General features: G+C 44.6%; 3 protein-coding genes and 1 long non-coding RNA gene across 6 annotated transcripts in view; 1 reads left to right on the forward strand and 3 right to left on the reverse strand.

The window, feature by feature from the left end:
* LOC134483921 (uncharacterized) overlaps positions 1 to 13357 on the forward strand; it is a 17944-nt gene extending 4587 nt beyond the window's left edge. The window contains exon 2 of the long non-coding RNA XR_010061123.1: positions 13198 to 13357. This is a non-coding gene — a long non-coding RNA (uncharacterized LOC134483921). The remainder of the gene's footprint in view (positions 1 to 13197) is intronic.
* Positions 13358 to 33124: 19767 nt separating this feature from the next.
* On the reverse strand, positions 33125 to 52732 carry Kifbp (kinesin family binding protein). Of its 3 annotated transcripts, NM_001031627.1 has the most exons (7): positions 52246 to 52692; positions 48958 to 49056; positions 43828 to 43907; positions 43085 to 43268; positions 40612 to 40696; positions 38228 to 38343; positions 33125 to 34535 (listed from the first exon to the last, which is right to left on the reverse strand). In NM_001031627.1, the coding sequence occupies exons 1-7, from the start codon at positions 52657 to 52659 to the stop codon at positions 33660 to 33662; spliced, it is 1854 nt and encodes a 617-aa protein (NP_001026797.1). In that variant the 5' UTR covers positions 52660 to 52692; the 3' UTR covers positions 33125 to 33659. The 3 variants fall into 3 exon arrangements, with proteins under 3 accessions (NP_001026797.1, XP_038954977.1, XP_063135558.1); XM_039099049.2 differs by lacking the exon at positions 38228 to 38343 and having other exon boundaries at positions 52246 to 52732; XM_063279488.1 differs by lacking the exons at positions 38228 to 38343; positions 48958 to 49056; positions 52246 to 52692.
* Positions 52733 to 54543: 1811 nt separating this feature from the next.
* Ddx21 (DExD-box helicase 21) lies at positions 54544 to 74738 on the reverse strand. The gene is made up of 15 exons (NM_001037201.1): positions 74608 to 74738; positions 71836 to 72267; positions 69516 to 69591; positions 68327 to 68505; positions 67371 to 67488; positions 66196 to 66381; positions 64974 to 65119; positions 64153 to 64302; positions 63195 to 63356; positions 62222 to 62341; positions 61222 to 61295; positions 59965 to 60124; positions 58983 to 59117; positions 57214 to 57258; positions 54544 to 56810 (listed from the first exon to the last, which is right to left on the reverse strand). The coding sequence occupies exons 1-15, from the start codon at positions 74692 to 74694 to the stop codon at positions 56532 to 56534; spliced, it is 2349 nt and encodes a 782-aa protein (NP_001032278.1). The 5' UTR covers positions 74695 to 74738; the 3' UTR covers positions 54544 to 56531.
* Positions 74739 to 81853: 7115 nt separating this feature from the next.
* Positions 81854 to 111152, reverse strand: Ddx50 (DExD-box helicase 50). Its single transcript, NM_001013198.2, has 15 exons — positions 110962 to 111152; positions 106849 to 107136; positions 103134 to 103209; positions 102615 to 102793; positions 100589 to 100706; positions 100292 to 100477; positions 99698 to 99843; positions 95387 to 95536; positions 89606 to 89767; positions 88260 to 88379; positions 87449 to 87522; positions 87067 to 87226; positions 84702 to 84836; positions 83608 to 83652; positions 81854 to 82344 (listed from the first exon to the last, which is right to left on the reverse strand). Exons 1-15 carry the CDS (start codon positions 111046 to 111048, stop codon positions 82066 to 82068), a joined length of 2205 nt encoding a protein of 734 aa, NP_001013216.2. The 5' UTR covers positions 111049 to 111152; the 3' UTR covers positions 81854 to 82065.
* Between the last annotated feature and the right edge of the window lie 362 nt (positions 111153 to 111514).

Here is a 111514-nt window from a genome sequence, read left to right on the forward strand (position 1 = left end):
GTTTGGTGTTCCCGCCTGCCTAAGGTAGGAGCTTGGTTCGCTCCACAGTACTACAAATAAACACACAGATGCTGTGGTACTGTACGCAAGTAGGATGTCACTTAGTTCTTAATCCCTTTGTGTATCTCATTCTCTCAGTCATTCTGTGGCCTCACTCAACATACGGGGTTTAAGCATGTGGCACTCCGAGGAGCCCAGTCATGATCTTACGACAGGAGTCCTTGTCCCCTCAGTTTGATCTTAACCTCTCCCCTCAGACCTCGCAGAGGCCCCCATAAGACATTAGCGTGTGAAAGTTCAGAGCTGCAGTGTTATCTACCAAGTGCCAGGCTGATTAGCTCTAACGAAAGAAAACACACTCGGAAACCAACCACAACCAGCATTTATAATTTAAAAGCATGACTGAATTTGCACTTTTCTTCCACAGTCTGAGGAATTCCACCTGGAGTCTGTTAATTTTCATGGATGTAGCCTTATCCCAATCTAGGCCTCAGTTTCCCCAACTGTCACAGGAAGTCTCTAGATTTATTTGACTAGCAGTCCTTAAGATGGCATTGCCACCATTCTGCGTGTCCCAGTTCTCAGGAGTCATGTATGGAGTCAGGAGGCCTTGGATGTCCTGATGGGTACAGAGATAGAGAGAAGAATGCTTGTCCCAGCCCGAGATACCGTCAGCCCTCCCAAGATCGACGTTTGACTGGGTCATGGGGAGTACGTCTCATTGTCAGGCTTGGGGCTGTGGCTGATAGACAGAAGGCACACCTTTCTATCAGACAATGGCCAAGGGGATAAAGTCCGACCAGAAAATAAGGATTGAGGCAAACTCTGGGGGTGGGCAAGACTTGGAGGCTGCTGACCTCATAGAGGGCCAGCTGGACCACTCCTGGGGAGGCAGTCGCAGATTAAGAGGACAAAAGCAGGGGTGGGTTACTTACTGCTGCGTCTTGGTGTTTGTTGGGGAGTCACCAAATACTTCTGGAATGAACAGCTCCTGGTAGCATAGCGTCACACAGATGTGATGTGCCAAGGAAGGCCAGGTCTTGGGGCCTATGCCTGAAGTTTCAACATCTTCCAGGTGAAAACAAGAGGGTCAGGAGTTCAAAGTCATCCTGCACATATGAGTTCGAGGTCATCCTGGGCTACCTGAGATCATACCTCAAAAAAGTTAAAAGGAAGCTGGATAAAATAGGGACGCCTTTAAGCCCAACACTCGCTTAGCACATAGAGGCAGGTGGATTGCTGTGAGTTTAAGGCTAGCCTGATCTATACGGCAAGTTCCAGGGTGGGGGTTGGGGAGAAGAGTGGCAGAGGAGACCCGGGCACTAAACCCTGAAGTGTTGGGCTGAACAAGTCTCCAGCCGCAGCTCACTTAACTTTCCCTTTAACCTGTGGGGTCACGAATACTAGATGGATACCAGAGGATAACCGTGTGGGGCTGGTTCTCCCCTCTGTCATGTGGCCCAGGGATCTGTTGCAGGTCTGCACAGGAACTAACTGCCTTTTACCAGAACTGAGACATCTCGCCAGCCTCCGCTCACTATATTTGGGGTTTTCTGTGAGTAGCTTGTGTCAGCCCCTTATTCCTTTTTATGGGGGGATGGGGCATCACAAAACACATGGCTCCATCTACTCATGTGCTGGTGGACATTACCTGCAGGTAACTGTGCTAGAAATTGTCACGCGTGGTTTTATATAGACATATACTACATTTCTCTCTCTCTCTGCAGCATATACCCAAGACTGGAGCTTTCGGGCCATTGAATGTCTCTATGCATTTTTCTTTTCCTTTTTCTTTTCAGGTTTGTTTGGTTTTCTTTTTCTAGACAGGGCTTTTCTGAAGAGCCCTGGCTGTCCTGAAACTCACTCTGTAGACCAGGCTGGCCCCAAACTCAGAGATGCACCTGCCTCTGCCTCCCAAGTTCTGGGACTCAAGGTGAGCGAACACCACCTCCCCAATATCTCTTTCCTGTTTTACACAAACACACACACACACACACACACACACACACACACACACACACACGGGGGGGGGGAGAAAGAGAGAGAGAGAGAGAGAGAGAGAGAGAGAGAGAGAGAGAGAGAGCCACATGTGTGGAGTTAAAGGACAACTTTGGGAGTTGATTCTTTCCTTCTACCGCATGGGTCCCAAGACTCAGACTCATATCATCAGCTGCAAGTAACTTTCCTTGCTGAGCAACCTCACTGGTCCCCGCCTTGCTTTAAACCCTCAGAGAACCCAATTTTCCTGACCTCCCTACAGCTCCGTTTCTAATATGGAAAGTGGACAGAGTACTAAATAATATCAGGGCTAGAGAGATGGCTCAGTGGTTAAGAGCTCTGGCTGTTCCTCCCGAGGGCCCTGGTTCAATTCCCAGCATCCGCGGGGCAGTTCAGAGTAGCCTGTAGCTCCCACTCTTTGGAATTGTCGTGCATCTGTGCACACAGACATTCGAACACAAGCATGTATGCTGGGGGCTGTCCCGATGCCCTTTGAGTTCTGATGTTCATTCTGCTTCCTCAAGGGGGGTTGCCCCCCCCCAAGCAGTCCACCACATACTCAGGTGATCTTATGTGAACCTTCTCCCCATTTTAACAGGTTCTGGTCAATAAAGGCCAGAGCCTGTGATTGGGCAGTGGAAGGGAAAGGTGGGACTGGAGGTTCAAGAGTGGGGTAGAGAGACAGAAGACGACGAGGGAAAGAGAGAGGATGAAAGATGAGGAGGAAGTGCGATGGACCAGAACCACATGGCCAGGAGAAACCGCAAGTTGCAAGGGGTCTTATAGCAGGGGAATAACTTGGTATAGTGTTATAATAACTGGATTGTGTGGGGTTTTTTATACGAGCTTATTGGGGTTGGAAACTCCAGCAACACACATAAATAAACAAACAACAAACAAACAAACACGCTGGATACAATGGCTCACACCTTTATTCCCAGGAAGCAGAGACAGGCAGGTCTCTGTGAGTTCGAGGCCAGCCTGTTCTACAGAGTGAGTTCAAGGACAGACAGGGCTACAGAGCGAGACCTTGTCTCAGTAAACAAACCAATATCTACTGAGTGTAATAGAGTAGATTGACAGCATCAAGCCCTGTGAAATACGTAAACCCAGGCACCAGTAAACACCAAATGATACCAGCAGTTGAAGCTGGTTCTCTGCTGATGTTCAAGGGGATGGGTGCTGGATGGTCCAGCTTCTCGCCAGCACACGACCCTGCACAAAGAGCTCTGACATTAACCAGGGCACTCTGGTTTCAAAGTCTATGCAGTTCCAGGCATCTGGTGGGATGCTCCCTAATGCATAGAGAAGGACATGAACTCTAGAGTTCATCTTTTCTCCTTAACCAGATTGTGAGCCCTTGGAAGCCAAGTCCTTTGGAGGCAGAGAGTGGGTCAGGAGGCGGAAGGTGCTTAGGGTCTGGAGAAGGAGAGACCTGGGGCTACAAATCCCAGTCTGCTTCCAGTGGCTGCCTGACCTGACCCACACATGTTCCAAAGACTGTCCAAGTCCCCTTCATCATGTCCTCAGTGACCTGTACAGAGTGCTGGCACTTGGTGGGCAGTGTGCCCGGAGACAGTGTCCTGTCTAGACCACACCCATCAGGGCTGTGGAAGGAAGGACACAGGGTCAAAAGGAAAAGGTTCTTGGGAGTTGCGGTCCCCTGATTGCTATCACGTAAGTTGTGTTGAATGGAATGGAATTTGCAGTTCCCTCTCCTATTCTCGTGTACACTTCTCTTGCTATTTTTATTAAGTAAGAACAGGAACAGAAAGTTTTTGTTGAACTGTACGGTGATTGATTAATCTGGCCTGGGTACGATCTAAGACCGTAACTCCTGGGCTGCTGTGTCTCATCAACAACCCACTCATCCGAGAGTCTGTCCGAGAGTCTGTCTGAGGCTGTTCTTGGTTCCTGGGGAGTTTTCAGAGTTGACTGCACGGCATCATTTGAGAGCTATGATGGATTTGTGTATGGTAATCCTTGCCATTGCAAGAGCCCTGACGTGTCTGAAGTGAGGATCACGTGCAGTCTCTTCTCTAGTGGGTCAGAAGTGATGCTTGTTTCTTTGGAAGCGTCTCTTCTCGTGAACTTCACTAAGGATGAGTTGCTATCCGTGTTAAAAGGGGATCACGGCTTCTTTTCTACTAAAATAAATAAGAATTTCTGAACCAAAAAGCAGTGCCGGAGAGATGGCCCAGCCGTTTAGAGTTTGCTCTGGCAGAGGACCAGGGTGCAGCTCCTAACATCCACACAGTAGGTAGCTCATGACCATTTGTAACTCTGGTTCCAGTGAGACCTGATGCCCTTTTCTGGTTTCCCCGGGCTCCAGACACACACGTGGTGGCATACATACAAGACATTCAGGAAGAACATCCACGTATAGAAACTAACCTAACCTAACCTAACCTAATTGTTTTCTGAGCAAATTAGAATTTCAAAGATAGCCTCAGCTACGTGATAAGTTCTAGGTTGGGCTACCCTGGGCTACAGGAGACTGTTTCAAATCGGAAAGATTAAGTTAAAAGTCTGATTTGGTGGTATGGGTCTGTGATCCTAGAAATAAAAAGAAAATGGGTAGAGGTTCATGGTCATTGTGAGGAACTGGGAGCTTGATCCTAACAGGATGACAGATGTGGGCAGGGGACACATAGATATAAAGGTAGTGAACTCTGGGTTCTCCTCACCCTCTAACCTGAGACAAAGCTTAGGGAGCTTGTTCTTCCACCAGCAGGCCCATTGCAGCTGACCAGTCTGGGCTGGCTGGACATGAGGAAGGCCAGTTCTAAGCATGCCCACCTGAAGCTGGGAGTCCACCAGCTCCCCTTTCTTAGTCTCAGTGGACCAACCCCAAATTAGGGGACGGGGACCCGTCCCAGGCCACCGAGAACACTTAAGACCCCTGGCTCTTGGGAAGGGGCGTATTTCAGGCTCTCTCTGCTCTGCAAGGAGTCTTTGTGACATTTTGTCCATCTGAGTGTGTGTGTGTGTGTGAATATGTGTCAGTGTATTTGTGTGTGTGTATGTGTGTGAATGTATGAGTGTGCGTTACTGCCTGTAGTATCTGAGAATTTTGTTGCCTTACAATATACATTTTAGTCAGGCGGTAGTGGTGCACACCTCTAATCACCACACTTGGGAGGCAGAGGCAGGAAGATGTGTTGAGTTCAAGGCTAGCCCGGTGTACAGAGTTTCAGGACGGCCAGGGCTACAGAGAGAAACCCTGTCTTGCGGGGGAGGGGAGAAAAATCGGTGCCTAATTCATCTCTGGCTTATATCTTGAAGTCATTGTTAGCCAGGAGAATCTTATAGAAAAAGACCCCCTGAACACAAGTCATCCCCCAACACATTTATGCTAAGGATGGGGTGGGAACAAACGTCTGATTAGAAAACCTCTGAGACAGGGGAATGGATTATACAAAGATCAAGGGAAATTTTCCTAAGAACTTAGGGAAACTTAAGAAAACAAACTCCTTACCAATTGGTCTGTTGCCCTAAACTGGTAAATCATCAAAATAAAACCCAGACAGAGGCTGGGAATATGGGTCGGCGGCCGCTGCCCAGCATAAATCAGCCTCTAGGTTCTACCCCAGCACTGCAGAACAACATAAAAACAAAATCCAAAACAAGAGTGGGTCAGGCAGGAAGGGAGAGTTGGCTTCCTTTTGATGGCGAAATGCAAATAAAATTGAATAATAAAAAGAAAAGGCAGAGGAGCAATACAGAAAACAGATGCGGGACTGAGCAGACAGCGGGAAAACACCGAGGCTCCAGAGAGGCCAGGCCAGGGACAGAACTCCAGGCTACACTCCCAAGCCCCTCCCACAGGACCTGCCCATATTAGGTACCCTAGGCCCCGCCCAGATCTCGACCGTAAAGTTCTGCCTCCCTTTCTGCGAGGTGATAGCTTAGATGAGATGAACATGGAGGCTACCCCGAGCCTCTAGACACAGATCCCTGGAGGTACAGCCCGGAACCTGTGCATCTCTGATCATAACGGAACCTTCCGGGATGTGGGTCAGCCCACCTCTGAGGAGCAACAAGAGTTCCCCATTTGTTTGTAGGTAGAGGCAGTTGGGAGCATGTGAAACATCTTCCCTTATATTTAAGGTTCCTTATGTTCCCAACAGCCCATGCAGGAAGGCCAACAGGAATCCTGGGAGGTGTCTGTCCTGAAGGGACACCACTTCCTGGTGCCAGCCACTATCTATGCAGATTTGCAAAGCTGGATAGTCTGAGGTTACTGTGGTTTGGTTCTAGTTAAAACCCTACAAATGAGCTGCTGAGATGGTACACTGGGAGGTTTTTTGCCAACTTGACACAAACCAGACAACAGAGAGGAAGGAGACTCAGCTGAGAAAAGGCCTCCATTAGATCTGACTATAGGCAAGCCTGCATGGCATTTTTTTTTCTCTTTTTCTTTTCTTTTTTTTCGGAGCTGGGGACCGAACCCAGGGCCTTGCGCTTGCTAGGCAAGCGCTCTACCACTGAGCTAAATCCCCAACCCTGCAGGGCATTTTCTTAATTAGTCATTGATGGGAGAGGGCTCAGCCTATTGTGGGGCTGATGGTTCTAACCAAGCTATGGTACCAATCCAGTAAACAGCACCCCTCCATGGCCTCTGCATCAGCTTCTGCCTCCAGGTTCCTGCCCTGTGTGAGTTCCTGTGCAGACTTCCTTTGGTGATGAACAGCAACGTGGAAATGAATATAAGCTGAATAAACCCTTTCCTCCCCAACTCGCTTCTTGGTCGTGGTGTTTTGTGGCAGCGATAGAAACCCTGACTGAGACAGTGGGTAAAGTCTGGTGACCTGAGTTTAATTCATGTGGTAGAAAGACAGACCAGCTCCTGCAAACCGCCCTCTAACTTCTACGTGCATGCCACGGCACACGTGTGCTACCACAGGAACGCACACATTTGCATAAAGCAAGTACATAAGTGAAATAAAAGTTGGAATCCCAAGTCTGGGTCTCAGGACATAGCTCAAACGATGGAATGTTTGCCTTCTACACACGAAGCCCTGGGTCTGATCCCTTGCTTTAGGGTCTGATCCAGCCTGGGCTCTCCTCTGACTCCCTATGTTCAAAGGACGACCTTGAACTCCTGACCTCTTGCCTCCAGTTCCGTAGTGCTGGGATGTCTGATCTGTACCACAAAGTGTTTATGCAGTGCTGGGGAACGAACTCAGGGCTTTGTGTGTGCCACCACAGCACTCCACCCACAGAACTACGTCCCCAGCCTCCTTGTGTTTGATCTCAAGCAAAACGAAATTCTGAACTTTCCCCTGCAGGAGGAGAAAGCTTAAATACAGGAAAGCCCGGTGGTCTGGCACGGAATCAAAAGGTTGGGGAGGGTCCGGAGGCCTCTGTCATCTTTTGTCTCCTGGTGTCCTGTGTTTATTACTAACAATTAATCTCTCCAGTATGTCATGGAACTGGAAGTGTGTGCCGCCACTACCGCTATCCCATTTCCTCCTTTATGAGGGAGACAGCAGCGGATGAGCCACCGGGCTCCTGAGGTCCTAGCTGTGCCACCAGCCAGTAGGTCCTGGGCCTTCGTTCCACTTCTCCAGCAGTGCCATTTTCCTACTTACACAGGGCTTTACAGGCTTGGTAACAGTGTCTGCACCAGGGTATAGAATTCCAGTGACACCTGAGCTTGCTTCAGGGGCCGAAAGGGACCTTTGGTCCCCAAGAAATGTAAAGCTTTTATCTGGGAGCCTTGTTCTCTGGTGCACCCGCTTCCTGGATCTGACGCTTGACAGAGTTTTATGTAAGCTGTTACCTCAGGCTTGAAGCACAAACGTTTCCTTCGACTCCTATGACCCATGACTATCTTTTTTACAACTTAAAGCCCTGGGCCTGTGAAAGGGCTCAGCAGGTATAGGGACTTGCCGCTAAGCTTGATGACCCGAGTTCAATCCCCAGAACCTACTTGGTAGAAGGAAAGAATCAAGTCCCACGAAAGTTGCTCTCTGATCTGTACATACATTCTGTGGCATGACAGGCTATTCTTCACTTGGGGACACTGGTTTCAAATACATTTATAACAACAACAACAATAATAATAACAATTAGTTTATCACATAATAAATATATCATAATTATATAATTGTTATATTGTAATAAATAATAATAATAATAATTATTATTATTATTATTATTATTATATTTGAGACATGATTTTTCTGTATATCCTTGGCTGTCCTGCAACTCACTCTGTAGGCCAGGCTGGCCTTGAACTCAGATCCATCTGCCTCTGTCTCTTGAGTGCTGAGATTAAAGGTGTGTGCCTCCTAATAAGATAAATAAAACATAATAAAAAATTTAAACACTATATAGAAGTTTCCAGGCTAAGAGGACATGCTGCTGTGCTGATGACCTCTCTTCTCATCGGCTGGTCACTAGTGTGGATTGGTGGGTGCTGGGAAACATGGATTCAATGGACTGGTGTTAGCCTGGTCCCTAAGACCTGGAGTCCTTACTCAGGGTTTTAAACCAAACCGCAGTGACGTGTGTGTGTGTGTCCATCCAGTTTCTCTAGAACTGGAAGGAAAGTGAGTCAGACACCATAGCTCCAGACTGCCTGGAAGTGGTGTCTTCATGGCAGAAGCCAAGTAGTCCTTGACAGACTGCTGACCCCAGGGCTCTCTAGTCTCAGCATCACTGGGACACTCTTAGACTTCTAGGCCCCAGGCCCCCACCCCTCCCAACTCCAACTCTGGTCTCAGCCCAAGCCCCGCCCCAGGCCCCGCCCCCCCAGGTTGTGTGTCTCCACTCTCAACCCTCAGCCGGATTCCCTCAAAGCCCCCCAGGGCACTGTCTCCAGGTGAACATAGGTCTGCCCAGAGCAGAAGGCAGTGAGCAGGCATGGGATGAGCTGACAAAGGGCTTTAAGGGAGCCCCAGAGGGAACCCTGGACCTCCACTTCCTTCCGCTGCCCATGTCCTATTGGTGAGAGACAGCTGGGAGCCAGCCATTGGTCAGCGCATAGCGGAGGCTCAGGGATGGCAGCCGACTTTGTGTTTAAGAGCACTTGTTCTCACAGAGGACCCTGGTTCTGTTCCCAGCACCCACAGAGCAGCTCACGATCACCTAAAACTCCAGTTCCAGGGGATCCATCCACCCATACACATACAATAAAATAAAACCTAGAAAGAGCAATGGAAACGGCCTTATCACCTGCCTTGGGGGTGGAGGGTCCCGCCCAGGGTTAATTTGGCACAAAGGCCAGCTGGGTTCCTCTAGGACCAGCCGAGGGGGTGCTTCTTCCAAGAAATGAAAGGATAAAGAGCACTCCACACCAGGGCAAGACCAAGCCATAACCAAGCCTGAAGTGGCCTTGTCCTGCCGGTCACTTAGGGACAGCAAGGGGCCTCTCTTAAAGGTTCCTTCCTTCCTGAACAACTTGACTTTAGTCAGGGGTCTCTTGGCCGTTCCCTCCTCAGCACATTCTTTCTCAAAAGGAGATGCCACGGTTGAATTTAGATCCAACCACCAGAGTAATTCTTTACCCCAAGACGGTGTTTGACAATGTTTTATGTGAGATTCAAAGGCAGGCAGTGTATGCAACTAGTGTAGCACTTGGGAGGCTGAAGCAGGGGGATAGCTTGAACCAGTGTCTCAGGACCAGCCCGTGACATAGTGCCAGACTCTAGTTGTTTTTTTTTTTTAAGCTGTTTTGTTTTGTTTTTACATTTTATTTTGTTTGTTTTTCTAGATAGGCTTTCTTTGTGTAGCCCTGGCTGCCTTAGAGCTCCCTCTGTAGCCTGGGCTGGCCTCGAACTCACAGAGAGCCGCCTGCCTTTGTCTCTTGTGTGCTGGGACTAAAGCCACCGCACTTGGCTACTTGTTTTTGAGACAGGGTCTTCTGTAGAGTAGCCCGATCTGGCTTCAAACTTGATATGTGTAATGGAGGATGGCCTTGAAGTTCTCCAATCCTCCTGCCTCTACCTCAGGTGTGCTGAGATCACAGGCGTGCGCCGCCTACATTCTTCATTAGATGGAACCTTGGGTTCTGCGTATGCTGGGCAAGCACTCTACAAACTGACATCACACCTTCAGCCCAGACTGTCCCTTTACAGTGTTAGCGCCTGGAAGTCGGAGGCTGGAGAATTGGGAGTTCAAGGCCAGCTGTCCTACCTAGGGCTATTATTGCTGTGATGAGACACCATGACCAAAGCAAGTGGCAGGAAGGGGTTAATTTCGGCTTACACTTCCTGGTAACAGTTTGTCCCAAAGGGAAGTCAGGACAGGAACTCAAAACAGGGCAGGAACCTGGAGGCAGGAGCTGATGCAGAGGCCATGGAGGGATGCTCCTCACTGGTTTGCTCCCCATGGCTTGCTCAGCCTGGTTTCTTATAGAACCCAGGACCACCAGCTCAGGGTTGGCACCACCCACAATGGGCAGGGCCCTCCCCATCGATCACTAAGAAAATGTCTTATGGACTTGCCTAGAACTCAATCTTACGGAGGTATTTTCTTAGCTGGGATTTTCTCCCCTCAGATGTCTGTAGTTTGCATCAAACTGATGCAGAACCAGCCAGCACACCAGCTTCAACTACCTAACACATCCAGGAGCCTCCGTCTCAGAAAAGCAAACAAATAAAACAACAAACCCATAGTATTTCAATTGAACCAATCACATTGAACACTATTAATCTTAATTTTAAAAAAAGGTGGTAGTGTAGGGGGCTGGAGAGGTGGCTCAGCAGTTAAGGGGACTTCGCTGCTCTTGAGTGGACTCAGGTCAGTTCTCAGCATCCACACGGCCACTGAAAATCATCCTGGCCTCTAGTTCCAGGAGATCTGCTCTTTCCCTCTGGCCTCCAGAGGTACCAGACATGCACATGGTGCACAGACGTATGTGCAGACAAAACACCCATACACATACATACAGACAAATCATTTTAAGAATGATACTATACCCAGACACCAGTGATACATGCCTTTAATCCTAGCACTTAGGAGGTAGAGACAGGCAGAGCTCTGTGAGTTCGAGGCCAGCCTGGCCTACAGAGTGAGTTCCAGGACAGCCAGGGCTACAGAAAAAAAAGAAAAGAAAAAAGAAAGAAAAATGCTAGTATAGTAATGTGTCTGTAATTTTTATTAGTGTACTAAATAATGCAATCCTGAGGCAGATAAATCTGGAAATTACCTTAATTTTGTTCTGGGGTTTAAATTTTAAAAAAAATTGTAGTAATGCGAATATTTGTCTTCATTTCTTTCCGTGTTGCTGAGATAAAGGACTTCTGCCAAGATTAAGTTAGGAGAAAATGGGTTTATTTAAGCTCATAGGAACCATGACAGGGCCAGTCTATCAAGGCAGGGATGTCATGGTGGCAAGAGCTTGAAGTCGCTGCATCGTTAATGACTTCCTCATGTTGTCCCACTCCCAACCATAGTATTAGTTTTGTTGCTACTTCATAACTGTAATTTTGCTATTGTTATGAGCCGTTAAGTATTTTTGGAGATCAAGGGTTGCCAAGGGGGTCGCGACCCACAGGTTGAGAACCATTGTTGTAGCTGGTCAAGTTGAGCATTAGCACTAAGCATCAAAGGTTGAGCTCAGGACCTTGTGTATGCTAAGTACAGGCTACCTAGAACTAGTTCTCTCTCTCTATCTCTTTCTCTCTCTCTCTCTCTCTCTCTCTCTCTCTCCACATAGCATTACATGTAGAATTATGGGCCTCCAATACCACCAAACCCACCTACCTTATTTTTGAAGTACAGTACGGATGAACTTGAGTGATACCGTAGAACGCTACAGAACGCCCGTGCTATCTGTGGGGTGATCTCCATGGGTAAGGAAGCCATAGGCCTGGTTGCTACTCTGCATCCACAGAAGGAAGGGCTCCTCTCGGGAGGAGGCTGGTGAGAGGTAAGCTAGGATTTCTTCCCATCAGTTCACAGATTCCTTTGTCACTCTAGCTGTGGTAGAATGCTTGTGAGACTCCAGGTCCAATCCCCAGCACCCACACGCACCACACACACACACACACACACACACACACATTCATACACTCACATATGTACACCCTCAAACCCACACTCACACATTCTCTCATATACACACTCACACATACATATACACCCACACACATTCAACACACATCCACATCACACCCACACTCTAAAACACACAGTTACATACACACACAATTCTCTCCATACACACTCACACACTCAACACATAGCCACACACACATACAGGACTCTCACAGACACACACACACAACTACCACACACTCACAACACGCACTCAAATACACCCACTCACACACTCATACATACCCCCTATATACTCACACACACACACACACACACCCATAAGCACACTCATACATACACACACACTCACACTCTCAGGGCACTCACTCACACACACATACAAACACACACTCACACACACACAGTCTAAAGCTGCAACAAATATGTTAATTACCGTCAAGTACTAGGTCTTTTTTCAAGACAGGGTTTCTCTGTGAAGCCCTGGCCCTTGGGTGGTGGAAGCAGGAGGATCAGGAGTTCAAGGTCATCCTTAACCACATAGCAAGTTCAAGTTTGAGGCCAGCCACGTGAGGCCCTGTCTCAACAAACCAGAACACAGGCTATATAGTGTGTAATGTGGACACAGTAAGGGCACAATGGAGTGCTTGCTTCCTAGACGAATAGGGAAGGGGGCTCATCATTGTGGGATAGGAAGTACTTGAAGGAAACCAGGGAACGAGGCCCATAAAGAATTGTCCTGTCATTGTGGGGCAGGAGCCCTGACACTGCTTGCTACTGGGGAGAATCAAGAAGAAATAGGGAAAAGGTAGTAGCAGAGAACCCCACTTCTGTTCTTACTGTCTAAGGGAGACGAGGACAGTGGTGTAAGACTGGTCCGATGCTGGTCGTGGGCCGCGGATACCCCTGCCCCCACCCCCCAAACACTGAGGGAAGAGGGGCTGGAGGAAGTGAAGGACATTTCAACCACTTTCAGAAGCTTGGAAGCCGATCCTTCACCACCATACCCATCGGAGCCCAGCAACACTGGCTATGGAGCCGGCTGGATGCCCAGCTCCCGGCCTGGGTCTCTCCCTCCTCCTGCCTACCTCTGTCCCATTGATGGAAAGGTGTCTTATGGAATGGGTGTTTTATAAGCTCTTCAAACATTCCTGCCTTGGGGACATTTTACTTTCTCTCATTTCTGTCCAGGAAACCAACGCCCTGATGTCCCCTGGAATCTCCTCGGCAGCCAGAGATGCAAAACTCCATCCGCTGGCTGTCCATTCCTCAGGATGTCCTACTCTTGGGGAACTTGCAGGACAGCCTGCGGCCAACATGTGACCTACAGCAGGTCCTTGCAATGACTTAATTTGATTATGTCTGATTATTTATTTGTGTGTGTGTGTGTGTGTGTGTGTGTGTGTGTGTGTGTGTTTAACTCAGACGAGTAGTTTAGAAGTGGGTCTCTCCATCTTCCATATAGGCTCAGGTTGTCAGAATTGACAGCAATGTCTTTGCCTATTGAGCCATCTTGCATACACCTCTGACTTGGATCTCTACCCTCAGATACTTACCCCGGGTACTGCCCCTCTTGTACCTCTGCTCTCAAGAGTCCCACCCCCCACCCTCCCACTTCCTATCAGAGCAGCCGCAGCCCACCAACCCATCCTATCAGAGCAGCCCACCATCCCACCAGCCCCTCCTGTCCTATCAGAGCAGCCCACCAGCCCACCAGCCCCTCCTGTCCTATCAGAGCAGCCCACCAGCCCACCCACCAGCCCCTCCTGTCCTATCAGAGCACCTGATTCCTAAGGCCTAGCATGTCAGCTACCAGTGTATGTAGACATTATCAGTGGTCTGCCTCTGTCACCAGAATGTGGGCTCCAGGGAGGCAGAGACTACAGAGACTATCATGTACGTCCCCGGTGTCACGTATGTTTGCGTGCCTAGTTTCTAGAGAAGCTCCCAGCATCCACCAGGCACGCCGTACTCCCTTTCTTTAGGTTAGAGGCTACTGGGAAATTACCCAAGCATGCACCAGATTGCTCTTCACAAAAATACTCATTAACTGTACCAAAGCGGGGTGGCATGCTTCCCAAAGACATGGCTAGTGGGACACCAAAATGGAACCTTATTTGGAAGTTTTACATGACGTAGTCAAGGTAAGATGAAGTGGTACTGGACCACGGTGGCCCTAATGCGTTGACTGCTCGCTGTAAGAAATTTGTACAGAGGAAGGGGATTTGAGATAAACAAAGAACGTCAGGGCCGTGGCTACAAAGTCTGAGGGGTTCCTTAAGCCCCTGGAGCACAGGCACACAGCACGGCTGTCACCTTGATTTTGGACCTCTGGCCTCCGTCATGAGGAGAGAATAACTTCCCGCAGTGGTGAACTGTCCAGAGAGTGGTACCTTGCCTGAGCAACACTGGGAAACTAAAGTCCCCATGTTCTCTGGGGTAGGACCCCCCTCGGCAGCCAGAGATGCATCATTCCATCCCCTGACTGGTGATCTGAGGAACTTTGCAGCCTGCTGCAAACACGTGACTAGCGGGTTCTTGCACTGATCTCCCTGCCCTCTCTCACAACCTCATACTCCAGAAAGAGGAAGTGAGGGCTCACAAAGGACACACAAGGAGCCTCCGAGGGCTGCAAGGCTCTGCTGGCCGGGAGCCATGGCTGACCAATGACCACAGAACGCCAGTCACAGCTTGCCACTGTGCTGACGGGCAAGACATGTTTTAGATGTTTTTAAATTGTTTTTGCCATATTCGTTTTATTTCACATACATGAACATTTTGCCTGTATGTATGCCTGTGTGCTATGCGTCTACCTGGTGCCTGAGGAGGTCAGATGAGGTTGTTGGATCCCCTGCAATGGGAGTTACACACAGTTATAAGCCTTTGTGTGGGTGCTGTGAATCAAACCCCAGATCTCCACAAGAGCAGTGTGTTTTCTGAACTCCTGAGTCATCTCTCCAGGACCTAAGACACGTTTTAAAAACTGAAGGGGCCAGGCATAATGGCACAAACTTTTAATTTCTGGGTTTGAAGGCAGAAGCAGGCAGATCTTTGTGAGCTCCAGGATAGTCCGGGCCACATAGTGAAACCCTGTCTCAAAAAAAAAACAAAAGAACAAAAACAAAACAAACAAACAAACAAAAAACCAAACCCAAACAAAAACAAAAAGAAATAGATGACTCTGTGTGTGTTTGAGTGTGTGTCTGTGTGTGTGTATATGTATGTGTGTGTCTGTGTGTGTGTGTATGTGTGTCTGTGTGTGTGTCTGTGTCTGTGTGTGTGTCTGTGTGTGTATGTCTGTGTGTGTATGTCTCTCTGTGTGTGTCTGTGTGTGTCTGTGTGTGTGTGTGTGTGTGTGTGTGTGTGTGTGTGTGTGTATTGATCCCAGGGCCTCCTGCATATAAGCAACCACTCTACCATTGAGCTGTACCTCAGACATATTAATTTTTTTCAGTTCTTTAATTTGTCTTTGAGGGCCTCTTTATGTAGCTCTGGCTGTCCTGGAACTTACTATGTAGACTAGGCTGGCCTTGACCTCATAGAGATCAACTGATTCTGCCCCTGGAGTGCTGGGATTAAAGACATGTATCAACACAACTTGAACATTTCTTTAAAAATTTATTTATTATATATAAGTACACTGTAGCTGTCCTCAGACACACCAGAAGAGGGCATCAGATCTCATTACAGATGGTTGTGAGCCACCATGTGGTTGCTTGGATTTGAACTCAGGACCTCTGGAAGAGCAGTCAGTGCTGTTAACCACTGAGCCATCTCTCTAGCCCCACCCTGAACATTTTAATAATAAATTTCAACTCCAAGTCAACTTATAGTTTAGTGCATCAATAAAAATCATTAAGCATTCTCTATTTAAAAAAAAGTCTCGGGGCTGGAGAGATGGCTCAGCGGTTAAGACCACCCGACTACTCTTCCAGAGGTCCTGAGTTCAATTCCCAGCAACCACATGGTGGCTCACAACCATCTGTAAAGGGATCTGATGCCCTCTTCTGGTGTATCTGAAGACAGCTACAGTGTACTTATATATAATAAATGAATAAATCTTAAAAAAAAAAAAGTCTCATGTAGCCCAGGCTAGCCTTGAGCTTGCTTATAGTGAAGGATGACCTTGAACAAGAATTGCTCTTACCTCTACCTATGAAGCTTCAGAATTATATGCACCATCCTATAACCATTTTTTTAAATGGCTCTATTTAGTTTTCTTTGAGATAGGATCTTGCTGTGCAGCCCAGGCTGGCCCCAAACTTGTAGTAGTCCTCTGACATCAGTCTCTTAGCAGCAGTGTACCAGGCTTGGTTTTTCCTGTTTTTGGCACCAGGGGTTAAACCCAGGGCCGTGCACCAAGTTCCTTCCCCAGCTACATTCCTCCTTGACCTTAAACCTTCGAAGCTACTTTGCACTCACAGCGCTTCTCAGTGCTTGGTTTCAAGTGCTCAAGGGCTTCTCGTACAGCTCTCACACCCAGTGATTCAGAAACAGGGGCTTCCAGGAGGGTTAGCGGGGATTTACCAAAATTCCAGGGGCTTTTGGGGCTTCCTGACAAAGCCAGGGAAAAATCCCGTGAATCTTTCCAAAATCGCTCACCGGGACTAGAGGACACTTGCTTTTAACTCAGACATGGGTGAACGGTTTTATAAAATTCTCGAAGGTGTCTGAACCTTTGATAAAGCCAGATAACTTGCACACTGGCTTCATGTTGACAGACGGAAGAGAGACTTCCTTGTGTAAGACAGGCCTTTGGGGCCAGCGAATGAGGCACTGTGCTGGATAGATTTATGTCAACTTGACACAGTCATCTGAGAGGGAAAAACCCAACTGAGAAAATGCCTCTGTAGGACTAGTCTCTAGGCAAGCCCGGAAGGCATTGATTGATAGAGGAGGACCTCTTTGTGGGATCTGGGCTGCTGATCCTGGGTTCCCTGAGAAAACAGCTGAGCAGCCAGTAAGCAGCGCCCTCCATAGCCTCTGCATAGGCTCCTGCCACCAGGTTCCTGCCCAGTTTGGGTTCTTGCCTTGACTTCCCTCAGTGATAATGAACGCGCCAAACAGACTGTTTCCTCCCCAGCTTGCTTTGGTCATGGCGTTTCAATCGCAACAGTAGAGACCCTAAGTAGGACAGGCACCTAGCTCGGGTTGAACCACAGCCCTTTCGTGACAATGCACGGGAAGTCATGCTGTGCCAGGGAAATGTTAGTGATCCCCAAAAACACACACAGGGGCCCAACCCCATGCAACTCACAGCAGGGTCTTTATATTCTATTCGAGCTAGCGCGGGACCCAGTGCATGCGGGATGGTCTTAGTGGTGGCGGAGCCCTGAATGTCTATCAGGGCAAGGCTTTAAGGCTTTATAGTAAGCAGCAAGCATCTAATTGGACAGTTATTATGACCTTTAACATAATTGGCTGGTGCTGGGAGTCATATCATAAACTTAAGCTCTTCTCTACATTGTTGGTCATTAGGCAGGGGGTGGGCTTGTAACCTGGGGGGGGGTACAGGTTTGCTGGGGGAATAACCTGGAGACACTGGTCTTGTGGAGGGTGTAACCTGGAGATGCTGGTTTTGTTGGGGATTAACCTAGAGACTGGAGCTAGGCTTGGGTTTTTTGGGGGATCAACTTGGAAACTGCTAGGTACCAGCCTGTTAGTTTACCTGAGTTCAAACTTAGGTCCGGTCCTCTAAAATGGAGTGTGATTTTAAACGATTTGGCATCTGAATATTCCAGAACCACTGTGGCCTGCTTGTTATGGCCCCTCAGATCCCAGGACCAAGAAGACAGAGGTTCTCTGTGTGACATCAGCCACTGGAGGGGCTGAGGAGTCACTGAAGCCATCGTGGTTGTCGCAATCTCCTGCACCGACCAATGACACATCCTGTACCCAACAGTTCTCAGAGAAGTTTCCACTGAAAGGCAGCGGCTTCCTCTTTTCTTCTCTCCGCGGTTACTCACGAAGACCTCCCCCCTCCACTCATGAGCTTGCACCTAGCGCTCAGAGGGAGACAGGCTCGCAGTAGAAACCACCCATCTCCCCCAAGGAAGGGCCTTTGAGGAAGGTTCTTTCCCCACACCTGACTGATCATGGGATCAGCTCTCTCCGTGCTTCTGCTGTGCAGTCTTTGGTTCGAGGGGTCCAAGGGGAGGTGGAAGAGAGCCTGACTTTGGGCATCCCTTCAGAGGAGCTATCAGATAACAGCCACTTTCTAGCACAGTGACCTTGTGACCTTGGAGGGGTTTCCTTTACTCTTTCCTCCCTTCCTCCCTTTCTCTCTCTCTCTCTTTCTTTCTTTCTTTCCTTCTTTATTTATTTTTCTTTCTTCTTTCCTCTTTCCTCCCCTCTTTTCTTTCTTTCTTTCTTTCTTTCTTTCTTTCTTTCTTTCTTTCTTTCTTTCTTTCTTCTTTCCTCCCTTTCTCTTTCTTTCTTTCTTTTTTCTTTCTTCTTTCCTCCCCTCTTTTCTTTCTTTCTTTCTTTCTTTCTTCTTTCCTCCCTTCCTCCCTTCCTCTCTCTTTCCTTTCTTTTTTCTTTCTTCTTTCCTCCCCTTTCTTTCTTTCTTTCTCTTTCTTTCTTTCTTCTTTCCTCCCTTTCTCTCTCTCTTTCTCTCTTTCTTTCTTTCTTTCTTTCTTTCTTTCTTTCTTTCTTTCTTTCTTTCTTTCTTTCTTTCTTTCTTTCTTTCTGACAGGGTTTCTCTGTGTAGCCCTGTTTTCCTGGAACTAGCTCTGTAGCTCATGCTGGCCTCAGACCTGAGATCTGCCTGCCCCGTTCCCCTCCCGAGTGCCAGTTTTAAGTGCATGCGCCACCTCAGCCTGGCTCCTTTACCCTTTCCAATCTATTTCCTTCCACAACAATTGGAGAGGGTGATGCACAGTTGTAAGAGGAGCTGGGTGTGGTTTTCAGAGATCCCAGCCCCCAGGACCTCCTTCCTCCCCTTCACCCCTCTGCCTCAGTCTCTCTCCCACGTGACAGGGGGTGTGCTCTGGCGGTTTGAAGAGAAACCAGATGTGTCAGACACCAGCACCTTTTGCTGGGACAAAATATCCATTCTGTATTTTTAGAATCTGTAAGACGGAAAGTGTTTTGATCGACAGTTTCAGGCTCTAGACTTGAGTTGCTTGGCCAAGTTGCTTTGGGACAGCACGTCCTGGTGGAAGTGTGGGGCGCTGGAAACTGCTTACCTGCTAGAACAATGGTTCTCAACCTGTGGGTCTCACCTCCCTCCCCCCGACTGTTGGAAAACATAGGTATTTACATAATAGTCCGTAACGGTAGCAAAATTACAGTTATGAAATAGCAACAAAAATAACTTTATGGTTGGGGTCACCACAACATGAGGGACTGTTTTACAAGGTCGCTGCGTTAGGAAGACTGAGAAGCACTGATGTAGAAGCTTGGCAGTGGGGGAGTGTCCCCTAGGTCCATTACGGTATAACCCCATAAATGGATGCATTTACTTAAGAAGTTGGAGTCCTCAGGATTCTGTCAGCTTCCAAAGGCCCACTTTAAATAGTTCCATTGGGTACCAAGCCTTCAACACATAAGCTTTGGGGAATATTTGAAAGCTAAACCATAGCCCATCTCCAAGATGACAAGGTACAGAAAACCCCAGCTCAAATGTGGGAGCCTTGCTATGAAGCCTAGCAAAGCTTCCTGGTGCAGTCCCAGCTACCGCAGCAACACTGAGTGCTGGCCCTGCAGGCCTCCCACAGTGTCAGTGGCTCAGCTTCTGCGATATCCCCTGCCCGGGAATAGGCACATTGACTCTCTGCCACCATCCTTAAGAGAAGAACCTTTCTATGGCTGGTGAGATACAGTCTATGTAGCCCAGGCTAACCTTGACTTGTAAACATCCTGCCTCGGCCTCCTGAGTGCTGGGAACATGAGTGTATCCCACCATACCCTGAGATACGGCTTTAGAGTTTTTGTTGTTGTTTGGTTGGTTGGTTGGTTTTTCTTTTCATTTCTCTTTTCTTTCTTTCTTTTTTTGAGTCACGTATCCTAGGCCGGCCTCACATTTACCATCTAGTCAAACATGACTCTAGACACCTAATCCTCCTGCCTCCACCTCCCCAGTGCTGAGATGACTGGCATATTACACAGCTTCAGGATTTTGCCACGATGCCGCTCAAATCTAGGGCTTCAGAGAACGTTAGGCAAGGACTGCCCCAGCAGAGCCAGCTCAGTGACACATTTTTAAAAGGACATAAATTCCCAGGACAAGTGTGAGACGTGGAGGGAAATGCTGTAATAGTACCCATTTTTTTTTTTTTTTAAATTTTATTAATTATTTATATAAGTACACTGTAGCTGTCAGACACACCAGAAGAGGGCATCAGATCTCATTACAGACGGTTGTGAACCACCATGTGGTTGCTGGGAATTGAACTCAGGACCTCTGGAAGAGCAGTCAGTGCTCTTAACCACTGAGCCATCTCTCCAGCCCAGGGCTCCCCATTGTTTATATTGACTAGTAAGACATATTTTTTTAAGATTGATTTTATGTAGGTGAGTACACTGTTGCTCTCTTCAGGCACACCAGAAGAGGGCATCGGATCCCATTACAGATGGCCCCATAAGAAATATTTTTAGGTACATAAATTCAGCACAGCAGGGTGGCCCATGCCTTTCATCCTAGCACTAGGGAGGGAGAGGAATGTGGATCTCTGTGTGTTTGAGGCTAGCCTGGGCTACATAGTGAGTTCTAGGCCAACTAGAGCTACAGAGTGAGACCCTCCCTGCACCCCCACCACCAAAAAAGGTCCATAAATTCTCAAGTGATGAACTGCTTCAGAAAGTCCCAGATTGGCAGCTCTTAGAGGGTCCCTGAATTCTAGTTGTAAGGACAGTGCCAGTACATCCATCCTCCCCGAGAGTGGAGAAGTCTCCCTGGGTGCCTATGCTTCAAGCAGGGCGAGCACCCCCTGATGTCTGGCCCCAAAGAAATTTCATCAAACACAGCTCCCCTGCTCCTGGTCCCCTGGTCCCTTCTTATCCAGAAAGTCCCACTTGTCCCCTAAAGTTTCCATGCTGCTCCAGCTCCTGAGTTAGCAGACTTCCTCCGAATTCCCGGATGCTGGGGGTGCAAGTTCCCAAACAGGGAAACCTCGTGTGAAAGGAATTCTCAGAAAAACTTTGCTGAGTGCTGAGTTGATAAAGTGCATGGAGGAGGCCTGAGGGGGAGTTGTCTCTGACTGGAGGCCCAGACATAAAGGGGATAGCCTGAGCTCGGGGTCAAGGTTCCTCAGAATGTTGGCTCGAGATGGAGAGGTGTGGCTACCAGAGGTCTAACTGCAGTGGGCCATGCATGTATTGTTTGTTCTCTGCCCCACGAGACTTTTAGTTTCAGAGACTAAAGGTTTTAGTCCTATTTTGAGATTAGGTCTCTGGTTAGAGGCCTTCTCTGTTGGCTCAGCTGGAGACGGGCAGGAGGTGCTCTCTGAGGAGGACTGGTGCTCCCTCAGGCTCAGAAACACGTTCATTTCATGGCAATCACAAGGTAGATAAGGAAGCAGAGAGGGAAGGAGGTCCTGCCCTGCTGGGTTTCTCCCCACAACCAACCGTTAGCTGTCTTTACCTCACAGACAACAGCACCACCAAATTGTGTAACCATGCAGTTTCCCCTTTCTCAGCAGTTACAGGAAGCTGGAAGCTAGCCCTTTCCCTAAGAGTTTCCGTTTCTGTATCCCTCTTGCTCATCCCATCCCAGCGCTTTCCTTGTTCACTCGTGGGAATTCGCCTTAATCTCTGTTTAAAATGAGGAGGGTGCAGTTGCTCTGGGCGGGAAAATCCCAGCAGCTGAACGGGAGTTGAGACCAGCATCGCATCAGGTAGACGAGACCCTTCTTTTCAAAACACCAAAACAAATAAAGCAAGACTGAAATGGTTCCTGCTCCCAGTGCTCAGTGCCAGGTAAACAAACAGGAGACAACCCCGCAGAGTGACATCTTCATAGCCCTTCTGCAAGGTCCCTATGTAAGTCTACTCACCAACCCCTCAATTGTTCCAGCAGCTCAGAACTATTATTTTCTGCAGATTGTGTTACAGAAAAGGAAAGGGTGGTATCTCCCTCTGGGTTACTATTGTTCCAGTGAAACACCATGACCAAAACAAGTTGGTGTGTGTGTGTGTGTGTGTGTGTGTGTGTGTGTGTGTGTGTGGTGGTGGGGGGGCTGTTAATCTGGCTTATGCTTTCATCACCAAAGGAAGTCAGGACAGGAACTCAAACAGGGCAGGATCCTGGAGACAGGAGCTGATACAGAGGCCATGGAAGGGTGCTGTACTGGCTTGCTTCCCCTGGCTTGCTCAGCCTAGACTGTAGGACTACCAGCCCAGGGACGGCACCAGCCACAATGTCCTGGGCCCTCCTGCAACAATAATTAAGAAAATGCCCTATGGGGCCTGGAGAGATGGCTCCGTGGTTAAGAGCACTGACTGCTCTTCCAGAGGTCCTGAGTTCAATTCCCAGCAACCACATGGTGGGTCACAACCATCTGTAATGGGATCCGATGCCCTGTTCTGGTGTGTCTGAAGACAGCGACAGTGCACTCACATGCATAAAATAAATAAATAAATTTTTTTAAGAAAGAAAGAGAGAGAGAGAGAGAGAAAGGAAGAAAGAAAGAAAGGCAACGTCCTACAACTGGATCTTGTAGAGGTATTTTTAACTGAGGTCCCATCCCCTTAGATGACTTTAGCTTGTGTCAGGTTGACATAAAACTATTAACATAGGAGGCCGAGTGAGTAAAAGGCCTGAGGCCAAGGTTACAGCTGATGCCTGGCATGGCTGAGACACACGCAGAGGTGTTGGGGATAAACTCTGGCTTCTGGGGTCAGGGATTTAGCTCAGTGGTAAAGCGCTTGCCTAGGAAGCGCAAGGCCCTGGGTTCGGTCCCCAGCTCCGAAAAAAAGAACCAAAAAAAAAAAAAAAAACAAAAAAAAAAAAAAACAAAACAAAAAAAAACAAACAAAAAAAAACCCTCTGGCTTCTATGAGGCCATAAGGCCATGCATGAGAACAGAAAGGACAAATGTCAATGGGTGAATTCCCAGGGCAGAGGGTGGGGCTTCCTTTCTGAGTGCTTGCTCTAAAAGAATACTGATGGTTCTTTCGCTCCTGACATGGATCTCCCGGGGTAGCCCAGGCTGACCTCTCACCATCCTCCTGCCTCAGCCACCCTAGGTGTGAGACGACAAGTGTGCACCACACCACACCCTAGTTTACACTAACGTTTTAACACAGATGGAAACGACTGCCTGGTTTGTGGCGCCTCAGTTATAAAGCGTCAAGACAGTAATGAGCCCCACTCCCTGGTGATGTACTTCTCTTGAGCTTCCGATCCTCCTGCCTCCAACTCCCCGAAGGGCTAGGATTCCAAGTGTGTGCCTCGATGCCTGGCTCTGCGTTCCTCTCTTTAATGACACCCAGCTTAATCGTTTGAGGGAAATGGGCCTGGCTGTGCTGCCTCTCCACGACACGATGTTTGGGTTTTGTTTTATTTTGTTTTGAGATATCAGGGGATTCCTCAGCATCTTGGACATTCCAGTCAAGTTACCGCTAAGTTACAGCCTCAGCCTCAGAATAACGTTGCTCCAACAGCTGGCACCAGAGCCTAGGCAGAACACTGCACGAGGTTCACCATCTTAGACATCAATTTTGGCTTTGGCCTTGGTTACAGCTTGTGCTTCATAATGGTTTGGAGGGCTCACCACATCCTAGGTGCTCAGGAGTACTTGACACAGTCTGTCCTGGGCGAGCTTTATCACTGTTGGGCAGCAGAATCTAATGGTGATTCTTTCTCTACAGCGTGGCAACTGTGTTAGTAGCAGCCACTGGTGGCTCCGTTCCTCCAGGCTGGACATGAGCCTGGTGCCCCTTGTTCACCGCGGCTCTCCATTCGCTCAGAAGACACGGCCGCCCTTGAGCTCCACCTTGAGGACACTGTCGGTACTGCACTTGCGAAAGGGCGCTGGAAAGACCAACTCCATCCTACTCTATGGGGAGTTGCTCCGGGTCAGAACTCACTAGAGTGTAGAGGATCTGCTCCACTTCAAGCACGTCGAGTTCTTTGTTTTGTTTTGTTTTGTTTTGTTTTGTTTTGTTTTGTTTTTCGGAGCTGGGGACCGAACCCAGGGCCTTGCCTAGCACTCTACCACTGGGCTAAATCCCCAACCCCACGTCGAGTTCTTAACAGACAGTCCGGTTTTACCTGCCGTCAATAGTTCGTGCCACCGCTAGGGCGACCATTAGCATTTTCCACTGGGGTCCTCAAGGCATGCTGCTTGTGTGCTGTGTTTCTAAATAACCCGTTTTTCCGTTTTCCCTTTCCTTGCCTCCCTTGGGGCAGTCTAGAATATTCTTCAGGACTCTTTAGGGAGTGTCTACTTGTCACCTGGGAAACCTTCCCTTCCCAGACCCAGGGCTGTGGTGGAGTCAGCAGAATCCCCTTAGGACAGCTGTAGCTGCTAGGTGACAGAAGGCTGCTGGGGATATTTGGTCTGTCCCTCTGTCCCCAGGGTAGGGTCCCTTTGGGAACCAAAAGTGCAGGAGTTTCTGGTTCCAGGTCCCTGTCTATGAATGTGCTAGCTTCCTTCTCGGCCCTTTACCCGCTCTCCCACTCTCCCTTTTTTATTATTTTTTTATGTTATAAGTACACTGTTGCTGACTTCAGACACACCAGAAGAGGGCATCGTATCTCATTACAGATGGTTGTGAGCCACCATGTGGTTGCTGGGAATTGAACTCAGGACTCTGGAAGAGCAGCCAGCTCTTAACCGCAGATCCATCTCTCCAGCTCTATAGCACCATATTCTATTTCTCCTTCCTTGGAAGGTCCCTTCTTCCCTCTGGTCCCTTACCAGGTACCTAACCCCTGTGGTTATTAAGTATGTGTAGCAGAGACTTAAAAGCTAGCATACACATATAAAATATGCCACGTCTGTCTTCTGGGTCCAGGTTATCTCGCCCAGGACGATCGTTTCTAGCTCCACTCATTGACCTGCAAATTTCATTTTCTTGTTTTTTTGTTTTTGTTTTTGTTTTTGTTTTTTTTTTCCGGAGCTGAGGACCAAACCCAGGGCTTTGCGCTTGCTAGGCAAGCGCTCTACCACTGAGCTAAAGCCCCAACCCCAAATTTCATTTTTCTTAGCCACTGACTAATATCCCATTGTATAAGGAACTGCATTTTCACCGTCCATAATCAGCTGACAGACAGTTAGGCTGACCCAATCTCTGGCTATTGTGAATAAAGCACCAGTGAATCTGTATGAACAAGTGTCTCTGTAGCAGGGTGCAGAGCTCTTTGGGTGGATGCCCAGGAGTGGTCCAGCTGGATCTTAGAGTAGATCAGTTCCCAGCTTCCCCAGGAACTGCCACAGTGATTTTCACGAGTTTGCACTCCCACAGCAATGGATGAATGTTCCTTACTTCACATCCTCATCAGCGAGATCTGTCCTTGGTTTCACTGATCCTGCCATTGCAACGGGTGTAAGATAAAAATCTTGTTTTAACCTGCATTTCTCTGATGGCTACGGATGCAGGACAGTTTCAAGTGTTTTCTCCTTTGCTTTGGGAATCCTTTGCTTACTTCTGTACCGCAGTTCTGAATTGGGTTCTTTTCTTGATGTTCAGGCTTTTAGTTCTGTATGTGTTTTAGATCCTAACCCTCTCTCGCATGTATAAAGCTCTCTCTACTCTGTAGCTTGCTGCTTTGCCTGACGAGGTCCCATTTGTTAACTGTTGTGCTATCGGTGTTCTGTTCAGAAAGTCTTTTCTATGCCCATGAGCTCAAGGCTAGTCCTCACCATCTCTCACATCAGGTTCAGGGAATCTGGTCTTATGTTGAGGTCCTAGATCCATTCGGAGAGGAGTGTTGTCCAGGTGATACACATGGATTTACATTCTCCTACGTGTAGCCTTCCAGTTAGACCAGTACAATCTGTTGAAGATGCTGGTTCCCACCCCCCATCTCCCAGTATATATGTGTCTATAGGTGTGTAGAGATGTCTGGGTCTTCGGCTCAATCCCATTGATCAACGTGTCTTTCTGCCAATACCTTGGTGTTCTTATTACTCTGGCTCTGAGGTACAACTTGAAATCTGGAGTTGTGATACTGCTAGCAGTCCTTTTAATTATTTGGGAATGTTTTAACTATCCTTATCTTTGTGTGTTTCCATACGAAACTGGAGATTTTATTTTTAAATTTCTATAAAGAATTGTGCTGGAATTTTGATGGGGATTGCATGGAATCAGTAGACTGCTTTTGGTAAGACAGCCATTCTCACACTATTCTCCATTTTCTGGTTTCATATTCAATTTCTTCATTCAGTGTCTTAAAGTTTTTATTAGAGAAGTCTTAGCTGGATGTGATGGTGCACACCTTTAATCCCAGCTCTCGGGAGGCAGAAGCAGGTGGATCTCTATTAGTTTAAGGCCAGAAAAGGTCTACAAAGTGAGTTCCAGGACAGCTAGACCATGCAGACAAGGTGCTGGCTGTCAACTTAGGACAAGCTGGAGTCACTGGAGAGGGGGAACCTCAATTGAGAAAATGCTCAATAAAATTGGGCTACTGACCAGCCCGTAGGTCATTTTCTTAATTAGTGATTGGAGGGGCAGCAGCTGTAGGTGGTCCCATCCCCGAGCGAGTCCTGTGTTCTATAAAGAAAGCAGGCTGAACAAGCCAGCGTGAGCAAGGTGGTAAGCAGCATTAATGGTTTTGCTGGGTGTAGTAGTGTGGGCTGGCCTCTGTGGTCTCTGAACTTGTATGGCCTTCCTGGTTTTTACAGTCTCCCCTGCAGAGCTGGCCTACCTTTATTATGTGACTTGGTCTCTTCCTTTGCAGCTATTAATAACTCCCTTTGTTCTGTGGGGCTACCACTTTTAAAATTTATTTATTTTAATGTACATTTGGTGCTTGTGTATGTCTGTGTGAGGGTGTTGGATATGGAACTGCAGTTATAGACAGTTGTGAGCCACCTTGTGGGTGCTGGGATTTGAACTCAGGACCTTTGGAAGAGCAGCTAGTGCTCTTAACCACTGAGCCATCTCTCCAGCCCCATGACCAGTGTTTTAATCATGTCTATCCCATGTTCTATGTTTCTTATGAGCACTTTTTATGTTGGGGAAATTTTCTTTCTTTTCTTTTTTTCCTGGCACTTGCTCCATAGACTAAGCCATCAAACTCATAGAGATCCGCCTGCCTCTGCCTCCCCAGTGGTAGAATTAAAGGCTCATACCCCCACTGCCTGGTGGATATTTTCTTCTAATACTTTGTTAAAAATATTTTCTGCAGCCAGGCAGGATGGTGCCACGCCTTTAATCCAAGCACTTGGGAGGTAGAGACAGGTGGCTCTCTTGAGTTCCAGGCTAGCATGGTGTGGGCTTGTTGAAGTAGGTGTGGCTTTGTTGGGGAAGTGTGTCACTGGGGGTGAGAGGCAGAGGCAGAGACAGATCTCAGAGATCAGCTGGCCTCTGCCTCCCAAGTGCTGGAATCAAAGGTGTACACCACCACTGCCCCAGCCCGTCTCGGGTCTCACATAGCCCAGGCTGGCCCTGACTTCTCTATGAAGCTGTGGCTGACCCTGAGCTTCTGAATTTCCTGCCTTTCCTTCCTAAGTGCTGGCATTGCAGGTGTAAGCCATCGCAGCCTGGCATGGTGGTGTACCCTGCAGCTGAGCTATGGTCTCAGTTTCAAATGCCTTTCACACCTTATCAGAGGGTGCTCTGGAGGTGCCTGCCTGTTTCTGGAAGCACCCGAGGAATTAAGAATGACACTCCTTTAAAACAAGTAAGCAAATTTCAAGTCAGAACATTCAAGCATAGCCTTTAGATTTGTTGGGCATGTCTTGCTGAATTTACATGCCAAAAATCTATTATTTTTATACATGATTGATTGTATGTGTATGGGGAGAGGTGTGTGTGGAGGTCAGACTGCAACTTGCAGGAGTCGGTCCCAGGACTGGACTCAAATCCACACGTTTTACCCACTGAGCCATCTAGACAGTCTAAGACCTTGGTTTTTCTTAACTAAGAAGAGTGGGGCTTTGGAATTATCCTTTTCTTTTTTTAAGATTTACTTAGTTTTATTTTATGTCCATTAGTGTTTTGGCCTTAATGCACATCTATGCGAGAGTCAGATCCCCTGGAACTGGAACTAGACACAATTCTGAGCTGCCATGCGGTTGCTAGGAATTGAACGCAGGACCTTTGGAAGAGCAGCCAGTGCTCTTAACTGTTGAGCCACCCCTCCAGCCCCTGGAATTATCTACGTTTTACTATTTGGGACTCTGAGATCTCTTCAATGAGCACAATTCAGGCTACTTTCTGACAAGTCACTTCCATTTATGTGTAAGTGGGAAGAAATTAGATTTTATTTTTAAAGTTTTTTTTAACTTATTTTACTTATGTGACTACATTGTAGCTGTCTTCAGACACACCAGAAGAGGGCATTGGATTCCATTACAGATGGTTGTGAGCCACCATGTGGTTGCTGGGATTTGAACTCAGGACCTCTGGAAGAGCAGACAGTGCTCTTAACTGCTGAGCCATCTCTCTAGCCCAGAAGTTAGATTTTTATGCACACCATATTAAGAAGGAAATGAGTGACTGCTGGAGCGGTGTCTGCACCTCTTGAGTTACCGTAGAGAAGTATGGCAGGCCCTTAACATAGCCCCCTCCCCCAGCTCCGTGCACATGGAGGTGGAGGGCATTACTTGGGCTTTCACTGCTAAGACTGCCCACTGTTGGGTCACCTTCTGAGCCTCTGCAGAACAGCTGTTGGGTGACCAAATCAGCTCACTGATCATGGCAAGTCTGCCGATACCAGCAAAGATGAAGACACTCAGGGACCCCAAGTGACGTTGGCATCCAGAAGGAAGCCAGTCAGAGCTCTGCCCTGATACAGCTGGTGAGGCCAGCTGCAGCTCACAGCCCCCCAGCAGCTCACCACACCCAGCGGGCACCTCAGGTTTTCTTAACCGTATTTTCGAGCCCCATTTTTACATAGAACATCATTATACAACCATCATTTCCTGCAGATAAACATTTAATGTTGGGCTTTGACCTTTCTGAGAAGGGAAGACCAGACGGAAGAGCCTGGCTGGATTAAAAGTTAAGAGCAAGCTGTCTGTGCAGCCGAAGGTGACCTTGAGCTCCGGTTCCCCTTTCTCAACCTCTCAAGTGCTGGGATATAGGCATGTGCCCCAACACTAGGTCTGTGTAGTGCTGGGAATTGAACCTGGGACCTTGTGCACAGTAGGACCTCCACCCCCAGCCCAGTTTTGGGTTACTTTTTTGAAACTGTCTTCCCATCCTAGCTTTTTTTCCCCCCAAAATCTACTAATAGGGTCTGGAGGATCAGTACAATAGACATTGGGCTTAAGGCACGGCAGGTCCTAGCATGTCAAAATGATGATGAAAAATTATTTTAGCTGTGTGTGGGCACACACCTTTAATCCCAGCAGAGGCAGAGAGGCAGAGGGGCAGAGGGGCAGAGGGGCAGAGGGGCAGAGGGGCAGAGGGGCAGAGAGGGGCAGAGAGGGGCAGAGAGGCAGAGGCAGAGGCAGAGGCAGAAGCAGAAGCAGGCACATCTCTGTGAGTTCGAGGCCAGCCAGAGCTATAGAGAACCTGTCAAACAATCAAATCCAACCAAACAACAAAACACAGGGCTGGAGAGACGACTCAGCCATTAAGGGCTAAAAACAAACAAAAAGAGAAAAACAAACGTGCCCCCATATGTACTGGGCGATCTAAAAATACTATTGTTGCTGCCTGTGCCCTGGGCAGCTCTCAGTCCAACCCTACCTGCCCTTGAGGGTTGGGAAGGAGTTGGCGCAGAGCCAAGGACACAGCCTCCTTCAATACCCTCCATCCGTATCCCATCAGTCCCAGGAAAGCATCTCTTCCTAACAGCAGTTCCCGATTGGCTCGCATTGCTGGCACCAGAAATCCTTGGTCTCTCGGGCAGTCCTCAATCAGGTCCTCCTGCAGGAGATGCTTTTGCAGCTGCACGGCCCCCAGTGACTATTTAGAGGCAGCCCTGCTGTTCCTGCTCCAGACTGTTACCCAAAGACTTGAGGGTTCCCTTTTCTCAACTCATGGTTAGAAACTGTTCCCAAGAAATGAAAAAAGGACACTCTCTCAAAATGGCTATGGAAAGACTGCAACATGTAACGTCTACTTAGAAACGAAATGGTAACCAAAATATCCTCTTCATGTGGTTATAATTGATTATGGTTTGGATAATGTGGAATTTTAGGTCAATTTCCCCCTCCTCCTCATGTCAACCTGACTTAGTGGCTTGCGAAGAATTTTTCTCAAGGTCCGTCCTCACGGAATTGGTAGGACCAAAAGCTTAGTTTTGTAAAAGACCCGTGGCTCAAACAGGCCTGCCACTCACTGACTGCTCCATTTCCATAGCACCTGTTTCAAACCTCATGAACACAAGCTCTCTGCTGTCCTCTGTAACACCGTGTGTGTCAAGGGGCTTTGAGGGCAGACCATGGGAAAAGGGCTCTCCAGGGAAGCAACCAGCCTTCAGGAGGCATGTGTCAGGAGAATACAGGATGAGATCTCTACTGCCAACCAGAGCCAAAGTGTCCCAGTGTGAAAAGTCACAGGGATGAAGGATGCAGACCAGTTTTCAGGTCACTGCCTCAACTACTTGGCCTTTTACCCTTTGAAATCAAGGTAACACTGCTCCGAAAGAAGAGAGCAAAGACAAAAGACACCGAGTCCCCCAAATGACCACATCAAGGAAGGCTTGGGGTGTGTGTGTGTGTGTGTGTGTGTGTGTGTGTGTGTGTACACTCGAGTGCTGGGTGGAGAGAGTGGCTCAGCAGTTAATAGCATTGGCTGCTCTTGCAAAGGACCCTTTGTTTCCTAGAACCCGAGAGGTGGCTCACAACCATTTCTAATTCCAGTTCCAGGGAGTCTGACACTCTCCTCTGAAATCCAAGGACACTGTACGCACACGGTGCATCTACACACATGAAAATCACCTGTACACCTCAACATCGGTAAAAGCGAGGCTTAGGACAGGGAGGTTCATTTAATTCTGTTCTCTTAGGAGTGGATTCCCTGTCACATTCTCTGTCCTCAAGGAGCTGCTGGGCCCTCTTCAGCTCCTTTGAGCTTTCTCCACTCCCTTTTAAGGAAGGTCTCATGTTATTTACGGGCTGGAGAGATGGCTGGGTGGTTAAGAAAATTAACTGCTCTTCCAGAGGTCCTGAGTTCAATTCCCAGCAACCACATGGTGACTTACAACCATCTGTAATGAGATCTGATGCCTTCTTCTGGTGTGTCTGTGGATGGTCACAGTGTACTCACATACATTAAATAAATAAATCTAAAAAAAAAAAAAGGAAAATAAAAGCTATTTATTAATCAGTGGTTATTTCATCTCAGGCTTAAAATCCTCAACTCAACATGTCCTAAGCAGAACTCTTGCTTCTAACCCACAGGCCCCCTTAAAACACACTCCACCCATGCACTTCCTCCCTCCACTTACTGTGGTTCTTGATTCTTCCCCTTCAACACCTTTAGCATGGCCCGTGGCTTCTGCTTCAAAACCAGAAGCTGACCTTCCCTACCCCATCACCCTAGTCCAAGCTGCCTTGACTCTGACTTGAATCGACTGTTATCAAGTCATTCCCCCTGCAGCAGCTACTGTCACTGCTCCTGAGTCTTCCAGACAGGGCCTCATATGGTCCAGGCAGGCCTCACATTCAGTTCAGTGGGTAGCTAAAATAGACCTCACATGTCAGTTCCCCCTGCTTCCTTAGTAGCAAGAGCACAGGGAAGGAGCGCCGAGCCTAGTTTATGTGGTGCTAGGATTGAAGTCAGGCCTCTGGGCATGCTGGGCAAGCACCTATCAACTGGGCTATGTTCCCAGTCCACCGGAGCTGGTTTCCTTATTTATGTGTGTGCATGTATTTGTATGTGTATGAACATTTATGTATATATGTGCCCATGGAGGCCAGACAATGATATCAGATCCCTTGGAGCTGGGATTTCAGGCATTTGTGAATCTCCAATTCTGAGTACTGGGATCCCAGCTCCATTCCTCATGACTCAGCGACAAATGCTCTCTCTCTCTTTTTTTTTTTCCTTTTCTTTTTTTCGGAGCTGGGGACCGAACCCAGGGCCTTGTGCTTGATAGGCAAGCGCTCTAACACTGAGCTAAATCCCCAGCCCCCAGGAGCTGGTTTCCTAAAAACTCTAATCAGAGCCACCAGGTGGTGGCGTGTGCCTTCAATCCCAGCACTTGGGAGGGAGAAGCAGGCAGATCTCTGTGAGTTCAACACCAGCCTGGTCGATAGTTGTAAGACAGACAGGGCTCCACAGAGAAACACTTCTCAAAAAACAAATAAACAAATCTAAACAGATTGGCCAGTCATCTTGCTAAAATTCTAGGAACCATTGAGCCTAGAATAAACTGTAAACTGCCCCTAACCTGCAAAGCTTCCTCCACCTGAGGTCTGGTGTAGAGCAGGCTGGCCTTGAACTCAGATTCAATTCACCTGCCTCTGCCTCCCAAATACTGCAATTAAAGGACCTGCCTCTGCTTCCCAAATACTGCAATTAAAGGGCTGTGCCACCGCTCCCAGCAAGGTTTGCTTTTCGCTATTTCCTCACTGTGCAGCCTTATTAGAGAAATATTCTTCTCTGAGGACGGGGACTGAGAAACGGGAGTACAGGAGAGGGTCACAGGATCAGTGCGATTCAAATGCTAAAGTGAAATCAACGATGACTACTTAACATATACTAATAAAAACATTAAAATATTGTTCTCTAGCTCAGAATAAGGCAATACCTTTAAAGTGTCAAAAATAAGACCAATTTTTTACAAGAAAACAGGTTGGAGAGATGGCTCAATGGCTAAGAACCAGCTCCTCTTCCAGAGGACCAGGGCTTGGTCCCCAGTGCCCACATGGCAGTCACAGCTGCCTGTACTTCCAGTGCCAGGGACTCTGATGCCCTCTTCTGGCCCCATAGTCACTGGAGGCACATGATCCACAGGCTAGCACTTGGTGAACACAAACACACACACACACACACACACACACACACACACACACATCCTGTTTTAAAAGAAAAAGGGGGGTAAAGCACTTGCTAGTTGAAACAAGTGAATTTATTATGTGCAAGCTCTTCAGTCCTGTAATCAAGATACGCCATTTTGCGACATTATTAACTTAAATTTTTAGTATTTTCAAAAGGGAAAGATTTATTTTGGAGTTTAAGGAAGTAAGTACTTACAAAGAATGACAATAGGAGTGACTTTCTCAAGTTCACCACAGTGACAGGTTCTTCTACCAGGTACACTACGCAGCGTCGTTCCTCGTAGGGAACCTAACAAGGACTTAACATGTAGAAATCAAGGCAGGAGATGTTTGTACTTAAACAGGAAAACAAGCGATTGAAAATGCAAAACACCTGTCACGTTAGCAAGGCGACTTACATAATTAGGTATAAATTATTAACTTATGGTGGTTAAGGTCCTAGCACAGACTCGGGTACCTGACTGCTTCTGGAGCTCAGAGTGCCTCCCTCTGGCCCTGGCACGAAGGTGACTGTGGGGCTGGCCTTGTTCGCTATGGGGGGACAGGAGTGGCTTCAGGCTGCATGTTTCCTTTCCTCTGGACCAAGGCTTAAGTCAGGGCCATCTTGGCTCTGAACCTTTCCATTTTTGTTGGGAGAAGACTGACCATCTCTTTACTAAGTTCTAGCTCAACTTCTATTTCCTGGGCAGCCTCGGGGTGAGTTTCACAGTAATCAACAATAAATTTGTAATGTTCCAAAGATGTTGCCAGATTCTCTAGCTCTTTCTTGGGATCTGCAGTGATGATTTTGCCATACAGACGAGCTACCCGGAATTTAGCTAGCATGGCAGGGCGGAGAACGTCCTCCCCGATGTGCTCAGGAAAGACTTTGTTTGGGTCTCTCAGGGAGTCTAGGAAGAGCTGGTAGTACTTGAGCGCGGACTGATTCAAGCTATTTATCTTTTTCACAGTGTGTGAGTCGGGCTCCCTGAGCTTGTCAGCAATAGCAACTTTCAAATCCATCATGTCATAGTAAGCGTGAGCAATTTCAAACTGAATCTGCCTGTTGACCAACAGGTAGTACTGTGGATTCAAGTCCACAATCAGGGGCTCTAGCATGGCTATTCTGCGCTTGTGCATCTTGCATCGCCTCTCCATGTCAGCCTCAAAGAACGCGAGCACCTTGAACAGAGCGCTGTGGTCTTGGACAACTTCAATATGGTCAGTAACATACCCATCAATCTGGAAGAACTCTTTTGCCTCATACACATAGTGTTGACCCAGCAGGAAAAGTTCCCTGGCTTCTTCAAAATCTAAGGGTCTCAAGTATCTCACTTTCTCCTCCACCGCAGAGATGGCATCGCGCAGCTCACCAGTTCCAAACTGTACAGCCCTTTTCCTGACACTCTCCTCTTCATCCAGCTCCTTCCTCCGTAAAGCCCTGAGCTCCGACTGCTTGTCAAGATCCAGCTCCCCTATGTTGTCCTAATGAAAAGGAGACACCACAGTGAAGCAGGACACTCACCTCAGGGGCACACCTGTAATCCCCGCATGCAGGAGGCAGAGGCAGGAGGACTGCAGAATGGAGACCAGCCTGGGTTAACCATAAACAGCATGTTTCAAAGCGGGCAGCAGACACACAGCAAGGCCCAGTCTCAAAGAACAAAGAGTTGGGGGCTGAAGAGATAGACGGCTCTTTTGCAGAAGACCCAGGTTCAGTTCATAGAACTTAGGCTCACAACCATCTCTAAATCCCAGAGGATCCGATGCCCTCTTTTTAACTTGCTTGGGCACCAGGCACACAGATAATATATAGATATGAAAGGCTCCTCCAATACATAAAATAAAGTAAATCTTAAAATACAACAACAAAAACTCAGGAGGCAGAGGCAGGCAGATGTCAGTGAGTTCACAGTCAGCCTGGTCTACACTGGTGGTTCCAGATTGTCAACCTAAGGATAAAATCTCAGCAGGTGGCCGGCTCACATCTGTAATTCCAGTTCTCACAGCTAAGCCATCACAGGAGGGCTGCAAGGCTGAGGCGAGTGGGACACAGTGAGTTCCAGGCCAGCATATACTATATGGTGGTACCTGCTACCAATCCTGACGACCTGAGATGGTTCCCCAGGACCCACATGTTAGAAGAAATGAACAGTGTCCTTCACGTTGTATACACTTACACACTAAAGAAATAAATCAACTAAACTAAATATATATAAAAGTTAAAAAGTAATGAGAGTGCATCATGGCTGAAGAAGGTTATGACCTCTGCACATCCTAGGTGAGTGTTCGCTAAGGAGCCACACCACAGGCCACTGAGATCTGAAACCTCCCCCAAAGATTTATTTATTTTTATGTGTGTGTGTGTGTGTGTGTGTGTGTATGGGGCAATATGAACACCATGTGTCCAGTGCCCAGGGAGCCCCAGGTTGGCTTTAACTCACAGCCTGAGTGCCAGGATTCTACCCACGTGCCACTCAGCTGGCACCAGACATCTTCAGTCCTTTTCCCTCTTCTCCTCTCCTTACTGCACCCACACTCTCTTAAGTCTCTCGGGGCAAGGGCTCCTGTAGGCTAAGCTGGCCTTAAACTGGATGGAAAGCCAAGGCAGGCCCTGAATTCCTGGTGCGTCTGCCTTTGAGAGCTGGGTTCACAGGCCTGCACCACCACACCTTATTTATGCAGTACTGGGGATTGAACCCACGGCTCTGTCATGCTACGTAGGTACACAACCATCTGAGCCACTTCTCCAGCCCACAGAATGTCCTATCTTTATGTTCCTTTTCCAAAATGATCTTTTCTCAAATTTAGGCTTCTGGGTTTATTATTTTTACAGCTTTATAAGTTCTATATTATTTATAATTATAAGTATTATAGTTTCATGTACATGGAGAAAAAAGAAAAGCGCAAAAATAGAAAACTTTATTTTCTATTTTTAAATAGGTAATTTTTTTAATATTCCTTCTTGGTGGCTAGAAATTAGGGTCCCATGTAGATTAGTAAGAATGATGAAGCTATAGTTAACATTTAATAAGGACTCAGTATATTTCAGATATTCTATTTTAAAAATGAGATTTACTTATGTATGTGTATGTACATGCCTGGCACATGTGAGGACAACTTGTAGGAGCTGGCACTCTCCTTTTACTGTAATGCAGGTTGAGGATCAAACTCCGGTCCTCATGACTTGGTGGCGTGCTCCTCACCTGCTGAGCCAGCTCCCTAGTCCTGCTTAGACACCCAGGAGCTTCCTGAGGCCTCTATATAGGTCAGCTTCCTAACAACAGGACTAGGCAGGCACTATCATCTGTGTTGCTTGTGAGAAAACTTTGGCAAAGAGATTTTTAAGAAAAGGACCAAAAACACAGAGCTACAAAGTTACAGAACACCTACTGCTGCACTGGCCGTGTCTGCACCTCACTGCTGCACTGGCCGTGTCTGCACCTCACTGCTGCACTGGCCATGTCTGCACCTCACTGCTGCACTGCCGTGTCTGCACCTCACTGCTGCACTGCCCTGTCTGCACCTCACTGCTGCACTGCCCTGTCTGCACCTCACTGCTGCACTGCCCTGTCTGCACCTCACTGCTGCACTGGCTGTCTTGAACCTTTAAGATTTTGTCAGTCCAAAGGCAATACTGCACACAAAGATATAAAAATGAGTGAGAACTCCTTCCTGCCTCAAGGACCTGATGTTGAACACTAATTAGGGCCGTGTGTGGTGGTCCGTTCTGTGATCCTAGCACTAGGAGGACTGGGGTTGGAGGTGTGCTACAGATCTGAGCCAGGATGGACCACCATGGTAGCAGGGCTAGAGAGAGAGCCGGTCTCCAGGCAGGAGCACATCACAAGCTCGGGAATGACTAAAAGATGAGAGTGCTAAGAAGAGGGGCTCATGTGCTCTCTTAGTTACTGAGGTCATTTTAAAGGGGTGTGCCAGCACACCAAATCCCATCTTTCTTTTCTTCCTTTCTTTTTAAAATTATTTTATGTACATAGATATCTGTGTACCAGGTTGGTATCTGGTATCTGCAAAGGCCAGAAGACCATGTGGGATCCCATGGAACTGAGATCCATTTGGTTGTAAGCCACTGTGTGAATGCTGGGAACTGAACCCCAGTCCTCTGGAAGAGTAGCCAATGCTTGTAACCACTAGCAATCTCTTAAGCTGGTGAGTTTTCTTTGTTTGTTTGGTTTCTGTTTTGCTTTGTCTTTTAGAGACAGGGTTTCTCTGTGTAGCCCTGGCCATTCTGGAACTTGCTCTGTAGATCAGGCTGGCCTCGAACTCACAGAGATCTTCTTGCTCTGCCCTCTGAGTATTGGCATGTGCTACCATGCCCAGCTTACAAAACATAATTTAAATGACTTAAGAGCATGAAGTTCAAGGAACAAGATAGTATCTGTGAAGGATTAAAAAACTGTTCATTTGGGGTTGGGGATTTAGCTCAGCGGTAGAGCACTTGCCTAGCAAGCGCAAGGCCCTGGGTTCAGTCCCCAGCTCCGAAAAAAAGAAAAAAGAAAACAAAAACAAAAACAAAAACAAAAAAACCCCTGTTCATTCACCAATTGGTTTTAAAAATAACCACTATTTCCTAGGACAATTATGTAACAATCAGGATATGATGCTGACCCCCTGCCCCACAGTCCTCACAGCCTAGCTGAAGAAGGTGTTCCAGAACGAGGTGGTATTTTGTATGGCCCTTACCAGGTGTAGTGCACACTCATTATCCCAGCATCCTGGAGACTGAGGGAGGAGGATGGACTGGCTTAGACTACAGATAGACGGTTACAATGAAAAAATACCAGTAGGAGAGAGAGAGTTCCATCAGGAGAGTCCCAGCCACAAGCATGAGGACCCCACGGATGCCAGGACCTATAAAAAGTGCTGAGCACGGCACTAAAACCCAAGTGCTGGTGAGGCAGACACAAGTACATCCTGTGCGCTTGCTAGGCTTGCCTGCCCAACCTAATCACCTAGCGCCAGGTCCAATGAGAGAGACTGTCCTGTGTTTCACAGGCAGACATACACACGCACCCAGACACACTCAGACACACAAACACACACACACACACACACACATGCATGCACGCACACACATGTAAAACTCAAAAACAAGACACACAGTGGGCCCGGTGAGCCAGCCCCACTGAAGCTGCAGGCCATTTCCACGTGCATACCTGCATGGAGAGCTGCGCGTTCTGCATCAGAGTCAAGCAGTACTTGATCCAGCATCTTGCTATCTCCCCTTTCCTTTGATGGTAAAGCTCCGGCATGTCTCCTTCAACTTCAGGAGCTAAAACCACACAGGGACTGTAGGTCACGGTCAAGTCTGCACTGTGCACTCTCCCCTGCTCTCAGCTTTTCCTGTCTACACAGCAGCGGAACCTTGCTAAGCACTGACCTATCCAGGCCCCGGCCATGAGGCACTTGGTGCCGGGCGGCTGCAGATGCTCCCTGGTTTTCTTATATTTCATCTGCAGGTAAAAACTGTCACAATGTATAGTTCATTTTCAGAAGCTTTTCTTTATATATTATGAAGAAAATAAGATTCATATATATTCTTCATCAATGTCTAAGCTTTACTTTTAATACACTATTACACACAATCACATAGCTACTTCCTGTTTTAGTCATTCTTCCAGCAGAGGGGAGATGCTATTTCTAATTCTTCCTATAATGAACAATGTCTAGGCTACAGACCTCTGCATATACATCTGTTTAGAATCTGGACTGATCTCTAGAAATGGAACTCACTAGGTCAAACAGTTTATACAATTTAAACTAATTTAAATAAAAGCTGCCAGATTATTCTGACAGATACCTTATCCACAGTGCTCTGCGGAGAGCCATGGCCACTGTCATTTCTCCCTGTCTCCCACAGCTCCCGTCTCTGTGCACACACAAGGCCTCACTTCAATCCTTAGCATCTCATGCACGCCAAGAAGCAACTAAATCATCTAAGAAAGACGGTGTGAGAAGACAGCCTTATGTAAACCCCAAGGGATAGGAAGCGTGTGCAATAACCAGCCCCTGTTCTTCAAAGCATTATGGGATGAAAGAGAGGAAGGCGGAGGAAGTGCCTCCGATGACAGAAGACTAAAGAGCGAGCTGAAGGCAGCACACAGCCTTAAGCTGTGTAAGCTAGCACTAGAGAAACATCGCAACAAAGGACGCTTTTTTAGAGGACAACTGATGAGACCAAAACATGCAGGATGGCTTGCTGTTACACGTCCTGAACCTGCTAACTATCGTGTGTGTGTGTGTGTGTGTGTGTGTGTGTGTGTGTGTGTGTGTGAGAGAGAGAGAGAGAGAGAGAGAGAGAGAGAGAGAGAGAGAGAGAGAGAGACTGACTTAGTATATTGTTTAGGTTGACCTGAAACTTGAAACATAGTCCAGGCTACCCTAAAATTGTGGCATTCCTCCTGCCTCAGCCTCTGGGGTGCTGAAATTCCAGACACGAACCATTATGCCTAGCTGAAGATATTCTCATTCTCAGGAAAACATGCATTGAAGTATTACAGTTGTAAAAAGGCCTAATGTATAAAACCTCCTCTCAACTAGGTCAAAAAGAAAAATGAGTACAAATTCACAAACAGTGGAGCCAGGCAGTAGTGGCGCTAGCCTTTACTTCAGCACTCGGGAGGCAGAAGCAGGAGAGTTCAGGCTAGCCTGGTCTACAGAGTGAGTTCCAGGACAGCCAGGGCTACACAGAGAGACCCTGTCTTTTTTCTTTTTTTTTTGGTTCTTTTTTTTTTTCGGAGCTGGGGACCGAACCCAGGGCCTTGCGCTTCCTAGGCAAGCGCTCTACCACTGAGCTAAATCCCCAACCCCCTCCCTGTCTTTTTTCAAGATTTATCTATCTACTGTCTTCAGACACACCAGAAGAGGGCATCGGACCCCATTACAGATGGTTGTGAGCCACCATGTGGTTGCTGGGATTTGAACTCGGAACCTCTGGAAGAGCAGTCAGTGCTCTTAACCACTGAGCCATCTCTCCAGCCCAAGAGAAACTATCTTTAAAAATCCAAACCAAACCAAGACAAAACAACAAAAATCCCAAACAAACAAATGAAAAACAGCAGTGGATTTTGGGGAAGGTGTGTGGTAATTGCATTCTTACAGCTTTTCCAAAGCTTAAATCAGTTTAAGATTTGAGGGCTGGAGAGACAGCTTTGTGGTTAAGAGCTTTTGCTGCTTTTTCAGAGGTCCCTGCTTCTGTTCGCAGCATTCACACTGTAGCTCACAGCCATCTTTAACTTCAGTACCATGGAATGAGTACCCTCATCTGACCTTTGTAGGCACCACGCACATGTGTGGCACACATACATACAAGCAGACAGAACACTCACACACATAAAATAAAATAAACCAATGTAAAAAAAGTTAACAATTCTGTCTCAGAATTCCAGACAGGCTTTTAACTACATAGTACTCTGCGTACGGTGCATACCTGTAACTGCAGTCGTTAAGAAGCTAAGACAGGAGGATCGTGAGTTCAAGGCCAACATAGGCAAATCATCTTAGTGAGAAACTCTCTAATGAAACATACATGCAAACTTACTGTCTTCTGTGGCTGTGATTTTTCCAGTTTGACCAAAAATAACATTAGCAGCTGACAGACAATGTCTGGCTTCCATAAAACAGAGCTGTTGGGAAAATAAGCAAGACCAAATGTAACTATAACAAAGCCTTATTTACAACTAGCAGTATCTGTCTATTAACATGGAGAAAGCTATGCTCTCAGAAAAGTTCCCCACTAAAGGGGGCCTGCCAAGTTGCGATGGAAAACAGACTCAGGGCCTCCTGCACTGCATCCTCGCACACCCCAGGCTCCCCCTAAATAGCACAGTCCATTCAAGGCCATTTACATGTCAGAGAACTGTGGACTCAGTTGAGGATTAGAAATTTTTCTATTTCTACCACTCAGAGACAAAAACCAGGAAGAGAAACCTATCTTACTCACTAGACTGTCTTCTAAAACCTTTGGAGGAGACAAGAGAATGAGGCTTCCCATCTTGTTTTTAAGTCAACAGATTTCTACAGATAAACTTTCTAGAACTACTTTGCCAATACTTGTGAAGAACTTATGATTCAAATCTGAGCCTTAAACACTTCAAGCACATCTTTGTCAACCCCAAACACTTGTCATCTGTCATGATTATCAGGCTCTCCCCACAGATGGACGCTGCTCTCGTTAGAATGTCTGCTTTGTATTAGTGAGTTGAAAGACTAATATGTCTCCTCTACACTGAACTCAGAGTTATCACTGAGAACCATGGGTACCATGGGCATCAACAGGCCAGCAGCAGCCACACCTCCAAATGTTGGCATGAAATCCACCTGAAGTAACATTATTTGGCTCTACACAGGGTCTTAGCCATCATTACCACTTTGACTCTGTCCAGATTGTCTCTCTATGATCAGCCACTGCTAAAGACAGAGTGTCTTGTGCCCTCGGGGAAGCTGGTTACTTGGCATTTGCCAAGCAGCCAAATGGAAACAGATGGCAATTCGATAGTAACAATACGAACATCACTTTGGAACATGGCTCCAAGCTCTCCTTTTGTAACAAAACCTAGCTGATTATTATGTGGAAAAACCCAAAGGGTATGGGGGGTTCATGAAAATGACCATACGCTCCACAAAAGTAATGCTTAGCAACTTCAAAGTCACATGTTCAGAATACAGACATTTCCATACTATGACTATCCATGGAGTTTTAGGCGTTAATTAAAATTGTACTGAACAAGGACATTTACAGTTGCTAAATAAAACAAACAAGGAGGCACCGACAGGTGGAGGGAGGGGCAGCCAAGGGGCCTCTTGATGACGACCATGATAAAGTGAAGGTATAGGAGCTTGGCGTGACTCAATGCAAAAAACCAAACTCCTAGGAGCAATGCCTCAGCCAGTGCTGCCCTCCCTCTAATAGTTTTTGTGAGTGATACTCTGTGGGACAACACTTTAAACACAGGGCACATTTACAACACAGGGCACATTTACAGAACCAACTAACAGAGGCTTAGTGCAGACAAGGGGAAGGCGCAGGTTACCAAGGGGTGAGAGAGAAATGCTCTGCTGAAGGGATGAGAATTACCAAATGTCAAAGCTTTAGGAATTAGAGTTGCACTGCTGGGCATGGTGGCACATGCCCTCTTTAGTCACAGTACTTGGGAGGCAGAGGCAGACAGACCTCTTGGAGTTCAAGGCCACTCTGGTCTACAGATAACCAGTTTGGCTAGCCAGGGGTACACAGTGACGCCCTGCCCCCTCCACCACACACACACACACACACACGCACACACACACAGAAAAAACACAAAGGATTTTAGTATTAGAGATTAAAGTTCTGGAAAAGAAATGGATGTACTCAAACTACAACACAATGCTAAGTGATTTGGATAAGCAGCTATAATGCCCTCTTTGTCCCTGTGGGACGGTTCAGAAGTCTGTCACAGAACCTGAACTCTACAACTCAGCACACATTGTAACATGAAAACTGATTATTAGAGAGCAAATTCTGTAAAGTAACCGAAACACATCACATGCTTTTATCAAAGCCCACATTTAACTGTCAGCTTCCTCAGACAAACTCTCATAGTTGTAAGATTAGCATTACAGGAAGATAAAATTTTATCTACAGCAAGATAAAAATCTGCAATTGAAGGCCAGACATCCCAGAAGTGAAGTGGCTGTGTGCTGACACTTAGGGAACCTGTCCTCTGAGGGGCTAGCAATGTACAGGGCCACGACAGAAATCAGCACTTAAAAGATTCTAGTGGAGGGGGAGAGGAACGGTTATAACCAAAATACTGCGTCACAGTATTTTATCATTCTCGAATGATAAACAAAGCCATTATGTCTTTTAAGGACTCCAAGCACTCTTGCATCAAGGCACTGTGTTCCTGAAGCAGCTGACTGCATTCTCCACTCAGCTTTAAGCAACGAAACACCAGCCACCTGTCCTGACAGCAGTGCTGGCCACAGCTTCATGCACCATCAAGGCTGCAGGAGAACTGCTGTGCAGAACTGACCTTATTGATGTAGAACTGTGACAGGGTAGCGGCGTTGATGGCCCACTCCATGGGATGGTAGGCATTGTGTTCAAGCTGGCGTTTTAGCGTGCTGTGGCAATAATGAGCGGCCTTCTCGAACATTTCCATGTGCTGATAGACTTGAGCCAGGTAGTACAGGTTATGAGTATAAACCTTCTCAAATCTGTGAAGGGAAAGCACTGACATCTGCATGACGACTTACAACTTATAAGAACATTTCATATATATTTGAGTTGCACATGGCCCTTAGACCTGACAAACAAGGAAACTGAGGCTCAGAGTTGAACAAAGTCATGTAACTTGAAAGCGAAAAGTGGAGGTTTTATGCACATAAGAGTCCACATGTATCCTGGAGGAGCACTGGGAAGCAGCAGGCGCCATTTGTACATTCTTTTTTATTTACTTATTTTATTTTAATTTTTTGAATTTGCATCAAACCTGTTTATCTTTAAAGTTTTAAATAATTATTTAATGTATTGTGTGCTTATATGTGTGAATGCCACGTGTATATAGATGCCAGCAGAAGCCAGTGACAGCATGATCCCCTGGAGTCAGAGCTACAGACAGTTGTGAGCCACCATGTGGGTGCTGGGATTGAACCTGGGTCCTCTGCAAGAGCAGCTGGTGCTCTTAACCTCTGAGCCATCTCCTCAGCCCCAAGTGTGTTTTCTTGAGCAAGCACTAGTGAGACTGAGGTGCTCCTGTGCTCTCTGAAGACTGACCTTTTCGATCTCTCTTGTTCAGTAAGTTTCTCTTCTTCAGGAAGAAAGTGCTCAGTCGGGTCAAGAGGCGGGCTCCCGATCTGTGGTTAAAGAACATAGACAGCTCTTTATAACTTTAACGCAGACATCGAGCGCTCTCTTCTGGAGGGACTGGAGAAGTGTCCTTTGTCTTTGTCAGAGTCACTGTAGGACTCTGCAACTCAGGCTGGCCTCAAATTCATGGTCCTCTTTCCTGGAACTACAGGCAGGCAGTTGCTTGCTTGCTTCCTTCTCTCTCTCTCTCTCTCTCTCTCTCTCTCTCTCTCTCTCTCTCTCTCTCAAGAAAGGGGTCTCAGGGCTGGAGAGATGACTACTTGGGTTCAGAGCACTGGCTGCCTTTCCAAAGAACCCAGGTCAATTCCCAGCACCCACAGGGTAGCTCCTCACAATTGTTCCTAACTCCAATTCCAGGGGACCTAGCATCCTTGCACAAATGCAGGCAAAACATCAATGCACATAAAAATAAATGAATAAACAAGTAAATAAATCAACATTTAAAAAGATAGGCTCTTGGGGTTGGGGATTTAGCTCAGTGGTAGAGCGCTTGCCTACCAATCACAAGGCCCTGGGTTCGGTCCCCAGCTCCGAAAAAAAGAAAAAAAAGAAAAAAAAAAAAAGATAGGCTCTCACTCTACAGCTCAAGCTAGCCTAGAACTCCTCACTATGTAGTCTAGGGGAGCCTCAACTTCCCGTCAATACTACTGTCTCAGTATGAGACATCAGACCTGACTTTGGTTGAATAATTAAGTATTTTTGTATACTGCTTTGTCTACTGCAAAGGCTCTATTAAAAACCTACATAAACCCGGCATGGGTGGTGCATGCTTTTAATTCCAGCACTTGGGAGGCAGATCTCTGTGAGTTCAAGACTAGCCTGGTCTACAGCTAAGATACACAAAAAAGCCCTATCTCAAAAAAACAACAAAACAAACAAAACAAAACAAAACAAAACCTACATAATTTTGGAGGAAGAAATGATGTAATTCGAATCTCAAAACGAAACAAAAAACCATCTAATAGACTCACAAACAACACCTTATTGGTAAGCCTGACCACCTGAGTTTGATCCTTAGAGCCCACGTAGTAGAAAAAGAACCAGGCTGGAGAGATGGCTCAGTGGTTAAGAGCGCTGACAACTCTTCCAGAGGTCATGAGTTCAATTCCCAGCCACATGGTGGCTCACAACCATCTGTAATGAGATCTGATGCCCTCTTCTGGTGTGTCTAAAGGCAGCTACAGTGTACTCATATATAATAAATGAATAAATCTTAAAAAAAAAAAAAGACCCAACCACACATGTTCAATGTAGTGCACACACAAGTAAATGAAATAAAACAGAAAATTTACAAAAGCATAAAATAGTGATTCGTATTTTCTTGGTAACACCAATGAAAGTCAATTCAGGGAAATAAGGAAAGTGTTTTGTTTTCGAAATAGAGTTTCTCCGTGTAGCCTGTCTGTCCTGGAACTCACTCTTGTAGACCAGGCTGGCCTCAAACTCAGAGAGCCTAGTCTATTTCTTGAGATTCACCTCAGGCGCCCATCCTTGCATTAATTGAATTCATCAAGTTCCCAAGAACAGTAACTTTCTACACAGAATGTGACCCTACACTCACTCTGACCTATCAGAATGTCAGGTGTTGTTTGGGTTCTATTATGGTTTGTTTTGTTGTTTGTTTGAGATTATAACTGCATCATTTCTCCCTTCTCTTTCTTCTCTCCAAAATTATGTAGGTTTGTTGTTTGTTTGTTTTGAGACAGGATTTTAAACATAAGATTTGAGCTTCGGCTGCCAACCTGACACAGCAGTCATCTGAGAGGCTGGATCAGCTCGGTCTGTGGGTGATTACTGATTACTAAGAGATAATAGATCCCTTGGCCATGGTCCTAAACTACGTAAGAAGCTGACTGAACAAGCAGGCAAAGGGCGTTTTTCTATGGCAGCCTTTTGCCTGCTTGCGACTGCCTTGGTGATGGACTAAAAGACCTTTGCAGCCCTCAGTCTCTCTTGGTCAGAGAGTTTCATTGCAGCGACTTGACACAACACAACTGCAACTTGAGAGTAAAAACTCAAGTTGGGAAGCAGAGCCAAGGCTAACAGCACCCAGGTAGGTGCCCTTGACTCTGCCGCTATCCAGAAGGTGACTCAGTGGAAGGTGACTCAGTGGCCCTTCCAGCTAACAGGGATTAAGCAACGTACCGTTTCATATGTCAGTTATTCTGCTTTTATTTTTAAAAAGTCATTTCATGTGCATTGATGTCTGTGCCCCACCTTTGTGGATGGTGCCTGAGGAGACCAGAAGAGGGCATCAGACTCCATAGAATTTAAGAGCAGTTGAGAGCCACCAAGTACATGCAGGGAATTGAACTCGGGTCCTCTGAAGAGTTGATCGTACTCTTCACCGCTGAGCCACCTCTGCAGCTCCCTGTTTTGTTTTGTTTTTGAGATAGGAACAGGTTTTCATGTGACCCAGGTAGGTCTAAACCCGTCTACATGGCTGAGAATGAGGATGACCTGATCTGCTGCCTCACAGGTGTACACTACTGTGCACACTTCACTGCTAAGAGATGCCACACCCACATCGTCCTGCCTGAATGGGAGACATAACTAACCATAAGTTAGAGCTGTGTGTAATGCTGCCACAGACACAACAGTTCTGAGAAAGGAAGGCAGACAGGGACAGAGGCAGGATCTCTCCAAACTCAAGGCCAGCCTGGTCTACACCACATGGTTCCAGGCTAGCAAGAGCTACACAGCCAGTCTCTGACTCAGTAAATAAAGTCTCTAACTTGGAGATACTTCCAAGAAAAGAGATTCTTAGGGGTGTAGGTGTGGTAAAGGCCTAGAAAACGTCCCACTCAGGGGTTCTGAAGTCTAGGCTGATGTGATTCTGTCTGTTCCAATCTTTATCCTCCAGGGAAGGAGCCTAGTGATTGTATTTTCAGCACACTCTACATGCTGCACAGGGCCTGGTGCGCAGTGTGAACCACATCCACGAATGGCGCTGGCCAAGCAGACAGCAGTGTACAGGACATGTGTCCCACTGACAACACATCACTGTTTCTTCAATTTGGATACACCTCTACAGGAACGCAGTCTAAGCAGGCCTACTAACGAAGCAGTAGAGTACGTCTCTTAAAATGTGGGTCTAGTAGGGGAAGGTGGCCGGGCTTACAAACAGCACTTGCAGCAGAGGCAGGAAGCTCAGAAGTTTGAGGTCATTCTCCTTCTCAGTTACAGTGAGTTCAAGACCAGCCTGGGTCAACATCAGAACCTGTCTCAAATCCACAACTACAATAACAGGGTATGGCATAGGCTGAGTCCCATATTCTACTCTTTACTCTGGGTAAGTCAATTAATTTCTGGTTCTCTATAAACTAGTTTACTACTTTATCAAGCTGTGGTTAAATGAGTTGTTACTGCTAAACCACTGATCTAGTGTCTGTAGGTGCCCTACATACTGTCTGTGAGATAATGCACTGCCGACGTCTAAGACTTTCTCTCTCAGGCAGGAGAGGTGCCTCACTCACCATTCCCAAGGTGGAGACAGGAGGATCATGAGTTTGAGGCCAATTCTGGCTACACAGTGAGACCTGTCTCAAACAAAAACAGTTAGCATGTTACACTGGGTTTTAAGGCTGGTAACTGCAGCAGTGATAGTCCACAGAGAAATACTGCGCATGACTAGTTCCTTCCTGGAGAAGAAGGGGGACAGGTGGTAGCTGGGTGGTCTGTTATCCTGACGACTGTGACCCCTGAAGTGAGAATTACCATCTAAGTTCAGTAGAGCCTCTGAACTGGCCAGCCCTTCCTGAGCAGCACCTCATGGGGAGATCAGAAGCCACGGTGGGTTGTATGCTTATGCTCAACTGCATAAGCTGCACTTCAGACATGGCTGAAGACCAACAGGAAAAACATGCCCTGAAGTGGGGCTCTCAGAACACAGTAACCACAACAGCAGCATAAATGTTACCTTGCAAAAAGCAAACTCTCAGGCCCAACCCAGAACTACTGCAGAAAAGCCAGAAGCAGGTCTGCTGCAGCCTTGGGCTCGGTTTAAGGCAGTCTGGCTGTGTCAGGCAGTGTTGTGAGCTCAAGCTCCTCCTCCCTCAAGTCTCCAAGTTGCTGGGATTACAGGAGCCGACAGCCTACTGAGGCTTAACAAATCCTTTGGGTGATTCTGATATCCCAGTGCAGCCACAAAGATCTCAGGTGAGTTGCCCAGGTAGCTGCTTTCCCTCAAAGCACTGCTGTCGTTAGTGAAAACAAAATAAAATCCATAAATGTAAAATAAAATCTACAGCCACAATATGAAAAATAAAATCTGTAGCCAACATACCAAAGATGGCTGAGACAGCTCTGTGCTTAGCAGCACTGGACACTTCTGCAGAGGATCTGGCTGGGTTTGGATCCCAGCACCCAAAGAGTGGCTTGAAAACTGTCTGCAACCAGTTGCAAGGAATCTGATGCCCTCTTCTGCCCTCCAAGGGCACCAGGCAAGCACACAGTACACAGATATACAGGCAGCAAACACTCATACACACAAAAGGAATAACTGTAAAATAAATTCATACAAAAGTATCCAAAGGATATACTTGGATAACATTAGAATATTTCCTTTATGATTTTTATGATTATATTAAGACTATCTTTGCCATTATATTGTACAGGAGGATTAGTTTTAAGGAGCTGTCCTCAATATGCAGTAATTTCATACAGCTCTAAAGAGAAATTCCTGGGTATATTGAAAAGTCTGATCAATATTATGAATAGGACCCTGTGTGTGCAGGCATGTGTGCATGTGTGTGTGTTCCTCAGAAGCAACACCTCCTTTTGTTTGGTGCCAGGGTCTCTCATTGCCTTGGGACTTGCTGAGTTGACTAGGCTGGCCAGCTCCGGAGCTCCACTGTCCCAGCACCGGCATTTCAAGTATGCACCACATCACCCAGCTCCTTGAAATGGCTCCTGGGGGTCAAATTCAGGTCTTCATGCTCGCACGGCAAGCATGCTATAAAGGAGTCCACCTCCACAGCCCATCAATTCTTGACTAGTTTCAATCCAAATTTACGTTTTTATCTGCACATAACATACCTCTTTCATGTACTGATTGTACAGTGCTTCTGATGACTCCAGGTAGGTCCGGGCAGTTTCGATCTCTTCCCTTTCAGACCATAAGATGCCCAGGTTATTCTGGAAATCAAAGAAAGGAAAAATGATAACTGGATGCATCCAATGAGAACAAGTCATAGCGTTAAAGTCAGGGTTTCCTGATGAAATGGCAGTGGGCTTTTGTTAACTCGGCCCTCTGTTTTCTCCACATTGCTTCCTGCCTGGGGGCTGTCGGCTCTGTCATGTTACTATAGACACAGTCCACGCGGCCAGGCCAATCTGGCTGCACTAAACCTGACACAGACCATCCTCCCTTCAGTGCTTATGTATGTCAGGAACTTTGGTCCCAGCTACACACACTGCCAGAGATGGACCTAGAAATGAACGCCAGGATGATGGCCTCCCCATAGCTCATCAGACTCAGGAGACTCTTTAAAATTCTATCATTCTTGATGTTGTTGGTATTAATGTTAAATTTCTAAAACTATTATAACTATCTATGACTTATGTATAGAAATAACTTTATGAAGTGTGTGTGTGTGTGTGTGTGTGTGTGTGTGTGTGTATGCATCTTTTAGGTTTGTTTTGAAGCAAGGCTTCACTACATAGCCCTGCCTGTTCTTGACTCTTGCTGTATAGACCAGGCTGGCCTGGAATTCACAGAGATCTGCCTCAGTTTCCTCGGTGCTGTGATTAAAGGAGTGTGCCTTAAGTATAACATTGATCTTATATTTACTTTTCTTGTTTGTTGAACTGACCTCTAAGGTATACAATTACTACATATGTAAATAATGTTATGTAATTATTTTTAAGTTTTAGTTATTATTTTATGTGCATGGGTATTTTGCCTACATGTGTGTCTGCACAACACATGTGTGCAGTACCTGTGGAGGCCAAAGACAGTGTGGGACCTGCTGGAGTTACAGATGGCTGTGAGCCTTCATATGGGTGCTGGGAATCCAACCCTTAACCTCTGGAAAAGCAGCCAGTGCTCTTAACCACTGAGTCATCTCTCCAGTCCCACCATGAGATACTCTTATTTTAGGTAAGATGTCAAACATGTATCTTTTTTTTTTTTCTTTTCTTCTTTTTTTTAGGAGCTGGGGACCGAACCCAAGGCCTTGGGCTTGCTAGGCAAGCGCTCTAACACTGAGCTAAATCCCCAGCCCCCTCAAACATGTATCTTAAAATGCAGATACCCTTTCAAAAATACATATCCATTTACCTTGTATGTACATATGTGTGTCTATACTGAGATGTGCATATGGAAGATTATACATGGGAGTCCATTCTCTCGACACGTCGGTCCTGGAAGTGAAACTCAAGTTGTCCGGGCTAGTAAAAAGTGCCTTTACCCCAAGCCACTTCTCCAAGACCTCAAAAGGTCAAACAAACAAACAAACAAACAAAAAAAACAACCCTGATTTTTCTGTTGCTGTGCCAAAATACCCTGGCAAAAACAACTTTTAAAATAAGGATTTATTTGAGTTCACAGTTTGGAGAGATAGTTTATCATGTTGTGGAAGGCACGGAACCAGGAGCATAATGTGGCTTGTGTCATTGAACCCACAGTCAGTAGAGGGACATGCCGGCACTTGCTGGCATTATCCAAGGGATTCGTCCACCGGCATTCAGAGTTAATCTCTTCAGAAACACCCCCCCCGCCCCATACATGGCAAAAGGGGCATCTCTTAGTTGATTCCAAATCCAGACAACACGGGCTTAAAGCTTATTTAGGAATCGATGAAGTGGGTCACGTTGATTTTTTTTTTCCATTTTGGTTTTGGAAACAAAGTTTTTCCCTGTGTAACCCTGGCTGTCTTGAAACTCATTTATAGATCAGACTGGCCTCAGACCCAGAGAGATCCTCCTGCCTCTGCATCCCAAGTTCTGGGATTAAAGGTGTGTGCCCCCATCAGGCTGAAGTGTTGCTTCAACTGCACCTCTTACTCACTTCTTTAGCTCACAAACAAACATAAAATATCACTGTCTGGGCCACGCACTGGAGCTGTAAGCAGTGAGCAAAATGGATAGGCGGTGCTTGTTAGTATTTGGCTTTTAATTTTTTTGAGCCATAATAAAAGAATATGGCATACAGTTTTCTTCTAAGTTTTGAGACTTTCATGAAAGGCCTACCGATCCAACAATCAATCTTAGTAAATATTCCCTGGTTCAAATATATAGACTACAGGATGAGACCCTCTATAGGCCTAAGAGAGTAACCCGGCACAAAGGAGTCAGACATTACTTGTATTTTTTTTTTCCCATAGGGTGTAGATGAAATCCGGAGTGCCAGGTCAATGCTGTACCTCTGAACTACACAGAAGGGCCTGGAAAAACTCTACCGTTTGAATTTTGAAATGTTATGTTCTCTAAAGCAGAAAGTCACACTTGCTTCTTATAAAAATGTGAAGGTCGGAAGGAGAGATCAGTTTGGACCAATGAGAGTCCCAGTGACCTATTCCTATAATCTCAGCAGGTAGGCTGAGATAGGAGGATCATGGGTTGAAGCCAGCCTGAGCTATAAGACTGTCTGAAAAGAAAAGGGGAAGGGGGTCCTAGCACTCAGGAAGTGAAGACAAGAAGAAGTTAAGCATTAGAGACACGAAACCTTGTCTAAAACAAACAACAAAAAATAATAACGTTATTACAAGGTCTTAAGACACACTCTGAGGAAAAGGTAGGAATCCCTTGCTGAGCAAACCAGAGTGTGGTAAAGAATAAAGTTTTAAGAGTTTGGACATTTGGGGTTGGGGATTTAGCTCAGTGGTAGAGCACTTGCCTAGCAAGCAAGCGCAAGGCCCTGGGTTCGGTCCCCAGCTCCGGAAAAAAGAAAAAAAAAAAAGTTTGGACATTTAAAAAGAAAACTTAAGATCGGATTATTCTTGCGATCCCTTGTCGTGTTCATTCCATTTGAATCACGTTGGATTATTTCTTCACAGAATGAAACTAAGCTGGTCATGGCATTGGGAAGCGCAGATTCGGACGCTTACGTTCTGCCCAGGACTACGGAAAGTAGCAAGTAGGCGGCGAGAATTCAGAGGGAGTTGGCAGGCAGATGGTGGGTAGGCGTTATGATAAATTAAAAGGGACTAAGCTTCACTTAGAAGCCCAGGCTAGCCAAGAACTCAAAGCAATCCTCCTGCTGCAGCCTCCCGGGTGCTGGTATTACAGGTCGGGTGTCGTGCGATGCTGGGGACTGAACCAACTGAGACACATGCGCAGCCAGGAGGAGTTTTTGGGCGCAGAGCTCCCGCCTCAGCATCTCACCTGCGCCTGGATGAAGAGAGACACACAGCCGAGCGACAGGCGGTAGGGGCGCAGCAGCGACAGGCACCTGACCAGATGCTCCTCGCCGGCAGACAGTTCCTCAGTGTCGATGTGGTTCACGCCAAGGTGGAACTCCACCACCGCGAGGCGCAGGGCTCGCTGCGCTCCCGGGCCCTCGGCGTCCCGTGGCTCGCCCGCGCCCAAGGCCTGGTCCACCGGCCCATCGTCCGCAGCCCGCTCGTCGTCGTCCTCCGGCGCCGGGCCCAGCAGCGCGCGCACCTCCTCCAACAGCGCGCGCGCACCGTACTTGGACTTGTACGGCTCCTTCTCCGGGTTCTTGTGCAGCTCCACCCGCGACAGAGCCAGCGCAGCCTGGAACTTCTCGCGGATCTCTGGCCCCGGAGCGCCCGCCATCGCGGCCTGAGCTGACGGCCGCCTCCTAGCCTGTGGACCGTGGGCTACTGGAGGCCTCCGCGTTGCGACACTTCACTTACGACACGTCGTGACTGTGGAGCACGGACCAATGAAGCCAGTAGAGAGGCGCACGAGGCGCTCTGTAGCAGCCAATGGGAGGGCGTGCTGGTCGCCACAACAGCCGTCGTCGGGGAAACGAAGCTGTCAGGGAGTACAGAGCCTTCCGCTGCTACCCGGGTGCAGTATGGCTTCTCCCGCTCCATCCCAAAATGTAGTTTATATAAAATGTTCAGAATCAGAAAGATTCGTAGCGGCAAGGTACTTACCCATCGTAGACTCAGTCCCTACTTAAATGAAATCCAGGATATTGTTAATACTAACATCTCTCGTTAATTCCTCAGTTGAGATAGGCAGGAATCTTTCACCATTAACGTATTAGGCTATGAGAGTTAAAACTTCTATTTGTAGGAAACGTGTACCACGCAGTGCATGTACAAGTCAGAGGATAGGGTCTCAGGGATCAAACTCGGGGCCTCAGGAGGACAGAGGGTAGTCTCAGCGATCGAATTCTGGTCCTCAGACTCAGCCTCCCAACTTTTTACCCGCTTGAGCCATTTCACACCACCATCCCCCACCACCAAACCCCTGAAAATTTTACAAAGGCTCTGAGATACACATGGTACCAATTATCTGTAGGCTCACTCCGGGCCCAGTGTTGATATGTATTGTAATGCTAAATTCTGTAGCCCGTGAGTGACTTCTCATGTTTATCAGCTTTTGTTGTGCAAACCTTTTTCCTTAATTTAAAACTATCGGCTAAATAAAAATGGCTACAGACAATTCTGGAGGGATTAGATGTAGGTAGGTTTCCAGTTACTTGGTTGAGCATTGGAGAGGGGTAGAACAAGGAGAGAAAGAGCCATGAGAGGTGTACCATGAGCACAAGGCCAGGAGAAACAGCAATTACTTGGGGGAACACTGCTAAGGAGGTAGCCCCAGAGGTTATCCCCCCAGTAATTGTCAAAAGCCAAGTAAAATAATGATAGCCTGAATTTCATTTGTTTGTAAGCTATTTAGGGATGTTTTAAATTAGTTGTACCACAAGACTACATAGTTCCAAGACAGCCAGAGCTACATAGAAAAACCCATCTTGAAAACAAGCTTATTAAGTGTAAAATTATTATTTTTTTTTTGGTTCTTTTTTTCGGAGCTGAGGACCGAACCCAGGGCCTTGCGTTTGCTAGGCAAGCGCTCTACCACTGAGCTAAATCCCCAACCCCTATTTTAAGTTTTAAAATGTATTTATGTACATGTAGAAAGGTAAACAGGGTGTTAGAGAGCAATTCACAAAAATGAATGGATAACTCAAGAAATGAACTTGTGGGGGCTGTAGAGATGGCTCAGAGGATAAGAGCACTGACTGCTCTTCCAGAGGTCCTGAGTTCAATTCCCAGCAACCACGTGGTGGCTCACAACCATCTGTAATGAGATCTGATGGCCTCTTCTGGTGTGTCTGAAGACAACTACAGTGCACTCATATGTAATAAATAAATCTTAAAAAAAAAAAAGAACTTGTAAATGGGATCTGATGCCCTCTTCTCGAGTCTGAAGACAGTAAGAGTATATTCACATAAAATAAAAAATTGCCTACTGAAATGTTAACGTAGGATTGCTTTTATTTTCATAAGGATTTAGCCAAGGCTATCCTCCCTTCTAACCTGATCCTCCTGCTTCTACCCCGTACCCAGTGCAATATACACAGGAGGCAGCCACACCAAGCTACAACCCAAGCCCCAATTTTTACTAGATTTGTATACTTACCAGTCAGTTATAAACAAGTAAAGCCTTTTTTTTCATAAAGTAAAAGCCACCAAAAACTAAATATAAAGCATTAGTATCTTTATTATGGCATAATGCAGTACTTTATACAGTAATTCATTTTAATGTAAAAACATTTTATGTACAATTTCAGAGAAACAACTATATAGACAGCTGGAACATAAAAACAGGTAATTCCAAAGTCCAGAGTTACTTGATAAACTGGAAAATATTTTCTCTGTAGAAAATAGTAAAAATGATAACATTTCCCACTAAGCCCATTTAAGCCAAATAAGAGCTGAATTATACATAAATATTGTTTAGATTGTGTGACCCAAAAGAAACTTCTCTTCCTTTATTTGAAAAGCCATATTTTATTTAAATTGTGTCAATTGAAATTCTTTCCTTCTTTCCCTTCACTGTTTGGTTTTCCGCAGATCATTTTTTCTATAGGGTAACCCATTAATTCAAAATTCAAAAGGTTTTAGTTTTAGGCTGTCCTCTTGGAAGTAGAGCCAGCATGTCCTTCTACCATCTTGAAATGGCGAATTCTTACCCAATAGTGAAATGTTTCATTAAATCATGCCCATATTTATTACAAGCCAGAGAGTCGTCAACAAAGAAAAAAACCCCAAAGAATCCCTGGCAGAGAGGATGAGCCATCTGGTCAGAGTTCAAGGGGGAAACTGAACTTAAATAGAAAAAAGGGCACTGCTTCAGTGACAGCAGCTGATTGGGTATCAGAGCCCTTTGATGCTGTTCTGGTAAGGCTGGGAGGTAAGGACTGTACTAACTAAAATGAAGGTCTTAGCTGACCCAAACAACTGAGTTTATAAAACAAAAACCAGAGCATGTGGTTCTGACTTTCCTTCCAGGTCTATTCTAGGACTCCTGTACAGACTCTAGTAGGGCTAGAGGACCCCACCACTCCAGCTTCTGTGCTAGGTGGGAGTTTCCCAGATGAAGAACACTGAGCAGTAGGCAGGGGCCACGCTTCCGTTCCCTCAAAGCAACAACTTAAAATGACATAGCTTGTCACAGCCGGATTCTCTGAGCCAGAGAAGCAGCTCGTCAGGAACAGATCTTACAATAGATCAAACTAGTCTCACTGTGCCCTTTAAAAGATCTCACACTAGTAGGTGCTGTCCCTTCGGGAGCCCCACCTCAGGAAGTGCTCGCCACTCAAAGCATGCTTTTCCACCTCTTTACTTGTCAAGATGAAAGACATCTTTGTGGCTTTTTTGAAGCCTTCCTCAGCAACACCAACTGAGCCCCACCCTCCCTGTATGACTCCTTGGTAAATCAATCTTCCAAACGTGGGGTAGAAGCAATTACACGCCATTTATCCAGTCTCATTAACTAAGAAAAAGTCTACACACTGGGCCTGAACTTTAGACATGGCTCCTATGAAAATGTACTCCAATATACACTGTCTGGAGAACTCACGGGAACACAAGTCACCCAGTAAGAAACAGTAGTGAGGACACCACAGAGTGAACCCATGCTGCCTGCGCTCTAGAGCGGCTACAAACTGTTCTATCAGCTAAGTCTGAGATGGCTTCTGCGAAGCACTGCTCAGGTCAAACCTTGCCAGACATAAACACAGCAACTGTTTGTGAGGGGAACAAGAGGCCAAGGAATGCAAAAATTATCCACCCTGGCTCGCACGGTCCCCCAGAGACTGAGGCACCCCTGGGAAACTTTGTTTGTAGGATGAGTAGGAAACATGTACAGGGGACCAGAGAAACAGTTGTAGGGAGGGCATGTGCGAGGGTCTGAGCTTAGGCCCCAGTGCGCACACACAGAACACAGAGATAGGCAGATCGGAGGCTGGTTTTACTTTGTAAATCTAGGAAGTATGTTGAAAAATGAAGCAATGCATTCCCATCCCTTCCCCAAATGCAGAGTTTAGGATGGGTAGTTGGACAGCTCAGAAGCCTGTCTCTGCAAGAAATGGGCTGAGAATTGATCAAAAAGGAAGCACTGGGGGCTTTGACAGCAGGACGGGCTCTGAGGTCCACAGTGGGGTGGGAACAAGTTCCTCTGGCCTCTACTCACTGACCAAATGCTTTACTAAAACTCCGCTTCTGGCCTTTGTTTGGGGACCTGTTACTTTTGTTGCCACCTCCTGGTCGCTGTCCTCTGAAGTTTCTACTTCCTCCTCGCTGTCCCTGTCCCCGGAAGTTCCTGCTTCCACCCCGCTGTCCTCTGAAAGAGCCACGGCTGCCATCCCGCTGGCCCCTGCCGCCTCGGTATCCTTCTGGGGGTCCTTCCAGCTCCGGCTGCTCGGTGGCCACAGTGAGCTGCCAGCGTCTCGAATCGTGCCACTTCTCCTGTGGGTGGAAGGTTTGTTCCATGATTTTTTGTAAATGGAAATTTGGTAAAGCTATAAGAAAAACTAATTGTCATGTTGTTAACCAAGTGTTTAAAAAGCTGCTAGTCCCAAAGCCATGTGGCTAGTGTGGGGACAAGTCTCATGGAGGTCAGTCCTCACTCTATATTCTGAGTTTGCTGCAGCTGTCTGAGGCACACACTCAGGCCAGCCCCAGAAATCACAGGGGAGGGCCCTGCAAAGAGCAGCAGGGCAGATGCTGGGCCCAGCTCCTGGAAGGAGCAAGGCGGGCTGGGCAGCAGGGCCACAACAGCACAGGAGACTTCTCTGCAGCCCACACTGTCACTCTGCTTTCAGAATGAATACTGTATGGTCTACAATCAGTAAAACCAAAAAGAAAATACCTTTATTTCTGTGACTGCTTCAGTGCGGACATCAAAACAAACTCCCTAAAAACCAAAGGAGGAAGAGTTAATCCAACTGATACCTCAAAATACAAAGACAGTAGCCACCCGAGGAGCTCCTGACAGCAGCAGCAGCAGGAGGGGAGGATCTGCAGCTGCCTGAGCAGGTGTTCTTGGCTCGCGCACCGTGCTACCCCAGAGTCAAGATGACACAACGAAAAAGCAGATTAAATATCTTCCCCTGCGGATTCATAATTTTCATAATTATGAGTTTTTCATAAGTCAGCTTTCTGTGAGAACACTAGGAAAGGGATATGGTTTACACTGTCAGATCTTTGATGATAAGAACTTTCCATATCAATTGGAGAAGGCACCAACAGTACGGAATTACTCCTGTACCGGCAGTTTGACCTGAACTTTCCCACCCATGATTTATGCAGCCACAGCCTAAGTGTCAGTCAGATGCTAAGGGACTCTGGCATTTGTGAACTTCTCCATGCATGGACAACTCTAGAACACTGGGGCATTCAGGTGTCTAGAGGTGTTGCCCGAGTAGGTCACAGGCTTGAGGACGTCCATTGTAAGCAATCACACCAGGGTGATGCCCCAAGAACTCCGCCATACAGGTTGAGGACTAGGAAACTGCACTGAGAGTCTGAGCTCAGGCTTAAAGAACAGTGGAGTGGAAGACTCTGTAAGCAGCTGTGGTCGTTTGAATATGATTGCTCCATGGGAAGTGGCACTATTAGGAGGGATGGCCATGTTGGACAAAGTGTCTTTGAGGTCTCCAAATGCTCAAGCTCCTCCCAGTGCAGAAGAAAAACTCTCCTCCTGGCTGCCTTTGGATCAAGATTTAGAACTCTCGGCTCCTCCAGCACCAAGTCTGCCCCCACACTGCACAGTTCCCACCATGAAGATAATGGACTGTAAGCAGCCCCAATTAAATGTTCACCTTTATATAAAAGTTGCATTGGTCACGGTGTCTTTTCACGGCAATGAAAGCCTATGACAGTAACCAAGGTCAGCTTCCACTGGGAATAAGGTACAGAGTGTTCGGTATCCTGCCCTACAGGGTGCTACAGGGTGGCTGATACAAGTTTACCCTCAGCTTTTGGAAGATGGTTCATGGTTTCCCTGATCAGGCATTACCCACCCCGCAAACACCTTTACCTAATACTAGGCTCTGGGATTTTTTCCATGTGCATCCATGTGTACATGTATGTCTGTGTGACCATATCTCCAATAATACTTATCTGACCTTTTTATTCTCATTTTCCCATAAAGTTAGCGATACCTTAACATTTTGGGTGCTAAGTAACTTTAAGTTTCCGGGCGGGAGAGATGGCTCGAAGGTTAAGAACACTGACTGCTGTTCCAGAGGTCCTGAGTTCAATTCCCAGCAACCACATGCTGGCTCACAACCATCTGTAATGATATCTGATGCCCTCTTCTGGGGTGTCTGAAAACAGCTACAGTGTACTCATAGATAATAAATAAATATCTTTTAAAAAAAAGTAGCCTTCAAACTTCAAAAGTAGTTTCAAACTTGAACTCAAAATCTCGAAGTGACGTAAGCTACTTTATGGTGATGGCAGGGAAGCAGCTGGGTGCTGGGGTCAGGCACTGTGTGCAGCTTAGGCTGGGGACAGCACTGAGGATGACTGTGAAGAGGAAGGAGATGCATCACCCCACCAAGCAGGGAGAGGACACACCCCGGTCATCCGGCTAACCTCCGGGGTAAGATGAGGGTCCTGGAGGCTGGCACTCACCAGTTTTCCTTTGAGGAAGACCATCCCCTTCACTTTGGCATCGATGCTCTCACCCAGCTGCTCCTTAAGTTCTTTCCAGGCATAACTAATGTTGGGCATCTCAACAGAACACCGCAGGATCATGGTCACAAAGCCCTTAGGGGAGAAAGGCGCAGAAACTTGGAAACCAATCGGCACCATAAGCTCTGCTCTGGGTGGGGAGGGAAGGCTTTCCAGAGAATCTCTCCCGGAGAGCTCACCTCCCAGCCATAGTGCTGGGGCAGTCCTAGAAGACTGTTGGGAGTACCAATGTCAGCACCCAGTCCTTAGCTTTCTAAAGGATCTGCACTGGAGGGGACTGGTTGAGCACAGGGAAGTGATCGCCATTGTACTTCTTATGCCACGTGGGGCTACAATCAATAGGCACATGGAATTCAATGTGTCAAAGGAACTCACCACTGCAGCCTTCAAGTCAGTGCATTTTAACTCAGTTTTATCACTTGTTTTCTTTGTTTGTTTGAGACAGGCTTTCTCTGTGTAGCCCTGCCTGTTCCACTAGGCTGGCCTCGAACTCACAGAAATCCATAATCTCCAGCCTCCTGAGTGCTGGGATTATAGGCGGGCACAACCTCACTCAGCTATAATTTTAGCATACTTTAATTCTCTTATTTGTCTGTGTAGAGGCCAGGGATCAGGTTCAGAAATCTGTTCTCGGGCTGGAGAGATGGCTCATTCCTGCTGAGTTTCACTGACCCTTCATTTAAAAATAAAAAAAAAAAAAAATTGAAGTAAACTATTACCCATAGTAGTTAGTGTTGTTTCTCCTTCCAATCTACCCCTGGGAAACACTCATCTATTCTGCCCCATTGACTTTGGTTTTAATTAGGAAAATGGCGAAACACAGCCAGTGCCTTCCTACCTAAAGAAGGGGGAAGTCAATCAGGAAGTTCAAATGAACTCTTCTAGTTTGCTTAATCCGCCTTATAAAGTGCCCAAACCTTACCGCTTGTGAGTTGATTAGGGAGCGCTGGTCCACCGATGTGGCCCCCGAGATGTGGGCCAGAGCTGCGGCCAGGGCCTCTACAGCTCCCTTCTCCTCGATCAGCTTCTCAGCCGACTGCTTGAAATGGCCAATAGCAGTGGGAGGCACAGAATCCAAGAGCCTGTGTGTGAGAGGGAACTTTTCAGAGGCTAAGACGAAGAACACCTCAGTAACAGAAGAAATGAGCTTAGGAATGGGCATCAGCACGCTAGGGTGTGGCCACACCAGCACGAAGAGGTCCCGGGTTCAATTCCTAGCACTTCATAAGCTAGAGGCGATGCCACATTCCCAGCACTGAGGAGGTGGAGGCAGGAGGGCCTGAAGTTCAAGGCCTTCTACTAGCATGAGTTCCAGTACTCTCGGGATACAGGACACGATCGCTCCATAGTGCCTTCATTGTGCCCTGTGGGATAAGACTTTAACACATCTGCCTGGAACCTGCCACGCAGAGCAGGATGGTCTCTAACTCATGGCTATCCTCCTGCTGGGATTCCAGACACGTGTCACCATGCCCGGCCCACATTTGGCCTTTAAATGAGAGAATATAAAGTATTTAACTCAAAGAAAACAGTGATCACTAGTAAGACTGTGCTACTTTTAGAAGCAGACAAAAGCACAGCCAGTTTCACATTTTCCCAAAGTGCTCCACATGAGGTCTCAGAACACTGTACTTGCTGGAGGCTGGCCATGGTCTCAGCCACAACAAATCAGCATGTCGCTTTGCCAAGTCAGGTGAGCTGTACTGGCAACGGGCTGACATTCCACATGATATCTCTTCCCACTACTGGAATGGGCCTCTCCTTCCTGGTCACCAAGCCCATATTTCCTGAACTAGTTAATTAGTTCTTCACAGTACCCCATCTCAGGGCTCTTATGGAAAATGTGCTACGATAAAATCAACTTAAAAATACGGTTTGGGAAGGCTCTCAAGCTCTCCTAGCACTTCCTTTGCCTGTGGACCCCCTTGCTACTTATTACCCATTCGAACTATGTGCTTCAGTAGAAACCAACTTCCTACCAAATCCAGGGTCATCATGGTTATCAGCCACCATGTGGCTGCTGGGAATTGAACTCAGGACCTCTGGAAGAGCAGCCAGTGCCCTTAACCTGACCCATCTCCCCAGTCCCGTATTAACTCCTCATAAGCACTAAAACAAGACACACTGAAGGTTCAAGAAGCAGCACCAACACAGACCTTGGTGGTGGTAAAGACCGTACCTGATTGCGTCTTTGCTGGAGGCTTTTATTATTTCTGTTGCAGAAGGAACACCTATCCGTTTAAATTTAATTCCCTACAAGAAAATAAACCAGGATTTCATGTAAAAGATTATTGTTTCTACTAAGGTTAAGTAACTTATTTCTTTCTTTTTTTTTAAAATTTATTTTTTAAGATTTTATTTTATTGTATGAGTACACTGTAGCTGCCTTCAGACACACCAGAAGAGGGCATCAGATCTCATTACAGATGGTTGTGAGCCACCATGTGGTTGCTGGGATTTGAACTCAGGACCTCAGGAAGAGCAGTTGGTGCTCTTAACCACTGAGCCATCTTTCCAGCCCCCAACTTATTTCTTAAATCTACCAAATAAACCACTTTACTCCGTGCCGTGTTTCCCAGATTAATAGTTCTAAGGAGTTATGTCCTAGGCTGAGCCTCGGTGTGAGGCTTTTACCTCCTTAGACTGAGGCTATGGGATTGGGGACAGAATTAATTCCACAGGTCAACGCCCATCTCCCAGCTCTCATCAGGGACAGCCGCTGTACCACTGCCGCTGTAGACAATGGCCTGTGCATGTCTCTAACCCCCACTTTCTATTGTATGGGGCAGGCTTAGGTGAAGCCAAGGCCCTGCTCCCAGAGGAAGGACTATCCGCAGAATTATCACTTCTGTGAGGAAATTTAGTCTCTCCTCCCCCTTTACTGACAGTCTCAAAGACACAGTGATCCTCCTGCCTCAACCTCTCAAATGTTGTAGCTACATGCACCACACACCAGGTCCCTTTATAGTTCCAATGCTCTTTCTACCCTTCTCTCTCTAACCTCCTGTAGTATTTCTGGTCATATTCACAGAACTACCTGAGAACTCTTTCACATGTACAGAATGTAAGTTAGTCGGCGCCTGCTACCACGGACCAGCACAGAGCTGCCATGATTCCAAGGACTGACTTTGCCTTCAGAGCTTAGCACATGTTGAATATGAGTTCAGAGATCACTTTACCGCTTTCTGTTCCACTTGTGCTAACTGGTACTCTTCTTTGTGCTGATAAAAGCAGATGCAAACCCCTGTTCTTCCAGCTCTGCCTGTCCGCCCCGAACGATGAATGTAAGACTCCACATCCTGTGGAAACCAAGCATATGAGTGACATGATGATTAGGCAGCCTGTGCAGAGCTCAGTGACACGACCTATCAAAGAGTGGTCCCTGTCCTGCGTGCAAACATCCCAGGGTTATGTGCACTTCCAAGCTTCAGGTGGCTGTAGGTGCAGCATTAACTCCGTACACTCAGTGTGAATGTTCCTATTTAAAACAGAACACGGAACCAGCCTGCATGTCCAAAAGAAGATTGGAGAAGGAAAATGGGCACAGTACAAACTGTGAGATGATGAAATCTGTGGGAACATAGAGAAGCCAATGCCCAAGACAAACACTGAATGCTCAGCCCAACTTGTAATGTCCCCCTCTTTCAATCCACCCACCCACCCACCCACCCACCCATCTAAACTGTGGGTACAATTCAGAAAATCAGAAAGAGCGGGGAGGTCTGAGAGCACAGAACTGTGAAGGTGGAGAGGAAATATTAGGGTAGAAGGCAGAAAACAGAAACAGAAAGCATGGAGAGGTGACAGACATCTAAACGCATACATCTGAGCCTCATCACTGCAAGACACAATCTAAAACAAGGCACCAACAGGCTATTACATTCCTTTCTGCAAGCCTTCAAGAGCCACATAAAAAACCAGAAAATAAAATAAAAAGCCAGACAAGGTAGCAGATAGTTGGCCTGGAACTGTCTATGTATATTACTCAAACTGTCAAACTCAGTTCTGGAGGAAAGGTATATGTCACCATGACTGATAATCTACATGCATAAACTGCATAAGTCAACGAAGTGACTTTTAGAAACCCAAAGAAACAAAAGCAGTACCTCGTTTTGTTATTAAAAGACAAAGAAAACACAACAGCAAACATACCTTTGGTGGACAGCTCTGAACAACCAGGTCAACCTCAGGGATGTCTAACCCACGGGCAGCAACATTGGTTGCCACCAAAACTCCAAAATTGCCATTTCGGAAACCTTTCAGGGTGATTTCCCTTTGCTTCTGTGGAATGTCGCCATGTAAGGACTGGGCATCCTGTCAAAGGAATAAATGGACCTCAGACTTCCAGATGTAACATGACACTCTCCAACAGTCCTCAAGGCTCAGTTTGGGAATACTGGAAACATCACAAACTGAAAAGCAGATGCCCCCTTTAAAAAAAGATTTATTTATTTTATGTATGTGAATCCACTGTAGCTGTCTTCAGACACACCAGAAGAGGGCATCAGATCTCATTACAGAGAGTTGTAAGCCACCATGTGGTTGCTGGGAATTGAACTCAGGACCTCTGGAAGAGCAGTCAGTGAGCCTAACCAGTGAGCCATCTCTCCAGTCTAGCCTTTTTTTTTTATTTTAAATTTATTTCTATTATACATGAGTGCTGTCTGCATGTACACCTGTAGGCCAGAAGAAGACATCAGATCTCACTATAGGTGGCTGTGTAAGAGCCACCACACGGTTGCAGGGAACCCAAGACAAGACCTCTGAAAAAGCAAACTACTGTTAACCACTGAGCTATCTTTCCAAACCTTTCTTTTTTTTACAAAGATTTATTTTATGAAGAGCAGATGTCTTCTTACACATGTTTCTTACATGGGAAAGTCTTCCAACTGTTTGCAACCCTCAGCTGTTACATCAAGCATGTCTAACTGCACTCATCACAACCCGTGAGGCAGGACTGCTGCTGGGTTACACAAGCCCTGACCAGCAGAAACTCTCCTCCTAATCTAACACAACCTGAGTCACTGGGTAACTGCAAACCGGAATGCAAGCAGAGTGCAGGGTACAGCCTCACTGAAGACCCGACTGCTCAGGCACGACAAGGACCAACCTGCTTTATGCACGTGTTCTGCGACAGCTCCTGTGCATCCTTCTTGGTTTCGCAGAAGATGATTGTACGCCCTTGGTGACCACTGTACACTCGGATCACATCCCCAATCACCGCTGCCCTCTCTGTCCAGTGACACTTAATCGCCAGGTGCTTAAGAGAGGACACAACACTCAGTAAAGCCGGGTGGACATCACAGCTCCCTCTCAACACTTCTGTCTACTGCTTGGTACTGAAGTAAATGCAGGCCTCACAGGGCTGTCTGCTGCCACCACTGCTTAGAGGGAAAAAAGAAACTAAATAAAAGTCAGGAGCAACATGGTCTATCTCCAGGTCTCCTGCCTTTTTCCAAAGAGCATCTGGTGTCTTTGCATTGTAATGTAATCAGAAAACACTATTTCCTAGACTCCTACAGGGAACCAAATACCGGACAAGGTAGGCCTGCCTGTGTGTGCTATGCCCCTTCGTCCACTTAAAGTGCAATGACTGTGTCCAGGCCCGCTCTTGGGTGAAATGGAATCATCTAGGTACCGGAGCCTAAGATGAACCAGATTCCAGACTGCTCTGCTGCCTACCAGTGGCTAAAGTCTAATGCAATCAGTTTGTTCATTCAAACACAAGGTTCCAGGACTCTGAAATCAGCCTGCTAATGGTGAAATCCAGAAAGACAGACACCATGCATAGAAGAGATGTCACTTGGCTCTGCATAGGGACTTAGTATTTATCTGGAAAAAGAGCTTGTATTTGCTATTGTTGAAACTATCAGACAGGAAACAATGATTGACAATTCCATACTAATTCCGGCAACTAAATGAATCATTTACCTCCACAGTTATGGCTGCTTTCTGAGTCTTTTTACCAATCAGGTCCACCTGTTCGTATGTAGATTTCATGTATTTCTTAGCAACATTAAATACCCAATGAGGGCAAGTTGCAGAGAAAAGCAATGTTTGGGGGTTGTCTTCAGAATCTTGGGGGAAAAAGAAGTCAGTGTGAATAATCCAAGCAAGCCGGCATACACAGCACTCCACCTCACCCGGCGTCTCGCAACACAGCGCCGTGACCACTAACCGCTGCAGCCGTGCATCGAAGACACAAAAACAAAAAGACCCAACCCTCACCCCCAAACCTCATCTGTCTTCGTGAAGGACTCCCCCATAACCCAAGTCTGTGCAGTCAGTTTTGTTTCAGCCTTTGCCCTCTCTCTCACAGGAAATCTATCCCACGAAGGAGGCCCACCAACTGGACAACCAGCCTCCAAAGTCCAGAAACCAACACGGATTGCTAACTCAACAGCCAGCAAAAAAACCCACGACAGTTTAGTACTTTAGTAACCCAGAACGAGGGCTAGGAGTACAATCTAGTGAGACTACAGCTCCATCCTCAGCACCCCTAAACCGCAGAAGACCCTCAATGTATCTGCTCGTCTAGACTTAGGAGCACTACTGTTCTCAGAAGCCCCGAAGCGCATAAGCTGACAGAATCAGTTCAGTGCGCTTTGCAGCTGAATCCGTAGCTCTACTCATGAAGACCTGTGTCACAGAACCAATTCGAGGTATGCAGAATTCTAACTGAGCCAGACTCCACTATAAAGTAGAGGTGAGAAAATGATGTAGGTGGTAGAATAAATCACTTGACAAAGTTTTAATATCTAACAGTTGATTTTTACTTAACACATACAAACCAGGAATACACGGAAAGCTGTTAGAAACAGTGTGGCAAGTTGGCAGAATGTGAAATTATTATTTTATTCTCCCAAGCCTTCACCAATTATATAACAATCTTTTAATTCTACATTTTAGCCAGGCCCATGCCTTTAATCCTAGTACTCAGAAAGCAGAGCAGGAGAATTTCTGAGTTCAAGGTCAGCCTTGAACAGATTGAATTCCAGGACAACCAGGGCTACACAGAGAAACCCTGTCTCAAAACACAAAAGTAAATAAATATTCCAAGTTTTTCTGAGCGTCCTGAATTATCTCCTAGTAGAAAATCTCACCATGAACCTTCTCTAGGTCCCCTCCATCAGTCCCTAAATTTCGGGCTTACCTTTCTTGTATGCCACACATAAAATTTCTTCCACTTGATCAGCAAAGCCCATATCCAACATCTGATCAACTTCATCCAGGACAACATGTTTAAGTTTGGTGAGGTCTAGCTTGCCATTCTGCAAGTGGTCTTTAATACGACCTGGGGTCCCGACCAGGATGTCAATCCCACTCCGCATTCGTTCGACTGCAAAAATCACACAAGAGACGCCTCGTTTAAGCTCCCTGCACCAAGCTGGGAGAATCCATTTAAATGGATTTCACTCCAAACTATTACTACCAAGTGATATGTGGTGAGAAATGACAGCAACAATAGTGGAGGCTCATGTGCTCCTCCTGTGAGCATGGCTGGGCCAGCGTGCTAACACAGTAGGAAAATGATCTACTGGGAAATAGTGGTGCAAGAATGACTTCCTGTTTGGCTGGCAGAAAATGTCAGGACTTCACAGACCTTAAGTGATGCTCTTAGAGAACCAGAATCATTCCTTTTGAGACACAATATCAGTATGTAGTCTGGAGTGCTGCTCAACCCAGCCCTCTTCCCTGCTGTCACTCATGCGTGACTGGATGTAAAAGTGAGAAGGCATAGAAGGGTGACTACTCTAGGGAGCTCTAGAAGCACTGGGACTGTGGTGCCCACCCACCGGGCCTGGCATGAGGGCAATCTGGAGGCTTTGACCGCTGCTGCTGTAGTCTATGGTCTACACTAGGCACCATAGTTATTTACTACAACCTTCTTTAAGAGGAAAATGAACCAACTTGGACATCTAATTAGTATGGCATCAGTCAAGATTCAAACATAGGCCTTCCAAAGTCAGTGAGGATGGAAACCAGACTCATTGTGTATGGATGTTTGATTCTCCTTTCCAAGAGAGCAGCATCCTGACTAGGGAGGACTAGGATAGGAAGAAGAGACTATAGCCCAAGCTGATGCTTGTGAAAAAAGGGCCACCTACAGCAAGAAATGCACATGTAGAAGGGGTGAGACGGGCACCCTGGGTCTGTCCTCTTGGTCATCAGATAAATACTGAACACCCTAAGACTTACTTACCTAAAATCACCTAGGACCCTTCTCTTCGCCATCCTTCAACAGCAGGCAAGAGACCCCAAAATATGACACACTTCAAGTTGAGAAGGCACCCACAACACCCTCCTCCAGCATTTGAATGTACTTACTTTGACCACCATAGGGAGTTCCACCATAAAAACAGGCTACTGAGAGCTTTTTGGTGATGTCACTGAAGTCTTTGCTCACTTGATTTGCTAATTCTCTTGTAGGTGCAAGGACTAGCACCTGGAAGAGAAGCACAGGATTTCTAAGTACTGCGTCGTAACTGTCTCTCAGCCACTGCAGAATTCACAATGCTCGACTCATCCAACCATCTTGCTAAATACGGAAAAAAGTCACCATGTGCTGTGTGGTAAATCTCATACTACATGCCAGGAGCGAATACCGTCTTCCCCCAGGCAGTGTTTTAAGACCTGTGAGCACAGCAATCAGAAGTAGGTGTGTACATGCCACTGCTCCAGAGACTAGTGCAGAACCGCCAAGAAAAGAACCCAGAGGAGCTACACCCAACATTAGCTGTCATTTTTCCCTGATGCCTTAGGCGACTCAAAGTACTTTCTATTTTTTATTCAGAATTAATGCTCAACAACCTTTGAGGCAGAAATTAAAGAGGAAATGCTGGAGTCCAAGGACCCACTGGAGACCACGCTTGGACTCCAACCACAGCAGGCAGGCTCTTTACTCACTGGGCACATCTGGGTAACAGCAGAAACAATGACAGAACCAGGTGTGGGAGGACAAACCTTTACACTGCCAGCACGAGAGGCAGAGGCAAGCTGGTCTCTGTGAGCTAAGTACCAGCCAAGTCTAGAGACCATGACAAAATAAACAAATACCCAGGACCCCGTCTGTGAGCACTGAGAACCTCCAACACTTTAAAGGAAATATGAACATTAGTAAGTATGGATGACTGCAGCCATGCGGCACATTACAGGACAATGACAGACTTGATGGCCAGCCGTCTGAAAGACTCGCCCCAGTCTACTCAGATACACAGGGTGAGACAAGGACCTCGGAGGTTCTGGGAGCTGTCCCTGAGCCTGTGATGCACTGTGACAGTTACCTGAGGGGCTCGGCCTCTCTTCCTCTCTTGCAGCCCACCTTGAAGTTTCTCAATCAAAGGGATGGCAAAGGAGAAGGTCTTCCCGGTTCCTGTGCGTGCCTGGGCGATTAAGTCCTTCCCACTGTACACATGGTGGAATGTCTTGGCTTGTATAGGGAAGAGGAAGTTCACCCCACGAGCTGCGAACGAATGATTGTGTTACCTTTGTTTTATTTTCAGCCTTAGGGATCAAATCTTGAGGCTTTGTTAAAATAACAACCCCAGGGCTGGGGATTTAGCTCAGTGGTAGAGTGCTTACCTAGGAAGCGCAAGGCCCTGGGTTCGGTCCCCAGTTCCGAAAAAAAGAACCAAAAAAAAAAAACAACCCCAACTGAAACACAGTCATTTTTGTGGTCCTGCAGAATTAGGGGATTCTACCTTATTTATTTATTTATTTATTTACTTAGTGTATATGAGTACACTGTAGCTGTCTTCAGACACACCAGAAGAGGGCATCGGACCCCATTACAGATGGTTGTGAGCCACCATGTGGTTGCTGGGAATTGAACTCAGGACCTCTGGAAGAGCAGTCAGTGCTCTTAACCACTGAGCCATCTCTCCAGCCCGTTTCTACCTTTTCACAAACATCTACCTATGAAGTCTCAGCGTCAATATATTCCTAGTAGAAGTCTTCCTAGAAGAATCCACTAGACTGGAAATTATTTCTAATAACTTTTTGATTGTAACTTAAATAGTGTGGTTGTCACTTTTGATCAAATCTCACCCACAAGCTCACCTGAACTTTAAAAACGGAGTCTATGTTCAACACCACGCTGTGCTGGGGAGAGCATCTGAACTACTCAGTAGAACAGACAGAGCAAAGGACCCGACACCCTGAGAGGCTAACCTCAGGTGCAAGAGGAGATATGGGCAATTAGGATTCTACCTTATTTATTTATTTGGTGTGCAGAGGTCACACACACACACACACACACACACACACACACACAGAAGAGGGGGGGAGGGGAGAGATAAAGGGGGGAGAGGAAAGGAGGGAGGGCAGGTGCCAGTCACCACACTTGTGAATGACCCCAGACAGCACAACCCCAGAGGTAATGCACAGGTCTCCTCCACTGTAGCATAGGTGCCGGCAGGAAGAAGCAAGGTCTCCGTGCACTGTTAGAGAGAGTCATGATGCTCCGGACCTCACCTTTGAGAAGTTTGACAGTCTCTTCTGATATGGGAAAATTAGAGAAGGCTCCTTCTTTCTGCTCCACGGGTATTTCCTATCAAAGCAAAAGACCACAGAAATCAGCAATTCACATACCAGTAAATGCAGAAAGCCCTCTGGAGAAACAGAAAAGCCATTTTCAAACAGCTCTGGAACAAAGACACTTGCTGTCTAAACCTGAAGAACTCAGTTTGACCAGCAGAACCCACAGAGAACAGACTCTACAAGTTGTCTAACACACACACACACACCCACACACACCATGGTACGTGCATCAGCCTTCCACAAAAACTGAGCATTAAAAGATTTATTTAGGGCTGGAGAGATGGCTCAGAGGTTAAGAGCACTGACTGCTCTTCCACAGGTCCTGAGTTCAAATCCCAGCAACCACATGGTGGCTCACAACCATCTGTAATGGGATCAGATGCCCTCTTCTGGTGTGTCTAAAGAGAGCAACAGTGTACTTGCATACATAAAAATAAATAAAGACATTTTAAAAGATTTATTTAGGGCTGGAGAGATGGCTCCATGGTTAAGAGCACTGACTGCTCTTCCAGAGGTCCTGAGTTCAATTCCCAGCAACCACATGGTGGCTCATGACCATCTATAAATGAGATCTGGTGCCCTCTTCTGGCCTGCAGGCATACATGCAGGCAGAATGCTATATACATAATAAATACATCTTTGAAAAATTTATTTACTTATTGTACATATGTAGGTATACTGTCCCTGTCTTAAAACACACCAGAAGAGGGCATCAGATCCCATTACAGATGGTTGTGAGCCACCATGTGGTTGTTGGGAAATGAACTCAGGACCTCTGGAAGAGCAGTCAGTGCTCTTAACCACTGAGCCATCTCTCCAGCCCCTGAATGTCTTTTTTTTTTTTTTTTGGTTCTTTTTTTCGGAGCTGGGGACCGAACCCAGGGCCTTGTGCTTCCTAGGTAAGCGCTCTACCACTGAGCTAAATCCCCAACCCCCCCTGAATGTCTTTTAAAAGGAGAAAAAAAGCTCACCTAAACACCTCAGTTGACAAACCAATCAGTAGAGGCAGGTAGATGGCTTAGTGAGTAAAAGCCCTGACTAACCTGACAAGACACCAGAGTTCAACCTTCAGACCCCTCAGTTTCCTCCAACGTCCAGATACACAACTGTGTGTTCTCTTGTGCTGTACTGTGAGTCCAAGGCCAGTCTGGAAATATATACAGTAAGACCCTGTCTCAACCTGCCTTGATACCTAATAAAGAAGCCTGGGTGTGCCTTTATTTTTAGCATTTGAGATACAAAATGAGATCTCATTAAGGAAAACAAAAAACAAGACAAAATGGGGTTGCGGATTTAGCTCAGTGGTAGAGCGCTTGCCTAGCAAGCACAAGGCCCTGGGTTCGGTCCCCAGCTCTGAAAAAAAGAAAAGGAAAAAAAAGAAAAAAAAAACAAGACAAAACAAAAACCCAGTAAGCTCGGTAGTGGTGGCCAACTACTTTGATCCAGCACTTGGGCAAACCAGAATTCCAGGCTAGCCTAGTGTACAGAGTGAGTTCCAGAACAGCTAAGGTTACAGAGAAACCCTCACAGGGAAGTGATAAAAAAGGGTATTTAAAAAAATGGGGACCTGAGAGATCAATCTTGATTAAGAATGTACTTACACAGCTAAGTGTGGTGGCACATGCATTTAATTGCAACACTCCCTGAGGAGATGGCTCTCTGTGAGTTACAGGCCAACCTGGTCTACATAATGATTCCTAAACAACCAGGGCTATGTACAGTGGCTCTGTCTCAAAAACCAAACCAAAAGAGAGGATGGGGTTCAATTCCATGCGCAACTCCAGAGGCTGCTGACTCACAGGCAACGGAAGTACACATATGTGATATAGACGCAGGCAAACGATATACACAAGACGTACACATATAAAAATCAACTTGAGAGAGAGAAAGAGAGAAAGAGAGAAAGAGAGAAAGAGAGAGAGAGAGAGAGAGAGAGAGAGAGAGAGAGAGAGAGAGAGAGACAGACAGACGCTCAAGTGTTTGGAGATGTGGCTCAGCAGTAAAGCACTTGTTCTTGCAGAGGTCTAGGTTTGACCCCCAGAATGCACATGGAGGTTCACAACCATCCATAACTCCCGTTTCAGCAGACCCAAAGGGCACCAGGTACAAACAAGGCACACAAATACACATCCAAGTAAAACACCCAAACACACAAAAATAATAAAATAAACCTAGAAAAAATATTAAGCCCAGTGCTCGCGCGCAGGCCCCACAGTGAGAAGGAACGCAGTCCTGCACACACAGGCAGGCTCACCTTTTCTGTCTCGCTTTCCTCTCCGGGAGCTTGGGTGGAGCTGGAGTCTGGCTTGGGATGGGAGAGCCCATTCTTCAGCCCGGGGCTCTTCTCTCCCACATCTCCGTTTGCTTCCTTCCCTTTCTTTGTCTTTTTGGGCTTAGGAGCGTCTGCCTCTTCCTCAGAAGGCTCCTCGGCTTTCATTTCTTTGGTTTTAGCAGAGGGTGCTTTCTTCTCTAGGGGCTCCTTTTTCTTCTTGGAGGTTTTGCTTTTAGAAGCAGGGTCATCTTGAGGCTCCTCCTCCTGCTTCTTGGCCTTCTTGGATTTAGGGGGACCCACATCATCCTCAGAAGGCCCTTTCTTTTTAACTGCTTTCACTTTGGAGGAAGCGGCCTCTTCCACTCCTTCTGTTGCCTCGTCAGTCTTAGATTTTGGCTTCTCTTTTCTAGTTTTCTAAAAATTTATAAAAGACACAGCAAAAACCGCAATAATGAATAAAGCTGCTATACTGTATAAGGCCCATCAATTCTGGATTACCACAGGACTACTTACAGTTGTGAAAAACACAGCTTTAGGCATTTCAACGCTGTAGAAGTTAAAAATCAACCCTGATGTTATACACGTACAGTGTGTGTGTGTGTGTGTGCAATCACTTTAAAAGGAGACCATGGATTTGAAATGGAGCAAAGTGGAAATTACATGGAAGGGAGGGAGGGAGGGAGGGAGGGAGGGAGGGGGAGTGATGATGTAATTAGAATCACAACGTTAGAGAGACAAGGTGTGGCTCTGGCGATCCTGGGCCACTCTGCAGGCCAGGCTGCTGTTGAACTCATGGAGATCTGACTGCCTCTGCCTCCTAAGATTAAAGTCATATGCTATTGCACCTGGCTTAATGTAATTTTAATTAAAAAATAAGTCTCACAATATGCTTTTAATACCACTTCTTAGATAAGTGGAAATAAGTATATACCAATAGTCATTAGCATGGGGGAATAAAAGAGTTCTTCAAACTAAGTCAGGTTTTATCAGCCAACCATTATAAAACTAATTTTTTTAGAGAGATTCCCAAGGCTCTAAACTACATACTCCAAAAAATGGTTCAGGAGGCAAAATTCTTACTGTGCCATCATGAGGGGTTGACAGGAAGCTCTAGCACCCACAGGGAAAAAAATGGGTATGATAGCACATGCTTGTCACCCCAGCTGGTGGGGGTGGAGTAGGGAGCTAGCCAGACTAGGTGAATCAAAGGGCTCCAGATTCGGAGAGAAACCTTGTCACTCCATGCTGGGGAAGGGTCGATACACACCTTTAATCCCAGCACTCAGGAGTTTGAGGCCAGCCTGGTCTACAGAATTCGTTCCAGAGTGACCAGGGTTATGCAGGTTAGGGTCTTGGTGAGGTGGGGTAGCTAACACTGCCCTCTAACTAGCTGTATGGGCAAGCACATCCATCCCCATACAGGAGCACACACTGTAACAGTGAACAAGCACTGCCCAAAGGTTTGTGTGTCCTCAGATAATTGCAAAAGCAGTTTTCTTTTCCCTCCTAAATTTCTATATGGTTATTTTGTCTTTTTTTTTTTTTTTTCCGGAGCTGAGGACCGAACCCAGGGCCTTGTGCTTGCTAGGCAAGTGCTCTACCACTGAGCTAAATCCCCAACCCCTCTATATGGTAAACACGCAAGAAGTTTGTACTTCACTGTGAATTCACATAGACACTATATGAAACAAACAAAAAACTTCATCCAATCTACCATTCTCACATGTGAAACTTTATTTAAAAGTACAACTCTTCATGTCGTGGAAAACTTGTAGTGATTACTAGCCACCTAGTAGTGCCCCAGACAATAAGCATAGGACCAAATCGCAATGGACTAACTAAGTTCTCACATAATAGCCTAAGGCAGTCTTTCTTTCTCAACTTTCCAAATAGTTCATATTTTAGTGACCCCCCAGCCATAAAATTATCTCGTTGTTACTTCAAAGTTTGCTACCGTTATGAATCATAATGTAAATCTAATATGCAGAATATCTGACAGGGTGAGAACCGCTGGGCTAAGGGATAGAGCTGCCACTCAGTGGCCCAGCACCTGCCAACACGTGAGCAGCCCAAGATTTGGTTCCTGGTACTATAAAACACATCTTAAAAATAATGGATCATGGACAATCTCTACGCCCTGTGAACATCTATCTGTTACATATGTGAAAAATATTAAGTCGAGTTTGGAACATAAACTCGTGGTCAGGTTCCCTCTTGACTTCAGCATCCCCCTGCAGAACACGCGGACGCAAACCGGGAACGCTGTGCTGCTCCCTGTGGTTTCCACCTAATCCAAATAATAATGCTGTTTCTTTAAAAGGCTCCTACCTTAAAAGCCCCGGAGACAGAAAAAAACCTCAACTAAGTCGTACTACATAGGAGTTCCGGGATAATTTTCGTCTCCTCTTACTTAGATCATTAGAGACTGTCACAAGTTAAGTCTTTTCATGAAAGGATTTAAGAAAAGACAAGGAGATTCAACAGTGCTCACGCAGATCATTTTACTGATGATCATCACTTAGACCATCTCGTTTTCAGCTTTTTTTTTTAAAGGGGGAATCGTGTCTGTGTCACAGCAGATGCGGACCATGTGCGCAAGTTTCAGACTTTGCTGTCTCCAGCTCCAGTCCCCACTGTGACGCGATCGGCAATCCCCTTCCGCACTCTCAAGCCTGGCCAGCGGGCACAGCGTGTCAGAGGGCCGACCACGCGCACCGGGTCCAGCCTGACCCAGCTCAGGGCCCCCAGGCTCACCTTCTCGCTTGGCTTCTGCAGCGTCTCCATACTCTCCTCGGTCCCTTCTGACTCCGACTTGGACGCACTGCGGAGTTTTCCCGGCATTATTCAGCAGGAGCAGCTCAGGCCTACCGGCTTCCACAACCGCGTGCAAAGGAAAGAGAGCGACAGAGAAAGCCGACCGCCTCCCAGCCCGGCCTCGCTCGTCACTTCCGGAGCGGAGCGCATCCGGCGGAAGTAGCGTACACCGGTGTGGCTGCGATTCGCATGGCTTTGGATGGGATCCGTCTGTGCAGCGTGGAGGAGAGAGCCGGCTAGATTTGGTTAGCGACCTTGAATCTGACCCTGCTTCTCCACTTCCCAAGTCTGGAATTACCAGCCGGCAACATTTTTCCACGAAAAGTCGTGCGATATGTACGCCACCTGTGGGAAAACTGATGGGAGGTGACAGCTAAACCCAGGTGCCTGGTGAGCACTGGAATTCAGGGACCAGCGAGATACCTTGGTCCTGGTGACCTGAATTTGAAAACAGAATCTACTATGCAGCCTACTACTTGTTTTTAAGCGCACCCGTGCAATGGCACTCAAGACATCCATATGCATGCCGCACAACAATATGAGCAATTTAAAAGAACCAGAATTGGCAGGGCGTATAGGGTGCACACCGCTAATCTCAGCACTCAAGAGCAAGAGGTAGAAGTTTGGCCCTTTATTCATGTGTGCACTTGATAAACTTCCTGAGCATTCTCCTGAGCATAGTGACAGGATTCTAATAAGCCCTGTTTGTCCTCAAGCACTATAGACCAAAGTTTCTCAATCCCTGGGTCGCTACTCAGTTGGGGTTCAACGACCCTTTTACCCTTGGTCACATATCAAATATTTACATTAAGATTCAATAGCGAAATTACAGTTACGAAGTAGCAACAAAATTTTATGATTAATAACAGGGCCTTGAGACTTGGAATGGGTTCTCAAAGATTCTTAAATTGGACAGTTTATTACTTCCATTAGATAAGGGAAAGTGGCCAATTGAATGATCAGTGACAATGTTAGTTTTGAGGTGCATCTCTGACTGCTCTTGAACTCAAGAGATCTACCTATGCTGGGATTAAAAATTTGCACCACCACACTGGTAATAAGTTTTTGAACTTCTTCTGAAGAGCCAGTGATTCAAGGAATGAGAGACAGTTAATCATAGTAGTTTTAAAAAATGAGAGTGGAACCGATTTTCTTTATGTGGGCTCTGACTATAGAACTCAGTTCTTCAAGCTTGCATCACGAGGTAGCAAGCACCATCTCACAGACTCTAAGAAAATGCTCCTAAATAGATGTCTTTTAATATTATGCTAATTTGGGGGAGACAGCAGAGTATAGTGGAAGAAATTCATTTGCCATTCAAATCTTGAACACTGTTGCTTTGGACTTTGGGTCTGAGGTGAACTTCAGAAGGCTGGAAATGCAAAATGCTCAAGGAAAAAAAATGTGTGTGTGTGTGTGTGTGTGTGTGTGTGTGTGTGTGTGTGTGTGTGTGTGTGTATTGGCTTGGAACGCAGAGATCCACCTTCATCTACTTCCCCAAGTGCTGGGATTAAAGTTGTGTTTCAGACAGAAGCTATTATTTTGGTTAAAAGCCACTACTGATGGGAAAGGTAACCTTTAGCAGGTAGATCATTGAAATGCATCTTGCCAGGATTTACCTACATGCATATCAGTTTGCTCCACGAACCCTTTCAATAGCTGATCCAAACAAGGCCCAGAAAACCCTCCAGTGACTCACCACTGTTTTCCTCAGGGAAGATCACAGCAATAAGAGCTACATATAGTTCAGAACCCTTAGACAATGTTAGTTTTAGCTGTTCTGTGCTTTTGCCTGGTTTTACATGTATGTTTGAGTCTATGTGGTTGTGCACATGCCTTCTGCTATCCTTGGAAACCAGAGAGGACATTTGTCTTGGGGCTGGGTCTTAAGCTAAGCCATCTCTTCAGTCTCTGCCTAGTGAAGCTCTACTATGTCTCTTGCTGTCTGAACTTGCTAGTCACTGCTGCCATGAGTTTGGACTTACATATCCTATTATTTCACTAGATTCTGAGTTCTGGAAAGGAGAAACCAGGCATTGCTCATTCACCAAAAATTGCTCAGAACACTGTGGACATAGCATAATGTGATGTGAACGTACTAGTAGTGTAACAGAGACTTGAATATGAAATTAGAGTTCACAATCACAAAGGGGCAGACCCACTAGTGGTGACAAGTCAGCAACCTCTTCCTCACAGGAATCCCAGAGGTTACATAATGCTTTACCAAGTTGAACAGCAGCTGCTGAAAGGAGCTAAATTATGGGAAGAAAACCTACTGAATTTAAACTGTGTGCCACAAAGATGCTTTGACATCAGGGAGGGTGTTACAATAGGGCCAAGGAAAGCTGACAGGCAGTGGAACCAGCCCAAAGACAAGGCTGCTGCTGCTGAGTTCCAGCTATGTCAATAACAAGGATGAAAGGAGTTGGAGATCTGATGAGCACTTTGACATCGGACATGGAGACACAGCTTGGAGTTTGACCAGCTGGCTTCCTGTCTTGCTTTGGTCCAGGTATTTCCTCACTATGACATTTTTGAATAGTGGATATCCTGTGATGTTGGAGGTAGGTGATCTGCTTTTTGATTGATTACAGTTAAGTGATTGGATGAATTTATGGGAACTTTTGAAGTTAGACTATGGCTAGGTAGGGCTCCCTCTCATGTTTGAACAAACCTATGGGGGTCAGGGAGTGGAATGTGGTGGTTTGAATATTCTTGACCCGGAGGTGGCACTATTAGGTGGGGCCTTGTTGGAGGAAATGTGTTACTGTGGTGGTGGAGCTTTGAAATCCTCCTCTTAGCCACCTGGGAGACTGTCTCCTGGTGGTCTTCAGATCAAGATGCCTAACTCTCAACTCCTGCACCATATGTGCCTGAATTCTGCCATGCTTCCTGACATTATACTGAACCGAACCTCAGAACCGGCATGCCAATTGCTAATTAGACGTTGCCCTTAACAAGAGTTGTCTTGGTCCTGGTGTCTCTTCCAAGCTAAAAGAGCATGTATTCCTAGTCCTCCGAGTAAGTTGGGTAAATACTGCGATCCCTATGGTGTTTAGTCAATCTTCTTGGTTAGCTACCTGGTCTTTCACTGTCCACAAACGTGGCAGTTACTTCCCAGTCCATCAACCTCAATTAAGCACGTTTGTTCCCAAACAGTCCACATATCAGAGTTTTCTAAGTGTTCCACTTAGTTTTATAGTGGTCTCACCATAAAACTTTGGCTGGCCTGGAATTTACTATGCCTAGCTTCATACTCAGAGACCCATTACCTCTTCCTTATTCATCCATTAAAGGTATTCAGGAATATGCCTGGCCTATTCCCCTACTTATTTTTTAATTCATATTCTTTTAAAAACAATGTGTATATGAGTATGTGTACATATGTGTGCATGTGCATATGTGTGTGTGTGCGTGCGCGCACACACAGGAGATAAGAGGGGTATCAGATCACCTGAAACGAGAGTTAAGGCAGTTGTGGGCTGCTTGATGTAGGTGCTGGGAATGGAACGTGAGTCCTCTGCAAGAACACTGTGCTCTTAACCACTGAGTCATCTCTCTAGCTGTACCCTTTTTAGATCTCAAATCTCTCTGGCTCTCACAGGCTTTCAGTTCTCTGCCCTGTTACACTGTATTCATTCTCTCCTCAGTCTACATGACACAGACATTAATTGAATAGCGTGTGTGATTTGTCAATCTTCTCATCTCTTATCGAGGAACCCACCTGTGGTCAGTCATCAGCTTCCGTCTTCACTCCCACACAGAGTTAGAACTGTGGCTGAGGGAAACCATCACTTCATTCTTCACACTGCAAACACTGCAAATCTAACCTGGGCCTTTTTGTGATTTTTCAAGACAGGGCTTTTTTGTATGGCCCTGGCTGTCCTGGAACTCACTCTGCAGACTAAGCTGTCGTGGAACACAGAGATCCACCTGCCTCTGGCTCCTGGGTGCTACCACCACCCGGCTAACCTCTACTTTTTACCTCAACAACTACCCTCAAATACATTATTTATTTTCCTGACAAGATACAGAAAGGCACTGCTCCCATCTACCTAAAGCTAAACTCCATAGTTTTGTACTTCTTACACTTGTGTTTTGATAGGGATCCTGTTCCATTCAGTTTCCACAGTGCTCTCCTTTCTGATTTGCTAGTACTTCAACACATACCCCCTCTGGATCATCCTCCTGCACAAAAGTCCTCATTTTCTATTCATAACTTTAGTTTCTTCTCCCCATCCAGTCAAATCTCTAGAAAGAGCTCATGTTGGCTACATGTGTAACTTGAGTCTTAGGATGGGCTTTTTTTTTTTTTTGGAGCTTAGGACCGAACCCAGGACCTTGTGCTTGCTAGGCAAGTGCTCTACCAGAGCTAAATCCCCAACCCCACAATGGCCTTTTAAAATTCTAGAATTACACCCGCTGGAATTGAAAGTGTATGCCACCCTGCCCACTATTTCTACTCTGGCCTCCTTTTACTGCTTAGTACTAAATGGCTTCTACTCTCAAGGTCGTTCTTTATGTCAGAAAACCTCCCTTTTGTCAAATCTAGTGACAAGCTCAGACTTGTTTCCTTATTCCCTATGAAAGGCTGCCATTCCTAGCTTTCTGCCCTCTTGTTCCTCAATGTTGTGGTCAATTGGGATTGCCTTCACTTTATGTATGAAATATATCCGTATACCTCTTGGTTCCTTCCTTAATCTTGACTCTTAAAATGCTCTCCTTGCATAACTGTATTTATGTTGACTACAACTCTATTATTTCCAAATCTGTATCTCTGTAGGAAATCTCAGGCTTCAGAGCTATGATCCCAACTGTCCACTGTTTATCTCCTGGATTCTCATGGGACTTACTCAATGTTAAAGTATACCCAACACTCAGGTGTAATGGCACCCCTTTAATAGCAGCAGTGGGAGGCAGAGGCAGGCAGATCTCTAGAGTTCAAGGCCAATCTGGTCTGCATATTGAGTTCTAGGACAGCCAGAACCATGTAGAGAGCACACTTATGTGCGCACACGAACACACACACACACACACACACACACACACACACACACACACACACAGCCCTGAATTAATCATGTCTCTACTCCTTCACACACACACACACACACACACACACACACACACACACACACACACAGCCCTGAATTAATCATGTCTCTACTCCTTCCCAGAGATCTTTGCTTCCTTGCCTCAGTGTCTGTCTTGGTGTTGTTTTTCGAGATGGGGTTCCGGTGTATAACCTAGGCTGTCCTCAGAGACCACCTGCCTCTGCCTCATGAGTGTCAGTATCCTAAAGACAAAAATCTTGGTTTCCTGCTTCCTTTCATCTTCCTAACAATTCTATCTCCTAAACCCTTCTGTAATATACCATGCTCCTTGTTTCTTTTTTTTTTTTTTTTCCCGGAGCTGGGGACCGAACCCAGGGCCTTGTGCTTGCTAGGCAAGTGCTCTACCACTGAGCTAAATCCCCAACCGTGCTCCTTGTTTCTTGAGTCTCATCACCTTTGACTAGCTTAGAACTCACTATACAGCTCTGGCTGACCAAATTCAGAGAAACTGACTTGGCTTTGCCTCCTGAGTGCCAGGATTAAAAGCATGGACCATACTAGCTTACCCATATTTCTAATATCCACCAATGCAATTTTGTGTTGTAGTTAAGAAACTAGTCTTTTGTGGGCTTAAATCTCCATTCCACTACATATCAAGCTATGATTTTGGATCTCTCAAAGTGCACTGGTTCTCATCACATAAAATATTACTAATCAGCTTGGTTCACCAGCTTCTCTCTACATTGAATTATTTCTACAACCTGACTTTTTCTTTCAGTGTTAAGAATTAAGCCCTTTCCTTGATAAGCTAGGCAAGCACTCCACCACTCAGCTACATGCCAAACCCCCACACGCTCTTCCAAAGTCTCTTGACCTTCAGTCTGGCCCTCCTCCAACATAAGAAACCAGCAATCTTTTTGAAATACAAACCTAATCATGCTACTCCTCAGGGCTGGAGAGATGGCCCAGCAGTTAAGGCACTGGCTGCTCTTTAAGAAGACCTATACAACAGCTGCACAAGCACCTGTAACTCTAGTTGCAGGGGATCCAACACCTTTAATAGTACCAGGCATACACATAGTACACAGACATACATACAGACCAAACACACATACATACATTAAAAAAGCCCTAATTGGGAGTTGGGGGTCCTCAAGAGATACCTCAGTGGTTAAAAGCACTGGCTGCTCTTCCAGAGATCCTCAGTTCAATTCCCAGCAACCACATGGTGGCTCAGAACAATGGGATCTGATGCCTCTTCTAGTGTGTCTGAACAGAGTGACAATGTACTGACATACATTAAATAAATCTTTAAAAAAAGAAAAATTAAAAAACCCCCATTGTATGATTTCTGACCTGTTAAAAACCGTTGTTAGAACCCATGTTCTTCCCATTGTCCTTAGTAAAAATGGAACTTCTTAACAATAAAGATAAAAGTTTTTAACACTGGACATTCAAGACTTGACTCAATCTTGCTCTTGCCCTTAACCTACACAGGCAAACCAGACTGAGTTTTCAGACACACTCTGAGTTCCTGTATACGTTATTCTTTCTGCCTGTAAGCCCTCATCCTTCCAAAATCATCCGGCCTATGGTAATTTGTGCAAGTCTGAGGTCAGTCTAGGCTACATAAAAGCCTCAAAAACAAAACAACAAAACACCCTAAAAAACAAGCAAATCACAAAACTGAATCCCCCTTCCTACTATAGGCCCACCCCAGCCCTCTGCATTCCTCACCAGCTTGTGTCTCGGTCTTCATCCTCTCATGCCTATTACATCTGGGTGACTGCAGACAGTGAGTTGTATAAAATTAGGGACTGTGCCCTGTTTATATAAATGTGTGCTCCAGTGATTACCAACATTCAATAAATGATTGATAAGTAAAGAATACACGGCTTGCACACCAACCTACCTAAATCTGTCTATAAAGTTAAACTGGTAAACTTCACCAAACAAGTCACCAGTTACCAGCCCTTAGTGTGGAAAGGGTTTTGTCCTCCATCACATGAAAGAATGGCCTAATGAGCTATACTTTGTGGACTCCAGGAAACCTTAAAGTTATCTTGACTGCCACACCTTAGACATTTTTAAAAATTACATTGAGAAAACTTAACACAGAATGGAAACAGACAATAAAAGGGCTTTCTTTTTAATTCAAAGGTATAGCCAGATAAGTAGATTTGTTTAGAACCATTCTTGTGAAATACTTTTTAAAAAAATACGACCAACTTCTTTGCAAATTACAGACAAATACCTCAACTATGATGATCTAATTTTTGGTGAATAATATACATGATTAGACAGAAATAGGCAAGCTCACACTGGAAGATTAACTATCAAACACTCAGTCAAAACTCCGTTTATGGCCCCCACTTCTTGATCGATTTCTGTTCCCACTTCGTCTTCTACCGTCTTGCCGACTTCCTGAACGACTCCCCTGTCGACTCTGTCTACCTGATCGGCCACCAGATCGACCACCAGATCGGCCTGAACGGCCTGACCTGCCGCCAGACCAGCCGCTCCTCTGTCTGGGATTAGAAGATGTGTTTCCATCATAATATTCTTCAATTTCAGGTAACTTGGCTGGCACTGAGAGTATCCAGTCTGAGTCATGCCACTCTGCCTGTTAAAGCAACATACCAGATTAACAGAAATATGCAATAACCCCACAAGTGAGCTCAAAGTACCCGAACAATGAACACCAGAAAACAGGCAAAACTGTAACATGTTCACATTTTAACCTTAAAGAAACTTTCTGTGGATTCTCAGTCCTCGGGCTAAGATCAAGTGTAGAGACATCCTCAAAACCATTCCAAGGTTCTCAGTGTCTACTCAGGTGTTTTCTAAAAGACAGCGTCCTCTTTCTCAAGACAAAACAATGTGTGAAACAGACCACTAATAAGCAGAAGTATTTTGAGCAACTACATCAACAGAACCAGAAGCAAAAAGACATGTGGCCGATGCAGAAACATTTAAGATCAAGGACTGTTTAGGCTGCTACAGAGTTACTTCAAGGCCAGTGTAGACAAGTTACTGTGACCCTGTCACTAAATATAGAGGAAAAACAGGACCTGTGAATCTGCACAGCATTCATAAGGGCAAGAGCTCAATTCTCAATTTAAATAAAATAGGCTTGGGGCTGGAGAGATGGCTCAGTGGTTAAGAGCACTGGCTACTCTTCCAGGGGTCCTGAGTTCAATTCCCGGCAACCACATGGTGGCTCACAACCATCTTTTTTTTTTTTTCCTTTTTTTTCGGAGCTGGGGACCGATCCCAGGGCTCTACCACTGAGCTAAATCCCCAACCCCCACAACCATCTTTAATGAGATCTGATACCCTCTTCTGGTGTATGTGAAGACACCTACATACAGTGTTATTTATATAAATAAATTAAAAAAAAAAAAAGACTGAAGTGACAAAATGCCTGGAGTTTGTCTGTAAACACAGGCAATGGACAGTAAAGAGATGAAACAGAATTGTGCACACAATTATCAACTGGTGAGGCTGGTAATGCATGTGTGGCAACGTATACAACTTTTAAAAGAGGTTCTTTATACATGAGAGCGATTTGCCTACATGTATGTCTGTACCATATGGATGCAGATTCAGAGGTGGTCAGCAGGCATCAGAATCTTCCTGTGTGGGCTAGGAATAGAACCCGGTACTCTATAAGTAGCAAGGTCTTAACCACTGAGCCATCTCTCCAGCCCCCAATTAACCTTTATATTTGAAATTACCTATAATACATTTTTAATAATGTGTCAGGCAATATTTTCATTAAAGACTTCCTTAATTGATTTAGGGATGACAAATGACACTGTGTCTTTTCCAAAACTATTTTAAAGAAACATACTCAGCAACTTATTAGGTAAAAAAATTTAAATACCTGTAATCTTTCTGACTCACTTGTAGGAACATCAAAGCAAACACCCTAAAATGAAAATAGAGTTTTATTTAGAGATGAGTTAGATACTAATTAATATCTGTTGAATTCTGTTCTTAAAATATGTATTCCATAACTGTTTATAGGATCAAACAGGCAACAAGCATAGATAATTTATAGTACTTAATGTAGTTTCTAATCTGAGATAGAACTAAATATCACTAGTAAGACTCTTAAGTACCTTCATAATATTTTCTAGAAGAGTTTTTATAGACACTATAATTGTCTTGAGAGGCAGGCTGTGAGTTTTGAAACCTACCTGGTCTACCCAGTGAGTTCCAGGGCAGCCAACTACATAGAAAAACCCTGCCTTAAATGTTCCCCCACTCCATCCCCACAAAAAGAAAGAAAATGGCTCTTTTAGTTGGGTGGTGGTGAAAAACACCTTTAACCCCAGCATTCAGAGGCAGGTGTTTCAGGACAGCCCGGGGTGCAAAAAGAAACCCTGTCTCGGAAAGAGAACAAAAACAATCGAAATGAAAATGGTCCTGCTGATTTCTTTAGAATATTAGTGAGAATCTGGGAACAAAGGTCTGTGAAATGGTCCTTGCTTATGATTCGCAAGTCAAAGGGTATACTGCAAAAGACTACGATTCCAAAAGTTAAAATTGGGATAAGAAAGTTTTCCTCTCACAGAGCTGAGAGATAATAATTTCTAATAAACAATCTGGGTGATGGGGTTGGGGATTTAGCTCAGTGGTAGAGCGCTTGCCTAGCAAGCGCAAGGCCCTGGGTTCAGTCCCCAGCTCCGGAAAAAAAAAAAAAAAAGAAAAGAAAAAAAAAAAAAAAAAACAAAACAATCTGGGTGACAGCTTTTAAGTTAGAACAAATCTATGTAGTAATTTCAAAGAAATGACCTTAGATTTTTCTCAAAACATTAAAGAAAATCTATTTTTTAAAGATTTATGGGGGCTGGGGATTTAGCTCAGTGGTAGAACGCTTGCCTAGCAAGCGCAAGGCCCTGGGTTCGGTCCCCAGCTCTGAAAAAAAAAAGAAAAAAAAAAAAATGAAGTCTTATCATAAACATGTAATCCTACCATATTTCCTTTCAGGAGGCACATTCTGGTTACTTGAGACACAGCATTACTACTGAGCTTTCTATTAAGTTCCTTCCAAGCACAGCTGACATCCTGTATTTCTTCTGGGCTTTCCAGAGTCATGGTCACAAACCCCTTTAGAAATAAAAGTCCTATTAGATTTGGGAGAAAATCAGCAGCGGGACAATGAAGTTCGACTCTATAGTCCCTCCTGAACCAACTACACAGTTCCCAGGCAATACCTGTGTGGTATTTGTGTGCCAACATGTAACATGGCCACTGAAAACTAACTTCTCTAAAACTATGCTAGGAGACTGTTTACCTATCACTGAAATATGGTTATGTTCTGTACATGCTCTTACAGATCACAGAGACTATGTTCTACACATTAGACAGAATTAGATCAGAACATCACGAGAAGAGGTGGGAAGAATAGTGAAGAAATAAGGAAATGTTAAAAAGCCAGTTACTAAGCAATGAAAAAAAGACATCAAAATCTTAAACTTTTGGAGGACTATCACATAAAAAGTGACTGCCTCCTACAGTTTACCAAAAGCCATGCCTGGAACTAGAGATTCTATGACAAACAGACCTTTCTCTTCTGGATATAGTTCTCTTGTAGGAAGTTGGGGTGAGACAGTGAGAAAGTTCATAAGACATAAAGTGGAGCACTAGGAAGAACAACACAGAAGAGCTGGGGATATTAAAAAAAGTGGAGGGGACCAGAGTGATGAGGAAAGATTTCTCTGATATGGTGATATCTGCAGAGACAAAAATACAGGAGGAAGCCAAAGTTCAGAAGAAAGGGGCTGAGAAAATGGGTAAGCATGAAGGTCTTTTGGGTAAATGAAGGTGGGTCAAATAGATCCAGATAACTGGAGAAGTCAAGAGTGATTAAGAAATGAAGTCGGGGTTGGGGATTTAGCTCAGTGGTAGAGCACTTGCCTAGGAAGCGCAAGGCCCTGGGTTCGGTCCCCAGCTCCAAAAAAAAAAAAAAAAAAAGAACCAAAAAAAAAAAAAAAAAGAAATGAAGTCACCACAAGGCCCTGGGTTCAGTACCCAGCTCCGAAAAAAAGAAGAAAAAAAAAAAAAAAGAAAAAAAAAAAGAAATGAAGTCACACAAGTAGCAAACAGAACACGCTGCAGGACATGCATTATAGGTCATTCATGGTAAAGATCAGGCAGAGCTAGAGAGACAGCTCAGTGGTTATAGAGCACTGGCTGCTTTTCCATAGGACCCTGGTTCAATTCCCAGCCTGTATAAGGTAGCAGTCCCAGGGGATCTGCTGCCCTCCTTTGGCTTCTTAAGGCATTGCATGCATAAAGTCCACATATAAACTTTCAGACAAAAACTTAAGACATTAAAAAAAAATTGTAGTTTAATCAGTAAGAGAAATTTCAAGTCATTAGTACCATGTTCCCAAGATATTTAATTAGAAGTTAAATGACCTATCTACTAAAAGGTTCTTGGTCAGGCTGGCCTCCAACTTGTAGTAGTTTTTTCTTACCTTCCCACTTAACAACTTCGAACTAGCCATTCAATGCCTACCTCTGTATTGACCTAACAGTCTTTCAACAATCCAGTAAAGAGAAAACAAAACAGAAAACAAACAAACAAACAAAAAAACCAAACAAACTCCACAATCTCAGCAGACCAATAGCTTCTATGAATCTAAAAGCTAAGGCTGTCACCATGTATCATTGAAAAATCTAAGCGATTTCCCCAACTGGCTGTAACCTGCCCACCTGATGTCCCTAAGAATGTATGTAGGCAAATTTTCTGATTTATGACTTTCTTCTGTGACTGTGAAAGTAAATATACCAGTTCTGTGGTGGCACATATCCTTCTTGTCAAACTAAATCCAAATTCATGGTAAACGACATAAAGCTCAAAAATAACTACTTCATATTCCCTTTGGAGGGAGAGCCATGCTTTGTATGAACAGAAGCAAATCCATAGATATGATTAATGTGGAACCACCTTTTGTTAGCAGATTAGACTGTGATACAGTGATTAGTAGAATGTCATTATTTTTAGAAAATACAAGTTGAAATATTTATTTAAGAATAAATAATATCTTTATGTTTCAACTTTCAAATAGTTGACAGAAGGATGAATATAAAATGTTACAGAATAATAACAGCTATTGAATATTTATTTTACTAGTCTTTCTCCCTGTTGTTTGGACTGCAGGCATGTACATCAGATGAAAAGAGGAAGATTTTTTTGACAGAAAAAGGAAAGTAAGAGCAACACCACTCCCCCAATATACTGAAGAAATTCGTTTCAGTGATGTACCATGTAAATGCTACAGCTAAGTTTTAACCGTATCTAGCCAAATATCACTTCTCCACACTTTTCTACCTTATCAGAGGTGATCAAAGATCGGGGTTCAAAGCTTGATGCACCAGAAATGTGAGCTAAGGCTGCAGCCAATGCATCCACTGCCCCCTTCTCTTCTATCAGTCTTTGAGCTGATGGTCGGAAAAAATCAACAGCAGCATAAGAAACAGAAGCCAGAGACCTATGGTTTAAAAAGAGTAAATGTTCTTGATCAGGACAGAGGGGAAAAGGTAAAGGCAAAATCAAGAACGGAAAAGAAAGAGTAACATTTTTATATAATAATGTAACTAAATGTCTTCTGGTAAAATCCGTGACTAGAACTTTCTCACATTTGGTCTAGGAGAGCTTACAGATGAAAGCCTACTATAGAAGAGAAATCACTCAGCAAGGTCAGAAAGCGTACCTGATGGCATCCATGCTTTTAGATTTAACTAAATCCATTGTAGAAGGAACACCTACACGTTTAAAAGTAATTCCCTGAAAATGAAAGAATTATATTAAAGAAAAAGGAAGTCGTCATAGTTAATTTCTAAATTAATATAGTTTGTTGAATTTCCATTTGTTGGACTTAAAAGATTTCCAAGCCCTAGCAGATGAAAAAAAAAATGCTTTTTCTAACAAATCATCTATCATCAATTCCAAAAGACAAAACAAAAAACTTTTAAAAATTGTCCCTTAGTTAAATCACGGAACTTCACTTGCAAAGCAAAGCTGACTCAAAGAGAGAAAAAGACGTCACTTCAACCGGGCAACATTCTTTCTCACCACTTTCATTTCATAAAATATATTAGTATATAATAATCAAAAGGTAGTTGGTAAAATGTGGAAAACTACAAGAAAGTACAGACCATACAAATGTATTTTTTAATAAAACTGGCTATTGTATTATCAACCTATCTAAAACAGTAATGCTAACTAAATCGTGAGTTACCCACTTACAGTGCTTAGCTGATACGGAAACCACTAACACACTTTCAACTTTAGCATCAAGGGAGAAATTCAAAGAAAAAAGGAGCAGTTAGATCTTCTGGCTTCACAATAAAAGCTGTATGAAGCAAAGTCTTGCAACTAATATAAATAGGCTGTCCAGACGCTTGACAGTGAAATGCAGCTTAAGCTGAGAATGATAGGAAGTTAGTTTATTGTGAGAACAATAAACTCTCCTCTAAGGTACCACTTAGATAACAAGTCAGAAACAGTTTCACTTTACTTACTGCTTTCTGTTCCACATATCTCAGTTGACCTCTTTCCCTTGGTTGATAAAAACATACACAAATTCCTGTCCGGCCAGCTCTACCTGTGCGTCCAGAGCGATGGATATAGGATTCAACATCCTATGAAAAAAAAAGAAACTTTATTTCATAAACTTGACAAGCAAATCAAGCCATAATGGTGCACACCTGTAATCAGTACTGAGGAAGCTGAAGCAAGAGGATTAACACAGACTATGGTCATCTAAGGTGAGACCTTGTCTCAAAAACACCAAGAAAGCCAGGAGTGCTTTTAATCCCAGCACTCAGGAGGCAGAGGCAGGGAGATCTCTGAGTTCAACCAGGGCTACACAAAGAAACCCTATTTAAAAAAAAAAAAAAAAACAAAAAAAACCAATCAATCAGAACACACCAAACAAACAAGCAAACAAACAAACCAAACCAAAGAGTTAGGCCTGGTAGTGCAGCTGTATGATTCCTGTACTTAGAAGGCTGCTGAGGCACCAAGTTCAAGGACAACATGGGTTAAAAAGACTTTCAGGCCTCCTTGGTCTAAGACCATTCCTCAAAAAAAAGCAAAAATATATTCAATCTTCCTATACTTTACAATATCACAAGTAATTTATATGCTAAAATTCAAATAAATAAAATGCTATTATCTGAGACATAAACAAGGACAACAACAGACATGCTAAAAAGAGAAGGAAATCTCACAGGGCCTTAAACCCTAGATAAGAAACTACAGACAATGAAGGAATGGAATGCTAAGAGCAAAAGAAACAGTATCTCAGGGAAGAGCCCCCCAGTTGGTTCTCTAGTACCAAGAGGTCAGTCCTAATGTAAGGATTTGTATTTATGTATTCAGAAGAGAGAGACAGAAAGAGAGAGAGAGAGAGAGTGTGTGTGTGCACACACACAAAAAAAGAGGTTTTGAATTTGGGAAAGCAAGCAGAGGATTTAGGGAAGATTGGAAGAAGGAAAGAGAGGAGAAAATTACAAGACTATTTTAATTTAAAAAGCTATTTATTCATATACACTAGAGTCCAGTATATGAAACTTTGAACTTTCCTAATGAGATGGACATGTTGTGGCCATCGTTGTTTGACCTGGGATTCAGTATGCATCGCTGGCTAGCCTGGACTATGTCTTTCAGCCTTTGTCTCTTGAGTGCTGTAAACAATAAAGCTACTATTTACAAGGGAAGCACATCTGAGCCAATGTAATACCATCCTAACAAGACATGCTAAGAACAACAACAAATAAAAGACAAATGTTTGTTTGACATCTCAAGCAATACTTTGTAAATAAAACAGCCATTTATACAAACTGTTCTAAATCCTGTGTCCTACCTGTGGAGGAGAACTCTGAATCACAAGATCAACTTCAGGAATGTCCAAGCCACGAGCAGCCACATTGGTTGCCACCAAAACTTTAAAACTACCTTCTCTGAAGCCTTTCAAGGTAATTTCTCTTTGTGACTGTGCAATATCTCCATGCAAACACTGTGCGTTCTGTTTGAAAAATGGAAAAAAATTAAATGTATGGATCATACCTGAAACTGAGTATCCCAACATCATTCAGTCTGTACTCTCTTCTTGTGTTTTTTTCCCCAACTTTAATAACAATGTATTTTAAAAATATTTTTTAAAAAGACTTATTTGACTTTATTTTATGTGCACTGGTGTTGTGCCTGCATGTGTGTTTACATCAGAGTGTCAGATCTAGGAGTCACGAACAGTTGTGAGCTGCCATGTGGTTGCTGGGATTTGAATCAAGCTCCTCTGAAGAGCAGTCAGTGCCCTAACTGTTGAGCCATCTCTCCAGCTCCAGTATGAGGTGTTTAAAGCAAGCAAGCAAATAAACAAAAAAACAGGCTAGAGAAATGGTTAAGCAGAAAAGACACTTGCCACCAAGACTGCCAACCTGAGCTAAATCCCTAGACCCATGTGGTAGAAGGGAAAGAACAGAATCTTGTAAACTGTCCTTTTTCCTCCACACTCACACGTGGCATGTGTCCCTGTGCTTGTACACTAAATACGTAAGTAAACTAAAAACTTCAAAACCTGAAACACCCCAGAAAATATAATATACGCAATATGTAAATCTTACTTATTATCAGCCTCCTAAAAATAACTGCTGGTCATTGAAGGGTAAACAACTCCTACTGTACCCACAGTGCCAGCGCTGGAATCCTGTTATCCTACTCAAGTACTGCCAAGAAATTAACAAAAGGTTCCATCACTGAGCTACATGCTAGACTGAAAATTGTCTTGTTCCTCTTTTTTATAGACAGTCTGTTGACTGATCTAGTCTCAAACTCATCATCCCGATGCTTTAGCTTCTTAAATGCAGAGATTACAAGAACCATCAAGCCCAGGTTTTCTGTCGGTTTGGGTTAATAAACATTTTAACAAGGCATGGCAGTGCATGCCTTTAGTTCTAGTACTTAGGAAGCAGAGTCAGGTGGATCTCTGTGAGTTTGAGGTCAACCTGGACTACAAAGTGAGTTCCAGGACAAGCAGAGCTACACACAAACCCTCTCAAATCACACGAAAAATAAGTTTTAATATTTTTAAAGATTTGTGTATATCAGTGTTTTTCCTGCATTAATGCCTGTATATCACGTTTTACACCCTCAAAAGTCAGAAGGGTATTAAACTGGAGTCACAGATGATTGTCAGTCCCCATGTGAGGACTCGGACTCAAACTCAGGTCCTCTGGAAGAACAGCAGCCCATGTTCTGAACAGCTGTGCCATCTCTCCAGCCCTAGGAGTTTTTTTTTAAACAGAATGAAGCCAGGCTGGTACTGAATTTGCTACATTCCTACATGTAGCTTCTCAACACTGGGATTATAGGTTTGCTGCCATAACTAGCTGGGACTTTTTTTTCTTTTAAAAATAAATACAGGGGGCCAGGGTTCTGTGTAAACACTTTTAATCCTAACACTCCAGGGCTGAGGCAGGCAGATCTCTATGGATGCCAAAAGCTCAGTAGTCGGCTAGTCTAGGTTCTCTTTGAAGCACAGAGGATCATGCCCGTGCACACACACACAGGCAGAAGAGACAGACAGGAGAGATGTCTCAGTAGTTAGGACACCTGCTCTTCTTGCAGAAGACCCAGGTCAGTGCCCAAGGCCTACACAGTGGCTCATAACTATAACTGTGATATCTATGCCCACTTCCGGCTTCTGTGGTTACTGCATGCATATGGTACACATACATACCTACAGGTAAAAATACTCATACTCACAAAATAAACACGAGTCTTTTATTAAAAACAAAATACAGCCAGGTGGTGGTGATACACGCCTTTCCAGAACTGAGTAAGCAGAGGCAGCCTGTTCTAAGGAGTGAGTTCCACAACATCCAGGGCTACAGAGAAGCCATATTTCAGAAAAAAACAAAAACAAATACATACATACCCTCTGTCACACAATTCATTAAATAATACCTGCTACAAATTTGTGTCTATAAAAGTAGCATATGGGGACTGGAGAGATGGCTCAGTGGTTAAGAGTACTGACTGCTCTTCCAGAGGTCCTGAGTTCAATTCCCAGCAACAACATGGTGGCTCACAACCATCTGTAATGGGATCTGATGCCCTCTTCTGAAGACAGCGACTATGTATTCATATAAATAAGTAACTCTTTAAAAAAAGTAGCATACTATACATGCTCTGCTTTGCAATCTAATTTATAAATTTAATACAATACAAGCACTTTTCATATTGGTAAGTGGAGTTCCATTGACTTTTTTAAACTGCCAAGTGTTTTCCTATGAATACAAAAACTTATTTTTAGCAGTATCTTACCGATGAACATCTATGTTGTACACACATTTTCACATAAACAACGTTATAAGAAACCTTTCACAGAACATCTTTGCTCATTTATGTGTATTTTAGTAGGATACTTACATAGAAATTGAATTTCTAGGTTAAATATAATGGAATATTTGAAAGTGTTCCATACTTGGAATATGGCAAAGGCCTTAGATTCAATATCCAGAAAAAGAAAACTTTTAAAGTCTTATATTTATGTGTATGGATGTTTTGCCTGTATGTATACTTGTACACAACATGTGCATAGTGCCTATGGGGACTAGAAGGGGGGGGATCTTTAAATCCCCTGAATTGGAGTTACAACAGTTCTTAGCTACCGTAAGTGAGGAGAACAGGGCCTGGTCCTCTTCAAGAGTAGTCAGTACTCTTTTTCCAGCCCCTGCATTTAAGTGCTATTGCCAAACTATTATAAAAACTATTGTACTCACTTAACCTTTCAAAGTTCTGTATTTATTTCATCATACTCTAACCAACAATGTCAGTATGTTCTTGCTAATCTAATAGGTCAGTATTATACCCCAAACATTAATCTACTTTTCTATAATTTCTGACATTTGTTTTAATGTTCATGGTTGTTTTGCCTACATGTATGCATATGTACCACATGTATAAATGGTATTCAAGAAGGCAACAGATTCCCTGAACTCAGTTAGAGACGGCTGTGAACTGCCACATGAGTAAGAATAGAAACCAGGCCCTCTGAAAGAGAAGTCAGTTGTTCTTAACTCCTACGACGTCTCTCCAACTCTCTGATTCTGAGATTTTTATTATGCTAAACCCACTTATGCTATACTGATATCTGTGCTAGAAATTCTCTCCTAATTTTGAACAAACACACGGGGGGAGACACACACAGGCACACACAGACACACAGACACAGAGGTATTTTGCCTGCAGGGATGGCTGTGTACCTCATGCAGTGCCCAGTGGCCAGAAAAGGGTGTCAGATTCCCTGGAACTGGAGATACAGACAGACAGCTGTTAAGAAAGCAACTGACATTAAGGAAACATGGCTAAGGAGTTTGGGTGAAAACTCTTTATGCATAAATGCTACCTAGGAAATAAACTAAAAAATATGTAGTTAAGAGATTTGAGACTGGAAGAGAACAAGTGAACATCATCCTGGAACAACGGACTGAGTGTAAGGAGAACAGTATCATGAACAAACTTCCATGGAGGAAGAGGAGGCCCCTGAAGTCAGTATGGTAGCTTTAATCCAGATACTTGGGAGCCTATGGCTGCCATGGTGTACACACCCTTACCTTGTTTGTTTGTTCAAGAGTTTCTCTGTGTAGCCTGGCTGTTCTGGAACTCAACTCTGTAGACCAGGCTGGCCTCAAACTCAGAGATCCACCTGCCTCTGCCTCCCAAGCATGTCACCATCCCTGGCCTACTTACTCACATATCTTTCTAAAAAGTGTTTTTATTTTATGTGTACATCTAAGTGCCTGCATGTGTGTGTGTACACCATGTGCATGCCTGATGCTTTTGGAAGCAGGGGGTAGATTACCTGACACTGGTGTCACAAACAGTTGTGACCCACTATGAGTTCTGGGAACAAAGCTCATGTCCTCTGCAAAAATCAGCAAATGACCTTAACCACTAAACTGCCTCTCCAGTCCCACAAAACAAAATCTTTATCTGACAGCAAGAGAAAGCTGAAAAGATGATGTTGGCAAACCAAGCAGCTTTGTAGGTGCAAACAGCTGGTGCTAGAGAGCAGTGGAGAATCGGGATTTCTTATGAACTAGAATCAGAAAGACAAGACTTGGTCCTGGCAAAGAGGCAAAGGTGAAATAGTCTCAATTTGAAATTGCTTTTTACTAAAAAAACAGAAACTGTCCATTCTTTTTCAGAAGATGAAGCTCAGTAGTTCCATATTTATAGACATATTGGGTCTTGATTTGTAAATTATTAATACAGAAAAAACTACATGCTAATGAAATCTGTTACATATGGGCAGGTTGGAATTTTTTTTTTTTTGGTTCCATGAATAGCACTGGTTACATGAAACAACCACTTCCTGTAGTTGTTTCTTTTATCAGAGAAGAGTATGACATCATGTACATGTCCTCTAAAATGTTGGGGAAATTTTCTAGTCATTACTAAGTCAGAGTTACTTTTAGTTGGTATACGGAATGACTATTTGGAGGTTTAATTTGTGAGTGTATAAATAAAATACTTAGGCAATATTTCTGTTTGTTGGTTGATTGCTTGATTTTTTTCTCAATCATTTTTTAATAGTTATTCAGTTATTTTGTATACATGAGAGTGTACAGGCCATGGAGTGCAACCCTGTGGAGATCAGAATACAACTTGATGGCCTTTAATTCAGAGATTTTGACATGTTAGCCACACCCACCCATAATTCATTCTTGTAACACAAGTTTAAAATATTATTGATTCTTACCAACTAAAACTGATTCTGTCAACTTTTATATTTTCTACATCATATTCCAAATGTCTTGTAAAAGGGATGGCTCATTGGGTAAGAGCATAAGCTCAAGGATTAAGTTCAACGTCAAAGAGCAATGTGAAAGACCAGGTGTAACTGACCGTGCTCAGACCTATAATACCAGTGTTGGGGGAGTATGGTGCGGACAGGTGACAGCGATCATTGAGGGAATGATGCTAACTAGCTTAGTAATTAATAGACCTGTCTCAAGTGACTAAGGTGGAAAATGATGGAGCAGGATATCTGATTTCCTCCTCTGGCCTCTTTGGGCCTGTGCATACATGCTTATATGCACATACACACAAAAATAGCATCTTAAATTTTTGCTAATGAAAACTGACAGAATTCCTAATATTATTATATACATTTTATGATGATTACTTTAAAGATTATTTTACTTTAATGCTATGTATGTGTGTCTGTGTCTAGGCATATAAAGATGAGTAGTATAGCTGCCCAAAGAGGACCCCCCGGAACTGGAGCTACAGGTTGTGAGCTTCTTTATGTGGGTGCTAGGAGTTGAACTTGGGTCCTCTGGAAGCAGTATGTACATTTAGCAGGGGAGGGATCTCTGCAGCATCTTACTATGACTTTCAGATTTCATGGGGCTAGCTCAGTGGTATAGTACTTGCCTAACATGCAGAGAGCCCTGGTTTGATTGTTAGCAGAAGGGAAAAACCTATTGTGACTTAGTATAGGAGAAAAAATTTTGCTACAATGTCAGTCTAAATTCCTCTATTTGGAAGATTGTCAATGTTGGTCTACAAAGAGCAACGTGCATTTTTGCCCAGTGATACATCTCCATTATCTAGGAAAAGCCTACAAAAAGCTTACCTGCTTTATGTGTGGATTCATGGCCATTTCAGTAACATTCTTCTTAGTCTCACAGAAGATAATAGCTCTCCCTTCAGATCCACTGTAGACCTGAAGGACATCTCCAATAACTGCTGGTCTCTGGGACCAGTGGCACTGGATAGCCAAATGCTTCAAGAAAAGGCAAAATATGTATTTTATCAAAAGTCATCTTTTAAAGAACCTGAGGATGCAAGCTCAGCTGGCAGTGTGTGTGGCTAGCATAGATTTAGTCCTGAGTCAGATCCCAGCTCTGCATAACCCAGGACTGGTGACACACATCTGGCCAATAATCTCAAGGCTAGCACAGTCTATGAGTGAAACTCAGTCCCAAACAGACAGAAGGGTTAGGGGTGTAACTGGATGGTAGACCACTTCATTAACATGCACAAGCTCTGGGGCCAATCCCTAGAGGCTGGAGAAAATGAAAATAAGTATTGTTTATATTTACCCAAGGAACAAAGTATCATGTTGTATGTATTTACAATTATATGAATATCCATAACAGTTCTAGTGACAAAGATTAGCTGTTGCCAGGGACAACTAGGAGAAGGCAGAATGGGGAATGATTCACTAAGTTCCAAGAGCTGCCTTTTGGGACAAGGAGACAGAATTGTGCTTATGGATCCTAAATATAATACTAAATGATACTGAATTATACATAAGACTGGGCCCTGAAGTCAATCTCAGCACCAAAAACTAAAATAAAATAAACTCGAGATGGACATGTATGTAATACAGTAAATACAGCATTAAGCTAGGTGTAGCCCAGTTTTTGGCTGCTATCTGGCCTTTAGGAGACTGAGACTGTTGAGCTCATCCCAGGGTACATAGCCAGATCCAACCTTAAAAGAAGATTGGAGGGCGGGACAGGGGAGGGGCTGCAATTCAAGTGGAAGCAGAAAGATCGGTTCAAGGCAATCTTTCTTTTTTTTTTTCTTTTTTTTTTTTTTTTTCGGAGCTGGGGACCGAACCCACTGAGCCAAATCCCCAACCCCTCAAGGCAATCTTTAACTACATCTAAGTTCCAGTCCCAGTTTCAAACAAACAAACAAACAAACAAACAATGAAAATAAAGTATTAACAGGATCTACATGCTAGGTCCATACACATTTAAGTATACTCACTATAAAACTCAACCTGTCTGAATGCTTACCAACCTCACAAATAAAATGTAGAGGTTAAACTGCACTCTCCTTTGTCACTCAGCTTATCCTCCATTTATGTACTGTATATGTTTGCACATGAGCACAAGCCACAGCGTATATGGAGAGAACAAGACAGAAACTTGTGAAGTCAGTTCTCTCTCTACCATGCAGGTCCCAGGAATCAAATCCAGGTCATCATCAGGTTGGCTGCAAGCACCACTTTTACCCACTGGACCAGCTCACTGGTCCTGTTATATGGGTATATATAATTTTATTTATTTGTAAGATTTATCTACTTTTATTTTATGCATGTGGATGTTTTGCCTGTCTATATGTCTGCACACCAAATGCACACAGTACAAAAGAACTCTAAGTGATCTCTCCAGTCCTCTCTCCCTGCTTTTGTTTTTGTTAGGGCTATTGTCCTACTAAGTAGCCCAGGATGTCCTGGAACTGGCTACTCAAATCTGTCTACCTATGCCTCCCCCAGCCCCCTGCCTCTCATCACCAATAATCGAATTAAAGGTATATACCACCAAGCCTGGCATTAAATATATATAAATGTGATATGGCAGTTATAGACTACCTGCAAGCAAATTAAAAAAGGATAAAGACTAAGATTTGTTTATAACAAAATCTTGTTCTTCCTCTACTTCAAAAAAAAAAGAAAGAAAGAAAGAAAGAAAAAGAACAGAGAAAGACAATCTGAATCAGACCAAACCCGCCATTTAACCAACAAGTGAAGTAACATGGCAGGGACACACTTAAGACTTTAAGATAAATCACCATTTTTTTTTTTAAACAAAAAGTACAAAGCGGGGAGGGGAAGCACACCAACAGTTCAAAATCAAGAAGTAAGGTAGTAGGATGACAAGTCATGGAGCAGCCTAGGCTACACATCAAGACACTGACCTAAAAACAAACAGCTGGGCTGGAAGTGGTGGCATACTCTTTTACTTGGTCTACAAACCAAGTTCCAGGACAGCCAGGACTACACAGAGAAATCCTATCTTGAAAAACCAAACCAACAACAAACAGCTGGGTGTGGTGGTACACACCTTCAAAACCAGCACTAGGGAGGCAGAGGCAGGCAACCTGATTCAAAGCCAGCCTGGTCTACAAAGGAGGTTCCAGACCAGACCAAGGCTAAGGTGAGATGCTTTCTCAAAAACAAAACAGGGCTGTGGAGATATCTCAGTAGTTAAAAAAGCGTATTGTTCTACCAGAGGACCCTTGGTTTAGTTCCCATCTAGCTCCAAGTCTAGAAGATTTAAGCCTTAGAAGCAAGCAAAAATTTATACAAATAAAAGGTCAAACTCAGTGTTGTTGCAAGCATGCCTGTTATCTCAAGATGTAGGAGGTGAACTCAGGGTTGGGTAAGAGGATGTGACTTAGTTGGGAGAGTGCTTATCTAGTGTGCATGAAGCCCTGGGTTCAATTCCCAGTGCTATAGACAACTAGTGTAGCAGCACTGGCCTATAATCCCAACACTTGGGAGATAAAGGCAGCAGGATCAGGAGTTAAAGGTCACCTTCTGTTAGCAAATGAGTTTGCAGCTAGCCTTAGCTGTGTGATAATGTAAAGATGGTTAGTAATACTTGAGATGCAGGAGTGAAAAATATGAGGGGGATAAAACTGGTTAAAGCCTAGAAAATAGTTTATGTGTTATGCCATTCAATCTCTGAATATGTTTGCAAATGTCTTAAATTATTCTTCACTGGTACATTTTACATTCTCATTGTAAAACCACTAACATTACAAGATACACAAACCTTCCGCTGACTATCTAGCACTGCACTGCCCCCATTTCAAGAAATAATCATGTTGGTATACATATGATTCTATATGCAGCATTCTCTAATTCGTTGTTTGCGGTGCTGGAACTGAACCCATCTGACTTGGTTTATCACTTAGATCAATTACTGCCCCGTACTCTGGGTTATCTACTGTTCTAGCCATCTGTTTGCCTATCGATGGACAAAGTGATGCAGCATATACCTTATCGTCACAAGAACTGCACACAGCACCTCTAATTCTTTCTTATACACATTCTCCATTTTCATCTCATGACGTCACATTATCAAGCTTTCTCTCAGGGTTCTTCTGACATCTGTTTAGAAAAGCCTTCCCTGGCAACTGTCTCAGGGAAGCCCACACCCATCCTCCAGTATGTCCTACTTTCTTCTTTTGTTTGTTTGTTTTTTTTTTTTTCCGGAGCTGGGTACTGAACCCAGGGCCTTGTGCTTGCTAGGCAAGCGCTCTACCACTGAGCTAAATCCCTAACCCTCCTACTTTCTTCTTGAGCACCTCCTTCCTTCTCCTGCTAAATTGTAGCTAACTAAAGCTAACTAACTCAATACTACTCAAAGGTTTGTTTTAATTACACTGTGTGTGTGTGTGTGTGTGTGTGTGTGTGTGTGTGTGTGTGTGTGTGTTTGCTTGCATACCACAGTGTATGTGTGGTGGTCAGGACAATTTGCAGAAGTCAGTTCTGTCTTTTCATTATATAGGTCTTGACTCAGGTCATCAGGCTTGGTCCTTTATCCACTCTTTACCCACTGAATCATCTCACGGATTCCAGTAATAAATACTCTTTTTCCATTAATAAGAACAGCCTTCTGTTGCATTATTTTCTTCCTTCTCTCCTTTTTTATGTATTACTGTTTTTCAGACAACTCTTCAGACTTGTCACACTGTAATTCAGGCTAACTTGTACCTCACTACATAGCCTCTGCTGACTTCAACTTAATGGGATCCTCCTGGTTCAGCCTCCTGGGTATACACCATCATACCTGGCCTCTAGAGCAATAAACACTGCTGGAATGTTTCCACAGCAGCTTTTTCATCAGGCCTTCCTTGTTACACATTCACGACACTCCTATTCATTCTACCTGTTTCTCAGTTTCAAACTATACAGAACCTTTTTTTTCCCCTTTGAGAGTTGGGAATTGAACCTACAGCCTCATAAATGCTAAGCAAGTGCAGACCATTAAGGCACGGTCTGCGGCAGTACAGTATCTCTTACTAAGGCAGGAAAAGAGGTAAGGCTTGAAGAGGTACCTCAAACTTGAGTTTAGCTTCATCAAATTTCAAAAGTAAACACCAATTAAAAAGCTAAAATCTACATGCTGGCAAAGCTACTTACTTCCACAGTGGTTGCAGCTTTTTGAGTCATTTTTCCAACAAGGTCAACCTGTTCATATCTGGATTTCATGTATTTTTTTGCAACTTTGTATACCCACTGTGGGCAAGTTGCAGAAAAAAGTAAGGTCTGAGGATTGTCTTCTGAATCTTAAACAAACAAAAAGAATTCAAATGTTTTCTTAATGTCCCATGATGCAGCCAGCTTTTAAAAATCACCCCAAGCTTCAAAACAAAACAAAAAAAATGAAAAATTATAAACTTGGGGCAAGTTTTTAACATACAAATTTCAATGCAGCTATTAAATGTCCAACAAAAAGAAAACTGAACAAGGAAGAAAAGTAAGAACTTAAAGAACAGTAATGCAAGAAATGGCTAAGATGAGTTAGTAAATCTACGTGGAAGATTACAGAATCATCAAAACAAGATTCAGAATATGCGCTATACTTTCTTTTTTAAAGAAAGGAATCCAAATAACTTTAATTTTGTTAGAATACCAGGAGACAAGGTGAAAATTTATGAAATGAATTCACAAGCTTTCCAAAAAAAAAAAAAAAAAAAAGGCAGCTGCTAATGCGCTTATTCAGCCAGGACATACCAGATTTATAGGATTCATGAATAATATCTTCAACTTGTTCAGCAAAACCTAAATCTAACATTTGATCTACTTCATCAAGTACAACATGGCGAAGCTTTGAAAGATCCAAACGGCCGCTTTGCAGATGGTCTTTGATACGTCCTGGGGTCCCAACAAGGATGTCAATACCATTCCGAATTTGATTAACTGTAAGGAAAGAAACACCAGGAATACGTTAAGAGCAAATGTATGCTTTTACATTATTTCTTTAGATTTTAAAATTAGTTCAACTTTGGACTATTGTATATATTTACTCACTCTGGCTTTGATATGATGTTCCACCATAAAAACACGCCACATTGAGTTTTCTAGTTATATCTTTGAAATCTTTGGCTACTTGATTTGCCAATTCCCTTGTTGGAGCCAAAACGAGTACCTGAGCAAGAAGTTTAAAAAGAAAGACACATCTTTTCTAAAGACTGACATAACCAACCTGAAGGGACATTTCTGTAGTGGCCGCATTTACCACAAGAACCTCACCACTAACTTCATAAGCTCTTAAAGACAGAGCTGGGGGCACTGCTAATGACAAAACAATCATCTAGCATGCAGAAACTGTGTTTTATCCCTAGCCCTAGGGTTTCGGGGGCAGAGAAAACAAATAAAAACAACAAGAAAGGTTTATATTTACTACATTTTATCCAAAGACACTTTTCTGGGTTGGAGATAGTTCAGTTAGCATGCATGGTAATGTATTCTTACAATCCTAGCATTTGGGAGGTGGAGGCAAAAGGACTGTCTTCAAATATATAGTGAAGTCAAGTCCTGCCTGGGCTAACATGAGACCTATCTCAAAAAACAAAATATGAAAGAGAGAGCACTTAATGAGGGTCCCAAGCCTCTTAAGATGATTTGTTTCCTTTGTTTCTCTCTATATCCCCTTCTTTCTATATTACTCCCCTAAAATAGTGAGAGAGAGAGAGAGAGAGAGAGAGAGAGAGAGAGAGAATATGAATGGGCACATTATCTTCTGACTGTCTAGCTCCGCTACTCAAATGTAAGGTCCATGAATACATAAGTTTCTGACGGGCACGTCACCATATTCCCTGGTGCAGTGAGCAAGTACAGAACAAGCATGCAAAACACATCTGTCAGAGTAAAGACAGTTCACACACTGAGTGCTTATGCACTTTATGAAGTAGTAAATTTGACCAGTGAATTAGTGAATTTTCTCTTGAAAAACAGATGAGGTGGCATTAGTATCCCAATTTCATCACAGACATGGAACTTGAGTCACAGTGAGGCTGTAAGCCTTGCCTAAGAACCAATAGCTAGAATTGGTGGAGCCATGATCTCAGAAACACCTTCTAACAGACTAAGGCAGGTGCAGCTATCTCCCATCTGCATTACCTGCAATTGTGTAAAGACTACTGCATTACCTGCAAATTTCAACCAAGAAAAACGATTTATCCCATAAGCCAACACAGCCCACCTGATGTGGGATAGTGGATCCCAAGCCAGTCTGATGTCACCCTGCTCACACACATGTGAATCTGCTCTCATAGAGTAACATGAGGAATATTTAAAAGCACAAACATACCTGTTCAAGTCATTATGATGACTTTTCTTCTTCACTGTTATAAACCTTAAAGTGCACACAGGTTCTAAAAATGTCAAATTTTAGACTAGAATTTTACTAGTTCCCTCTGTTGATTTTTACTATTAATAAGTTAAAACATATTTCTAGTACCTAATAACAGGATATCACTGATGTAATATAGTCAACCTGTGAAATAATACTAAATATTTACTGAATCGCCAAGTGAATACCTCATTAGAAAATTCATTATTAAAAAGCAAAGGTCAAGGATGAGGAGAAAAGTTACCAAATATACTAAATATAAATACTTCTATAAAGTAAAATGACTTCATAATACAAAGTTATGGAAGACATCTAAACATCCAGAGATACTAAATTTGTGCTTATTAACTAATCTTCTTTAGCTTTGCTTAAAATTTTCCTATCTGAAGAACAATCAAAATTTGACCTTATGAAAAAGGAGCAATGACTGTGTAAGGGAAAGGATATAGCTGACTTTGAGCCTAGTTTAATCCTTTCAGAGTCTGGCATACAGCTCAGTGGGAAAGCATGAGCTCAGCATGCAAAAGGTCCTGGGTTGGATCCCAGCACCAAAAAAACAAAAAAACAAAAAAAAAAAAAAAAAAAAAAAAACCAAACCCAAAAAAAAATCAAAAACCAAACCCAAAAGATTACTAAAGATTACTATTGTTCCTGTCCCTCTTCAATGATTTTAGGAGCTTTTACTCCCTTAATAACCGTTACCTTTGGTGAGCGGCTTTTTTTAATTGTTTCTTGATTTCTTTGGAGCCTTTCAATCAAGGGTATGGCAAAAGAGAATGTCTTTCCTGTTCCTGTCCGGGCTTGAGCAATTAAGTCTTTTCCTTCATAGACAGGGCCAAAGGTTTTAACTTGAATAGGAAAGAGATATGTTACCCCTCGACCTGTAAAATGAGATTTCATTACAATTTGTGACTAGCATTAGGAGAAAATAAATTCATTTGAAAATGACAGTCCTTATTCCTCCATGACTGCCTATGGCCACACTACTTAGTAACATTTACAGTTATTCCTACCCCAAACAGGAATTAGAATGAAACTGGTCTAATTTGACAAACACATGTAATTCTTTTAGTTAAAACAAATCAGAACAAAGAAAAGAATGATGTAGAAATAACTGCAATTAAAAAGAGGGACTATTTATCTTTGTACTCTCCTTTTTGTCAGAAAAGGCACCAAAGTCGTATAAAATCAGAAGCACATTTTTCATGAAACTTACAGTACCTTTCAGAAGCTTTATGGTCTCCTCAGAAATGGAGAAATTAGAGAAGGCTCCTTCCTTTTGCTCACGTGTTAGAGTCTGTCAAAATGAAACCAAAATTCTAAATACTATAGTTCACATTACTTTTTAATCATTTTGAGGGGCAAAGAGAAGGCTTCTCAGTCTGTGTCTCGTATAGCCTGGGCTACTCTCAAACACACTATGCAGCAAAGGATGGTCCTCAATTCTGATTGCCTACACCTCTGGACTACTGTGATCTCAGCTGTACCCGACTAAGTATTTCTATAAGTAGCAAACTTAATTTTTTTATGTGTACACACACACACACACACACACACACACACACACACACACACACCCCTCTCACTCACTCACGGCTGTTCTGGAATTTGCCAGGGTTGCCTCAAACTCTATAGAGATCACATGCCTCTGCTTCCCAAGTATCAGAATTAAAAACATACACCACCATGCCCAATCCCATAAAATAGCTTCAAAATAGATATTCATCCTTTAGTGTCTTTGAGGCCAGAAAGGGCATCAGGTCTCCTAGACTCACAGAACTTGAGTAGTAGGCAGTTGTGAGCTGACCAGTGTGGGTGCTGAAAACTGAACATGGGTCCTCTAGGAGCAGCATGTACTCTTGACCACAAAGCCATTTTTCTACTCTCCCAAACTCACCTCAACCCCAAGGCAGGGTTTCACTCTGTAGACCAGGCTGACCTTGAACTCACAGATCCACCTGCATCTACCTCCTGGGTACTGAAATTATGCCACCACATCTGGCTAGTCCCACCCCCCTTTTTTCCTTTTTGATTTTTTGATGGAATCTGCTAGATGTCTCTATGATCTTATTCAAATGATCTTGCAAAACCAGGAAAAGCTATTTCCACTATTGATGCATATCATATTACTGGTCGTGTGTGTGTGTGTGTGTGTGCACAGACACATGTTTGTATAATTTTAATTCTGTTTTGTTTTTGTTCTTTGAGACAAGATCTCTCTACATAGCCCTGGCTGGTGTAGAACTCACTTGAGGACCAGGCTGGCTTCAAACTCAGAGATCCATCTGCCTCTGCCTTTCCATTGCAGAGATTAAAGGCATACGCTACCAACCTGGCTATAATTTGAATTTTTGGAACCTTCAGTTATTCCCTATTTGTACAAGAGTAATGGACTAAATTTAAATACATAAGTTCTTAAAATAAAATTGTCCTCAAGTTTCAATTTGAAAATAACCACCAAAAAAACAAAAAAAAACAAGAAAAAAAAAAAAAACAAAAAAACCCCACCACCACCACCACAAAAAAAAAAAAAAAAAAAAAAACCTACATGATTATGACTATAGAAACTAGTAAGTTATGCTCTAAGTAATAAAACTGGGGTCTAGGGTCCTTTTAAGGCATTCATAGAGTACACATACAGGTAGGCCAGACACTCACACATGTAAAAATTTTTAAAAAATTTGCTAGTGGCACATACCTTTAATCTTAGCACTTGGGAGGCAGAGGCAGGTGGATCTCTTTGAATTTGAGGCTAATCCCGGGTCTGCAAAATGAGTGCCAAGACTGTTCCACTAAGAAACCCTGTCCCTAAAAATAAAAATTTTAAAAAAGGTCCTTTTAAAAATTGGAAAAATATTACATAAATTGTTTTATAATTTCACTTAGCAAAATACACTATCTTTCTAACATTCCTGTGTACTCTTGGAATAGCTGTGTTCTACTGCATAGACAGCATATTTAACTAAGAGCTCATTATTAGAATGTAGGGTATTTAGACTTTTTGCTATGATCATTATTATACTTAATTTATGTAGCTTTGTACAAGCATAATCATACCCTTAGCATAAATTACTAAAAGCAAAAATTTCTGAAATCTAGTATGATCAGAGCAAAATAACCAAGGCTTGAAATACAGCTAAGCACTTAACAAATTCTGCTCTGGAGAGGACCTCAGTTTAGTTTGAAGCTCCATGCTAGGTGGCTCACAATACCTTTAACTACAGGTATTGCTCTGAAGACCCTCTTCTGGCTTCCCTGGACACCAACACCCATGTGGCATGCATATGCATACACACATACACATACACAAATAAACAGTTTAGTCTTAATACACTGCCTTAGGCAAATTTCAAGAAACCCAGGAACAAAACATTTTCTACTAGCAAAACAGATTTGTAGGCCCTTACTAAATTCAATTAACATTTGTGCTTCTTGGCAAATAAATTTACAAGTAGAAAAACATAGGACATCAATACAAAGAGTCTTTCTACAATCATCCATGGTTCTCACTGACCTGATTATCCCAGGGTTTGATCCCTAATGTGGACTTAAATTACTAGCTATTATCAGATCTGAAGATTATACGGTTTTATCAAAGAAAGAATCCAGGCACAATAGTGCCTGCCTTTAATACTCAGGAAAGCATAGGCTGAGTTCCCAGAATCCATGTGGCAGGTCAGAACCATCTGTAACTCTAGTTCCAGGAGTTCTTACACCCTTTTCTGGCCTCAATACACATCAAAAATGCACATATCTATATACAAAGAAAACATTCATACACTTAAGAGGGAAAAAAAGTTGTTTTAAAAAGAAAGTATTCTGGGCTGGAGAGATGGCTCAATGGTTAAGAGCATTGACTGCTCTTCCAGAGGTCCTGAGTTCAATTCCCAGCAACCACATGGTGGCTCACAACCATCTGTAATGGGATCCGATGCCCTCTTCTGGTGTATCTGAAGACAGCGACAGTGTGCTCATATACATAAAATAAATAAATCTTAAAAAAAAGAGGAAAGTATTCTAAAAGATACAGCAGATATAAGCCCAGCACAACTGGGCAAGGTGGCACTTGGTCTCAAGAAATAAAAACAAGGGGTTGGGGATTTGGCTCAGTGGCAGAGCGCTTGCCTAGGAAGCACAAGGCCCTGGGTTCGGTCCCCAGCTCCGGAAAAAAAAAAAAAAAAAAAAAAAAAACCTCTCCACGGTGATATGAACCTGTAACCTGAGCACTGGGAAAACAGTGATAAGAGGGTAAAGACTAGGGCTGGAGAGATGGCTCAGTGGTTAAGAGCACTGACTGCTCATCCAGAGGTCCTGAGTCCAATTCCCAGCAACCACATGGTGGCTCACAACCATCTGTAATGGAACTTGATGCCCTCTTCTGGTGTCTGAAGACAATGACAATGTACCATGTACTTACATAAAACAAATAAATAAATCTTAAAAAAAAGGGGGGGGGAGCAAAGACTCAGCTCTCTGGGAAGTCTGAGACTAGCCTGGGCTACTATAATGAGACCCCATCTCAAACAAATGAATAAACACAACTACAGTAGGTCTTGGAGTAGAGTCTACTTATATCCCAAAATTTAATATCCAGAGAAATTCTATCTCAAGAAAGATAAAACAAAAGAGCTGGGGTGGTAGCAAGTTGGTTCAGTGAAAGGTAGCTGCTGCCAAGCTTAATGTGAGTCACTACATGGCAGAAGGGAAAACGACTCCTGCAAATTATACTCTGACCTCTACACACAAAGACAATGTTTATTAAGAAAAAGACAGCATAATGAGAGAAACAAGGGCCAAAGGGAAAGGCTCAGGTTTCAGCCATACGGGTCCTATGGTTCAAATAAGAACACTAGCCACTAAGCAGAGACTAGCACACAATCAAATCCAATGAACTCACAGATCAAAGACACCACATGCAACACAGTATGCCACGTACCTCATCTGCTTTATCACTTGACTTGTGAGAGTTTTCTGAGGATGACACTCGTTTAGACCTTTTCTCATACTCATCCACATCTCCATTTGGCAGGTCTTTTCTTCTTGACTTATGAGATGGGGAAAATTCATCTGAAAATCTAAGTCCTTCTTTGGTGTCTCCATTTAGCTTCTCTCTCGTTTTAGCTTTTTTGGGCTTGGGAGCATCCAGGTCATCTGTAACACCATTTTCTCTTGTTTCTGTTCTCTCCTCTGATTCAGAATGGTGCCTTGACTTCCTTCTATCATTCTGTAGACAAAAAGAAACAGTGACAAGCTCTCCTTCTAAGATCCCAAAGAAGCTCAAATATGACTCCCCAACCAGCTAAGCTCAACCTACAGTTACACCCAACACTCTACCTGCAAGAAATCCAGACTGGTTAGTAATGCCGAAGTCTGCATCTTACCTGCTTCTATTTTTCAAGATTCAGTCTCTAGAACATTTCTAAGCCCATCTGAATATTTTTAGGACAGTAAATAGTTCCTCCTCAGGAAAAAAACAAAGCCTCAAAATTATAAATAAAAATACAAATTAAAACTTCTAACATCTCCAAAAGGGTAAAAAATGTATTGAGTACCTACCCATTATTGTGTAATGTTTTCGTCTTATCTTGTTTTAATCTTCATAACAACCCTATCAGGGAAGTACAGGTCCATAATCCCTTATCCGAAATTCCGAAATCCATAAAGCTCTGAAAACCGAAAGTGTTTTTGTAACTTATATGGAGATAGAACCTTATCTGACCTGAATTCACTTGATGGCAAATTTAACTACAACCAATGTGAAGCAACTTACTGTCTTTACTCATCCCGTTTAGTACGACCATCCATGTTACACTGAAGCTGCAGGTCCCCACCCTTCTAGCGCTTTCCAGCCTATGAGATTTAAATGCATCTAGCTCCAATGATTTTGGATAAGGGATGGTGAACCTGTATTATCTTTGCCATTTTAAGATGAAGAAACAGAATTGGTTCTAAAGGCTACTCTGCAGGTGGAAGTGGAAGGGATGGAATGCAGCCCTGTCTGACCTGAAAGTCTATGTGCTTTTCACAACACGTGTCTTCCTTGAATTATTTGTTCTGTTTCGAGACAAGGGCTCATGTAGCGCAGAATGGCCTGAAACACCTGATCTGCCTGCCTCCACCTCCAAGTGCATGAATACTAGTTAGTAGACATAGCTCTCCTTGAAAACAACTGATAGCTCAAGAAAAATCAAAAGTCATTCACGCAAACCAATTGTTATACTTCCATGAAGGACTATAGCACTGAAAATAAGCTGTGTTTAACACAACAACAAAAAGTCACACACCAATGCACTACTCCATAACTTCAATTCTAAAATGCAAAAATAAGATTATAAAGATGGCCCAGCAGTTAAGAGCATTGTCTTCTCTTTCAAAGTACTCAGGTTCAAACCCAGCACCCACATGGTAGCTCTAGGGGATATGAGAGCTTCTTGTGGTCTCAGAGGACATGGTACACACACACACACTCACTCACACATACTCTCTCTCTCTTTCTTTCTTTCTCTCTCTCTCTCTCTCTCTCTCTCTCTCTCTCTCTCTCTCTCACACACACACACACACTCACTCACACACACAGGCAAAATACCCATACACACGAAAAGTTTTCGTTTTTAAAATACCAAACTGGAGACAAGTTGGTTTTTTATTTAGACCACAAAAAATGATTTGAAAACTTGGTCCTTTAGAATCACTTGGTCAAATAAATCACTTGCCTCAGGGCTATCTAGTAAATTAGACAGCAGTACTTCATTTCACTAAAAACTATAAGCACCAAAGTTCCAAGTTTCACAATGCTGGAACAATTTTTGAAGTTCTTTAGCATAAATTTTTCACTCATAAATAGTATGGAATATGTAAAAAGTCTTTTAAAATATACATCATTTGATCTTTACTTAACTGCACTAGTCCACAGCTCCCTAAAGTAGAATAAGTCCTAAAGAAAAACAGGATTATAGAGTCATCCATGCACTTTGGATTGCTTCAGGGCCCTGCACTTTAGGGAGATGATAGAGCAAGTCAATGTCACACCTCTGTGTGCAAACCCTGTGTCATCCTAGAGTGCTAAGAGCTAACATTACTCCCTACTGGAGCTCAAACCTGACAGCCTCCTGTTTCCTGAGCTCTGTTCCGCCTATCTCTTAGCTCTCAACCTTATTGAGTATATTCTTCTCACCCTTATGTAGAAGCTCAAGACTGTGTCAACACACACTTCTGGACTCTCATTTTCATGCTTTCTCTAAGAACCTGAATTCCCTATCTCAACATAGCCACTCTAGAATTATTTTCATCTCAATGCCAGCGTTAGCCTAATATTCTATTTCTGCTATTTGGTTTTCCATTCCATTTCCAAATGTCTATTTCTCTGTCATGAAGAGCAATTAACAAGTATAATATTTCTGGAGAATTTACAATATGAAAGCTTCCATCATGTAAGAACATAGTGAAATGTAGGGATACACAAAGATACGAATCTTTGGAAACTATTTCAGGACATATAAAGAAGAGTTAACTTTACAAGGAGCACATAAAAATACCAATCACAAAGATAACAGTGGGACAAGCCCTCAAAGGCAAATGAGATTACTGTACACTGGTCTGGTTAGAAAAAAATCATTACTTAGACCTTGTCAGAAGCAGGATTTAAGTTGAAAGGAAAACTGAGTTTCTAAAGATGAACTAAAATTAAAGTAACTGCTAGGAGATTACAGTTATAATCTACCCTAGAAGCCTACAGTAGTAAAATTCAAGGGCTTGAATTCAAAGGGGCAAAGAGCTTCAGCTTGGGAAGATGAAAAGGTTCTTAGAGTTCATGGTGGCCATGACAGCACAATCCTATCACATTTAACGACACTTTAAGTTATACACTTAAAAATGGTATTAAAAAAAACAAACGTTAGGCTATAGTGGAGTTTAAACCCCAGCACTGAAAATCAGAACTCTCAAAAAGTAAATTCCAAATTTAGTACATTCTACAAAACCAGAAAAAAGAGTTAGGAATAGAGTCCAACGCTGGGCATTTGTCAGGCATGCCAGTGGCCCCCACTTCATGGGAAGGTGGCAAGAAAGGGAAGGAAGGGACATAGGTGGTAAATTTAAAATTTACCTTGGTGGTAAGTCCTAGGGGTGTTCCCTCATCTCTAGCGCTCTACAGAGTAAACCTTTTATGAAATGTCATCTTTCCCACAGTCATTTTCATCCTCCTCAGCTCTTTTTTTCCTCCAGGTCAAATGTCTCCAGTAAAAATTTTACCTGTGCATTTTTCTTAGCACCTTAAGATCCTCTATTTTTCTGGGCTTTTTGTTTTTTTCTTCCTTTTTTTATTTTTCAGACGGAGGTGGGGATAGAGCCTCTAAAAATTCCTCTACAGGCTCCTGGTGGGCAGGGACCATTTTGCATACTTAATTAGTTTAAGCTCCTTGGAACTCAGCAAAGAGTCTGGCACAATTAGCCTCAATAAATACCTGTGGATTGAAAATACTGACAGTAAGGGCTATTCATAATACAACCCCCAAGAACTCCATCACAGCCAAACCCTGGTAAGCCTGGCTGTGTGACACTATTCCTTAAGCCTCTATTACCCAATCATGGAGGTTTGTAACCCTAGGATAGCCTTTCCCGAGACTGCTGCAGACACGACACCGCGACAGAGAAGCAACACATAGGCAAAGCCATCATCTTTCTGTCAACTCTTCGAAGGCCCTGGAAAACCAAATGAAGGGACTCGCCGCCGAAGAAAGGGAAAATGAGCAGATTCCACGGCGATGGGAGCTCAAGTCTGCCCATCTCTTGGGAGAGATCCAGGCGCAAAGGCCGACGTCCGGCTGAAGTGCCACGGAAGCCGGGCCGAAGCCTAGGTCTGTTCTCCTCCAGGTCCGGGAGTGTGGCGATGGGGATGGTCCCTGGGACCTCGGAGGGCCGAGCACGGCGAGGGGAAGCTGTCCCTCGGAAGCTCGCGCCCGGTCCTGACAGGTCGTCCCCTTCAGAGACCGCTCCCCTCCCCGCCCAGGCCAGCGCAGCCCGAGGGAGGCGCGGCCCAGCCGCAGCGCACCTTTTGCCGCTCCTTCCTCTGGCTCTCGGACTCTTCCAAGGGTGCCTCGAGCTCCATGATGTCTCCCCAGAGGAGTTTCCCGGGCATTACTGGCCGCCGCCACCTCCCGCCGGGTGCGGTGGCCACGACCACCTACGGCCACCGATAGCGTGAAAGGAAGCGGGGGCTGGGCGGCCGCCGGCCAGGACCGTGCGTCACTTCCGGGCCACGCACCTCACGGCGGGAGCAAAGCAGCCCGAACTCTCCGGGAGGAAACTCTCCTAGAAAGTCGCAGCCTCCCTCGGCCAATGAAAACGTGACTGGCTCCGATGGGCCCGCCCGTGCTCTGAAATGACAGGCTTCCCCGATGCACGGGCCAATCTCCAGGAAGGACGCTCGCGTCCCGGCGCAGCACGAAGAATTCCAAGTGCCTCCCTCCCCCACTCGGAACACCTCCTTTCCCAGCATGCCCTGCAGCTCTCGAGCAGCCCCCTCACAGGCGGCGGGGAAAGAGGGGCTGACGCGCGACGCAGCGGCTCGTGGGCAAGCACGAGCTGAGGCCGGCGGGAGCGCC

Source organism: Rattus norvegicus, chromosome 20, assembly GCF_036323735.1.
Source record: "Rattus norvegicus strain BN/NHsdMcwi chromosome 20, GRCr8, whole genome shotgun sequence".
In the NCBI taxonomy this organism is placed as follows: Eukaryota; Metazoa; Chordata; class Mammalia; order Rodentia; family Muridae; genus Rattus; species Rattus norvegicus.

Coding starts and splice junctions, on each gene's coding strand:
- Ddx21 (NM_001037201.1), bottom strand. CDS start 74,694: ATGCCGGGAAAACTCCGCAGTGCGTCCAAGTCGGAGTCAGAAGGGACC. Junction 67,489..68,326: donor AGAGAGGCCGAGCCCCTCAG/GTAACTGTCACA, acceptor CTTCTCTTCCAG/GTGCTAGTCCTTGCACCTAC. Junction 65,120..66,195: donor ATGTGTGGCATACAAGAAAG/GTAAGCCCGAAA, acceptor TTTTCCCCCAAG/ATTCTGAAGACAACCCCCAA.
- Ddx50 (NM_001013198.2), bottom strand. CDS start 111,048: ATGCCCGGGAAACTCCTCTGGGGAGACATCATGGAGCTCGAGGCACCC. Junction 100,707..102,614: donor AAAAAAGCCGCTCACCAAAG/GTAACGGTTATT, acceptor CTTCTTGCTCAG/GTACTCGTTTTGGCTCCAAC. Junction 87,227..87,448: donor AAAAGCATGGATGCCATCAG/GTACGCTTTCTG, acceptor TTTAAACCATAG/GTCTCTGGCTTCTGTTTCTT.
- Kifbp (NM_001031627.1), bottom strand. CDS start 52,659: ATGGCGGGCGCTCCGGGGCCAGAGATCCGCGAGAAGTTCCAGGCTGCG. Junction 43,908..48,957: donor ACAATCAGTACATGAAAGAG/GTATGTTATGTG, acceptor CTTTAACCACAG/ATCGGGAGCCCGCCTCTTGA. Junction 43,269..43,827: donor GAACAAGAGAGATCGAAAAG/GTCAGTCTTCAG, acceptor TTCCCTTCACAG/ATTTGAGAAGGTTTATACTC.